The 144,179-nt window shown below is 40.9% G+C and overlaps 3 protein-coding genes across 3 annotated transcripts; 2 read left to right on the top strand and 1 right to left on the bottom strand.

Moving 5' to 3' along the window:
* Positions 1–45,241: 45,241 nt before the first annotated feature.
* LOC133129262 (heparan sulfate glucosamine 3-O-sulfotransferase 5) lies at positions 45,242–102,792 on the top strand. Its single transcript, XM_061243224.1, has 3 exons — positions 45,242–45,740; positions 99,553–99,694; positions 100,604–102,792. Exons 2-3 carry the CDS (start codon positions 99,588–99,590, stop codon positions 101,532–101,534), a joined length of 1,038 nt encoding a protein of 345 aa, XP_061099208.1. The 5' UTR covers positions 45,242–45,740; positions 99,553–99,587; the 3' UTR covers positions 101,535–102,792.
* Positions 102,793–107,945: 5,153 nt separating this feature from the next.
* LOC133128682 (histone deacetylase 2) lies at positions 107,946–121,824 on the top strand. Its single transcript, XM_061242399.1, has 14 exons — positions 107,946–108,123; positions 110,057–110,169; positions 110,583–110,700; positions 111,068–111,142; positions 111,435–111,573; positions 111,787–111,928; positions 113,348–113,440; positions 114,032–114,140; positions 114,436–114,576; positions 116,489–116,597; positions 117,055–117,185; positions 117,785–117,940; positions 118,615–118,672; positions 121,369–121,824. Exons 1-14 carry the CDS (start codon positions 108,069–108,071, stop codon positions 121,397–121,399), a joined length of 1,470 nt encoding a protein of 489 aa, XP_061098383.1. The 5' UTR covers positions 107,946–108,068; the 3' UTR covers positions 121,400–121,824.
* Positions 121,825–126,689: 4,865 nt separating this feature from the next.
* On the bottom strand, positions 126,690–129,252 carry marcksa (myristoylated alanine-rich protein kinase C substrate a). The gene is made up of 2 exons (XM_061244172.1): positions 128,819–129,252; positions 126,690–127,585 (listed from the first exon to the last, which is right to left on the bottom strand). Exons 1-2 carry the CDS (start codon positions 128,912–128,914, stop codon positions 126,878–126,880), a joined length of 804 nt encoding a protein of 267 aa, XP_061100156.1. The 5' UTR covers positions 128,915–129,252; the 3' UTR covers positions 126,690–126,877.
* Between the last annotated feature and the right edge of the window lie 14,927 nt (positions 129,253–144,179).

Below are 144,179 nucleotides of genomic sequence, written 5' to 3'. Positions count from 1 at the left end.
AAATACTGCAAGTTATTTTGTAGAGTAATTTGTTAACTCTAAACTCTAAATATTAATGTTCTTACTTTTTCAAATAAAAAAGGAAAAGATAATGTACAGTGGAGAACATCCTGTATGGTTTATAAAGATACCAGGATGTTCCCGATGTACAATGTATGGTTAAAGAATTACAGGGTCTTAAAAGACACACATATTTGGCCAGAAATGCTATATACTGTAGGCCAGGGTTGTTCAATTGTATCCAAAAAGGGCCAGTGTGGGTGCAGGTTTTTGTTTCAGCTCAGGACTAATACACCTGATTCTACTTATCAAGGTCTTGACTGAAGACCACAATTAGTTCATTAGTAGAATCAGGTTGTAATGCTGAGCTAAAACAAAAACATGCACCCACACCAGCCCTTTTTTGGATAAGATAGGACATCCCTGCTGTAGGTACTTTGACTTCAAGTTTCTCCAAAGCTATTTGTGACCCAAATCTAAGATTTACACCAAATTACGGCAAGGGGAGATTCATACAGAGTTCACACAGAAATGTGGGACCTTCAGTGAAATGCAATACTGTGAAATCTCACCACCTGCCTCCAGCCACATACTTTAGTCCCATGCATAGGAATTTCTCATTGGGCCATTACAGCATCATCCCCAACTGTAATGTTTAAACAGTTTAATTGAAAAGCAATTCTGCTTTCATTCAATTTGATTTATTTTTAAAAGGCAATGGTGTTAACCTTTTCAGTGGCTCCACCCAAATCCCAAGGGCTTTTGGCTTTTGTTGAGAAAATTGAGAAAGTTTAGAAAATTTAGTAGGGGGTTAATAGGGGCTCAAAACAATAATATAGCAGTCATTTTGATTGGTTGAAAAGATATAAGGTCAAGATTGCCATATTGTACTCTTGGGATTTTACGGTAGTTACACTTGAGTGCCATATAGCACTCTTGGGACAGAAAGAGCTAATATGCTTGGGCGTTAGTCACATTCACAGGATCATTCTTGCTCCCTGTTATATGGTTGGGAGAGTTTCACTATAGTTAATTACTTCCATTTATTCCCCCAGAAGAGATTATTTAATGTTGTGAAAATGCTTTGTAATTTGGCAGGAATTTATTGACATCTTTTGTTGAAATGACTTTATTTTGTAATACTGCTAATGTTGAAATTAGAGTGCAACTTTGCTTTAAATTATGTCTGGAGCCAGTGCCAATTAAATAACCAGAGATGACTGCATCATTCAAGAACTATCAGTATTGAAAACAGTGAATTACATATATGGTATGGAATGTTTTTTGAGGGTATAACAGGACTAACTCAGAAAGGAACATTCAAAAATGAGCCTGATAATAGCTTGTGCTGGTGTGGCTTTTTAAAACATTATTTTGCATCGAAGCTCTCAACAGTTTCAGTCAAGGTTTATCCAGGGTCCAGCCAGCCACAAGCAAAGACTGGAATAACTGTTTTAAAAGTTCTTCAATCTCTATAGTGCAATTTTCTTTTCTGACACAGAAATATTCATTAACATATAGGACTATTTTCTCATCACCTATTTACCCAATAGATTTTAGCCTGATCAATACTTTCGTATTTTGAAGAGACATGGAATGTGAATGTGGAATTATTACATATATATTTTTTTATCATGAATGTGCTTTTAACAAGATTCTGCCAAAGCCTGTTTTAGTCTTGTTTGTGTTTTGTATTTCATAAGGGTTTCTTAATATCTCGTTAGTATGCATTTACTCTTGACTAATTAATGGGGAAAATCCTCAGTTGCTCTAATGAAAACCTGAATTCCTCTGCAGAAGGTGCATTGATAGCCTTGCAGGTGCTTGATGCAGTTCTACAAACAGCCTTCTCTCCCAGACAGTATGGAAGCTCATTGACACTGCATCATCAACAGCTCGGTGCTAATGAAGCTCTCGTCTGGAGCACATTACCCCAAGCACTAAAAGGGAGAAATGTGGGATATGGAATGAGATAGAAGTGAGAAATACCAAACCTTGAGACTACCAAAATGATCAGTGCTAACCCAAAACCAAGCATCTTGCATTTGCAATGCACTTTCCTGAAAGGGACATTAATCATTAATCATCAGTGTTTAAAAATGGTGTCAAGAAATACAAAAGAAAATATTTATTTTGCGCAATACCAATGAGAGGTGCATTGCCCACGCATTCCTACTTTCATAGGGCCACAGTAATCTGGGGGTTAATTCACCTCAGGGCTAGAATGGTAAAGCGCTATCATGAAACTGTTTTCCAATTCCCATCTCCCACAACATGTAGTATCCATAATGGGAGGGGAGTGCGACTTCAGCCAGGCTCCGATAGAAGGTCCAGCAATGAAAAAAATCAATACCCTCTGTTTCTCCTCTCATTCCAATCAGCACACAGATAGAGGCAGTCACATAATTCAGCAGCATCAGCTACCAAGGTTATGACCACAGGGAATCATATAGACAGGACCATCCCATCCTGGTCGCAATTGCGAGGCAGTGTCTCTTTCAAGGTACATCACAATGATTTGGTATCTGCCGGCTACCTCTCTATGATCTAAGTCAATTTGGTGTGGTTTTCTTTTGGCTGGCATTCGCTGGGAAAAGATATTATGTGAACACCAAAGAACTTTAAAAGAATACCTTACATTATACAGAGCATCATGTCCTACGCATTGTCAATGATGTTTTTTGTCCAATATACTGTATGAACTTTATTAAAAAGCTATTTTGATGGAGTATATTAGATTTGAAACTCCATTCATTGCATTTATGTACATACAAAGTATTCATTGAGCATTATGGGCTTTTCTTATATAATTGTCTGCTAATGCAATAATTGCCTTTCCTAAGGCCACTGATGCATTAATAAACCTTTATTTATACAGGGTAGATTGACTGACTGAGCACACAAGCTCTTTTACAGCAACGCCTGGTTGATGCCTCCCCAAGTAGCCTAACCTGCAGGTCTTTGTGCAACACACAGAGGAAACCAAAATAAGCACACATGCACACAGAACGCCCTGCAATCCACAGTGTCACCCATATTCTGTACACCTGCCTTTTGCATTTTGACATACTGTAAGTAGAACGGTGTGCTTCTGTTTCGTGTATGATGCATAAATGGGTTGCCATTTAAAAAGACATCAATTGTCAATGAGTACTAAAGAAAATGTACTGTCAATATAGTTGTACTGGTCTAAAACAGAATGTTTTAAAAAGCCACACCGGCACAAGCTGTTCTCAAGCACATTTTCTCAGCTAGTGCTTTTCTGAACTAATGCTGATATACCCGCATAAAATATTTCATACCATGTATGTAATTTAGTTTCAGTCAATACTGATAGTTCTTGAATGATGCAGCTATCTCTGGTTATGATTCTGAGGCACTGGGTCCAGACATGATTTAAAACAAACACAATGACTAACTAGAACATTCACTGATCAATTTTACAATTTTTTTTTTTTACAATTTATCAGATTTTGTTGTAACAGAGAAAACTCTTCTAATCTATGCTTTGTTGCCACTATCCCCTCCATGTACACAAAGCCTGCCCGAAGGCACAATTACATTGTGTCAGATAGTAGCTTAAAAGAAGCAGGCATATTCATTACCAGTCTCAGTCATTTTTAGTCATTGAACATGTGAGTGATTCACTTCTGTAGCCTACTGTGCACATGGAACCATGTGTTGAATAGTGTCATTCTGACATTTCCAGTATATACAGTGAAATATGAACACATTCTGAATGGTTTCTGCAATTTTCTGTGAAGGACCAGCAATTGATTATGAATCACAACAAAGCTGTTCAAAGGGTGTGCTATGGAATTTCAGCCTCGCCCAGTCTCTGGTAAATGACATTTTTTTGGGGATGAATCTTATATTAATGCAAAGGCAATGGAGACATGAAATATTGCCATTATGGTAAATGGAAAATCCATCAGAGACATGCAAGATGAATGATGTGACACTCCTTAGGGCTAAGATTAATGTCCCTTTAAAGTGTTTCCAAAGAATGCCACAAAGAGACGGCGGGAATATGATTAAATTATTCCTGCATTACCTCAAGAGAGTGCATTTCTGTGTTCGACACCTTGAATTGCACTGCACCAGTCATTACCGGAGCAACAATGGGAATGTTTATATTGAAAATCTATTAATTCACTTTTTCAATATTGACATGTTGTGGCGGTTCTCCTTCTAGCTTTTTCTCTAGGGGTGAAGGTGACTGATCATTCAAATCGGAGCAGACCTGCTTTTGGCGCTATTCAAAGTACATACAGCACCATTCTTACAACTATAAAAGCAAGAATATTCCTTGCTTCTGAAACATGTCACGTCGTTTAAAAATAATAACTTTATGAAAAACAAGAATGTCTGACAAAAAGAAAAATCTCTTTTACCGCACTCATTGGTCCTGAAAATGGATAGGTAAGTGAGACGAAATTCAATAAAACACCAACACACCCGACGAGCAGAACATCGAAATGTAGGAGGCATTCCCCCCCCCCCCCCCCATCTAATTCACCCCAAATGCCTGCTGTCTCTCCGGAGTCTGCTGCCACACAACATCCGTCCTTACTGTAGTATCATAAAGGAGAAGGTGTATTCAGCTGTATTCAACAGTCCTCATACAGATGGCAGTCACCACTGAAAATAAATGGATGGTAATCATGCCTGTCTTACATATTGTCTTTTGAGCCCCCTCCTATATGCCAGCTTTAGTCCTTATGCTTCCTGAAGCAAAAAGTTCAAGATGGCGTTAGCTAACGTTCGCCAACATATTCTAATTTATTTCTGTTCGCCACGAAGGTTAGCTATTGTTAGACAACAGTAAGAAAAGTTAATGTGCCGCGAATGATGAAATGGCTGCTGATTGGGAAAACGCAGAGAGAGCAAAAGTATACAATTATTTGGCTGTTATAATACACTTGTGTATTATACACTAATGTAATATTTGGTCTAACCTTTAAAATAAAATTACAGATCAGCAACGAATCAGTTAGCTGGCAATGACGCAAGTCGCATCCATTTGTATTAAAAAGGCATTTGTGGCGAACTAAATGGAATGTTCATTCAACAGCAATGAACAACCGTTTGCTGCAAATGTTTGTTGGCTTGAACACACATAAGGTTACAGACTTTCGGGGGATGCAGGACTTATGGATTGTGTACCCATTTGGTGCCCCCCACCCCCCCACCTAGATTTATCTGTGTTTGTATGAGTATTTTTGCACACTGAAATCTCGTACCTGTCTCCCTCTTAAAAATAATTATGCCACCTCATAAGAGATCAATGTGTTTTAAATCAGTGGCAGTAAAACAAATGAAACCCTACTTTTACTTTGTTAATTAAAATGAGCTTTCTGGCAAATATTAGATTATAATACATTTACAGGTCTTCACTCACAAGATTGGCAGTTATGTAGATAAACTCTATATATTCATACAGGAGACTTCAAATTCATTTCATTTAAAAACATTTAATATCAAGGGAGAATGATTTGTAAAGATATAATATGTTGTGTATGGGCTTTCCTTGAGGATTGCATCAGCTACTTGTAGTCTGAATAATGTGATTCATATGGGCCTCTGAGCACATACGTAAGCGTCATTTTTATTTGTGCGTAACCATGGTCTAAAAAAGGTTCTGTAATTGCTGACCAAGCAGTCCCTCTGTTCTACACACAATATGATTCATTGTTTTGTGTGTGTGCGTGTGTGTGCGTACATGCACTTTATTTATTTGTATTTTTTGCCATCACTGCCAAATTTAATTTTAAAAGCCTTTAGATGATATGGACAGCCCTGCAGACCTCATTATATTCAGACAATAGGGTGCAGTTCTTTGGCTTGCTTTTTTCTTTTTTTGTTCCATTGTTATACAAATAACATTTGGAACTGTCAGTCTCTCATACAGCTTCATAAAAAGTAATCATTTAATGCAGTTTTCTTTATGGGATCAGATGGTGGATGGCAGCCATGGTATAAGGCTTCTGTGCATCTGTCAGTGCAGGGGAAGTGCACTAGAGAAGTACAATAAAAAAAACAATAACGGCTCCCCGGAGTCGAGGCCCATGACCACTAATAGCCCAATATCATAAAATAGAAAATAAAAAAGGATATGAAAACGGTAATGATCTCAGGGAACATTCCCTTTAAGAGACTTCAAATCGTAGCCAGGTAAAGCCTTGTGCTCTGAAATTGAGCTAAATATTTTAAGTGCTTGTCTTCTATTCTTTTCTTTCTGGATAGTAAAAAGGGTCAAATACAACAGGAACAAAAGGAAGGCGGCACATGGACTTATACTTATTGTTACTGTATTGTTAGCTTAATAGCATGAAGCATTACAAAATGGTTCCAGTAGCACAATAAAAAAAAACAGCATTTCAACCTTAAAATTGACACATTGGCACAACTGAATATGATCTATTTGCTTCTTAATGAAGGCCTCACCTATTCTATTAATTTCAATATGCCCCCCAATTCCACTGTTTAGTCCCCAAGCAGATGTCTAATTTTCAAACCATACAATTACTGCCATTCTTCTAAACAAATGGGTTCAAATTAGTCAAATTTGCACATCTAGTTTTAATGTTCATCATTAGTTTCACTTTCAACCCCATGTAGGTTATGCATGGGGATATGCAAAACAATTCTGACCTTATGGCGTTTAGCCCGTTCTCTTCTCCATGGACCTCATCCCATTTTCCACAGACAGAAGGATCAATGTCTGTCATTTTCCCAAAGCTGGATGTCTTCAAGACTAATTTGCCAGCTCGCAGCTTTTAGGCAAGGCTGTAATTAGCACAATGCATACAGTATCTATTTAACAGTTGAAACATGTACTATTTGAAACACATTTGTAAAAAGATAGACATTTTTAATTGCCAGTTTCATGTAGGTCCAGATGGGTTTCCATGTAGTTTTCTCGTTTGTATATTTTAAATAAAATCAGTTAATAAAATAATATTTTAAAAAAACAAATGTTATATGGGAACTCAAAGTGAAGCCTGTGGTCTGTACATTATTTAAGCCACTGATAACACTTTTAATAATACTGACAGGACAAGGCACAATCCCTTCAAAACAGCAACTGGTTGGTGAAATTGTGGATATGGTGGGAAACAATCTTTTGTTGCATCCTTGGTTCTGATGTAATCAGCCAACCATTGCTAATTGATCACGATTAGCCCAGTAATACCACACAAACTACATGCCACAACAGTATCATGTCAGTCAGCAACCACTGTCAACAGTCTGTTGGTCTCAGTAAATATGCTACAACAGATGTTTTTGCATGAGCAGTTGATATGCTAAGTCAGAGTCCAACTGACCCTATGCCAACTACTAGCATTGGCAAACAGTTGGATACACCTAATATAATCAAACATGGCATATCAGTCAGCAGTCTACTTTGGCCAGGTATTGATCCATTAGAAAAGCCCAACAATTAGGCTCATGTTCTTGCCAAATAGCAAGCTACACTCAAGGCATACTTAAATGATCTGTTGGTGGTGGTTAATGGTGGCGTGTTCTAATGTTCGTTTTGGGTTTCTGACAAATGTAATGTTTGCCCACTGTTGAAAGTACCATGGGGCCAGCTTTGGCTGAACTGGTTCACGTGTACTGAGATTTTCCTTTTCATTCACATTTCCTGTGCCAGCCATAGTCATGTATTATATAAAGAGTTTTACATTGTGGTGACCAACCCCAGCCATTAAACAATTCCCATGTATGGTTTACAATGAAATAACTATCATTACATCAATTAACATTAACCAAAGCGCATGTAAGACACCCGGGTTTGTCAAACCTTTGACATGAAACTATGAAAAATATTTAAATATATGAAAATAGACAGATTGAGATTTGAGTGTCTGCGGCTAAAATGGCGCAGTCGAACTGTCCACTCATTAATAGGTCAATGAAACATGATGACATGTTTCCTGCATACATTGTCCATTGTTGCCTGCAGGCCTTAAAACTTCATTCCAGTTTTATTGTAACCTACTAATGTAACCCATTTAAATTATTCTACCATTGAATTGCACTGATTAAGCTTCATATGATGACAGTAAGTGTCAAGGAATATGTACCTTTCACTCAGCTGCATTTTTGGTAAGTCTGATATGGTACTTATGGGCACTTTGGCTGAGCAGTACCATGAAATGAAGGGAAATTTGAGGTGGATTCACGCTGAAACAAGCGGCAAAGGCGCGTGAAGCTAAGCCCACCGCATGCTCGATTTCACAGGGACGTCTTGTGGCCATCAGCGTCCTGCTGTTGATTATAATGGAATGACAAGGTCTTATTGGGCTGTCAGCCATTACAGATGCGCGCTGTTCCCCTGGAGGTCACCCCTAGGGCTGCGGCAGCTGGCTCTCAGTCTGCCCGTCTCCTCGGCTACTGTACGTCTGAAGACGGGCGGGAGGAAACCGAGCCAAGCGCAGCGGCAACAGCAGCGGTCCCGACCAGGCACATTTAGAGAGAGAAAGAAAAAAGAAAGACACCAATGCTATTACGGTACATTTATCCAGCGGGTGTATTTGTAGCCTGAAGTCTGCCGTGTAAATAGTTAAAGATCTCCCCTAATTTAAAGCGCGGTTATTAGAGTCTTGAGTTGTCCTGTGGACAATGCCAGCTGCTGGTGAATCAGAAACTAGGCCTTATCTACAGCAGCCTGCAATGCAAACTGCTGTAACCTCACACCTCCGGATGATTGTCTTTCACCTAAACAATCCTGTGAATAAATAATAAATAAAAAATAATGAATAAACAGCCAGGTCCTTGGTGACAGGGTTGTTCACGTCACACCGCGTGACAGCTTCTGTCTAATGACGGAAGAGAACCAAAGTGATTATTTTATTTGATTCTCAGGTTCTGGATTTCAGTGAGAGAGATCAGTATCAGCTATAATTTCATAATGCATCGTGTGGTCTCTAGGGTCGTCCTGTCGAAAGTGTCTTTGATCGTGGCTGAGTTCTGTTCTGTTCCCCAAGGAGGACGTTCATACATCAAAGTTGTCACCAAATGCCAGGCCAGTCTGTTTTCTCTCTCGCTCTCTCTCTCTAACTTTATTCCATCATGTTAGCCATCATCTTGGAGATGTAATGCATTAATGTTTAAAGAAATAATCTTATCCCTTGTATTAATTCTTGAAGACTGTAATTGATACAACTTTGGTTTTATCCAATGATTTGCGCTGAGTTCAAAAATACTGTTCTTTTTCAATATGCATTAACCTAACTGAAGTAGATTGTTTAGTACAATTCACTTTGCTCTTTCGAAGTGATTGTGTGTCTCAGTCACCTGAAGGCTTTTGGGTCAAACTGCTTGTTCTCAACAAGCAAAATTACAGAGACAACAGAAAACGGCCAAATACGGACATGGTATATGACATAGCTCATCTGCGACGTGAGAATATTGAAAACCGTGTATTGACTGTGTTCCTGGGACGTCTGTCACTGTTGATCAACGTTTACAGTGCCATTAATTTCCCAAATGGGTTTGAATTAATTAAAGGCAATGGCAGCCATGCATAATACATCAACAGAGACTCAACAAGCCTCCTCCTGTCGATTTGTGTCAGTGCACTATATATCCATTCTTCACGTTCAAGGCGCCATTTTGATTGACTTTCTGTACTATCCTTCATGGTGTTGATATGGAAGCGTCTCTGAGCTTTGCCCTCTGTCAGGGCCCAGGATCCTATCTGTGCTATGCATTAATGAGGAAGCAGAAGTACTAATTCCTTTGTTCTAAAGTACTAATTAAAAACAAATTCCTTTGTTCTGTGTCTACTCACAATACAAACGTTTGTGTGGTTGTTTTCCAGCACCTGCATTCTCTCCTCTCTAATTAGAGTTCTACAGTTTAACTACTTGCTATTGTGTGCTTCTTTTTAGCCAAATTGAAAGAATTAGACTTAAATGTGAATTTAGAGATTTTTTTGTGTGTGTTTTTTTGTGTTTTATTTTAATGATGTCAACTCTGAAAGTAGAAACTGATTTATTTCAGGTATTTCTGCTTTTCATTCACTGCTTGAGATATACCATCCTTAAAATTTGATATAAGGTGTATATTATAGTCACACACAGTACTGTAGACTAGTGTAGACTATATGAAACATATTCTAATATACATGAATACGCACCGACTATTTTACCTGTAAATATGCAGTAGTGTCAAATATGTATAAATTATGTATATCATATGTACTGTATGTCATTATGAATGCCAAACAATGCATTCCTTTGCGTCAGTAACCTGGGCATTTAATTACTGTTCAGAGATAATGCCACCTCATTTCAGTCAAGTGCACTTAAGCAGACATTAGAGCTCCAGGAGCACAATGTGTCAGGGGCTTCAGTAGTCATTGGCAGGGCTTGTTTGAGACGCTACATTTTGCATAACTGAGAAAGTTTTCTCATCTAGTAATGAGATATATGAAATATAATTAAACACAGATGCTGTTTTTATACTTTATTGCATTGTTGCGTGCAATGTTACATGATCACACAATCATGTGAACCTTGTAGTTTACCCATCAGTGAAATAAGCGTGGATGCTTTCCAATTTAGAAAAATTAAGCATTACATTTTGGGATTCAGGATCTCCATATTGCCTTAGTAAATGTCATACTGTAGAGGAATAGTAGGTTTCATCACTTGTGGACTGTAACATGTATATTTACTGATGCGGTTGATGCTAGACTCTCTACTCTGACAGACCATAATAGATTCTTTCTTTTGATTCTTTCTTCCTCTTCTGAATTTATACTGAAAATATGCATATGTATGTTCAAATCAGGTTGCCAGACGAGTGAAATGTGGTCTCAATCCAAAACGAAAAAAAAGAAGATGCAAATTTGATTTTCCAGTTTTCCAGCCTGTTGAGCTACAAAGAGTCCTCAGATATATCAATGGTGATTCATAAGGGGGAGAAAAATTGGTTCAATTGGCGTCTCCGTATATAAAGGTGGCACACTGCGCCATGCTGTTTCTAAGCAATCTCACTCCACGCATCACGCTACATCTGTAATTGATTTCAGCTTGTTGCCTGTTGCGTTTCCTTCATTTCCCAGATGAACAGTGCGTGGAAGCTTGCAGGATTTTAATTGTGCTTTGCAGGTGGTGTCACCTTCAGAGCCAATGACGCAACTGACTTTTTATTTCTGATTTCTTTTGGCAGAACATTTGGACACCTCCGTTGTGGTCACCATCGTGACCTCAAAAAACAGGCCACGATGTCACAGGTGACAAAGCTCACAAAGATTTAAATGCACAGAACAGAACATGTTACATTGCTGATGCTTTTATCCAAAGTGACTTACAGTTGATTAGACTAAGCAGAAGGCAGTCCCCCCTTCAGCAATGTGGGGTTAAGGGCCTTGCTCAAGGGCCCTATGGCTGTGCGGATCTTATCGTGGCTACACCGGGGATTGTTGCCATTCAACATTCCAGGTCCCAGTGATGTACCTAAACCACTAGGCTACAGGCTGCCCAGTACTTGTCCGGTACTGATTGGATTCTGCAGTGAGGTCCCTTTCAAGGCAGATAGAAAAATCGGGCTTGATGTTAACGTTCATCTTTGCAGGTCACTGTGGTGTGGGATATGCTCTTCCCCTGCTCCCCTGAAGCAACAAATGCATACCCTTTTCCTCAGCATGTCCAGATTTATTCATTGAAATGCTGCGGCATAATGTGGGTGTGACTCACTCTTTTCCTGAGGAAAAGGATGACGTTTCCCAACAGTTTTTGAGTTCTCGGAGGTCTTCCACGTCATGTTAAATCACAGATGAGCCCAGCGCAAAGCCAGCAATATGGGGTTTCGATTAAAAAATATGGCAATAATATGCCAAAAAAATGACGCAATTCTGCTCTTCACTCTAAGGAGAGCAAATTAGCAGGAGGGCATTAGGCAGGTCATGTACCCTCTTTGCAATTGACATGGCTGAGGCTATAAGAGTGCTGGAAAATGTTCCGGCTGGTAGCAGCGCTCTTTGGAACACCTGACACTCAAGGTTATTTGGTAGCATTACTGCACGCAATGAGAAAAATAAATTCCACTCTCGAAAAGCACTCAGTAATTTCTTTACTTTTCACTCTGTGGATAGAGCAAAGTTCACACAGCCTGAAAGGGTTGAGGACAGATAGTGTACGTTGCATCCGAAAGGGCAAAAAGCATGGGAAAAATTTCCTGGACCAGATCACTGTCCAGAATTCACCGTTCATTTCGTAAAGGGCACCTTAGGTTATCGACATAGAATGTCTCATGGTTAACCTCAAAATAAAAAATAAAAAATAAAAATCTTAAAGTACAGAATTTAATTCTGTAATTGTAAAATAACATATTTGATACTTTCTTATGATGACATTTTTGCGGCAATGTCGATTCAATGTGCTTTCATTCTTAAATCCTCCTCTACATATACATGCTGTTTTCCATTGGTAGTGTTGGGTGCGACATTCCTGCCTCATATTCAAATATGATGATGCATGCACAGAAACTTGCATGACAAATCTCTAGGCAGTCTTTTCTCTCCAAAATATGGTACAGCTCGATTATCTTCAGAGAAAAATAAGCACTCGATGTGCTCCTGGTAATAGGTTTGTTTCCAGTTGTTACTGTTCTGTTATTTTGAGTGTGAAAATTATTATCATTTGTATGACATATGCATCATTAAAATTTTAACTGTAGCCAAATAAACATCCCATTTCTGATCGAAAGACAGGTTGTCCTTTAACAACACTTAACTCATTAATTATATTTTGCTCATACTTGGTTCTAAGCCTGTTAGTATGTCATACCTTATGCAGACAGATGGCAAATTAGGATGTGACTACTGCAGGAGATGACTCTTTGTTGGCATGATCAGTTTCATTTCAAAATGTGTGAAAACACCAGTGACAGCATTTTCTCTTCACATCGGATTTAAAAGGTGAAATATGCAATAGGCTTTACTGCCCTCAAATAACCTAATTTCAACCAGATTTGGGATACCGTAAGCACCCTCTCGGCCACCACCTAAGCAATATCAGTCAGTTCTGCATGAGTCTTAACCTTTCCAGTTTTCCCCAAACTTGTTAGGTTTCGTGTTTTCAATGTATTGTATTCTGTCCATGTTGTTAGCATTTCCGTGTTTTTGTTACTTCTGCGGACACCATAGCCACCCTGTCAGTTTGTTTCACCTGTTTCACTTCCTGATTGTTCCCCACACCTGATTCCCATTCCCTCTCGTTACCTGTGTTATTTAAACCACTTTGTTTGTTCAGTCCCCTGCCAGATTGTTATGTGTTTATGCCATTCTTTCCAGCGTTTTCTGATTGATACCTGTTACGACCTGTTTCATCCCCGACCTCTGAGTTTAGCTTATACCTGTAGTTTCTCGACCTGTTTCTGTTTTTCGACTTTTGTTTCTGGATCGTGTTTTTGTCTGATTAGCCCGTTTGTTTTTGACCCCTCGCCTGTGACCACTACTGCTCTTTGGATTACCATTGATATACCCGTTTGCTGGAAATCTGACCTATTGCCTGGACTATCTATCACAAACTGCTTGATCCCTGCTGTATCTTTTTGCTGGCTATTGAACCTCGTCTATCTGACCTGCAACTTTATAATAAAGACTTTTATTAGAAATACTACGCCTTGGTCTTGCATCTGGGTCACCTGTTCTGAGTGCCTGATAGAACTACTTTATATTTGTGCACAAACTTGATGTCAACTTGTGCACAAAATTTGGTAAAGATAGACAAGCATTCAAAATCCACATTCCAGTTTTCCCAAAACTGCACCCAGATGTCCTCAAGTGTCCCCAAATCTTTCTGCACATATTTTTGTTGAGACACATGAATAATAAGAATTATCATCTTATTTTTCTATACGATGGTATTTGGTTCCATAAATATGTTTGTATTAAATAATTTGCGAAACAAACTTCTACCAAACTAGAAATATGTCAGCTGAACGTGCAATAAAAGTGAGAAAAAACAAAAAAACGATGTATTCATTCATGCAACTTCTGAATTGTATATTTTTGTTCTTATATTGGAACATGATTTCTGTAGACCATGTAAACCGTGAACGTGGTGAGGGGGAGGCTGGAATTATATTGCCCTCTTTTCCAAATAAGAGGATAATAAGCATCTAAACTATTGTTCTCGCTAGTGAATCTTTAACAATCTAGTGAGTCTTTTTAACAATCTGGCATCACAATTTAGAAGTTTAACTAATTTATTATTATAGAAATATGAATGCTTACATGATAGCATTCATATTTCTATAAGTTTTAAATAGTGAAATTAAAATGGTATAAACACAGACCACTACATTCATTTTCCATGATAATCACCTGGGCCATGATAATCCATAAACATGTATGAGGTATTTGTGGAATGAGGCAGTAATGTTTTTTAATCAAATAGCAAGACTACTAAAACCATTTTCATTGATATCATGTGAATCAAGTGCGGGGTAGGCAGCTGAATATGAATCATGATTTTACAGGCTAGATTAGGGGATTTCAGAAGGTGGTCCAGAAGGTGGTCCATCAAATGCTTCGGCCCTCATCCAAAATTTGGTTCCAAGATCAGCCTTAATATTCATCACAAAATGAGTAATTTCCCTGCGTAACCTTTTCATGAATGCACTCGCTTCGTACCGAAGGCGTCCCCACAAAGGTTTTCTGAGGTAGCGAGTGAAACGCGTATGTTTGGTAAGGGGGTTTCGCGGACGGCCTATGTCTCCATCGCCCTTCCCTCCGCGGTGCATATTTAAAGGTCTGGAGACCGAGCGGTTGCGGTTTGATCTCATTTCGACGGCAGTGATTAAACGGACACACATGGCTTGCCGGGCCGCGGAGAGAGAGAGGCAGCCCGTGGTTCCCCTCCGTTGCATTAGGACCTGCTGAGCACGGCAAATATTTGAAATGTCAATCCATTTGATAATGTCACCGGGGCTTGCACACCAAAGTCCGCACAAAAGGGAGCCTGTGACTCTCGGACGGAATATTAACAGCTCTCTCCGCTACTGACAGAGGCCAGGAGGGCGCCAAACATGCCCCTGCCATCCACCCACTCCTCTTTGTCCACAGAGGCAGAAGCCTAGGAGCTGAAAATTGAATAACCTGAAGAGGGATTTTGCACGGTCTGCAAATGACCACTTTAATATGTTAACAGATGGAGAGTGGGAGAGTGAAACCATTCCGGGGATTCATATTCATATGGGCAAACATCTAATTTACGCTGACTGAGTCATGTGACGAAAGCTCATCCAAAAACCACCTGCTATGGTGACTTGAGTCTCTTGAGTGCAGCCAACTAGTTTGAAATGCCAACATCTTTTAAAATGGGGGGGAAAAGGGTAATGTCATTGCTATAATGCTATTATTCTACGCATCCTCACACAAGCTTATGTTGTAAAAGTTACAACAATGGTGTGTGCTTGTGGGGTCGACCTTTGAAATAAAGTTCTTCAGAGGAATACCTTATAAGTTGCCTTGCTGATATTTTATGAGGAAAGTATTCTGAATTCCACCGATGCTGCTATCTGGTGATTTGTCTGCGTATAAAAAAGTAAAAGTAATGTAAATGGTGAGGCTTTTTTTTTGAGTCAATACAGTACTTAAAATTGAGTTGTGTTAGACACCTCATTTCTCAGCATTGCTTCTGTATTACGTGAGGGTTGTATTTAGTGTCCCAACTCACCTATCAAAATATATCTGAAAAGTATTTCAAACACCTGCCTCTACAAGATATTAAATAATTCTTCACTTTTCTCATTGATCTCCATCAATCAAATATTGCAAGCGTGGTAAGAGCAGCTTTCAGATGGTAGAGTCTTTGTGCTGTGCTTTTTCGCCAGTCACAGTCCTGTGCTAAAATGGTTCTGCAGCTTATCTGTTGGACGGTACACTGAAAAGAAGCAGTGGCTGGTAGAATGCACTTCAGAGAGAGCACATTCAGATATCCGGCATCTCAAATAGATGATGACAGCAATATTGGTTTTCTTAAAACCAATATGGGAATTCAGCTGGGTATATTATGAATTTATACAGTTTATACCCTTAGATATGCAAAAGTGTACAAGATACCACCACCAATGTGCAGCACCCACCTGGGTGATGCAACAGCAGCCATTTTGTACCAGAATTCTCACCACACATCAGCTACAGTGGAGGGGGAGAGGAAGAAAACAAGGGGAAAGCAGAAGGTGAAATGGAAATGAAGCCCCTGTGGGCAGGATTTGTATATGGGCTGAGACTTGGCTGCCCTAAGGACTGCACCACACACCTAGATATTTTTTGCATGATTATGTAGCGTGAGTCAAGATAAACACGCCAACTCAAGACCAACGACTGTATTGCTCAAGGCAGTTATTTCAATGCCCATTCAATTCATTCTGGCATCGTGATACAATATTGAAAGTAATTTGTAAGTAGGTAATTAGCTTTAAGCACACAATAAACCCTCAATTTTATGATTAGATGTGGCTATGATGTGTGGAAAACGATGACATGAAAATCGGTTTCATCTAATTGGCTGTTTTAAAGAAATTAAAATGTGTTATTGTTGACAATAATATAAAATCAAGAATACTGAGGTATACCTGAGCTCACATTGGGATTTGTAATTCCAGAATGGTTGAAATACTGGAAAAATATAAACTCAGTGAGCACTTTATTAGGTATTTATTAGACTTATTTTTTTAGACTTATTGGTCCTCTTCTGCTGTAGCCTATCCACTGAAGAGGTTTGACACGTTGTGTGTTCAGAGATGATCTTCTGCATACCACTGTTGTAATATGTAGTTATTTGCTTTACTGTCACCTTCCTCTGAACTTCTCCTCTGACCTCTCTCATTAACAGCGCATTTTTGCCCACTGAAGCTCCTGACCCATATCTGCATGATTGTATGCATTGCACTGCTGCCACACAATTGGCAGATTAGATAATCACACTAATAAGTAGGTGTACAGGTGCTCCTAATAAAGTGTTCAGTGAGTGTATATACTTAACTTACTTGTGTACAGAAAATGTAGAAAAAAGAAACATGCTGAAGACCTGTGAGCGCACATTTTTCACAAGTGATTTTTCATTTTGTTTTATAGCCATTTTTCCATTCAACACGTTCGTCCACATTTTTGTGCCAGATGGCAAACGTGCGAACAGTTGGTTATAGAGCCCCCATCAAGGTCAACACAGAAACTTGCCACGTGCGAACGCAAATACCGGGAGCTAAAATCAGCGGAAGCAAACAACATGGATGCTGACTCTGGCAACCTGAAAAAGGAAAAGGTTGAGTTGCTTCGAGTGTGATTGCATTTATGGAAATAACAATACGTGCTTTTAAAGACAGGATAAATGTTAATGCATGCCACCCTCTGTTGAAATGGGGGCAATCCATCACTTTGTGCATATCGAAGGCGAGAGGAAATGCACACAGACTTCCCCCTCCTCCTGAACCGTTTTTTCACTCTATCTAATGTAAAACTAGAGCCCGGGCAATTTATAAATCACCCAGCGCCTCATTTGTGTTGTGCACTGAGATGTGGCTACTGTAATATACAAATGATCAGGTTTTCCTCTCTTTTTGATCAACATTAAATAAATCAGCATGACAAGAAAGAATGTGTTGATGTACTGTATGTAGTTCTCTGTTTGATTGCGTGTTCTATACTGGGTCCACTGGGAACAATGTCCACATCATTTTTCAGAAGCTGGGATAAGAATGTGCATTTGCTACTCTTTCATGATGTAAAAACTGAATGATTTGTTGGATATTTTTTCTTCATGTACAGAAGAGAGAGAATTGTGTAGTCGTCAATAGTTTTTTTGTTTTCATAATGACATTAATTCCATGATCATTAAAATGAAAATGAAAACTCATCCTGTCAGTTGCAGTGGTGAGAGACGGTCAAATTCTAAACATAAATCTTCTGAAGCAATATGTGTATAATGGATGAACTAAAGGCATTCTCCATCAAGGCATTTTAACAAGAAATTTAGTTATTGTGTATTCTGCTGCAAGACATATGGAATGTCTTGTTAAAACATTTTATTTCCATTATGCCAAAGTTAATTTTTCCTTAATGATGTTATTAAAAAATAATATGATTTTGTCAAAAGAGTAAATATTCGTAAACATTAGTAAATGAACGAATGGTATTGATCAAAATCTCAACGGTTATTTTGGATTTTTGAAAATGAGCCTCTCGTTTCACAAATTAAATTTCCATGGCATTTCTGTAAAAATATTTCCATGGTTATTGTTACAGACATGTCATGGCTGAAGTGAGAAAATTTTTGCGGACATTTAGATGATATTTAATAATAGCTTGGGAGGAGGAACTCAACAGAAGGACAGCATAATTGGCACCCATAGATTGTTGAAGAGATTTTCGTGTTCAAATGTGAGGAACCCTTTTAAATATATAAAAAAAAAATTATATCATATTATGTTTGCCACCTTTATATGTCAGACATCGCAAACACATTATGAAAGACATTATTTTTAAGTTGGGCCAAAATGTTTTATTTATGTATTATTATTATGGCCTTATTGTGGAAAAGATACATGATTTCATTTTAAAATTAGGCGGTTCTTTGCAGTTTGTATGCAATGTCCTTGGGGACTTTGTTAGACCCATGGGCCGTGCATTGTGGGAACCCTGTTTGCGGAAAAACAACAACAGAGATGATTGTTTTCACTGCTTTTGTGCAATGACCTTATAAACACTGAACCTTTGGTCCCTCCGTGTAACTGTTTCATGGATGGTAAATAAATAAATAAATAAATCTGCTCCAGGCTGTTTCTATAAGACCGGATCCAGATCCAGCAAGCCGTTGCCACGTGTACGGCATCATAAATGTGCTTCAGTCTATATGTCATGCATAATGGATTTAATATTGTTCTTAATCACACAGCTCAACCATTTTTCAGTGCTCCGGCCCATTCTGCAATGTTGGTGCTCCGTCGTACATATATTAAATTTGTGCTACAATCGCCCCCTTTGCAATAAGCAGTGGATTGGAAATGAATGGTTAAAACAATCCCTTGATGGAGCCAAATCGTCAGAGGATATAAAAGCAATTGGTACCATAGCATTATGCAGCCGGGAGAGAATACCAAAGCCATTAAATACTGCCAACACAATTAATGCTGTGCTTTCATGCAAGATTGCAACCATTCAAGGGAACATAAATAAGGGTATTTCACACTGAGGAGACCGTTTTCTGTATTTTATCGCGCTCTTTTAACCGAAGGCATTCTGCGTGTCGCTAGCTGGAACCCTTCCCTCTTTCAGAGGAAGGTAACAAAACAACAGATTTAAAATTCTGTTGCACCTCAGGTTAAATAGATGCTCTCAGGTAAAATCCTTACTGTGTCCTCCCCTGCCGCCAATTAATCCAGCAGACAGGCCTTCCAGACTTATCTTTGCCATTGACTCTCTTTAAAAACACTGATGCTTTCTCTCAATGCTGAGCGTAGCTCAAAGACAGAAAATTCTCGCCACAAACAACGCGTGCGTGCGGGAAAAAGAAGTGTTGCAGAACTGGGCTCTTTAGTCTATCACTGTTGCAATAAACAAAGCCTTACTATTGGTAAAGGTACCGTTTCACAACATCAAGCTCAGGACACCTAGCGAAATCAAGTGTCATGCCACAGTTAGCATCCTAAATAAGTGTTTTATGTCACCCTTTATAACATTCAGCCTTTAGCCAGGTGACATTGTTGGTTATGTCACATTTAGTACAACATTTTGCAGGTTTTATGTATCCCTTAGACATTTTCTTATATATGGTTTATGGTCATTATGTTGTGTTTATGAAGGCTTTACATGAGATTCATAATTAGACTTCAGAATAGAGCCAAATCAAGAAACATATTGGAGGAAGGCATCCATCTTTGTGTTGTTACATGTCGTTTCAGAGTACAAAACTGTCTAGTAGCCATGGAGTAGTGGGAGGAGGAACCAACAAGGGACTTTTTCCAGAGGGGATGTTACAACTTCCAGCTTCACCCACTGGATGGAGGAGAGAATACCATGCTCATGAAGGGTGTTAGATCCCTCCAGATTAGAGATGAGTCATCTTGAGTTGGGGGTGGTGAGGCTTTTAGCAATAACATGTTGAAACTGTCTAAGGGTGTCACAGTTCACAGTTCACAAACTATGGTGTTCATTGATGGTCATACAGTACATACATATATACAGACATTAATCCCGCATAATAAGCGGTGTTCTACATAGTGAAGTGTATAAAAGTACCCTTAAATAAAAGCTGAGAATCTACACTTTAGCCATATTTGAGTAAATATGGTAAGTTGGCTTGGTAAGTTCAGGGAACGAAGCTGGGCAATCCGAGGACCACGCCTACTGGTTTAGTAGGCAGACTGTTTGTTTGTTTGTTTATAAGTACATGCTCTCTCCCTCTCTCTCTCTCTCTCGCTCCCCATGTATACCGGTAGAATCCGAAATTTCCATATCTCCCTGTGTCCAGCTCGTCTGTTCTCTCAGGAGCGTATCACGGCGTGTGACATCTTGCCACAGCTCTACCTCTCGTACAACGGTTCCCCGGTCTCAGCCTCCTACAGCGGAAAGAAGCACACTTCACTGATTCGTAATGTAGTCCAGGTGTGTGGCTGCTTAACCAGTAGGCGTGGTCCTCGCATTGCCCTTCTTCTTTCCCGCAAACCGAGCCAACTTGCCAAAGTAAAGTTGTGAGTACAGAGCTAAATCTCTTATCCCCAATGCTCATAGAAACGATGTATTCTGTTGCCCTGAGTGTTACCCCCAAATGCTAGAACATTTTGGGCTGATATTTTTTCTGTCACTGCCACATCACCTGGGAGACCAAATTGATTGTCACATGGGTCACCATAGCGTCTGTCGCAGGGATTGGCTGTGCTGACATTGCTGGCTTCCATTAACCTACTGAGAACTTTCACATTGCTGTAAATGCTGTTATGGCTCTTAACAACTTATACTATTCGGTCTATTTGAAATTATCCTGAGCACCTCCACATTGTTTTTATGTAAAATAATTGTAATAAAAACCAAGTACACATAGTCATACAAGAAGGCTTTTTTTGTTTTGCTTTTGCTTTTTCCAAATAATAATAATAATAATAATAATAATAATAATAATTCTGAATTAATTGAAATCCATTATTGTGGATTCAAACACATATTTATTTTCATAATATTATTCAACATTAAACCACAAAATTACACTACATGAAATGATCCAGCAAGTTTGCTAGTTTAATTCCAGCTCTTTCTTTGTACAGCATTATACTATTTTGTGTGATGAAAACTAGGAAATTATTGTGATTTTGATGTAAGCCTCTTCTGTCCCACTTAAAGGATTAAGAGCAACACAATTTTCGAGTATGAGGTACTTAAAATAGAGTTGCTGATATTCAATAAATCTTTTATGGAATAAAATCTTGAGGATAAGACTCTGACTATATCCTTGTCTCAGATACAGAGAACCCAGCTGTCTTGCTTAAATCAAGTCATGCATCCCCATCTTAACCAGAGAGCCAAAACCATTCACAAGTGAAGAAAACACAGAAATGTTCCAGCTGACTGTTTCTGCTCTCGCAATCGGCTCATATGGATCCATATCATTCACATACTTCCTGTTTATAAACATCCAGCCACTCTCTGGAGGCCAGCCTTCCAGTCTTGATAGATTGATTGAACCCCCCCCCCCCCCTTTGCTGGAACACATGGGAATGCCAGGGTCAGCGCTTTATGCTCAGGTCAAGAATACTCAATAGTCAGACAGTCAGCGGAGGAAACAGGCTAAAAGAGGACGAGGCCCTGATAAGCTCCCTTGGAGACAAACGAAAGTGACTGATATCAGCGAAGAGGAGAAGTGTGGAGTGTATTTGACAGTGAGGTCCGTGGGATTTCGCCTGTCATGAAAGCTAAAGCTTCCTGACAGCCTGGACCTGTGGAGACTGGTCTCAGCAAGGGCCAGATGGATTAGTGCTGGTGTATTGCTCTTCTGTGCATAACAAGAGAATGCATTAAATCCAGTGCTGGATGAGTTCAGTTATTTAATGTTCAATCAATGTACAGCATTCCCTGTAATTGCAGTCTACTGTAATTGCTGTAAAATTAAAATCAAGCCATCTGAAAGCACTTTGCTCCAGAAACAAGCAAGGCGGGCTCATCTCTGTTTATCTAAGGTTCCTTTAGAAATGCTGAAGAACATTTCCCCTGTAGCGTCGAAAATGAGCTTGCTTTTTCTTGTAAACAAAACAGCCATCAAGACAACACTTTCCAAATGGCTTTTTGTCAGGAGAAGCATTGTGTGAAGTGGGTAAGCTTCTGCGATTGTCATTCATGAATCACTGAATCACTCCCACATGAAAATGGCTGTTTTTTTATGCAGCCAAGGCGCCAACTGAGTTTTATACGTAACATTAATTTTACCACTATTTCTCAACTGATGACTGAATATTTTTTCTTTCATAAAGCTCATTTTCATTCATGCGTACATTCATAAATGCTTATTATCATTTATGAGGTGCGTAGAATTTGGAGCATTCTATGGAGATTCAAAATGTTACTGTACACTCAACTTTGTTAATAATGTTTTTATTAGATCAATTTAGATTTAGATTTAGATAAAATCATGCATTTTATTGAGATATTATTCATATTGTCATCAACATCACACCACAGTTCATGGTTTTTATGAAACAGAAATGTATTTTTGTGATATGAACACAATTTTGGTTTATTTAGTAATGATTTGCTTCCAATCTGCACAGTGAGAGCCTTGAATGAAAATATGAGACCATTATCATGCTTGAAGCACTTATCAGCCAATCAGAGCACGGTATACACTTGCAATAAAAACCATTGTATCAAATTGGTTATAACTTCAGGAAATTACACTCAGCATTTTAACTTTTATTAGCACTTTGGGTGATTGCTACATAGTTCCTCACTGAATCCAAATATTTAAAATTATGACGGAGGCACATTAGAGTAGAGGAAATCATTTTTGAAGTGTGTTCTTCTAAAGAGGTTCCTGTTAAGGATTTCCAATCCATTTTCCTGCTCCTTATTAACTGTGAGCCTATCAGCAGTACTGAGTATGGAATGGTGTTATATGAGGCTGTTGGCAGTGTTCTTACTGCAAGAGCAGCCAACATGGTCATCCCAGTCTCATGGCTTATACGTACCTCTGATAACTTTTTTGCAAAGTCACAATTACGTGCTCACATATACAATTTTTATCAGTTTTAAAACTAAATTTCCACGAGGGGTGGTAATTTAAGAAATGTAACATTATGAGCATTTAAAAAGCAAATGTGTTTCCTCTGAGCTCAGTTAAAGTCTAAGCTCCCCTTTAGCACCCCCAGTGGACATTTGTTTTCTCAGCAAAGTGTATCTGTGAGAATGTAATAATCACAAAGGTGATCAGAGATATGTATTTGCCATGAGACTGGGTAGAAAATGGTAGAGGCAATACAACAAAGGCACAAAACATACAGAAAGGTGGGTTGAACAAGCATTCAATGGCTTGAGCTACTTGCACCCAGCATGTTCTTACTAAGCGTGTTCTTATGTGGTATCAGTTGTTTTCCACTACCTCTAGTAGTTATGTTAGCATATTTTGAAAGATCAAGGTGCCCTCAAGATTAAACAAAGGAAACACTGATTGATAACCATGCTCAGGTCACTCAAGGACAATGCCCTAACACGCTGTCAGTTGTACAGGGTGCATGCAGTACTGGGTAGTGGAGAAACATGATTTCTGGCAAAACGTAAGCCTAATGTGCATATGTTTGGCTTGCAGTCTCAGCACTATAAACCCACTACTCAAACAATAAGAGCGGGGATGCTGTCATCTCGTTGCCCAGTGTCTGACCTGGTGTTGAGCCATTGCCTTCTGGGTAAGGACAGGACCACAGTCCAGACATCAATGGGAGTTATAGGCTTTGTTTCAATGCAGAAGAACCCCTCTGCAAAAGCACCATTTTTTTTCAGTGTCACAGGGAAATGGGAAGGATATAAAAGGTTACTCTGAGCGCGGGTGCCCAGAAAAACAGCTTTATTAATGGGCCGCTCATTTGAAAAAATGAAAAACATATCTAGCTATGCGGGGTGACAGCCGAATCTTAGCTGTTGATTGAACCCGATAACTCGAGGTGTTGTGATGTGTGCACAATGAGGAGACGCTCATGGCCTATTTATGCAGTATAATGACACAATTTGACAATACTAAATGCGTCTGGAGTCAAAGGATTCACTTGGCATTCACTATTTTTAATAAAGAATTAGCATTTGGAAATTAATCGCGTTACTTCCACTTCCTCTGAGTGACAAAATGAAATGCATTAGTTCATTGTGGCTTGCCTTGGCAGCAGAGTGTGAATGTGAATACTAATGTTTCAATCTCAGCACTCTACCACTATTGATTTTTCAGTGCATTCCTTGCCATTTTAATGACTATCACATGAATTCATTGATATATGCACTTTAATATACATTATAGAATTACGTTGCTCTCTCATTCTACTGCGGTATCATTTTGCGTATAGCGGAGATGAGAGAACTCAGTGCGAATGTCATATATAAGACGTACATACATAACATGCTACATACAAACAGGCCACTGTAAAAAGTGATTATATATTCACTTCACCGGACGGGATGTTGTATGAAGAGCACATATTGTGATTGAAAGGGTAATCAATGACACCACTCAATGTTGTGCCTCTACCAGGCTTTTAGAGTCAGATCAGATGACTGGAAACTGTTGTGGCATTGTGGCATTTCAGCAATATATTCTTGTGGGAGAACCAGGGAACATGTGATCCCTTGTCTATGTTAACCCTCTCCACCCTCTGAGCCAATTAAAACCTGACTTTTCTCCACCCCGTTTTTCAATTAGCATGCGTCTTTACAACGCAGGTTAATTGACCGAAAAAATGGGAAGGATCTGTTCATGAGATGGATACAACATGCTTTCGTCCTTCCTGTCTGGGAAATTAAAACAATGATTGATGTGAGGTCCTTTAGCCCTTATAGTGTGCATGGTTAATGACAAAATGCTAACTTACACACACACACGCAAACAGACACACAAACACACACGCACGCATTGTTTCAATCTTCCATGTACAGTGTGTATCAGCAGTGTATGTTTCCTGATGTTCAATGGCTGTCAATTGCGTGCCCTGTCCATGCCGAAATTGTATGCCCTGATTCTTTCACCTGATGAGGTCGTAATTTATCATAATCCCACATTGCGAATTTGGCATCACAATTCAAAAAAACACTTTTACATGTACATTTTCAGCATTCTTTACATTCAACCTTTCTTGGTACATACAGTGCATCCGGAAAGTATTCACAGTGCTTCACTTTTTCCACATTTTGTTATGTTACAGCCTTATTCCAAAATTGATAATTCATTTTTTTCCTCCAAATTCTACACACAATACCACATAATGGCAACGTGAAAAAAGTTTTTGAGATTTTTGCAAATTTATTAAAAATAAAAAACTAAGAAATCACATACATAAGTATTCACAGCCTTTGCCATGAAGCTCAAAATTGAGCTCAGGTGCATCCTGTTTCCACTGATCAACCTTGAGATGTTTCTACAGCTTAATTGGAGTCCACCTGTGGTAAATTCAGTTGATTGGACATGATTTGAAAAGGCACACACCTGTCTATATAAGGTCCCACAGTTGACAGTGCATGTCGGAGCACAAACCAAGCATGAAGTCAAAGGAATTGTCTGTAGACCTCCGAGACAGGATTGTCGAGGCACAAATCTGGGGACGGTCCCAATGCTTTGAAGGTCCCAATGAGCACAGTGGCCTCCATCATCCGTAAATGGAAGAAGTTCAGAACCACCAGGACTCTTCCTAGAGCTGGCCGCCCGTCTAAACTGAGCAATCGGGGCCTTAGTTAGGAAGGTGATCAAGAACCCGATGGTTACTAGCGTTCCTCTGTGGAGAGAGGAGAACCTTCCAGAAGGACAACCATCTCTGCAGCAATTCACCAATCAGGCCTGTATGGTAGAGTGGCCAGACGGAAGCCACTCCTTAGTAAAAGGCACATGGCATTCTCTGGTCTGATGAGACAAAGATTGAACTCTTTGGCGTGAATGCCAGGCGTCATGTTTGGAGGAAACCAGGCACCGCTCATCACCTGGCCAATACCATCCCCACAGTGAAGCATGGTGGTGGCAGCATCATGCTGTGGGGATGTTTTTCAGCGGCAGGAACTGGGAGACTAGTCAGGATTGAGGGAAAGATGAATGCAGCAATGTACAGAGACATCCTGGATGAAAACCTGCTCCAGAGCGCTCTTGACCTTAGACTGGGGCGACGGTTCATCTTTCAGCAGGACAACGACCCTAAGCACACAGCCAAGATATCAAAGGAGTGGCTTCAGGACAACTCTGTGAATGTCCTTGAGTGGCCCAGCCAGAGCCCAGACTTGAATCTGATTGAACATCTGAAAATGGCTGTGCAACGATGCTCCCCATCCAACCTGATGGAGCTTGAGAGGTGCTGCAAAGAGGAATTGGCGAAACTGCCCAAAGATAGGTGTGCCAAGCTTGTGGCATCATATTCAAAAATACTTGAGGCTGTAATTGCTGCCAAAGGTGCATCAACAAAGTATTGCGCAAAGGCTGTAAATACTTATGTACATCGTTTTTTATTTTTAATAAATTAGCAACAATTTCTAAAAAAGTTATTTCATGTTGTCATTATGTAGGTTGTTGTGTGTAGAATTTTGAGGGAAAAAATGAATTTATTCCATTTTGGAACAAGGCTGTAACATAACAAAATGTGGAAAAAGTGAAGCACTGTGAATACTTTCCAGATGCACTGTATGTGTACCAATATCATACATATTTTTAGCAAATGTAAAATGGTACATCTGTGCATTGTACATATGACAGTGTCACTACATCTTACAGCAGCAGTACAAAACTTCCCTCTTCAAAATCCCTCAAAATAGATAGAAATATGCTGCAAGTCTCTTTTAGGCACATTTACAGTAAATCAACATAGAGCTACATACTCTTACAAGTTGAATGTATAAAGTGGATTTTCTCAATGGACCCATGGCAGGGAATGGTGGAAACTCAATACCACATGTATGCATGATAATATAATGGCAATGTCGTGTGAAAGATATTTCTTTGTCGATTAAAAGTCACGCAATTAACCGCTGACAGAAAACACGGTGGTATTTCCAAGTTTTGATGCAAATCAGCACAAGGTCCTAAAGAACCAACAGTGATTGGGACGCATGTGGTTGAATAATAATTGCTGTACACTCTGCAAATCAATTCATCTGCTTTCTGTGGACGTTGTACATGTCGCTCAGCAGCTCCAAATAGAATTCTGACTTTAAAATGTTTTTTTGTTTACCAATTTTCAATGTATATTAACTGTGCGTGGTCAGGTATATGTGGCATGGGAAAGTACTGTATGTCTCAGCAGAATTTTCCAATCCTACCCTCCTGCACCCATTCCATTACATCACATTCTTCATACATTCATGCTGCTGCGATTTATTTTGTGACATGCATATTTACTTTAGTGCAGTATGCAAGAACTGATACCTGATATATGAAATTTCAAATGTGGTGTTCAAATCTCCACAAGAAGAGTCATACAATTTTATTGCTGACTGTGGCCCAAAAATAATAAGCAATACAAGCAGTATTTTTTTATGACATGTTTTTCACAAATGCTGAAGATACACAGGCTGGTATTTGAGCACAGCTTCCTTAGGGTAAACATGTCTTTAAATCAGGTATTTATTATTGAATTAAACAAAATGATCTTTTTTCAGTGTTTAATACCCAGTACAATTTCCTCTTTGCAGTGTATCTAAATCTGTACAGGGACGCCGTTTTCTCACTCCCAGAACAATTGGGCAGCATGTGAGGTGGCAGCACAGTTTAAAAAAAGCCTTTGGTGTGAGATCACGCAATAATGAAGAAAGGGTGATGCTCCACTGATTGACACACTTTACAAACTCTTACGGTGTCATGTGACTCTGTGCCCTCTGGCGTAATCATTCCATACTTTTACATATTACATGTGCCTAGAGAGACAAGCTATTATATACCTAATGTACCTAATAAAAAGAGAAATAAATAAATACACATGTATACTGTACTTTATTTTTGCCAGAGTGAATGCAAGGGGGCATCGTCACGATAACAACCTCTGGCATCACTTTACCGTTTATTGTGTGCTGTAAATCTTGCTTAAGATTTGACAGGACTCTAAAGCAAAAGCCCTACCCAATTGTGCCGCAATCACTGTAAGGCGAAGCGTTTTCAGGTCTGAAAAATGTTCCATTGTGAACTATTAGGAAGATTGAAGATTTAAACAACGGCCCTGAAAACTTCCGCAAAGAACTTATACAGCACTCCCACGGATATCACAGCAACTTTTTTCATCGGCTAAATTAGAGCCGGGGTTTGAGACAGATGAACCTGACACATAGGTTAAACCTGTAATTATTAAACTGTCACTTTTTCGGTGTTGTTATTTGCGATTGTTGTGCGGCACAGGGTGCTAACAGCATGATGAGCCATCTGTCACGGTGCTTAAATAACCTCGAAGATGTTCTTGTTATTGACTTCTGCGGGCACAATCAGTGCTTTTACCGCTTGAAAAGTTGCCCGTCATCCCCTTTCCTTAATAAAGCCCATGTATGTCTTTGGCAGCATTAGTTTCCCAGCCGTTGGGATGTATAAGGGAGCCAATTGCATAAGTTGTACTTATTTATTTTTCTTCTTCTGTCGGTCCTTTGAATTGACTGAGTAAATCAAAGTCGGCAGGCATTTTGAAGGAAGGACAGGGCGAACGGGCAGACTGCACGACACAAGGCTCTTGCCACCATTTCTCACACGTCCGCGGTGGCGACGGCTACTTTGTATACAAGGCTGCGGTAAAAGAAAATGGATCTTGATTGTCACGGTCTGTTGCCCTGCTACCAATTTCCTAACCGTATTTCTTTCTAATATTGTTAGGAGCCAATAACTCTTGAGGGACAAGTGACAGGGGGCGCCGGTGCGGAAAGTGATGCGCCAAACCTGACAGCAATGGTTAGCGAAACAACTCATGCCTGTAATTAATTTCTTTCCTTAAATCCGCATCAATAACATTTAGCCAGATTAAACAGACAATACTGATAAAGAGACGGTCACTATCGCTTGTCCGCAGGTTACATAACAACAGAAGAGGTAAAAGGGTAACGCCCAACCCAGATACTATAAACTTTTGCTAACAATGCTAACAATGTAAACAATACTAACACGGATTTTAATGAATGCGTAATAATGAAGGTGTGCATGAAATGAAATTTGGGTTCGATAATGAGCGGAGATAAAAGACTCCAAACGTTTATCATCAAAAGTAGTTTTAAGAAGAGTGAGCTATAAGTGTGCAAAGAGCACAGGGTGTATGTAGTACCACAGGGTTTAATTAATGTCTATGTGACCACCAGGAGGATGAAACGAACGTAGTTCAGACTATTAAGAGGCTGGGGTGAGGGGGGAGTTGCCCAGAAACCCCCCAGACGAGGAATGAAGTAGACAGAAGCAGACATACAAAAATATAAAACGCTTTATTTTATGTTAGAAAATAATACATCTTTAATGAAGGGGGAGGGGAAAGCAGCTAAAGAAATGTACTATCAGACCAGAGAAAGTAGAGGCATATGCCCAGAAGGGTATGGCGCACAAAACAAAAGCCCACACTCAATAGTGAGTAAGCAAGGCAACCCGATAAAGGGGGACAAACCATCCACTACATTTATTAGTATTACATTACATTAATGGCATTTGGCAGACGCTCTTATCCAGAGTGATATACAGTTGATTAGACTAAGCAGGAGACAATCCTCCCCTGGAGCAATGCAGGGTTAAGGGCCTTGCTCAAGGGCCCAACGGCTGTGCGGATCTTACTGTGGCTACACTAGGGATTAGAGCCACCGACCTTGCGGGTCCCAGTCATTTACCTTAACCACTACACTACAGGCCGCCCCCCAGCCGCCCGCCCCTAGTATTAATTAACAGTATGAGCCCAATGGCTAAGAAACCCAACTTAGTGTTCAGGGCAGGAGGGAGCAGGGGTCACACTGTAGGGGCCACATGATTACAGCAGCAGAAGTACACCCATACACAGAGGCCAAAGCACAGTAACATGGGTCAATAGCCACATACAGTGCACACGAGATGTAAGGCAGAATTATCACTCCACAATAAGGGATCATTTAATGATCCAATGCCTAAAAGGCACAGCAACTAGGTATAACAATAATATTAGCAGCCTGTAATGGGCATCACTACAACCCAACAATGGGCCATGTAAAACTACAGCTACACCGGGTATAACCAGGTTAGTACTGCTCCAGGCCCAGCAGCCCTGGTCCCTCAACAAACATCAGGCCTACAGCTTACCGATAGGGACAGACAACACGGGAACACACTTCTCCCTCCAGCAAACCATGGAAAAACTCAAAAAATAAGAAAGCACCACCATTACATCCACTCTAGGGCCAGTCCAGTAATCTCCTCGACCTGCTAGAGCAAGTACTGAAGATGACCATAAAACCAGTAACACACACTTCCAGTCATAAATATAATATGGGGAAAACAGACAGTGGTTCCAAACAGGGCTTAAGAGTTTGTGTCTGCAGTCCAGGGATCAGGGGACACTGAGCTGCCAGTCTTCATAGGAAAGAAAACACCAAAGCGTGACGACCGCACATTCAATCGCACAATCAATCCTAATGCGCATTCGCTTTCGCAAATGACTGTAGCCAAATACCATGGCAGCACTACTATTCAGTTTCACAAACTCCAGTCTTTTATTACCAGCACTGACGCCATATAAATAAGTGAGTGCCTTCAGATGCTCCCATAAACGACGAAGGGATATTCAATTCTTCACCTCTGCCAACAAAGCCGCATCAGTGCGCACAGGCCATAAACCAGACTCGAACGCTCTCAGTTCCTCCAGCGACAACGCAACCAGCAAACAATTCTAACAGTCACGTTGAAATGGAGGAAGTTACGTGTGTATATACATTACCTATACACCTGGGCAAGGGCGGGGACAAAGCACCATCACTAGTCCTACCTGTTACATCTATTTATATCTTTGCATGAAATTTAGGCACCAAGGGGAAAAATGAAGCTACTTTCACTGCAGGTGGCTGTTCACAAATGAAATGACCACAGCAGGGCCGAGATTATTGACTAGGGCTGTTCAGTGCAGAAGTAATTTGTTTTGGCCTGCCCTTTAACCTCAGTTTAAACTCATTAATTAGCATGCCACTTTAATAGCTGGCAGTAAACATGAGTAATATATTGCTACACAGCCAAACCTCTGAACACAGTATATTATGTTTTCATATTTCAAAATTCACTTACATATTTTACATTGCAATCTCTGAGCAGATGTTCTTACCGAGAGCAGCATACAGACGTGGAGAACATCCGTCTCTCAATTATCTGAAATAAACAATATTTGATAACACCAAGAAGGCACAGAAGATCTATTTATAATCAATGCGTGAGTCAGTAACCTAACAAAGAACAATTAGGGTTCTAACAAAAGGAGATGCCACCAGACCAATAGCCGACCTTTACACGGCTATACCTTTAAGATCATTTAAGAAAGAAAGAAAGAAAGAAAGAAAGAAATAAATAATATCTAAAATGGGTCACAGGAGCCATGGATCAACCTGAAAAGATTAGTCTTACTTCTGTATCAGACGATGGGTTTCTGCAGTCTTGACTGTAGTGGAGAGCTCATTCTACCATATAACGCAAGCACTGAGGAGATATTACAGAAAAGACTTGGTTTTGAGATTATTGGAACCCAATTTAAAAACCAAACAACACACAACACAAGTGAAGCACACTTTACCTGGTTTCTTCTTTAAAAATTAAATCCACAAGCCCAAAGAACCTGTTGGATTCAGCATCCATTCAGCAATCATTCTGGCAGTTAATGTATAGGTTTGAGGAGTTTCAGCAACATAAACCGCCCCAGTGCACTGTAAAACAGTGTCCACAGGGAGCATAAACTTCCGCTACGCTGGGCCGTGACAATATAATCACTGTGAATATCCCATTCATTAACTGAATAGCTCCTACCAATGGGGTCCTGCAAGGTCTAAGCAGCCATTAAACTAATTTTCAACCACGCGATGTTATGGAAATGAAATCTAATGACATTAACTCACCCAACTTGAAATATGGGTGGGGGCCAAATGGACGTTTCCTTCATCCTCTTCCTGTGTTTGATTTCAATTAGTAGTGTGAACTGTGCCATGACTTCACCAAAACTCCTCAACCCATTAGGACTGTGAGTCATTAAGGTCTAACGTCAGGCACCAGCATAATGGCAGTCAGCTGCCAGGTAACATGTTTTCCATTTAAATTAACGTTCATTTAAACGCACGTTTTACCCAGAAACGCACAACTAGATGCAAACTATAGAGCAGTGGTGGGAAATGTTAGTGCAGGTTGCTGTTACTGCTGTATGTATCTAACTGTCAAAATGGCTTTAAGGATTCAAGTGACAGTGCTGCTTAGTGTCAGTTTCAATCAATCAATCAACCAATCAATTGTGGGCCTGTTGTTAAATCGCACCTGAAGTGTCTCAGACATGAAAAATGGGAAGATGCGGGAAGCAAGCCACGGGAAGGGAATCAGAAAAAAGTCAAACTGAGATAAATGCGATCACTGTTCAAAAATACTTAATAAATAACTAATGCCTAAGGTAGACACAGATAATATATGGCAATAAGTTTTCCTGGGACTTTGTTTTTCACTCAGTAAGCAAACCCCAAGGCCTACCCCCCCCCCCCCCCCCCCACAGCCACAGCATAAAGCTCCTATTACTACCAACTACTGTACTGGACAGAGAGCTAAGACATTGACATGCTTACTTAAAGTCCCCCCCTGCGAAGTGCTTAATAAAATTCGCAGAAAATGTAATTTCCTGGAACATGTACTGTACATTTGCTAGTGGTCTAATTTAAACCGCAGTTCCCCATTCACAGCCTGCTAATAATCGACCTTAAAATTACCCTCTCTCAATAACCACTTATTGCCAGACTGGGATTTAGCTGACTGGGTGGCTTCTGGTGCTGACCTTCTCCAAAGCCAGTGCAAAAATGACTGCCATCAATTCTGCTGTGACCACTGTTATGCTACCAATAAGTCTTTTCCCTACTGCAGCACTGAATTCTGTGTAGCAGTGGTACTAAGAGCAGTACACATCTTCATATTTAGGTTGTCCTTAGACCTATGAATAAAGATACTGATGAAGAACTGATTCAATACCAACCTTCTCCTGCTTTCAAGCAACTATCTAAGACAGTCAGGTGACAGGTCCACATAAAAGATTGCGTTTAGTCGCAGGATGTATTTCGTAAAGAGACAGAAGTTTCCAATGTTATCAGATAACTGTTCCCTTCCTGACTGCACTCTGACAAAAGTCCCCCTCTTTCTTTGTTCTGTGATCTACAAAGTGCTACTCTGAGCCCTTTCACGGATGAAAAGCCAAAACCTTTGCCCACAAACTCAGTGGCAATTTCAGTTGCCTGAACCTCATACAAGTCTTTGGAACACCTCCTCTATCTTCAGTGACTGCGCTTGGACTACATCCAATTCACCAAGTGCAGATTGCCTGCTCTCCCATAAGCCTGGTAGGCGAGCCACTGTCCCTAATCATTCAGCTGTACAACAGTAGAGTGCACCTAACCCCCCCCCCAATCAAAAATGGCTGCCACAAAATTCTACAATCGCAAGGACCATCCTCATTCCACAGTCTATTTCATATTTAATGGACAGACAGGTAAGAGAAATGTATGAAGGTCATTTGCCATACAGTAAACCACAACAATAAATGCAAATATTAAAGTGAGATGGAAATCATAAATATACTGTACTTAAGTTTATATTCTGTTATTTGTTTTTATATATATATATTTTATATATTGCTCAGTGAGCAATTTATTAGGTAGACCTGTACACCAGCTTGTTAATGCAAATATTTAATCAGTCAATCATGTGACAGCAAGTAAATGCATAAAACATGCAGATGTGGTCAAGAGGTTCAGCTTTTGTTCAGACCAAATGTCAGAATGGGGAAGAAATGTTATCTACGTGACTTTGACCATGGAGTGCTTGTTGGTGCCAGACAGGGTGGTTTCAGTATCTAATGTAACTGATGATCTCCTGGGATTTTCACACAACAGTCTCTAGAGTTTGCAGAGAATGGTGAAAAAAAAACTAAAAACATATACTGTTGAAATTTTCCTTGTGACTTAAAGGTAAATCGTAAAGTGCCATCCAGGAATCTTGGCAGACACATTATCCTAAGTGCAACTATCCTACACTGTAAAAAAAGGTGTTAAATTACAGTACATTGCTTTACAGTTTAGACAAGTAGGCCTATTTACAACCAAGATTTTATAGATTCTTACTGTTAGTACACCCCTATGGTTATTTGTAAAAATAAATTTACTGTACAGTAATTTGCAGTAATTTACTGGCAGAAGAGTGAAGTACTGTAATTTTCCAGCATTATTTTACACTATAACTGTCCAAATGTGCTGGGAATGTTTTTGTTTACTTGGAGTCCCAGACTCACACCTGCCCTACCCTTGATGACGGTGTTTAAGTTCCATCCCTTCAGTAAATTTCCAGCTGTGCACATGGATCACAGCTAAAATGAAGGCTATGCAAATTGCACTCGCTCCAGGTGCCTGCTAAACAAATAATTATGTAATGTATAATCACCTCTCATTACATTACTCAGGAATAAATGTGTTGACTCGATAAGGAGTAAGATATGAAAAGTATAACAGAAATATTTCAAATAAATTGTATTTGGTTTTAGGAAATTGGTCAAGGGGGATGTTTGCAGGCAGATTCTGTCGAACTGGCAGTGCTAAAGTAGCCAATTAAATGTTAACATAGACTTCACATAAGAATGTAATTGTTCTGTTATTCTTCCGACAGAATCTGTTAATGTATTCCTAAGCAACATTAAGCAGTCTATGCTGGCTCTTCCTTTGTCAATTACATTTGAGCTGCTCTAAGCAGAAAGCAATATCATTATCATTAGGCGTTAGGCATCATCCTTCAACAAAAGTAAACATGTGTCAGCACCTTTTGTCATAAATGGGTTATATTAACAAATGAAGTACAGTAGAGGGAGTAATTGAGAAGTTATGAAACAGGATATGTATGAAAGCTTGATAAAAAGAAAAGAGGATCATAGTCATATTTTTACAGGAAGTCATTTTGCGAAAGGGAATTCTCACGTGTTAATACGGAGTCTGGATGAGTCTCTGAGGATCATTGCTTACATTAGCCTTTTGCAGTTTAGAGTCATATATTGTTTACAAGTATATTAACAATGTCTTCAGTGCCTGAGTCTTCCCCAATATCCTGTGTGTATGCCTGTACGTGTGTGTGTAGGTGTGTATGTGTGTGAATGAGCAGTAACAGCCCTGGACACTCCGAAACATGTCAGTACGTTTCCCAGCTCTGGACATATTGATCCATTCGACCACCCATGTAGGCTGACACTGACACTCGTCAACATGGAAGGTGGGATAAGAGATGACAAAATGAAAACAAAATGGCCGCCATCTTAGCATACCCAATCAGCAGAGGATACTGAGATCTACACGGCCATGAAACAGAATAGCTCCTTGGTCAGGGACACACTCCCCCAACCCTGCACAGGTGGTCTTCTCTCAGCAAATGTGAGGGATGACTCAGGCAGGGGCCTGTATCCGTCTTCATCAGGCGCGAGAAGAGGCCTTTACTACTGGACAAGACAGAGTAGTGAGGCCATTTGTCTTGATTCCATTTCAGGTGTCGGTGACACCAGGTGTCTGGCCCGATCAGGGACAGCTTTCACCCCCCCCCCCCCCCACTCCTCCACTGCACCACCCCAGTGGCCTATTCTCCTTCCTTAAGGGATGAAGCTGAATGTCACCAGGATTTCCCCAAATCGATCATCATCACAGACGTCTCTCCGGAGGACACGAGATGAGCACCCTGCCCTTTCCCTCATTCCCGTTACAGGTGATTGGGACTCTGGGTGGAAGAGGGATTCCTATTCTGGAGTTTTCTGGACCAGCAGGGCTTGTACTGTGGAGGTCAGACCCTGGCTGTGAAATTCAAGAGCTTATTCCACTATGGCTTTTACAGAAGCCATTTATTCTGCAGCCAACCAAGTTCCAAAGTAGAAAGTGATTTGAATCTCCATTCAAACTGAGATTAAAATACAGATTTAAGGCTAGCTGTGAAAGGAAAAAATATATTGAATGAAAAGCCCTTGGCAAGCCACTTAATTCACGCTGTACCTTAAATTTCGCTATAAATTCTCACCTGGTTTAAATGAGCATGGCGAGCCATAGAACTAATGAAAATAATGTTGTGTCTGAATGTGTGGCACTGTATCATCCAGAATTATGAAATATTATTTAATGAGGAAGACAAAGCAACATGGTGGAATATTCATCATGGAGTGTCTGTGAGTCAGTGTGTGTGGTCTGACAGAGGGAATTATATCACGGGTTACCAGCAGGGAGAGCAAGAGAACACACTCATAGAGAAGAAACCAACATTTACTGAAGGCTTGGGCAGCATCTGTTTCAGTTCCAGCTGAGATGTTAATTTCTGTATACATTGTGATCTGATAATCAAACTACCACTGAGCATTTGTTTAACAAATCATAGATGATTTTGGTGTGACCAGTCAACTGAGAGTACAATGAAAATTAACTTATTTCAAGTCAGCTGACATTTCCACAATGCACATACTGCTGTGTTGCTGTCAGTATAACTGCCATACATGGCAAGCCAACACAAGAAAGTAAATGAACAGCAAAATCAACCTGCTAGGCCAATGTAACAGACCTTTTATTTTGTGTTGCTCATATTATACACTCAGTGAGCACTTATTTATTAGGTATTTATTACTTTTTTTTAAAACTTCTGTTGCTGTAGCCTATCCAGTTGGAGGTTTGTTGCGTTGTGTGTTCAAAGATGCTCTTCTGCATACCACTGTTGCAATGCATGGCTATTTGTGTTACTGTCACCTTCCTGTCTGCTTCGACTAGTCTGGCCCTTCTCCTCTGACCTCTCTCATTAACGCGCTTTTGCCTGCAAAATTGCTCCACACTGGATGTTTTTTGTTTTTCGAACCATTCTCGGCAAACTCTAGAGAGTTGTGTGTGAAAAAAACAGGAGATCAGTAGTTTCTGAGATACTCAAACCACCCTGTTTGGCACCAACAATCATTCCACAGTCACTTTTCTCACATTTCTCCCCCATTCTGACATTTGGTCTGAACAACAGCTGAACCTCTTGACCACATCTGCATGCTTTTATGCATTTAGGTGCTGCCATATGATTGGTTGCTTAAATATTTGCTTTAGCAAGCTAGTGTACATGTTTACCTAATAAATTGCTCACTGAGTGTATACATTCTCATGCAGGATTTCATATTATTTAAAGAAACAAGTAATTATATAACCAGGAGTACATAAAGCAGTGGCATTTTTTGAGATGTTCGGTATTAAATCGATTTTAGAAACTGACCTTGCCACTGTCTGTGAAGAGTCAGATAGAAGTAATGGTTAATAGAGTGGATAAATTCAAATGCCACGCTCTTTCCATGGGCAAAGGATAAAACGAGGTCTTATTTTCAGCACAAAGAGCCTTAGCGATTGCTGCTCTTTTTCCATTAGAGGAGAAGACAGAGAGAGTAATTTCCTACTTGTTTATATGCCCCCCCCCTCCCTCTCCACCCCACTCTTTTTCGCATTGGGACAAATTGATTTCGCTCCTTAAATTGCAGAAATACTCCCGTTTCTCCCACACCATAGCAAAATTAATCTTGGTAATGTTCTTTCCGAGTGAAAAGAAAATTAATTTTCCCTGCCATACTGATCTAACTAATAACACGGTACAAGTACAGGAGAAAATAGGAAATCATTACTCAGCTAACACCGTCTTTATTATTTGTGAACTGTTTCGATCACACTAAAACAGGAAATTGAGAGGTAGCATGTGACAAAGTTTGGATTCATAACTTGTAGTGTGTCTGACTTCCGGCAAATTCCTTCAGAAAGCATTAAAGAGGCAATTGGGCATTGAATGGTTGCTAATGTCATGGAGGGAGAAGGAAAAAGCTTTGCAACTATTTCAGTAAGTGAAAAAAAAGAAAGATTCTCCTTCCATGCATGTTATTAAAATCATTGAACTGAAATCCTCAGCTGAAAGATGCAGAGGGAGGGATATAGATGGGATTTGGAAAATTATGTCTTTAACTTGCTTGGTACTATGGATTAAAATACAACTTTTATGAATCTGGCTGCCACCTCCATTAATCATACTGTCACTCCACAAAATCACCACCACAAGAACACTACTGATGGAAAGCGCATTTCTTCTGTGGAAAAATACTAGAAGGTATTTTCAATTATTCATTCCAGCAAGAGAAGTTCACAAAGTTAACTTTTAGAGTTTCAAGCTATGTCTGAATACTGTCTTTTGTTTTCTGTTGAAATGAATTGCCGGGTGACTTACTGTAATAGGGAGAATATAACAAAGGTACAAAAATCTGTCCCTTACAGCTACTTATGTGCACTATATTCTGAGCCAGCATGCAGTATGATGAATCCATACTTGAGAGGGAGAATCAGAAGCATAACTCCATTTATATTTGTGCTGACATATGTTTCAAAAACCTACATAAACACACAGAACATAGCGATCCATTTCCACCGATAAGCCATCCACAAAGTGTGAATTACCGGAACCGATTCGCAGAAAAAAAAAAAAGAAAGTTTTGCGGTGTCTGTTGTTCAATAGCCTCAGTGCAACCCCCGCACAGCCTGGTAAGAGCGCTTCGCGCGTCTGCGCGTGACCGGGTTTTAATGTATTCTCCAGCAATTAAGAGCCGTCTGCCGGAACGTGGGAAGAATACGTCAGCGAGGATGACGGCGAGGGCTCTCGTGCCCCGTCCTTTCGGCAAACAACTCCGCTCGTCTCCCAAACGCGGCGATGAAACACACCTGCGTGTTAGAGGTCGCGGCATATGATGGGGCCTGCTGGAACACAATGAGGCTGTTGACCCGCTGGGGAGGGGGGGGATAAAAGAACAGAAGATGTGGCTACACACTCCCCCCCCCCCCCCCCCCCCCTCTCCCCCCACCTATGACTAGCTAGCAGAAATTATGGGTCAGAGGCCACAGATGAGTATTTGATCTACTGTATGGCGTTGGATTCCAGTGCACCCTGGAGTGTCTCGAATCAGGTACTGCAGCACAGCCAAGGCATTTAGTATCGTAAGGGTGCTCAGGGGGCAGGCTCTTCCTCAGCGCTGTTTTCTGACAGCTAGCTTTTCTCTGCCGATTATTCCTGTGCAGTTTTCTAATATCGCAGTCACACAAAAACGCATTGTACTTCTTCACTGGCCAGACAACCGTATGTGAATCCTTTGAAATGTAAAAAGTTACGCAGTGTGACTGATTGTCTAGTAATGAATACTCAACCGTGGCTTGACATTATACAGCTGGTAGCAAAGTAGTTCACTGGTGTTCAAGCTACAATGCGTGAATTATTTAAATATCCAACCATACACCTAACGTCAAGCGAGATAATTTCAGCAAATATCCAGATAACTATTGTCCTGTTGTCATAAAAACCTATGAAGCCACAAAATGGGAGGTGCGGTATCTCATTAATATGCATGCACTGTGATTGGTACATTTGTTTGTCCCTCTGTTGGATGGGTAGAGTCACAGCAGTTTGATTCACATACACACACATTTCCAACTACCACATCTTTCACTCCACATATAACAATATGAACTACAGCAGCCCAAGGACATTACTATTTTAATTATTCATATTTCACATGCCATTGGGTAAAACATATAAAATAAAGAGATTAAAATAAATAAATATTGTATATTACTGAAATCCCACTTTCTAACAACAAGAAAGGATAACAAGACACACTGTTGAAAAAATGTTTTTTGGTTTCAGTAAATACAGCTAACTAATCACAAGGGACACTGTAAGAAGTGACGTCACAAAATGTCTGCTCTCAACACGGACATTCTAGCCACAATATTGCACAGGTGTTTACCCCTACTAAAAATAATACCTTAAGATAGATAGATAGTTCTGTCATGCTTTCAAAAATGAACACTTAATTCAAGATTTTTAGGAGCCTGCATGCATGCAACTATTTTCAGAGCAATAAAACATCTTTAATCTCTGGGTCAGTATTTTTAAAACTATGATTCAGGTTGCTAGAGGGTGGTCATTCAGGGACAAACAGACTGTGGGTAAAAGTGTTTAAGTATATTTAAAGTGTTTCAGTGGTTTGATGTGAGCTATCCCCAGGCATTATTTTGTGAGAATATTATTTTGTTGATAATTCTTTGCACTGTTAGATAGATAATTAATTCAGACTTATGTTTTGCTGCAGGTTACTGTGGCCTCAAATGAGGGTGGAGTTTATATCTAAAATATATTTTCCTGATTCATTTGCAAATTATAAATTAATAAATGCATAATGGTTGGGCGGCCATTACGAAAAATCATTTTTATTTGGAGTTCAGATGGAGATTGCTAGCAAAGCCCTGCTAGCAATGAAATTACTTTCATTCGAAAAAAAAAAAGCCTTAGATCATGAATATGATATGATAAATATGATAATTTTTCACTTGTCACTGTGAGCTATAATTACCATAATTTGTGTGTGGGCATGTCACCCAGCCATGGAAAGAATGGTTTGAAACATTGCAGGAAGGCCAGTATAATGTCTTAGAGGTGAGACGGTGTGCTCTGTGTTTTATCCTTTTTCACATTTACTTCATAGGCATCCATTACTTTATGCCCCCAAATGTATATACTGTCTTCTCAAAGGGGTTAGCACTGCTAAAATGACCGCGTGTTAACTCAACATCATGGTCACACTCAGCCTCTGCATTTGCATTTGTGCCAGTACATATATGGAATAAAATGTAGGAATAAAATAGATTTCTTTCCACTGCCAATCCCAGACTATTGCCTAACCCTGATAATAAACCCTGGTGATTTTGCACAAATAGTCTGACAAATGTATTAATTAACCCTGAAAAAAAATCAGGAATGAGAAGGAAATGTCAAGGGCAGGTTTAACAGCACAAATAATATGAAATTGCGGTTACAGCTTCAAATTGGACCAAATAAGCCTTTTGTTCCGGGGACATTCAATAATAGCAATAATCTAATCAGTTAATGAACCCAGTGATAAACTTTTAAATTAATCTATTCAATGTAACCAACATGATGACAATGCTGGTCTTGTGCAAATCACAGAATGCATTCCATTATCATTGTGTTTGTGGATCCAAAATCCACAAGCCACATCTCAGAAAACATTAATTTAAAGCCTTGTTCATGTACATACTTAGATACGCTGATTTGAATTAGCTTCCGAAGTCATTGAACACACATCAACATCAATAACAATACTCACTTGGAATTCAAAATTTCACAATAGTAAAAAAGAAACGGGCTTTGGCTCGACCGTGCCGTTCATTATCTGAAATGACCTCAGTAATCCTAGCCCGTCTCATCGGTCTGCAGACGTGATGCACGCACACCCTGTACTCTGAGGTAGAGTACGAAGGAGGCCGTAATCTAATTGAATAGCCGACAGTCCAGCACCACTACAGCCTTTTAAGGAAAACACAGTGCTGCCTCTAGCCGATTTCATTCTCTAAGAGGCCTTTCACATATGGAAATCGAGTTCTTTCCTACCACCACCTCCCGGTGTAGAACATACACAAAAAAAAGACAGGAGACACGTGCTTGTGTTCACGTCGCTTAAGTGCTATCCGTTCGGTGCCCTTGAGATACGCGATTTATTTTCCAAATTGGGCTACCCTTCCCAACATGCAAATATGCGAGACAAAATCGCAGAATTCTTGGAGTGCATCTTTCAATGGTGCGTATGTTTAAAATAAATGATGTTTTTGGGCCCTGTCAGAATGCCCACCACAGACTCTCAGAGGACTGCAGAGCGGCAGATGGGTTGCCGTTGGGGCAGGCCAGGGGGATGATGGGATACGCGGGCGGAAAGGGTGCCCCCCGACAGGGCTGCGGGTCGCCATGGTTATCACGGAGCCAGTCGGCGTGGAAGCCGGAGTGAAAAATCAATGGTCTGACAGGGTCTGCTCCAGAAGGGGGAGGACTGACAGCTATTCATGAATATTTACGCGCCAGTCTCATTCTGCGGCAGGATCAACCACAGGCATTTTCCGCGCGGAAATGTGGAATCGACATGTGTGCGCTTATAAACATGCAGCACAGACAGGTGCCAAACGCTGATATCGCTTATGTGTACTGAAGATTCAGTATCTTCCTTCATGAGTTTCACAGGAAATACACATATCCCTCTATGTCTGCTAAATGCCATTGTATCCATATCTGAACTGTATTTTTTGTACTGTATTCACTCCGTTGCTTTCAGGCATTAAGGAGTGAATATAAGAAGAATGCCCACACTCACAGAAATAAAGGTACGAAAAGTGCCTAAAAAGGTACAAATGCTTGTCGCTGGGGTGGTGCCCTATAGGTCCGTAACATTTTAGCCCTATCCAGCAATATATAATTCATTTGTACCTGTTTTGCTTGGAAAACATGCTCATTTGTACCCAAAGAGAACATTACTGTACTTGTACTGTACTCAGGGTACATGTTGGAAATTAGATTCTTGAAGAACAAAAATGTACATCCAGTGTCACTTTATTTCTGAGAGTGCAGTCTCACAGACTTCCAGCTCCATATGGGTTAAAGAATTAAAGTTCTGAAGCACTGTTCATGTGATATAAATCCGGCAGGCACAGAGCTTGCCCAAAGATGACATGTGACCCAGTTGAAGCAGTGTCCCGATGCCATTAAGATAATAGGGCTTAAGCTCTGAAGGACTTTTAGGTACATTTAGAAACGCCGCATTTTATATCCACTTATATGAATATCAAGTGCAGCCTGTGGTCTGATTAGCTCGTAATTCAAGATGTGTAATTGCCCCCACTTAGATGACTCTCTCGATTTTAAGAGAAAAAAATGCTTGAGTTTGAAAAGCAAAACAGCAAGACCGTCATCGGTGATAGCAACCTAAATCGGATTACTAGAACAGCATTGCTAGCTCACAGCACAGGTGTAAAACTCAGAACAAGATCAATGGCAGGGAAGTGTACCATACCAAGAGGGTTCCGTACAAAGGAGATTAAAATGTTGGGAAAATGATCAAATTCAGTCATCTTTCATCATAATTGTAATTATTTTAAGTTAATTGTTGAGTCATAGTAAGTTCAAGAAGATAGTTTTCTATGCTTTAAGAACAGGAATATATTAAAACGAGTATATATTAAAATGAGAGGACATAAGAATGAGAGACCAATTGACACAAATTATTAGAGAGGTCTTATTAGGTCTTATTTGTAAACACTGGGAAACTAGTAAGATGAGCAGTCATATTATATTGTAAATATAACCTGTTTTTATTCACCTTGTCAAAATGGGCCGTATGGAAAACTTAATATGACATGATTTCTTGTGAATATATGGATATGGTCTTCATACAGCCAGATCAATAAATGTTTCCATCTAATATAGCTAATGGCTCATATGGTAATTGTGGCCCATTAAATGTCTGAAGGAGTACACGGTGTTTATAAACTGAATTTATGTCCAGGTTTTGTTTTACAGTATTTTACATGTGTTTGCCCAACGTGAAGCAATTTCCATAATTACATCGGACATGTCCTGACTTTTGTAAGATGCATTATGGAATGGAGCAAACAGGATGCACAGTGACTAGCTATTAAAGTTATGAGAAGAACATCTCTTGAGAAGGTACTAAAAATGTGATGACACCGAATCAATTAATGCCAACAGGTTTTTGAGGAAAACAGGTGAATACTCTGGCTGGTTTCCATCATTCAGCATCAAATGACTACCCAAAAAAATTACAAAAACAGGTTTGTCAACGAAAAGCGAAACTTCAGGACATTACATCTGTTCGTCTAATTTAGTTTTAGACCAATTTATCCCCATAAAAAAAAAACACTTTCCAGCGGAGACCACACAGGCTTCGCGTGCACAGTAAGAAGCCAGCCAAGTTGTCTCTCGCTTGGCAGATTCAATCTGTTCTCAGGATGACTGAATAATTGAAAGTTCTAGTGCGGTACCATCTGGCAGCTGTGAAGGCCACAGAAAGATGCAGGCATCTTCTGATACCTTTTACGGCCCAAAGAATCAACAGAGAAACTGAGCTATCAGTGTCCAATGAACTTGATATCTTATGTGCACATGCAAATTAACTGATATGATGTTACTTGGCAAGCATATCTTGTCATTTGATCAACAGCATTGTTAGCGTTTATTCTTCCAATGAGTACATTTATATTTAATCATGTGGCATGTGCTATGTAGCTTTCACTAATGGAGTATCAGCTAATTAGTGTCATAATAAGGCTGATAAATTGAGCATTGGCTTTGGAGAGACACACTTTCATTTCAAATGAAAGACAAATTATCAACTCTTTTTCCCCCCACACACAGACCCACATGCCCTCTTGAATGACAAAAGCAGATGGGTGGGGTACAGACAATGGTTGGCAATGATGTTGCAACATCTGGGAAGGAGTTATGCTTTTCTGATCATGGTCCATAATGCTATTCGAGAATTAGCAATATACTGTAGAAAAGGTCATTACAGTACGTAATGTTTTTTTACAGCAGCACTTTTCGGGTGTTATTGTTTGTTCCCACATGAAAGGGTGCCAAATTTTCCCAATGGTTCCAATGTGTTGGCACATTATACTATTATGTTTTCACTGTCCTGTAGAAAAGATGGTGCGTAGCCTATATACTGTACAGAAAACTTACAGCATTTATGAAACGTAATTTATTTTATTTTATTTTATTTATTTATTTTTTTTAGAAAATGTTGTATTACTAAGGACATGTCCAGACCCACGATTTAGATCAATGTAATTAACCGTCCTTGTGTTTGTGTCACTAACATTTGTGTACGACGTTGCTGTTCCCGCGCGCCCCCTTCCAAGAAACACGCCCAGCACTCAACATCAGTCGCCTGACTGGTCTGAGCGTAGTGTTCTGTGCTTGTGCATGAGAGCCTGTCCGACAGCTTATGAGAGTGTGCCCAGCTGATACAGTTTGTGGTCGCGACACTGTAATCGCAACTGATTCCAAAGAAAACAAGGAAACAACCGACCCACGAATTCCCGGGACAGCAGTTTTATCCTCACCTTTGCCACCATTCTCCCTCATAGATGCACGTGATGCGACAGCTTCACAGGCAGCTTCCAGTACCTGTCTTGGTGGAGTAGCAGAAGTGTGGGTGCTTGCAGGACGAAATATAGAACATTCTTCTGGCGTTAGAGTTTAAAAAAAGAAAGATTTCAGCAAAATACAGCTGAGCGAGTTGTGATGCTGGCGCGTATGTTGGTTATTGCGCGTCTGTGTGCGTTTGAGTGCGAGAGAAGCACCTGGTGACAGCCCGTACGAGGATATGGGGGAAAGCTTTCTGACCTGCTATATCTCGCATTTTTTATGTGCATTTCGTCTGTGAGAGGATAGCCGTGTCCCGTGGAGGATGCCGAACTGGTAAGATCCTTTTTATTTTCAGTTAGTGCCTATTTATTGAGCATTGCACTTAAGTGTCGCATAGGATTACGGTGTGACGGGGATAAACGGCAACCTATAAGGCACATTTCAGAGTACTGAATGACAGGACTGTTATTCTAGATAGAAGTAGCCTGTGTTTTGAAGTTAGCTATAAGTACGCAATGTCTTTGCGTGTGTGTGTGTGTGTGTGTGTGTGCGCGCGCGCGTGTGTTATGCTCACTATTTCTAGGACAGTCCAAACTTGTGTTTATTCAGGACATTTTAAAGTAGATAATTCCACTGAAATTATTTTCCACACCATTTTTCTCTAAAATTCCTCATTTCTGTATTGAGAAGTCGCTTTCCTCATGGCCAGGCAGCTGAAAGGGGGTAGCACTCAGACAATTATGGTCATAGCAAAAGAGGCACATAACACACTGACACAACATATACAATGATACTAAAAAATCACCTCACCTGTTTAGAACCGCCAATCTAGTTTTTTTTTCCGGGACATGGATTAATGTTGATTTCCTTGCATTTCACGTCCATATTAAGTGTCTTGATATCGAGGGGGTTGAAACAGGCAAACCAGTTGCAGCTGCGAGCTATTTTCTCCTCCAGTCAATTTCCAGCAATTACAGATCTGTGTCGGATTCAGCGTATTCTACCCTCGAGTTCCACATGCGGCTAGGACTGTTCAGTAGTTTACAGCTGCGGGAAAATGAAATAACAACTGGGAAACGTAATTCTGCTGTAAATGCCTTATAGGAAATGAACCAACAGCATGTGATCACAACAACAACAACAACAATAATAACGTACATAATTTTAATGAACTTTGGTGAATTGCCAAATTAATGTTAAAAATCTATGTATATATTGCCGATACCAGATAAAGATTGAAACGAGCTCTGCTTATATGTTCCTACAGTATCCGATCAAAATCGTTTAATAATGTTTAGCTCAAGTTCTTTGGACGCGCTGCGGGCGAGCAACTGTGTGAAAATCCAGCTGTTTTTCGCAGCATTTACGTTCATCCGTGCTAAAGAAAAATCGATAGTATCACAATGATCCCTGACATCTTTTAGAATATCTTTGATGTTTAAAGCGGGGCGCAGTATCATTCAGTATTCTGTTCGCGTCACTGGAAAGTGAGTTGTTAACGCCGGATTTTAATGGGAGTGGGTGTGGGTTCATAACACGATCCATAGGACAAGAGGAGTGGTCGCTTCGTGTAGAGGACATGTCTTTGTATTGTTTGAAGAAATGGTGAGACCAGAGGTTATTTTAGAGTAACTGTTATTCAGATCACATATCAGGCACTGCAAGTTTGTGGCTTTGTCGTATTTTTGATGAAGTGATGTGATCTTATGGCTTATTGCTTACAACATTAAAAAATGCTAAAATAAATAGAGAAACAAACCAGGAGCATATAAATAGAAAGTGGTATATAGTGGTATATATAGGTTTATGCCAAACTACTGAATAATATTTGTGTCTGGTGTGTGTTTGTGTATGCGCTCGTGCACACGCACGTATGTGTGTGTGTGTGTGTGTGTGTGTGCATGTTAGTGAGTGTCATATGCAGAGAGAGAGAGAGAGGGAGATCATTTACTTTCATTACTTTCTACAAATGCAATTTGTAGTGAGCATCCAGCTGTCACCATTACTCTGAATTTACTTTCTAATAAGAGTTTTTGTAATTAGTGAGTCCCAAGCCTCATTTGTTAAACTCACAAAAATAAATAAATAAAATGTGTAGATCAATGCTGAAATAATGATACATGTTGGAATTATCCAGCTTAGTCGAATCTACACCCCACACCAGACAGCACTGAATGATTTACTCTGAGAAACAGACAGACATCTGGAAACTCTCTCTGCCTCATCACCCTCTCTTTTCACCACTAGATTTCACTAAAGAGCTGCCCCATGTCGCCAGTGTCGAACTTGTGCAAACTCAATCCTAGCTTTCATGGGATTAATTATAGATATAAAGAAACCCCTGTTCCCACACCATCAGAATACCTCTCCATACCAGGACTGGGGTTGAACAGAAACTTGGCTGTTGCAATTCCATAGATTAATTGAAATGATTGGTCAATTTCAGCTTATAGTGACATATCAGACCTGGGTCAAATATGTAATTGTTTTGGGTTCAAATACTTTTCTACGCTTTACTGAGCTTGTCTGGTGGATTGGAACCTATGAAATACTCTCAAAAAGTGCGACCCCCACCTTCTGGTCCTCCTGGTTAGCTCAGTTGCACCAAGCAAGATCAATTGGGCACAGAAAAGTATTTGAATCCAAAACAATGATGTATTTGACCCAGGTGTTCTGTGGTGTTCTATTAGTCGTATTGAGACTGAAGGCAGGGTTGGAGCGTGCTTGAACAAAAGGAGTTAGACCTAGAATTATGGCAAAGTGGGCTGAACTTCAGGGACACAGTTAAAAACTTGGGAGTGCCCTGGGGACTGAAGACACAGCCTGGCCATTGCAGGGCTTCCAGCCAGGCACTGTGGAACTTTCTAGAAATAGAAAATAAACTGCACCTTGGAACTTTCCGCCAGCGGAGACCTGGACTTGGAACAAACGAGAGCGTTGACCTGTCTTAATCACATGTCAATAACTGATTGAGTTGAGTTGATCTTGTAATTTGGGAAAGCACTGACTTTCTGTTTTGTCATGGTCTTGTACTTAAAGATTTTGAGTTGACATTGATTTACCCTGGTGTGATGTTTAAGGGCTTTTTTATTGTTGTAGTGGGCGAGAAGTTTATATGCTAAACATTCAAATTACGAATAATGACTAACATTGTTTTGCTGCAAGGGACATCATTTATTTAGACTTTGTTGAATGATATTTACTGGTATTTATCCAGTAAGAGAGTGTTCCTTTGCTTTGTGCTATCATCACTTTTCATGATTCTCACTTATGATGATATACCAGCTTTTTTAGATGTTTGTTTTATCTGTTAAGAGTTTATACAATTTAAACAAAGTAAACCTTGTATTACAATATTGTATTTGAGAAATGTCATTTCGGAACGAGACCTTGTCAGTGATAGCATCATTGCTGGATGTTTGAAACGGTCACAACATTCCCAAAACCAAAGCGTCAGATGGCATGTATTCCGAATGAAGGCGTTGAGTCGATCTTGAATGACGCTTATCTGTAGGAAATCCGCGCCCTGTTGCAAACGACATTTGAAGGGTGAGCAGATCATCTGGCGTGAGAAACACAACTGTTAGCTAATTGCTTGCTTACTCTGCACATAGGGCAAGGGTATGTTCTCTGGAGCTGAATGTGCAGCCTCTTCGCTCAGAAATGTGTCAGTCCTCCAGGCTGACATCCGTATCTAAGTAATCTCCCTGTCGCCTGTGATGTATTGCTAAGGTGACCGTGATCATTCTTCACGGACTGATGAGCTGCTTTTCTTACTCTACAGACACCCGCTTCCTCTTCTGTTGAATCAGGTGCCTTCTGTTATCCTTCCTGGTAATACTTTGAGGAGATTTCACTCATAACAAGTGAAAAAGAACCTCAAACTTTACTGCACATTTGATTAAAACACACTATAAATAGCGTCTTGGTGTAATTGCATAATACATTGGCCCATGAGACGATAAGAGTATGTTTTATGATTCGTTTAGAACTTCCGCCCTGAGGCGACACTTATATCATAGCATTACATTGATTCTGTCTCTGGATTTGAACCCATAAACGGTAAAATGGGTGGTTCATCATACATGTCACAAGATACATGGTATTCAATTCATAGCACAAACAAAACAATTCAGAACAAATAGCGAGATGAAGATGTTTCTTCTTGAATGGACAACGGTGTCCTGTTCTTCGTGTTCTCCTTTTTAATCCCCTCAAACGCAAGTGTTCCATGCTATCCTCCTAGCCTTGTGGCACAGCAGAATGTATTCATAAATAAAGGGGAACATTACAGTGGTGCATCCATTATGGTCCTAATCTGAAGAATGACTGCCAGTCATCCCATCTGGCCGGCATGCAGATACACAGTTCTGAGCTAAGATGCTTGGTCAGCCTTACTCATTCAAAAATAGCATTGATTTCTTTGTTGGTAAGCATGTATAATGCATGGTGCTTTCAGTTTAAACAGTCTGTACTGATTGGGCAGTGTACTTATTCTACCACTGCTGCAGCTCCTATTTAAACATTTTTTAAAAAATCCATGGCATCATTTTGATAGATTATCTTGTCCAGAGCAACTTTTAGGACCACCACAGCAAGACAGATACAATCCATATTATCCTGTAAGAGTTGTAAGAACAGGGTCCTGGGTTGCAGAACGGTAATTATGATGTGATGGAGCATGATGGTAAACAGTAATAAAAGAATACAATCTAGGAGACAAGCATATGTTTATTATAACAAGAGAAGCCTTTTATAGGTTGATGTACTCTTCAAGGGTTCAAGTTGTATCTATGTGATCATGCTAGGACTCTGAACCGTACTTTCCTCTTGGGTCCTCATCACACTTGTCCGTGTGTTCGATTTGCACTTCATTGTACATCGCTCTGGATAAGAGCACCTGCTAAATGCCTGTAATGTAATGTAATGTTATAATCTCAAAGCATAACCTGTCTCATTTAGGTTTTGAACTGTGTTTGCAACATGGCACAACAAGAAATATGATTGCCTTGCCGTGGTCAAGACCAAGGTCTGCAGCTAAGGGAATTAATCATATATACATCACACTTTTTTAGGCTCTAGAGGGTGATATTACCTCCTGTAGCGGACATGTTCACTCATGTTTCTGAGCTGCGGCACGGAAATGTGCACTGAAGCATACCAAGTGGAATTTTTTGTCACTTATACAGTATATAAAATGGATTTACAATAGCATGGAAACTGGGAAAGGAACTGGAAGTATGCTTTGGGGGAACTAGCCATACAAGGTGCTACTGTAACTCAAAGTATGTATTCAGATCCGTACATGGATGATTTAGAAGATAATCTACAGTAAAAACAGAAGCAACAGAAGACTGCAAAACCTAAAAACTAATAGCAGACCTTTCTGGTTGATTACTAATATCAGGGTTGCTAAATTGCTGTTAAAGCTGTAATGTATCTACTATACTCTTAGTTAGAACCAAAACAGCGTTCTTACTCGTCATCCATCTCAGTCCAATGAAAGTCTTGATCTATAAGTTAATGCCTTTCTTTTGTAGTAATTATGTGTTGGGTAAATTGATTGTGAACAATCAATGCCTATTACTTTAATGTTTTGTGTGATTGGCTTGGTGCCATATTAATGGTTCGTATTGGATGGTGTATTTGAATGACATGAAAACTGTTTCTTTGTTGTTATTGGCAGGAGCACACCTTATTTCCTGGATATATCTGTGTGCTTGAGTTTCATGGTGAGGTGCTTAGGCTAAGCGTACCTGCTAAATGCCAGTAAAGTCAAGTAAACCGGTCAAGATTGGACCAAAGACGTGAGAGAAAAAAAAAAGCAGAAATTATGTTATAGAATAAAAGGCTGGTACATTAAAATGCTCTGTGAAATATAACATAAATTAAAATGATAAATTATGAATTGGCAGCAATATTGGAGTATCCGGCTTTTTCACTTAAACAGCCCACCAGCCATTACAATGATTAATTATATTATACAATACCATACTTTTATACATTGCAGGCGCAAACTACAGCTACTGTAGTTTAACAGTTACTACTGTATGTTAGTTTATCCACATATACATAATAAACTTGTGTTGCCTTTGGTCCATTAGAAATAATAAAAAATAATACTGGGGGCGGCCTGTAGCGTAGTGGTTAAGGTAAATGACTGAGACATGCAAGGTCGGTGGTTCTAAACCCGGTGTAGCCACAATAACATCCGCACAGCCATTGGGCCCTTGAGCAAGGCCCTGAACCCTGCATTGCTCCAGGGGAGGATTATCTCCTGCTTAGTCTAATCAACTGTATGTCGCTCTGGATAAGAGCATCTGCCAAATGCCAATAATGTAATGTAATGTAATACAACTAATTACAATGTTATTATGCTCCCACTCCAAGTTTTATCAATTCGATGCTATGTCACTGGCAGCATGATACGTGTGTGATACTGTCTTATATTGCCTTTACTATTGTTACTATGTTGTTGGCTTAACTCTTTGGGTGCTCCAGTGTCACCTTGACCATGCTAGCTCATACCCGAACATACCCTGCTGCTTATTACTGATTTAGATAAACAAGTTTATGAAAGTGAAACACTGGGAACTTCTTGCTTTCTGTCAGTCTGAAAAAACGTAGTCTGGGAGTTATTTTCTTGTTTTGGTAAATCACTTGATAAAAATCCAATCCCGCCTGTTCCCTTTTCTCCTGCTAAGCACACTGTTTAGAGTGTTGGTGGCCAAGCTGACCCTTTGTTGACAGAAATGAGGATCGGAGCAGTGTCTGTTTGTTGTGTGCTCTGTATCTTTCCCAGCACTCATTACCTCAGAGAGCTGGAGAGAGACAGTGTGAAGTTGGCTGGAGTGGAGAGAGAGAGGGAGAGAGGGAGAGGGAGAATTTTTTCTTGCCACGTTGGGGCTGTGTGTTTACAGTCTTCGCACACGGCCTGCTGAAACTGACTATAAAAAAGACAAACTGCTGAAGCGTTATTGACGTGCTCGGACATAATGCCACGGTACTAAATACAAAAATCATTTCTAATTATATTTTCAACAGAAAAGCTGATTTACTTATGTCATTTTCCCTGACTGCAGTGTGGAGTAATGGCAGGCATAAGTAAACGAGAGTCAGGTTCATCAATTGCCGAGCACCTTCCCCCTAGGGCTTGAGGAAAGAGGGGGTAAAATGCTTTTGAGAGGGTCTGTTTCTCACTGTTAACATGTTAATCAAATGCATTAAAACATTCCCAAATTGATCCTTGAAGCCTGTTTCTGTTATTCCCCATCTCTGTATAATAAACATGGAAATTTATAGAATTTGTTCCTGCGATAATGTAATTCCTGGCTGTTATACAAAACATTTGGTGAATATGAGTATTCGGGAAGATCAATCTTGTAGTTTATTGGTTATGAAAAAGTAGGGAAACGAATGCACCATTTCATTTATGATTTTGTAAAATTATTATTTTGCGAGGCATGCCAAAATGGTTTCCCTCACAACTGCGCGGCCCAGAAAGAACATAAAAGTGGACTTTACTTGTGGGATATCTGCATGCCAGTATTAGAGGAGAAATTGCGAACCTAGTCTGACAAAAAAGCTGAGGCAAGAATGAGATTAATTATTTTTCTGCTATCAATTAGCGGTTTATAGGAGGAGCTGGGATTGTTACCATGGCAACGGGTATCCAACAGCGCTAAGCATCCCCTGCAGGTTACGGGCTGGAACGCTGCAAATATACCATTGAGCGGTTCTGATTTAGGACGTTCAAAATTCTATGCACCCCGGGATGGAAACAATGAGAGGGAGATGCTCGGTTTGTACTGGCCGTGCTACAGTGTGCTGGCTCTGTTCTTCAGCTTAATGCCTCTTTTGGCGGATACTCTCCGAGACGTAGAGACTGGTGATTTGCAAGATGGCGGAAAGCACCATATGTTTCCCACACATTGTTAAATTATAAATTACTTTTACCGGTTCAAGCTACACCACTGATGGCTGGTGGATATGTGATATGACTAGTGTCCGGAGAATGGGGCAGATGCTATTGTTTAGCCAGGGTTTGGAATAGTTGCATGTATGGTGTTTCTGAATATATGTAAGCAAATATGTAAGCCAGTCTGCAAGTGACTGTAGATTGGGTGGTTTTTCAAAATGGCAAATGAGGAAGATACTGCTTTAAAATTTCAGATCACTGAATTGCAAGACGAGACACGCTGAAATGAAAGTTAGAGTTGCACTAGCCTCTGTGACATGAGTGAAACAAATCTTTCAGGGGGAATTTTTGAAGGGTAGGGTTTTTACATTTTTGGTACTATATCAACCGCTATTCTTGCCGTCTTATCACATATATGAATTAGTCACGTGATATGAATTGCGATGAAAAATCTTCTATCCACAATGCAAATTGCTTATATTGTACAATACGATTTCGTGATTCACAATCTTTTATAACACCTCTATGTTACGGTATCTGTGTTACAGCTTGGCATCAGCTATAGTCGAGTCGAATACTCCAGTCCAGCTTTTCTCTGTTCAGACCCCAAGGTTCAGGCCACACATTTGTCCCTGCCTGGTCCGCTGTGTAACTGGCTGCCAGGACCTCAGAGAATGGAGAGAATATTGTCTCAAAATGGCCGCCTTTATTTAACAAGTCGTGCCCTCTTCTCCTGGACCCAGGCCAGCTTGGGACAGGAATGCTGGCTGTCTGTCTGGCTCCAGCGTTGCCGATTAAGAGTAATCCGAGCCAGCCTCGTACAGAGAGAAATGCTCTCTCCCCTGCCTAATGTGAGTTATTGGTGACATTTATCTGATGCAGCACTTAGTTGTTGGTGGTGCTTTGTTTTCGAGTATTCCTTGCACTTACGTCGTATTGATCTCTATAGAGGAGTGTTAATGATGAGTCATACTATTAAATGTGATGACCCACACCATATTCAATTACCTCCTTCTCTCATAGAGATGGCCCTTGTAATTAAGGTTGAACAGATACTCTTAAAAAAGAAAAAAAGAAAAACAAGAGGCAGAACATAATTACTGAGATTGCCTCCACATAGATAAGCATGCGGCAGCCGGGGGGATGCAAGACCTGAACGGAGCAAACAAGCTTATAGTTCTCATTTTTTACCGGTTTGCCTTGCTAAGGGAGATTAATGGTTTTCGGAAACTGCTGAAATAAAACACTGGTGTGAAACTGACAGGATAATCATTTACAGAAATTAATGGGGAGAGTACATCCCTTTTTAATTTGCGTTGCTCACATTTATTTGTGTCTTGGTCCTGGCTTGGTTCTGCATTGCAAAACGGTCCTGCATTGACTGTGGCCATACACGTACCAGGTTCGGTTGGAGACAGGGAGATAAGCCACCCCCAATATTTTCATATGAATTAACTGCTCGACTAGCTAGTATGCTTGTGAGACTTGACGTATGACTTGACAACACAAGACTAGGTGGTCTAGCAGTGCACTCTGGGGAATATGGATACAGCGAGGTACATTTGTGTTCTTAAAGGAACGAGTTTCCCAAATGTACCCTGAAAGGTAGAATAATGTTCTTTTGAGTAGAAACAAGTACCTTTTACTAACAAAAAGGGTACACATGAATAATTAATCCAATGGCAAAGGGTACCCAAGCAAGTTTTTGTACCCTTTTCTGCACTTTTTGTACCTTTTTTTCTGAGTAAAATGAAATTATGCGTGTCTATGACTGAGACTCTAATGTGTGTCTATGACTGAGAGCTAATTGGCCGAGAAAAAATCCCAGAATTCTATAAATGGCTTGAATGTAAGTCATTTTGACATGGGGGTGTTAACTACCTAAGTAGTTAATTGGCCAAATGTGTAAACTCGTAAAAATGTAAATAAGGTAATTAAGTAGTCAGTAAAAATGGGTAATGACAAGGGTAGTTATGTCACCTTAGTGTCATGGATTCTTATTGGAAAGAGCTTGCCATGTGACTTAGTTGAAGGGCATCTGGCCAGAGTCCATGAACAAAATAAACCTGTGGAGGATCTTCAGCTGGCTGTACCGAAGGTTTCTGGAATATGCTTAATAAGGGGCTACTGTTATTGGCCTGCCCTTGGCATGGTATGTTCATACAAACACCTCTCAAGCACCGACCTTATTGTCTTACAATGTTGTAAATACAGCAAAATTAACATCAAGACCCTATTACCATTTTTCTTGTGTACTGTACTTCTAAAAAAGTGATGTTATCATGTCCGATTTTAACATTTTACATGTTTGCAGGGTCCCCCTCTCAGTGACCTGTTGTTTGCCCTGGGGTGTTAGGTGCCCTTGTGGTTGGTGGGGCAGCTCAGGGGTTGAACCACCAGTAAGCTATTTAGAGCACTGTTTGCATTGTTTTTATTTACTTGGGCTAAAACAATGTTCTTGTTGTCCAGAGCTAAGCATGTCTGCTGTACCTCACATTTATTTTGGTGTGTGCTTCGGCCCACAGTAGCCTGTTTCCAGATAAACCGTGAATTTGAGACACCCCATTGACTCGCTTGGTCACTTTCTTACCAGGGATGCTACAATACTGTATCATAAATTATAATCACATAAAGTATTGATAGCTATTCAGAGAATGACCCAGTATGCCTTTTTCAATGAGAGGCAACTCTTGTAGCTGTAAGAAAGCCTGACCAGAACACAGTATATAAGTGTTTTGCGAGGAGAAGAGTGAGTGCTTGTGAAACAGTCACCTCCAGGTCTGCCTTTGGTACCCAGTGCTCACACTCAGCTCTCGGTGAGAGAAGCAGCCTGACAGTAAGGTACCGGGGCCGGGGCTAAATAATTCACATGGCAAGCGAGAGCGGAGATTTTTGGAGAGATGTGCTGATGAGGTGTCTCACCGGTAGCTGCTGTTTTGACAGCACAGGGACAGAAACTCCTGTCCACTCCAGATTGTGTTTGTTTTTCACTTTAACCTTTGATCAGATCACATGCAGGAAAAAAGATGAATAAATAAAGATGTTATGGCGTGGTAATTTAGTGCTGTTGTAATCCGCAGAAAATAACTGCGATTTCGGATTGTTGGTGCCAGACAGGGTGGTTTGAATACCTTGAAACTTGAAACTTGAAACTGCTGATCTCCTGGGATTCTCTAGAGTTTGCAGAGAATGGTGCAAAAAACAAGCAGCAGAAGTCTAATAAATACCTAATAAAGTGCTCACTGAGTTTATATACAGATGGTTTTCATGCATATTTAAAGATGCATATGATATATAGGAGTTCAGAGACAGCACAAGCATATATAACCTATATAACTGTAGAGATAACAGACATTAATAATAGTAACATTGTCAATCCAGCTTCATTTGTTAGCAATGCTAACCTTGGCTAGCCTAGCCCACCACACTAGCATAGCAAGCTAGATTCAACAGACACCTGTTATATAACAGTGTTATAACCTTCAGACTGAACAAATGACCAACAGAGAAGGTATATTTGCTGACACTGCTCAGAACCTGCCCTTGACACACTGGTAGGTACATAGCATCCCCTTGACAACTCCAACTCCCTGATTGCATGTAAATACATTAACTGGCTGATTAAATCATGAGTAAAGGGGAATTAGCATGCAAATCAGGAGCTATTAAATACACACCAAACCTTGAGTAACCATGGCTGGTGATCCTGGTTGTTGAATCTGCAGAAAAGGAATAGCTTACATAAAATACAGCGGCAGCCTGTAGTGTTCTGTTTAAGGTACATGATTGGGACCCGCAAAGATGGTGGTTCAATCCCCGGTGTAACCACAATAAGATCCGCACATTGCTTCAGGGGGGATTGTCCCCTGCTTAATCTAATCAACTGTGAGTCGCTTTGCATAAAAGCATCAGTTAAATAACATGTAATGTAAATAATCAGAGCTGCTGTTGAAAACCTTGCAAGGGGCACATAGTGTCTAATTCTATCATTCACATTAAGTATTATCATAAAATTCTAGATTTATTTGGCATATTCTCCCTCTGAAACCATGTTGTTGTTTATTTACATACTGTTTTTCAATTGGTCAGATTATTGACAGACACCAAAATCTGAAATGCAATGCAGTTACTAGCCTATTAGTAGGCTATGTACTGTAAGTTCCTGGATCGGCATGACCCCCCTTTATATAACCTTCATTTTTGAGATGTGCGAATGTAAGCGAATAGAGCCTGGTTATTTGTCTAAGGTTTTGTAAAACTGTCAAGTACTTCACTGTGTCTTCCTTCATTCTTTTGTAGACTTCCTGGGCCCTGTCAGAGTAGGCTGACATAAAACAGACTTTTCACAGATGGCCAGGCAATGGGCTCACCTGTAAAATGAATTCACAATACATACAGTTTTACTAATTATTGCTGCATAAAAGTTGTATGTACTCATTTAAAGCAATCATAATTCACGTAAGATTATGGCAGGGGAATATTTTATTTTCAATGGCAAATAGCAGGGGAGATTTCGAGAACTTAGCGTTAGATCTCAGGATAATGGTGTGGTCATATTTGCATTTTGTCTATGATATATTGAACTCTATAAATATTTATGAACAGGCAATTTTTTAGACTGGCACCTTTCAAAATGGATTTCCTTCGTGTCACGTTGTCGGAGCAGGAGGGGCAGACTGTTATCTTCCTAAGTTTATTACTTTCACAGGGCGGCGAGTCGCCTCTTATACCGTATTCAGGTCATCTTCTAATAGCCCCAAGAGGTGTAATAAGGAACACGTCGGAGGCCATAAAGGGTGAAAAACTCGAAAGTTTCTGCAGTCAAAATACTGAAATCCCATTAATATTCAATTTTCCCTCCCACAGCAGATCCAGACTGCAATAGTCATCAATTATCCCGCAGTGAAGAGCAGTCAAACCAAGCGGCAGTCCCGACGATTACATCAGTGCAAAAAAAAAAAACAACATTGAAAAGTGCTGCGTCAATTAATCACAGCCCCCGTTCCACCAGCTCAGATCCTGTCTCTCCGACGGCATAAATAATGATAGTCAAGCAATATTAGGCTACACAGTAAAGGGATATTTCAGTGTTCCATGTTTTATAAAAACCGAATGAATGTAACTTTCATTTCTGACATTACGTGTACATTCATAAGATGTTTTTAACACATAGGTAGCCCTTGTGAGCTTTAACGCATATTTCCCATTCATGAACAATTCCGGTGCGTCCATGATTGCTGACGTGGATCGGAATTGTGCATGTTATACAAATATGAATACATTTGAAACTGTATGACAACTGCAAGCACAGCTAATTTATGAAAAAACATTGTAACTTTTGTTCATACAGTTGATATATGTTTCATGAAGAAAAAAAAAAGTCCTTTTTGAAAATCTAACTGCCTTCTGGGTGAAGAGAGTACAAAAATTGGAGCTTTTTGAGAAATTGCATTTTCATTTGTCACAGTGACATAAACGGCCAGTACATTTCTTTCTTCGTGAACTGATTAGAAATATATTTTGCAGGGAGGGTGTAATTCAATTATTCACAGGTTGTTTTTGTTTACTTTAATAAAGGTGGATAGCTATGGCAAATAAAACAGTTCATTAGAACACTCCAGGGAGTAATTATTTTTAAGAATATTCAAACTTTCATGCATGCAACCCTTTTGATTTGAGTAGAAATGCTTTAATTTAGATAAATGAGAAGAAATTACCATCAATTTGTAATAACCCCAGAGCCAGTTTTAACAACCTCAGATTAAATTATTCTGACATTGTGTCAGATTTTTTAAATACTAAATTTATCATGAAAGCAAAAAACTGTCACTGTTAGCTTATAAGTTCACAAAGCTTTAGCTTGTAGCAACATGCTACAATAAATTCAAAGGTCCTCTCTTTATTACAGTTTATGAATAAAAACTAGGGATATTTTCAACCAATTATTACATTTAAGGGGGCAATTACATTTTCACAAGAGTGATACTGTATGTATGTTTGAACTTTTTTCACTAAATAAATGAACTAATAATGTAAAATTATTCAGTGTCAGAAATACGCAATGATGGAGGAAATCAGGAAGGGGGCAAATACTTTTTATGAATCTGTACGTAAAATGTTCAGATAGGGAAAGATGCTCCTGATGAAGAAATCTTTACATTCCCTGGTTAATTTTTAAAACCGACTTAAAACAGACAGTGTTATTGCTTTGGTTAATGAGGCAATTCAGCTCACACAGATGCCAGTACTAAGACAATAACAGACCCCTGACAGGATAGATGCAGTCAGCATACAGAAACAACAGCAACAGGTTTAATGTGCGGAAAGCAGACAAATTAGTACCGTCCACTGCATGAAATTCAGAAATATAAGAAATATAAGCCTTTACACACACAAGCACACGTATGCTCACGGATTCACACATTTGGCCACACATACAGTACTGTGCAGAAGTCTGAGGCACCCTACATTTTATTATACATATGTTTATTTTTTTGTGTTAGTATAGAAGAACGCAGATTTCCAAATATTCATTTTCCAAAAGATTTAATTTTACAGAGACTTCTTTGTATTGAATTTTAAAAAGTAACATATTACTGTAAGCAATTGACTACTTTTTACATAAAAACTTGATCAAGGATGTCTGAGATCAGAAGCAAGGAGCCAACCAAAGTCTGCAGAAGAACAGTGTCAAGTTCTCCAACATGCTTGGAACAACCTCCCTGCTGATTGTCTTATAGAACTGCAGGACAGCGTTGGCTATCTCAGAGAAGTGACACAGTTTTAAGGGTGGTCACAAAAAATATTGATTTGATTCAGTTTTGAACTATTGTGCCAAATTACTCAAATGTAATTTAAAATTTATAGTACATTTATTTAGGACCTTTCATTGAATTATATTTGAAAGAATCCTATCTGTACAGAATGTTATACAGGTGCCTAAGACCTTTGCACAGTACTGTATATTGCACTCTTATAACAGAATTCCATTTACATCTTCTTTTGCATCTTTTTTTCATAAATAGGAAGTAACCTAAAGCTTGTATTCTTCTTGTATTCATTTCAAGTTTCATGAAAATGGTGTTGTTCCAATTTAAACCCAAGAGACAAAGTCTATTTGTATTTATTTTCCATGGATATTTCTTCCATGCCATCCTCATGGGCAAACAGTAGCCATTTGTATGGTCTTATTACACAATGTGTGCTCTGTACAATGGGATATAGTCAGTTGGAAGTTGAATGATGCTAGACTTTCCTTGAATGAATATGCGAACATAGGCATTCCTCTCCATCATGGACTGGAGGATGTTCTCAGTAAGTGGTTTGTCTTTATTTTTTTCTTTGCAGCATTTCCCTGTGATCATTGAAATCTCAGAGGTCTCAATTATCAAGGTTGAAAGGAAGTGCTGAGGGATTGGTGTTTTTAGCCTACAGAAGCAAACTGCTGAGTTCTTCCTTTCTGTATATGGTGGCCTGTGTTGCATGAGCTTCTGGGTTAAAAATAATTAGGCTATCATGTATTGCTTTCCGGTTACTTGATGAGTTATAAATCATTATATTTTTGGCAAAAGGTTTACACATATACATCACACCAAGAAGCGAAAACCCAACCTATACAAATGTGCATCCCTCCAAATATTTGGTATAAATGCAGTAAACCCAGTATGGATAACCAATACATGTTCAATTAAAAATGAACCAGTGGCTCAATAATGTATTTGAAATGTAAGACTTGGGTTGAATAAATATCGGAGGCTTTGCTGAGCTCTAGTCCCAAATACCATAAGTGCACCCGCTTGCAGCTGTACGTATGTATTATTCACATCGCCATATTTGACCATTTCCCATGGCTCCAGTGGATGAAGGCAGAGGAAAAGCCTTTAGAGTAACCGTTTGTCTTGAGCCGAGCGTGGGATGACCGTGAGGTTACCAAATGCTTTTATAGGTCACCGGAGCTTTCCTTCTTTGTCGACGGCGTCCATTCAGGCTCAAACAGCTGAACGACTCTCCTGTGATTAGGGATGACCTCTGCACCCCTCACACGGTGGAGATAGTGGGTTGGGGGGAGAGGGTACATCCACAGAGGAGGTAAATTGATTTTAGGACTCCAGAAATATCTGCCCACATAAATATTCAATATACAGCACAGGCATATGGGAAATTAGTGCCATCGGACCAAATTTGATTTCAAACAATTACTTTCATTTTGAAATAGTGAAATACAAATTGAAGTTATGCAATTCAATAAAAATAATAAAAAATACAATAAGTAATAAATTCTAATTATCGCAATACAAATTCAAGTTATGCAGTTCAGATTCATTTTCTCATTTTAGCCTGTATCGGCACAGTCTTACTTCAATTTAGTGGGGATTTACATTCATTAAAGGGGTTAACAAAGTGAACTACAATAGTTTCTCAGGTTGAGTTCTGTCAGCAGAAACACGAAAGCGCTGGTCGAAATTAGCAAAAATAAATGACTTGCATGTATATCAGGGTGTATTTCTTCACACAGCGAGTTATCAGTGTGTGAAGCTGCTTGCCAGGTCATCTGCAAGAGGTGGAGATGCTAGGAGAAGTCCACAATAGATACAGCAGATATAACTGGGACAAAGCCCCACGTGACAACCTGGCACCCTCTGGAAGGCTCACAAGGGCAACCCCTGCCAGGATGGCCTCTGCTAGGCCAGAGGGCAATGTGGCACTGATGGATGAAGTGTGGGAGTCCTGGATAGCACTGCGGGCTTTGGGAAGGAGCACCAGCTGTGACTGAGGTGGTGTGTGGCCTGGCCTTAGGCCCTTCTCACTCTCCGTTTACATATTTCTTACAAAATGATGCATCTTTTCCTGTTGACCCTTGGATTGCTGAGACCCGTGAACTGTTAAAGACCAATATCAGCATAATTTACTGCTGAATCTAGTCCCAAGCCCCTATTCCCATTGAGATACATTCAAATGCAAAGAGTTTTGGTGTCGCTTGTAGGACAACGTGAAATTCAGATATCCAGACTCTGATGATGTTGATAGGTCGCAGACATCAGGAAGTCATAGCATACAAAGGATGTGCAGCCAAATACAAAACATTACTCTTTTGTTTGACATTTGGATATACTACGTTTTGATGTACTACAGACACAGTGGCAAGCTTATATTATCCAAATTGCTAGCTCTTACTGTTACCCTTTCTTGAGTTCTCATTTCATGATCATTTATTAGGTATTAAAATAGCCGACGCCAGAGACACTCAATCTTACCCAGAAAGTGTGTGTGGGTGCTGGCTTTTGTTCCAAACAAGCAGTTACGCACCTGATTCTGCTAATTAAGGTCCTTAGCACTCAAATGGTCTATTAGTAGAATCAGGTATGCTGCTGCCTGGTTGGAACAAAAACCTGCACCCACACCAGCCGTTTCTGGGTAAGATTAAGTATCACTGGCCTATGCTCAACTCATCTCAGTTAGAGACCTCTTGATATCCCTTCCCCTTCCTTCACTGATACACATCTGGCATGGCTTGAGCCCTCAACTCAAAAACAAGTTTTCATTCATATCCTGCTGTGCTGGTATTGTACTTCTCACCTGGCTTTTGCTATGGGAGCATAATTTCCGCCCAATTCCGATTAATGTGAAAGTTGTAATCTGGTAAGCCCAGTAAGAATTACTGACTGAAATTGTGGCATTTCAGTTTGTTTGTACTGGAAGTATATCCGCATAAATTGACTCTCTGTGTTCATACAGGCAGGGTATGAGTGACTCCTTTTACCTCCAACCGTTTACCTCACAATTTCAGTAAATGCAAGCACTCAAAGGTGCAAGTGCTCTTTAGCAGTCATTAAAATGAACTCAACTGTGTTTATGAAGATAAAAACTGTAAATTGTATTTAACTCTAAGACTTTCTCAGATTCCCACCTTTAAAATGAATGTGCAGAAACTGTCTGCAGAAATCTATATCATGTCTCCTTTTAAATTCAGAATCTGAGATGTGTTAAAATCTCATAATTTTGTATGAACAATATGCTCCCTTTTCAAGCAGACTATCCCTGAGGTTTAATCATTTTCCACTTGGTTGATCAGACTCGTGGCGAATGGAAGCATCGCCTTCATGCCTATTTTAATTAATCCACCTGTGACATCATTAGCACCTTGGGTTGTAGTTCGCGCATGGACGTCATATACAGTACACTTGCACATTTAATTGCATCATATTATTTTGCAGTCCCTTTCAGCGGAACACTGCTGGATCCATTAGTCCGTAATGCTTCAATGGAGTAGGTAACAAATATCAGTGGGCTATTACACAGCCGTATAACGACAAAAACAAATATTCATATCTATGATGCTGTATGTTACAGAAGTAATGATAATACATTGTTTTGTTATTGCAGGTTTGCGTGAATAAAGAAATGAAAATAAGGAACGCTATCTGTTTAATATGTGTGTATGTGTGTGTGTGCATGTGGATGCATATGAATAATACATGCTATAGGCTTTCCTATGTATTATTTATATATTCAAGCATAGTATTTTAGGAGTTCATAAGAATCTCAACTGCCCCCCCCCCTCTTTCTCTCACTGTAGACAGTAGTACAGGAGACTGTAGACGGTATTAGAACAGGAGACTATTGTCAGTGTTAGTACAGGAGACTGTAGACAGTATTAGTACAGGAGGCTGTAGACAATATTAGTACAGGAGACTGTAGACAGTATTAGTACAGGAGGCTGTAGACAGTATTAGTGCAGGAGGGTGTAGACAGTGTTAGTACAGGAGACTGTAGACAGTATTAGTACAGGAGGCTGTAGACAGTATTAGTACAGGAGGGTGTAGACAGTGTTAGTACAGGAGACTGTAGACAGTATTAGTACAGGAGGCTGTAGACAGTATTAGTACAGGAGACTGTAGACAGTATTAGTACAGGAGACTGTAGACAGTGTTAGTACAGGAGACTGTAGACAGTATTAGTACAGGAGACTGTAGACAGTGTTAGTACAGGAGGGTGTAGACAGCGTTAGTACTGGAGGGTGTAGACAGTATTAGTGCAGGAGGGTGTAGACAGTGTTAGTACAGGAGGGTGTAGACAGTATTAGTACAGGAGGGTGTAGACAGTGTTAGTACAGGAGACTGTAGACAGTATTAGTACAGGAGGCTGTAGACAGTATTAGTGTAGGAGGCTGTAGACAGTGTTAGTACAGGAGGGTGTAGACAGTGTTAGTACAGGAGGCTGTAGACAGTATTAGTACAGGAGGGTGTAGACAGTGTTAGTACAGGAGGGTGTAGACAGTATTAGTACAGGAGGCTGTAGACAGTATTAGTACAGGAGGGTGTAGACAGTATTAGTACAGGAGACTGTTGTCAGTGTTAGTACAGGAGGCTGTAGACAGTATTAGTACAGGAGACTGTAGACAGTGTTAGTACAGGAGACTGTAGACAGTATTAGTACAGGAGACTGTAGACAGTGTTAGTACAGGAGGGTGTAGACAGTGTTAGTGCAGGAGGGTGTAGACAGTATTAGTACAGGAGGGTGTAGACAGTGTTAGTACAGGAGACTGTAGACAGTGTTAGTACAGGAGGATGTAGACAGTGTTTGTACAGGACGGTGTAGAGACAACTAAAGCTTTTTACTACAAGTGTGTTTTAGTTCATCTCATTCACATGCGTATCATGTGATGCTTATTGTAGCAGTATTATATAACAAGACTTCTTCAATTCAGTTACAGCTGATTCTACTATTCAACAAGACTGCTACATAACCTAGACAGCATGTGTGTGCATAAATGAATCCATGTAAAATGCAGCATTTGTATCTAATAGGAGATACAATGAGTGAGAGTCTCCATCGGCTGTCCATGGTGATGATGTTTGCCAATAGAAATTGCAGACTGGAATAACTGATCAGTCCAGTAAAATGTGAGTAGTGTTAAGACAATAAAACCAAAGCCAAGCATTCTACTTTGGTAAGGAAATGAAAGTGATTTCATTTAGAAACAGAGTTATTTATTTCATTAATCAAAACCATGGCCCCGGATTGTGCATATCCCACAGAGGGTATTGCATGGCTATTGAATCTCCCTGTAATGATGTTTAGATCCACATAATTCAATGCAGAGTTAGAAATGGTTCCGACAGATATTACAGCTCAAAGAATCTCATTACGTGTATTACAACACTCTGTAAAATAAATCTCTTTCTTTATATTGGAAAAATGCTACATTTTGATATTTTTTTGGCCAAATGGATATGAATTATGAATTGTGTGACAGGTAACTGCCTCTTAAGCCTTTTTCACAAAATGGAGGATTATTGATAACAAGTTGAAGATGTAATGACCTGCTGTGTTAAGCTGCAATATGGGAGTGGATGTCATACTTGTGTTAATATTGATTTCAGCCACACTGGGAGAGCAAATACATTTTTCTGAGCACAATCCCCATAGATTTATCTAAGGTAAGACCCTAAGGACATACATAATATGCTGTTATATAGCAGTTGCAGAATCTTTATCAATATATCTTATCCAGAACATGTTATCCAGCTCCGTTTCTGAAATCTGTAGACAACATATTGTTAGACCGCTGTTAAAAGCAAATATATAGCTATCGTGAATCTTATTATAAGGCATGCTTCTATATGAGCTCTTATGATAAGAATGTGCTTTTACACTCAGTAGTAAATAATGCCAAGGCAAGTGCAGTCGTGGGCCTTCATAAAAAATGTGATATCCTATTAATTTTTTATAAAAGAGGGCACATTTTATGAAGCCAACTCAATATTTCCAAGGTTCACTGCTTTTGCTTTGGGATTAACTGGTAGAATGTCTTTTGAGGCGGTGTAGCAGAGCACAGTTACAGATAAAAGAAAACTTTCCATGTAGATCTTGGCCTTCAATACACTTTTCATCAAAGTGGGGACTGACTTAATTTTCTTTGAAATCTATCTCAACAACAGAGGCTTCTCTTCTAACTTTTAACTGAAGGACATTATCCTGCTGTTGAAATGTCAAAAGTATTTTGTGTACAAATCCTCAGGGAGAGGAAGAGAGAGAGAGAGAGAGAGAGAGAGAGAGAGCGTGGTTGGGTGGGTGTACCTGATCTCAGACATTGCAGTGACAGCTGCTGCTGAGATGTTCACGTGTCATAGTTGAGTTTCTTCAGATCGGTTTTCGTGTTCTGTACGAGTCGTGTTTGCGATGCACCATCATGCGCGACAAGACTCCCGCACAGAATCTGCTTCCGCAAGTAAGCCGCGACTCTCTATTTGATGGGACATTTCGCAGAGCGTGTGATTCGATTTCCCCTCATCTCCAGCTGACGCGGTCCTTGTTATTTGTCAACACGCCGAAGCATTACTTATTAATGGCCTCTGTACGGTTTATTAAGCCTGCTGTCAAAACACTTCGTTGCAGGGGTTTGGGGGAAACTTATTTAGTTCCCCACTGTGGCAACCAGAATCATAACAAAGAATGCTCGAGGGGTTTGTGTTTACCCCAAACAGACGGCAGGCATTCTTTGCCGATGCCAGTCGCCACCTCTCGGAAGGGCACGTCGGGGTAGGTTGTGCCCCCTTCGCCATTTCTGGGCAGACGGGCTCCCTGTTTCAGGGCAGCCTATGCTGAATCATGCGGGCCTCGCTCCCCTCATACTGCAGCTATGACTCCTCCTTGTTAGTGAGCCTGCCATCTCCAGTTATCATTTTCTTACCAGCAACATCGCCGGTGCCAAAGCAGCCTGGAGCCAGTGAAACGAAACGTACCCCCCCACCTTTGATCAAGAGGAGCCACCATAAGCAAGCAGCGAGTTATTTTTGGCAGGGCCCGGCCCCCACATGCCCCCTTTCCAGCCCTACCTCCGGGGTGTGCTGTCAGCTTGATGAATGTCACTTGCTCCTGAACCATACAGTAATGTCTGGCCTGAGATGTCCTATGGAGAGGCACGGCCTCCCCCTCCTCCATTTTAAAACCTGGTGCCGCGGTCAGAGTTAAGCCTGCCCGCTGCCCCCGCTACCAATCCCTCTCCAGCCAGGCCAAACACACATGGCCCAGGGTCTGTCGCCACGCTCCTGCCAGCAGCTAGGCTGGCTTCCACCCCCCCCAGCGCAACCTGCCCACGGCTTCATCTGCATTTGAAATCTGTCAGCCATTATGGCACGCCGCGCAGGGCTTGGATGCCGAAGATGGAAGCCGCAAATGTTGTCCTGCGAATGTCTGTTGCTGAAAAACTGTGCTAGTCCATTTTCGCAGCTTGAAATTTTTATCGAAATAAAATGTTTAGCTTCAGTTACCAATGAGATACCGGAGATACTGGTGTTTAATGTCCGAACAACCAATGGTATGCATGCACACATGGTCAAATTGTATGTTTAAACATGGCAATTGTCTGCAAATTGAGTGCACACTTACTTTTTATTTGCTGACTGGAAAAATAAACATATAACTTTTAGCACTGTACGCTACTGGCCTGCTGTTTAGCTTTCACATAAGACAAACGGGAGAAGTCTCTGATCAATTGGGTGTGACATAATCCTGTTATATCAGACTGAAAGAGAGATGAAAGAAAAAACTGGCGAATCGGACGTCACTGGGGATTTGACACAGGGCATTTTCGACACAACGCTGTGCAAAACAGAGCAAAGTGATTTACAAAAAGAAAAACTGCTGGCTGTTTGAACGGTGGCAGGAGAAGATGACATGGATCTGTTGACACTCCAGCTGGCTCGGACCCTGCACCAGCAGACCTCAGAGGAGTATGGGAGCCTCTGAGCATGTGCAGTCTGGGAATAAGTTGTCCTCCAAAGTCTTCCCTGGACCCTCACCACAGATCTGTGTATCGTTTGGATGGATTTCAGCTCGCAATACACCACTGAAAACTGATTAGAAAACATCCCAAGGCTATGTACAGTATGTCATTTGGTCTTTTGAGTCTCCCAGTTAGAAAGGATAAATTCCACCCAGATATAAGGAAGTATTTCTTCACACAGAGAGTGGTAACTGTGTGGAATAGCTTGCCAGGACAATTGGCAGAAAAATTGACCAGGCTTGATATGGTGCTAGATACTATTTAGCTTTTAGGCAAACTAAGCAGTAGGTACACTTAGTGGTAGAAAAAGGTGAGCCTTGCTGGTCTGAATGGCCTGTTCTTCCCATTATGTTATGTCATGTTATGTACAAAAAGGTTATTTTTGTAATGGTTGAGGAAGTGAAAGCACCAAAGTAACAGACACCTTGCCTGTTATTAGATAAATCCGTGACAAATTGTGGAATAGTGTTATTACAGCTGTTTATTCTGACAGGTGCATTCTTGATGTATGTATTATGCATGCAAGTCATTAAAAATTATATTTTCAAGCCAGAATTGGCCAAACAATGCCTTGAGACATGGTGTACAGACTAGGATATTATGAGTTTGTTGATCAGAAGCTTTGTGACTATGACTGGGATGTAATGTCCTACAGTAGATTAGTCTTTGGGGTTGCAAGGGACTCTATAAGGGACTGGTGTATACACACTCATTTGTGTGTATGTATGTAACAGCATTTACCTAACAGTAATTTATGAGAATTTAATGATTGCTGTTAGTTGCTCTTTTTACCATCTGCGTCAAAACATCTGATGCGATAAAAGAGACGAGTTAATGAGTGAAAAAAGATATAAATGTCGAAGAACAGGAGACACCATTAGACACTTATGGCTTCCTGTCAGGACGGTAATGGTTGACTGGCACATGCGGCCTGCCACAGAAGCAGGGTAATTATGTGGGCAGACAGTTCTCCCTTATCTCTAATGAACACTTGCTGCTGCTTTAAAGCCCTTGGTGGCAGGCCGGGAGAAGGCAGCAAGCTGGTGTTTGCTTTCCGCCGCTCCCTCCGTTGTTTGGGGCGTCTGTCTGCGTCGACAGTCGAGCGCTCCTGTATCTTCTTCGCGGTTTCGCTGTCGTTGTCGGCAAGCGGCTGACTTGTTCCTCGGCGTCAACAATAGCGACTCGAGTGACTATCGTGCTTAGGGGATGTGGTTGATTTCGGCGGCGTTTTCCAGCCCGCAACGCTCGTACAATGGAAAACAAAGAATCGAGGAAGCAAACAAGTTGCGACAGCTTGTGAGAGACAACGGGTTTAATTATACGGTATCCGTCTTAATACTGGCCTCAATACTTGTGAATGTCTAGCCAAACATATACCATGCACGAGCACACTTAACTGGCTCCCTCCATCTGAAATGTTCCTCAGATATCAGATGAAGCCTATGTTATTAGCGTTGCCCGTGCCAAAAAAAGGATGCTTTGGGGGTAAAGAGACCGGACGATGAGAGCGATTACAGGGATCAGCTCTATTTACAAGTAATTAGTGTGATGACACTAAGGGCCTGCCTGGGAGCTTTTATCAGTGCCATCTCACACAGATATTGATCCTACGCTCTGGAGTTGACTGTCACTCACAATGTCTTCATTCCGCTGTGGAGTGAACTATTCTCCACATCCAGCAGACAATCATTATTTCTCCTTCTTTCAGCAAGGACAACCCTGTGTATGTGTGTGTGTTTGTGTGCAGTCTGTGTGTGTGTGTGTGTGTGTGTGGATATGTATGTATGTGCAGTCTGTGTGTGTGTGTGTGGATATGTACATATGTGTGTGCATCTGTGTGTGTGTTTGTTGATGTTTGTTTGGTGTGTGTATTATGTGTGGATGTACATGCTCATTTGCTGTTTGTGAACCATTGTTTGTGTACGTCCATGTTTTGAAGAATTACTTTTTCCAAGTTATCCTGTAATTTATTTGGACTCACTCGGGTGTATTATGACACTAGAGTATGGTGAACGTGAATCCAAATGAGTAAAAGCAGGATCAATTTAAGTTTCACTTTCCTAAACAATTGATTTTAAGGAATGTTCCGTAACACCATGTTCAGGTGACTCTTTATTTTTCACACTTACTATTATAGATTAACAGTGAAACACTTTTAACTGGTGCAATCTGCCAAAGGTCCACACAAATTTGTATGTCAAAGAAAATACCTTTGGCAGGAATGAGGTTGTGGCAGACACGAGCCTGGCGCAGCAAAATAAAAGCGCAAATGGAGTTTGAAAACGGAATGATTATGGCTTTTCGGGGAGAGGCTATCTCTGCCCGGCAGACAGCAGTGTGTGGGACGGACGTGTGGGAACTGCGGCTCATAGGTGGGAGCGCGGGCTTCCGCGTTTAGACTGGAGAACGGCGGAGGCAGTCAGGCTGTCAGACAGAAGTGACGTGCCCCACGGACCCGCCGCTCTGGCCGTGACAGGGCCAGTGACAGGCCTACTGTAGCGTGACCGAGCCCACGGCTTGTGGAAATTATCCGGGCCAACAGTTTTTTTTCAAATAACAAAACAACCTGCCTGCCTGTGGTCGCCTGCGGTTTTGCTCTGTACCTGTGCAATTCAGATGTCTGATGGAAGGCTTTCTGTAATGTAGCCATCCTCGTTCAGGCTAATATGTGAGAATGTAGTAGTCGTGGTTTGATTTAAGCCTTGCTGGTCCTGGTGGTTCAAACTGTCTTTTTGACACTTCTAGCTCGTCAAAGCTGGTCTAAGAGGTGGTGGTCAAACTGGTGGACTAGTTGACTCTAGAGGCTGTTCAGCTGGTGAACAGCTGGTTGACCAGCTAAAAGTGTCAAAAAGATAACTTAAACAAGCTTCACCAGTTTAGGCTAGTCAGCAGGGAGGTGTACACCAGATATCTCAGTTACAGTGAATATGGCTTCCAGCAGTGTTGTCGCTATTGAAGATGTAGCTGTGGATGAAGTGATCTGCTGCCTTAAGTGGTATTATTATACAAGTTTTCATGACAATTTTCACACAGTGCATGTGGGCTCAGGGACTGATGGGACTGGTGATAAGCATGAGGCTGTGGGAACTTCTCCCAACCCCAAAAGACTAAAATTAACAGCACAAACGGTGTAGAATAAGAGAGGGAGATTTCAGAGAAACAACTGACTTCTGCAAGGGAAATCTGTTTAGCAGGTTTGGGAAGTCATATAAGGGAATGGTTGTGCATTCCTTTATCAAAGGTTATTTAAACTATAAACATGAACAAATGTCTGGAATCAATTCATTCAGGAAATCAATTTGAACAAATCTGACTTTGACCCGTCTTCACAAAAGAAGCCATCAAGTAAGAAGGAATCATAAATGTGCTCAGTCCCATAAGGACAGTTAACTAGCTGTTGTGGAACAACAAAAGTGGAAATAGTCCAGGAAGACAGAAGGAAGCTCCAGAGACTCTGGTCTGTGGGTTTCTTTCTTATAGTGAGTTCTGAGTTTAACCAATGGTCAGCAACAAAGTTTGTGTAAGTAGTCATATCTTTGGGCATCTTCTTGGTTTAGCTAACAGTTGTAATTCTGCATCTGGGGGTCATTGTTTGTTGTTTTTCTTCCCTTTTGGTCATCCTTGATGGAATATAGGCTCTTTTTCATAAGTTATCCTACTTCTGTTCTGTTCTGCCACGTCACTGTCGAGCCCTTGTCCAATGTTTAAATTCAATTATATAACTATATAAAAAATATAAACATGACGAACATGCTAAACAACAGCTGTATGATGAATGAGACGTACGTCCTAAAACAACCCTAAACGATCCTTAACCCTTCTTAGAATTAATAATGGACATCAAGTAATTCATGTTAATCCCCAACATTTATTGGCATTATATGTATGAGCATGCATGCAATAGCCATACGTTAAAACGCCTTAAAATATGAGCCAAGCAAGTAAGACAAACACCCCATCAAACGCTATGGCCATAAAATTCTTTATGGCGTACGTACAGCGTGTAATTGCCTCTCCTAACAAGTCTCTCCGGAGTGCCCACTTTCCCACAGCATGAACCTGCGCAGTACCTTAAAAGGCTGCGGTGTGAGACCATCCTCACCGCTCTGCCAGCGACCCAGGGCTACGCCAGGAGTCGCCGATAAACAGCGGTGACCGGCGCGGACCTGGGGGCGCAGTCGAGGACTTTACTTTCCCCGGCGTGAGAGCTGTCAGTTTTACAGCTGACCTTGAAGAGAATTCCGCCCGGTAATTTATGGCAAATAATGTTCTAAGGAGACCCATTTCCAAGATTCACTGTCATTTCGCACTAAACGATCACTCTGCCTCAAAAGACAATCTACACTACTGACAGGGCAATCCCATAAAAAATACTGCCCGGACACCAAGGTGTCCTATCCAATTATCTGGAGTAGAAATTAATACTTTTAAAAGCTGCTAGTTTTTGAAAGGTTATTGCAATTTATTCGAGCAGCTTCCTGGGCACATTATGATCTATTGGCTTATGACATCGTTAGATCCCATGTCAGCTCTTTGCAAGATTGAGCTGCGTTATTCGCTCATTGACGCAGCACATATTCAGAATATGCACAGCAATAAAATATATTTAATTTTCAATGACCATTTCCTATTTCAGCATGGTAATATCCTATTATTCTGCTGCCACGATTAAGGTTACATATCCGATGACATATGCTCAAACCGAATGATAAAAACCAGGTTGTAAAAAATAACAAAATAACAGTAAAATAACTGAAACCAAGAAACCAAGGTTGTACAGCGCTGGCTATAAAATGCGTGTTGTTTTCAGACATGCACATTTTTTAAAACCCATTTCTCTTTTTTCGAACTTGGTTGAAATTGCAGGAAGGATACATCAATCTTCTGAAAATAGGTTTAAAAGACTGCTCTGCATTGTCACACAGCCCTGGAGACAGGCCTTCGCAGAGTGATCAATGGGCTTTACACCTTATGTCAGAGGTTTGTACAGGGTTTACAAGAGGATAATCCTCCTGAAAACAGCACCTCTGTCTGGTAGCTCCTCAGGAGTCAATCGTAAGCAGGAGAGAGAGAGTGGCTCACTTTTAACTTCATGCCGCTTTGACTCCGAGCTGGCCTCCAAATAACGAAGACACACCTTTAAGTTATAAAGTAGGCTAGGCTAAACTCTGTGTAACTTCCTGCCCATTAATAATTAGAGTCCACCACTCAAGAACCACTGTTTCCTTGGGCTGCGTCAGCACATAAATACTGTAACCTCGTGTAGGAGGGCTAAAAGTGGACTTGCAAGATGGCAGTGCAGTTTTTCACCCAATCCCTCTCGTCTCTGAATTGGCTCACCGCCAGGTCGTATTATAAATTAGAGGATTAGCATTTGTTCTCCCAGTTCTGTTGGAATACTGGCCATATCTGAGCAGCATGTTAGATGCCCTCCCAGGTGGACAGGCAGATAAAGACTAATGAGACACTAATTCCATCTGTTATTCTTAATTATTTGTGTGGCTGCCCTGCAAAAAAAGCAATTAGTTAAATGAGCAAACAAACTTCAGTACAAGGAGTTGACTTAAAACTTAAAAGCAGGTGGGGATTGTTTAAGGAGCTGGAGGACTGTGCTCAATTTGCTAGAAAGACGCAAAATAGATGCAAACATGGAATGTATAATGTTTCATTCTCTGGTCAAACGGTGCTTGTGTAATTTTTTATTCTTTACTTTTTTTTCTCCTATCTTTGGACTAGCCAATTGGGCCCATGCCTGGAACATTGTGCTGACCTTAAAATCAGTGAGTAGAGGCCAGAAGCACTACAGGAGAGCAAATGCAAATACAAAGCACTACAGGAGATGAGAGGACAGGTGTAGCACTCACTGACACTGACAACATTTCTGCTGGATGAATTTATTCACTGACAACAGCTGGTATATATAGCTTGTGGGTATGCTGTGTCTTTTTAGAAGAATGAATGTACAGTATAAGTAAACCAAGAAGCCCTAGCTTAAACTTAGCCTTTCTCTGACAGAGTGTACCCTGCAGAAGAAAAACTGCTCGCGCTAGGTTTTGAAACAGTTGGTAGCTGATCGAACAATTCAGACCAGCTCCCAGCTTGACATGGTCTAGCTGGTTGATCAGCTCATAATAATAATAATAATAATAATAATAAACATATTACTTACTTTTCATGCAATAGAAGCAGCCCAGAGCAGCCCAGATCTCATACCCAGCTAGACCAGCTTCGTGACCAGCTTGGCCATCATGGTTGACCAGCTCACACCCAGCTAGACCAGCTTATGACCAGCTTGACCAGCTCAATTTTCCAGCTGGTCTAGCTGGCATAGCTGTATTTTACAGCAGGGTAACGCACCACTCTCTTGAAACCTCCCAAACATAGCCCACTATGAACATTGTGCACGTTTGGGCTTGCAACATCCTGGAAATGGGATTTGGCCTGTACCCAATGGCCTCTGGGATCGTTATTGAAGCCAATCTGAATGCTCTCGGTTTATGCAGGCCTACAAAGTACAAACTCTTCCTTACCTCTTATCAGTCAAAAGTTTGCTTAAATATCCTATATTACTATGTTTGTGCAGATGAAATACATGAAAAAGTAAAATACGATGACATTTTGAAAGCGACACTTCTCTGTTAGTAAACTGGATCTTTGCTTTCCAGTCCTTCAATAAATCTGATATACATATCCAGTCTTTTGCGTTTTCCATTCTGGCTCAACAAAAGTTCATTGCAGCAGTCCCTAATTAGAGAGATCTGGGCTACAGTGAGTGCTCAGGCATGACAATCTGTTGCATGCAGCCCTGTTTGAATTATCAGAATGGATCTGCTCATGTGTACATTTGCATAAGTTAAATGAATATTTGTTCTGCGCTAGTAAGCAAACACATTTTTTTTTTCACACCACAGAACTTGAACTGTGGCACCAGTTTTAGAGCAGTCCTTCCTTAGCTGCAGTGCTCATGCTAAAATGGGTCCTTGTGCCACTTCCAATTCTGGTACAAGCAGCACTTTATTAAGTAAGTACCGCGCACAGGGGCAGGGGTTCCAAAACATTTTAATCTCGAGGCCCCCTTAATAGCCACCTTGTGCCTGAGGATCGCTGCCTTAATGAAATGGTTAACATTTGAGACATTTATCACACAGGCACATATCTAAATCGTGAACAGGAAAGAGTGTGTATTATTTACATTTTTGTCGTTCCAGCCTCATAATAATAAGGTATCTGTGTGCTGAGGCTTCTCATTTTCGCCGGAGCAGTCTTGTTCTCATTTCCAGACTTTTGCCTTGCGAAGGTCATTTGAGCACAGTGTGATGGGAACAGTAATTGCTAAGCCATACGCCCGTGGTTCAAACCACCGGAACCCATTTGTTTACTTAATTGGTTTTGAACGTCAAATTTTCATTACATTTAAAACCCCTTTATTTCCAGAGTGCCGTGATGCTGCATTGAATATCTATGATTGTTTTGGTAGAGCGGAAAAAGCTTTATAGTGGTCTGGGTTTTAATTTAATGCAGGGAATCTGTTCTGCAACTGTTCACAGTTCCAATGTTCATTCAACAGGTCCATTAATTTTTCAGCTAATGTTCTGTGAAAAAGCCCAATTCATTTAAATCCGGGTTGTGAATCAGATGCACTGTCATGGCTGCAGGTTTTTGGAGGGAATTCCTTCATAATTTGACAAGCATCAACTGATTTGTTTTGGCAGCCTTTTGCAAGGGCAACTTGAAATTGTGTATCATAATCAATCAGTCTGAGCTGGATGTGTACTGGAGTGAACTAGGCAAAGTATTTTGTTCAGTGGTATGTGCTAATATAACAGTATATAGCAGTGGTATGCAGAGCATCTCTGAACACACAACGAGTCCAACCCCAAGTGGATAGGCTACAGCAGCAGAATACCAATAAGTCTAACAAAATAAGTCCAATAAATACCTAATAAAGTGCTCACTCAGTGTAAATGAGTTATATTGACAGAATAATGACAGAATAGTCTGTTTTGTGTATTAATCGATGAGAAAAAATGGAAGATTAATTATTAAATTATTAAATACTTATAATTATTTTAAAAGTATGAAAATGCTAATTATATTTATAATTGTCTAATTACAAAAATAATTACTACAAATCTTCATATAAGGTTTGAATAGCTCTGAACTCTTGCAAATAACACTGTATATTGGGCTGTATCATTGCAGAAGACAAGCACAGGAGCAGCCTTTCCCATTTGGCTGATGCACACTCCTTTTTATGGCAGGGCATAATCTCTCATAGCTGTCCTTGGTGGTGACTTTGTGCCTTTGCTTGTCAATGGCTGAGCTTTGAAAAAATGCATGTGAACTCCACTGCCCTGGCTGAGATAGGCTGGGGTACCAGACTTAGCTGGATGTGTCATTGCACTAAATCTCACCACATGCATCCATCAGCCTCTCTCTCTCTCTCTCTCTCTCTCTCTCTCTCTCATTCTCTCTTTCTCTCTCTCTCTCCCTCCCTCCCATAAAGACAGGCTGAGAAACGTCCCTGTTTACACAATTCCTCAAGTACACAATTAATCCTGCCTCTCATATCTCCACTGATGTGTCAGCAAAACTCCTGCTTTATGGACTCGTTTTAAAATGAAGTGACACTTTCCTCTAAAATATCGCCAAATTAAGACAGAGGATGTGCATAAATAACAAAAATGTTTGCTGGAGAATAAAAGTAGAATACAAATCACCTTCCAGCTTGCTCATTAATCATTTATCGGTTGGCTGTTGTCTCAGTGGCAATCAAGTAATCAAATAATACCGTGTAGTGTACAGTATTATCATACTAATGTGATAATGGCATTTCAGGCCTTTCCGAAGGAAAATGATTTTGCTTACTCCTGAGGAAAAAATTGATCTGAAACAATCAAGAATATACTATGAGTACGTTTAAGGCATAACAACATGAATAGTGGAACAGCATTGAGTGAATTTTGGTTACAGGCCTTGTTCATTTGTGAATGAGGTAAACGACAGCCATTTTTAAGTGAAAGCATAGGGTTAAAATGGTTAAATTATGTTTGGGGATTTCATTAGTTGGAGACCAACTGTGCCTCGATACTTGATAGCACACAACCAGATTAGCTGTTGCAACTTTGGAGAAACACTGCATGGAGATGGACGGATGGGCAGGCTGAATTTCCCAGTGGAATCTTATCTCACGCCGAGCGAGGCAGCCCCGGTGTGTGGGTGTGAGCTGGGGAAAGAGAAGTGAAGAGAAGAAAAAAAAAACGCTTACCAGATGACTTCTAAGTTACCTGAATAAGCGTGAAGTTAATTTCAGAAGTACGAACCCCGCTGAAGGGGCGTCGGATAAGCCTCATCGTGCTTTGGCTTTCCGCTAAGCAGCGACTGACTGCTGAGGCCTACCTGACTCATGCCCCCGTCAACCTGGATTTAGCTATGTTTCCGGAGGCTGGAATTTTAATTCACAGGCCCACCGCCGGAACGCTCACCTTCTCATCTTCCGTGTGCTGTACAGTTGTCTGTGAAATGTAGGCCTGCCTGTCAACATTAGCGATTCCCTTAGAAAGCAGGTATTCATGTTAATATATGCAATAGCTAAGAACCAAGAGGGGAAATAGACTGAAATTTATGCAGCAAGACTTGTGTGTTGCGGGTGCAAAGAGTGATAAGGGATTCTCAAATCAATGGAGATGTACAAGAACATTTTAGCAAATCCTTACCTTGAAAATTAAGAGAACAACTAGTCTTGAGTGAAGTTTGATAACAGCTTGCTCCTAATTGTATTGACAGAAAAACATAATTTCACCGATTACATCATTTGCATGAACTGATACTGAAAGCTGGCTAAGTGAAGGACAATGGGCCACTAATGGCTCTGTCATCCCTGTTCTTCCATTTGCCACCTGCTATTATACGGCTGAATTAATTGGGAGACTCACAACTGCTCCTCTTCTATCATCTGCGCAAAGGATAGCCAGGGCATCTGATCTCTCCCTGTACCTGCTAACTGTATAATAAGTGATCATTAAAAGTCATTTTCAGTCAGCATAGCTTTATATTATACCATCAAACTTTGTCATGCTGTCTTCGACCTTTATGATTATATTCTGTCATTAAACGTTTTTTGAACAGTTTCCACCCATTTCACGTACACCACACCTCTTTGAAATGGCCGCTTCCACGCATTGCACGTACGACCAAACCTCATCCGCTTACATAGCGTGTGACTCCTTGACCTGAGTCCTGAGATGATTAGGGATTGCCGTTTGAGGAATTCTGTGGAGTTCTGAATATTTCCAGGGACCTACTGACACTCTCGCCCTTGATTGCCTCTCACCTTCAGGCCCTGTGATATTTCATCCGGGCACAATGGAAGACTCTGTGGAGCCACCTTATTTATGGATCGGCAGAGTCCCTCTTAGCTTGCAGGGCAGCGTTCTGCCATCCTCTAATGAGGCAGAAGACAAGTTGAAATCAATAGCCGGTCTCTGGGTCTGCAACGGGAGCAGCAGTAACACAGGATCCTGGTAATTAAATGCAGTTCAAAATGTATAACAGCAGACTGGTTTAAGGTCAAAAAGGTGGGGAATTACTCTTCGGATACTACTTAAATACGGGTTATGTTTGTGCTGCAAAATGGTGCAAAATTCCATCTTCCGGTCCCTGGAACTGAGGATAAATTACAACACTTTATAATGTGTTTAAATGGTAGCACTGTTGGAAAAAATACACTCAACGTGTCTGCTTTGTTCTTATTTGATCCAAGTTATCTGTGAGTTGTATCTGTTCTTGGCATTTTCCCAATAACTTTCAACTTAAAGCATTAGGCCAAGCCTAACCACATTGCATCCGTCACTTTGACTGCATTTTTGCTGAATTGTGGTTGATCCAGGAAGGTGCTTTGAGCCGAGTGTTCAAATACAAAAAGTGTTTCATAAAATGAATACAATGCAGACCTGGGTGAAATACTGAATTGTTTTGGATTCCAGACATTTTTCTCAGCTCAATTGTTCTTGCCTGGTGTAATTGAGCAAACCAAGAGGACCTGCACTTTTTGAGTTTATTTCAAAGTTTCAATGCACCAGACAAGCTAAGTAAACCGTAGTAAAATATTTGAATCCAAAACAATTACGAACGTGTTTGACCCAGGTCTGATACAGTCAAAGTATACATTTGATCGCATTTTTAATCATTTGAGGTGAGTTAACACTGAACATTTTACTGTACATACAAATATCAATGTAAACTGCCCAAATTGTGTGCATGAACCACCACTGAAACTTCCTAATCATTGGTTACTTCTGTTCCATCCAAGAATCCACCACCACTTTGTGATGATTATACTGAATGAATCCCATGTGAACAAACAGCTGTGTCCAGGTGCAAAAATCAAACGCATTACACATTGCTTTAAAGTGTAAGGAAGAACAAACTAGGTTAATCTTCTGTTAAAATTTTGGTTGCAATGTGTAAATTGTATGTTATATTTATCCAGTATGTTTTGATTCACGCATTCAGAGCATGATAACATCGGTGAAGTAACTAAACTACTGAGAGAGTTTCATTGGAAATAGGGAAGGTGTTTAAAATCCAGTTGGACCAGTTCCTGTCATGTGCTCAGTCTGCAGTCTTGTCCATATTTTCATTATTGTTGTGGCATCATAAATTCAAACAATGGCATTCCAGCCAGCTCAAAGCCCATATTCATGGGAGATTCTCCAGGCACCCTGCTTTTATGGTGTTGCCGCTGGCTGCTAGGCAATTTCAGTGTGTTATCCCATAATTGAAGTTGATATTAAAAGACAGACGCAATGTGTAAGTCATGAGAGGAACGGGAAAAGGTCATCTACGGTGCACATCCAGCACATGGGCGAGTGACATGGCCATGCACCCTCTCTCACCTTTCCTGTACATGATGAACTGCAACCGGCAGGGTACACAGAAACAAAGCAGATACATAAACTACTGCCCTTCAAACAACACTTTGCCTTCACCGTGTTGGAAAAATTCCAACATGCATGCACTGTAAAGATATATGAATTCATATGAATTCTGAAACAACATGCAGTATGTTGCATACTTTTAGATGAATAAAAATAATGTAAAAAACATCAAAAGAACATAAACTTAATGATTGGGACACTTGTACGCAGACATGGTCGATGTTAGTTTCCAGACAGTAGGGAATGTCACTTTTAGCACTTCTGGATGCAACTCCTTGGAGGCCCAATACTTTTCTATAATTAGCATTTGTTTTATCTTCACAACCGTAACAAAGAATTACATACTACAGTGGGCATATAGTTATGCACTATTGTGCTTAATATACACTCTACACGTTATTAGGTATCTATTTGGCCTTTATGGTAGAGTGGCTAGACGGAAGCCACTCTTGAATAGAAGGCATATGATTCCCTGCTTTAAAGGACTCAGAGTATTAGGAAAAAGATTCTCTGGTCTGATGAGACAAAATTGTAATTATTTTGGCTGAATTCGAATGCTTGGCAAACACCAGGCACTACACATGACCTGGCTAATACCATCCTTACGGTGAAGCATGGTGGTGGCAGCATCATGCTATGGGGGTGCTTCTCAGCAGCAGGGACAGGGAGACTGGTCAGAATTAAGGGAAGGATGAATGCCGCCAAATAGAGAGAGGTCCTTGAAGAAAACCTGCTCTAGAGTGCAAGCGACCTCAGACTGGGGCGACAGTTCACATTTCAGCACAACAATGACCAAAAGTATACAGCCAAGACAACGCTGGAGTGGCTTTGAGACAAATCTCTGACTGTCCTTGAGTGGCACAGCCAAAGCCCAGACTTAAACCTCATAGAACATCTGTGGAGAGACCAGGAAGAATTGGATAAACTGTCCAAATCCAGGTCTTCAAAGCTTGTAGAGACTTACCCAAAAAGACTGAAAGCTGTAATTGCTGCCAAAAGGGCTTCTACAAACTACTGAATTAAGGGTCCAACACAATAAAGTGTGCAAAAAGTGAAGGGGTCTGAATAAATACCTTGGTTGTTATTTCATTAGTGCTTAGTGCTTCAGGAAACTGTATTACATATAATTTGTCTGAATGATAAAATGCACTGATTATCTTCACAAGAAAAATTGTTACATGAGAGATGTCCGTGTCAAGTCATATCATGCATTAATTTGTCATACTAATAGAAATGTTTTAAAATAGTTATACAATTCCCATGCTTTTATTCATAGCATGTGAAAGATATATTTGATTAAGAATTCACCAGTCCTCACATGAAGCTGTATCTGACCTAGAATGTGATGTGTATAGCTAGTGTCTGATGTGTTCCTACTAAATTAGCTCTGTGGGAAATTGATTTGTTCTGCCTGACAAGTCTCGAAAGAAGAAAGACCACTCTTAAAATTCAGGATATAATCACATTTTAGACTGATTAAAATGTCTGCACAGCCGATTGAAAAAAAGAACCCCCAGATATTCTGTTTTATTTGTTTAGGGTGAATTATAAAGAATTTTGTTTGCACATGTTCAAACTCTTAAGTGCATATCATACGACCTTGCATTACTTTCATAGACTATGATTTTTTTTCATTAACTAGTTTGACCTTTTTAAGTCGAGTGATGACTTTCTGAAATTGTCAGGGGCAACTTAACTATGCAGTACGATGATTTAAAAGGTTAGGTTTCCTGTTTCTAAATTGTATTGTCCTTAATGCCCTGGGCTGACATCCATGAGGCATGAATTCATCATTCCGTAGGTCAGAGCTGAAGCTCATAAACATCGATCACTGTACAGTTCAATTTGAAATATAAGCACGATGCTATACTTCCCCCGGTTTTCATTTAAAATTCACGTTATTTACAAGTCACAGAGGCATCTGTCAAAACTCTTCAAAGCGGTTTGGAAGAGCAGGTGTATCGTTGTCGCACTTGACTGATATGATTTTCAGTGACGCCCCTTCAGACTGCACATACAAAGAATTCAGTTTACAGTAAGTTCGTTGGCACACCATGTACATAGCTCGAACGTTATCACCCGGCACCGCCACAAGGAATCCATTATTGATGGGCTATGTGCGCGGTGCGGTCTTCATTTTCGTGTTACATAGCTTTTTGAATCCATCTGTCTCTGGTTCAGCGGCTGCACACCCTCCCAGCGCAATCGCCGGGCTTTGCCTTGCTAATGTGGCCATATAAATAATTAATCGTAATAAGCGGAGCGCCCCAGCTTTATTTTTTATGGCCGTTCTCCTTCCAGCGCTCCCTGACGTTACAGAAATGGCTGATGTGTCTGAGACGGGCTGAATGCATCTGTGGCAAGGTTTTGAGGTTATCTGGAGACGGACGGAGCACTTTATATCCTCCCTGCCTCTGTTGAAAATACAGTGCATTGTCTCACGCATTGACGTTTTCATCTGGTGATTATTCAGTGTAAGTAAACCACAGTGATCATTTCAGTGAGAGGGGCCAGGGAAATATAATTGACAGTTAAATTTGTGTGGAGAAGGCAATTTTGGTGTTTAATTTGAGACAATATTGGCTCGGTTTCTGCATTCGAATTTCAGAGATGCTTTGGTGTCAAATGACTGCACCGAATAAGGAACATTGAGGAGAAGATCTAAAGCATGGGTTCTCATACTCCATCTTCCAACCAACACTTGCAACCCCTGAAATTACCCCTAATTAATTATTATTGATTTGAACATTTTCATGAAGATATAAGAAATTTGGAAGGCTTGAGTCACATTATGTCAGAAATGCTATGCATATCATATCATATAGTATAAGTCTTCCATATTCTCTTCCCAGAATTTGTAACTAATGCTTAATTTAATGTGTTATAATCATATAGAAATGGGCTACCTTTACGTTGGTGAAAAATGTTGGGTCTGCTTACTGAATGTGTGTAGACCTGGTAATTGTCCACCTTTATTTAAGAGTCCCAAAGAATCTCTTGTTTATTAGCAGAAGTGCTATTTCACCAAATTATCTGGGCTGCCTGTCATCAAGGGGAAATGTAAGTAGTTTTTTATTGCATGATCCATATTCTCTCTATGTGAAAAATTGGTTTCAGATGCACTCTACTTCAGCCTTTTTAGAATCATTTTATTTTCCATGCGGTAGTGATTGATTATTTTCATAACGAACCTCTAGTCGTTTTGTAGTTCTGAGGGCAAAGGACAAGCACGACTGCTTAAGCTGGGCTTTGAGAAAGGACAATGTATTCAGTATTCACAGACTGTGAATTATTGCAGGTATACTTGACCTGCCATTCTGGCTCTTTTATATGCAGGAAGGGAATTGCTTTTAATCACCGAACAAAAAAGAAAAAGATAAATTGGTCAAGGAGGAATGGAGACAATTTCAACTAACCGTATGTAATAAAACTGGAACCAAGACTAATGAAAACGGTTTGCACAATGGAAAAATAATATTACAAATGTTGTATAATTGGAGCGCAGTAATTCGCTAATAAGATTTGTCATAAAATCCTGTCATTATTACAAACAGCGACAAGAGGTCAATTTCATGCGTCATGTTTTATAGTAAGGTTGAAAGGCAGTGGGTGGGATAGGTGGCAATTTCTGAGTAATATTGCAAGCACAAAATAATTAAGACATATCTATCTTTTACCATGAATTGGATATGTGCAAACAAATGGTGCAACTGCAGGTCCAAAAAAGCAAAAGCTATGGTATGGCCCATATTGTCATGTAGTCTCAGTGCCTTTCTCCTGCATGGTAGCACTTTCTGTCATCTGAATAACAGATTGTATTTGGCCAGGTGTTGTTAACAGTAGGAGAATGGATGCTGTCACATGTCAGGCGATGCTGAACGAAGCTCCTAAGGCTTCCTTTCCACTGTACGGACACTGCATTTCAGCGAGAACATGGTGACTATTTAGTGAAAGAATATACCATTGTTTAGGAGTAGTAAAACGGAAAAGGCTCAACTTAAGCTGCAGCCAGGACTCGTTCTGAACTAAAATGCAGATTTCTTTATAAGAATGCTGAAAAATACAGAGTACCCAAGGGATGTGATAAATATTTAATTTGCTGCACAGAGGTGACATTGTAAGAGCAATAAATAAATAAATAAAATACATATACGTATATGTCATATACATTATTAATGAGGCATCAGAATTGATTGCATTAGTATTCTGAGTGCCTGGTTCTGCGACTTTCCGACGGAGTTCCTCAGATGGGGTGCCTGCTTTGTTGGACCGGGGGATCTGGTGACCCAGGTTACCGTAAAATCAGGGTTATTGTGATGTCACTGAAGGGGATTTACTCATGAGGCCCCCATTGGCCCCCTGCCCCCTTGGGCGGAGCAACTGCGGCATGTACACCCAGTCCATCCAATCAGCACTCACCCCTGCAATTACAGGGGGGGTGTATGCACGTGTCACCAGGTTGGATTCTGGCAGCATTTGCTCATAAATAAATATCTTAAGGCTATTGTTTTTCTTCGCCAACACAGCATGGCAAGTTCATCAATCAGCAAAATTACTTGCCGGACTGTTTTTGAACGAAACAGAAACATGGATTTACAATGAGCTCCATAATGTTTGGGACAAAGACATATTTTTTCTTGATTTGGCTCTGCACTGCACATTTGTAGATTTAAAAAAGAACACATGTGGCTAAAGCTTTTATTTAAGGCTGTTTCTATGCACTTTGGTTGTAACGTACAAATTACAGCACATTTTATACATAGCTACCCACCACAAAGTTAAGCACAAGTGTTGAATATACTGTTATATAAGCTGAGGACATCAACATTCATTTTTTGTTGGTTTCTTATTTTTTATGATGGCACACCTTCTACACTGCAGTGCTGGAGTCTTGTTTGGAAACAAGATGCCTCTAAAACCCTATGCATTCGATCAGTTTTAAAATGCCCTCTCAGCATAAGCGAGTCCTGTCCCTCCCAGGACTAAAGCGCTCTCGGCCAATTTCGCTGTCTCCAAAGTGTTCATTTGCCCCTCAGGGAGAACGGAAGGGCTCTTCTCCTCCACAGTGGGGGGGCCAGGAGCGAGTGACAGGTCCACCAATCAGCGAACAGACGCTCGGACTCTCCGGCTTGTGATTGACTGGAGACATTGACACGATCTGATGGAGTGTAATCACAGGAGACCAGGGGGTCTAACATGAATGGATTGTTACAAGTCAGTATACATCATGTAAACATTACTGACAATCATTGTGACAAAACAGTGTTATCAACTCAAGTGCTGGGAGTGGTATGAATAAATCGTTTTTTTGTGTGTGGATATTGCTGATAAAGCACTTTTGGGCTCGAAACATAGTTTTCCGATCTGCATTCACAGACTGAAAATTCTTAAAATATTCATTCATTTTAATATGCATTTTCCCTTCATTTTTACCTGATACCAGAATGGTAAAAGTATAAATGCAATGTGCATTCTAAACCATTTGCATTCTGTTCTGTTTTCTCAATTCGAAGAAGAACCGGAGATGCATTTTCTGTTTTTCATTGAGCGAAACTTGAAAAAGCACCGATAACACCTCCAGCACCTCCACAGTGGATACCCGCAGCCCTGCAGTTGCAGAGTTTGAAAGCGGGGTGAAATAGTTTTGATCCACAAATGGCTCGATCAAAGCACAAAGCAAGTCAAGCTACTTGGAAATCTCTCCAACAGCCGAAGTGACTGTGGACGGGAGATATCATTGGCATCTTCTGGCTGCTTCTTGGCATTGATTATTTTCTCTTTCTCCCCGCTTTCAAAACATTGAGTCAGCAAAGCGCTCGAGAGGGGCTGAAGGGGAAGTGTAGCTGAGTGCAAATCGCAATGAATGCACGGCACTGCGCTTGCTGCGGTCCATCGCGATTTGGTGACATGTATAAATGTAGAAAGCCGAGACTACTCTCAGACGCTTCCCACTTCCTGTTATGCCTGCGAACAGCCGCAAAGCAGAACTGCAGCGCTAGTCTGTCTGTAGAGCCAGTCTTATTGATTTGTGCCAGATTAGATATGATCGACTTCGATGCAAATGGAAGTCGCGTCAATTGCTAATATGGATTTCTCATTGAGGCCAGTCCATCGTCGTGGTCTATGGGGACACGGGTGTCCCCCAATGCGAAGGTGAGCCTGTCCGTTCATGTCTTCCATGCTGAAAAAAACAGCTCAAGCTAAATTTAGCTGGTTGGGCGGCACGGATGGTGCAGTGGGTTCGAATCCCGGTCGGCCGGGGCCTCTCTGTGTGGAGTTTGCATGTTCTCCCCATGTTTCCTCTGGGTACTCCGGTTTCCTCCCACAGTCCAAAGACATGCAGGTTAGGCTGACTGGAGAGTCTAAATTGCCAGTGGGTATGAGTGTGTGAGTGAATGGTGTGTGTGCCCTGCGATGGACTGGTGACCTCTCCAGGGTGTATTCCTGCCTTTCACCCAATGTATGCTGGGATAGGTTCCAGCCCCCCTGCGACCCTGTTCAGGATAAGCAGGTTAAGATAATGGATGGATGGATGGATGGTAGCTGGTTGACCAGTTGAGACCAGCTCCATACTCAACATGGATTGACCAGCTCAGGTTATATTTTGAAACATCTGGTAGCAGGTAGTTTCAAGCTGGTTATAGCTGGATTTTACACCAGGATTGGCTGAGACGAAAGGGTTAGCCACGGTAACGGTGTACAGCCTGCCGAGACGAGTGCATACCGACAGGACTCTAAAAAGGAAGGAAATAAAAGAAGCGTCTGTGAAGAGAGGGAGAGAAAGGCTACTTAGTTGATGTTGATTCTGTATGCATGGCAGAGCGCAGCATGCGGCAGAAGGAGTCGGAAACACTCGACTTGAAGGGACGGGGAGGTCTTTTCGAGGCCGCATGGGACGCCCTGGATTAATTAGCCTGGCGGACACGGTGCCTCTTGCCGTGGCGCGGAATTGGCACCGTCGGCAGAGGGACGTGGTCAATTACCCACACGTCCCAGCACTCCGCATCTCTCCCATTACTGCAACACAGCAACAACCTCAGAGGTGTCTGATACACTGCAATCAACGGCAATATTATTTACAGCGCTCATAATAATGTCAACATTTTTCAGAACAAGAAAATAACAAGACCTCCCACTGCCCCGTTAGTGCCTTGTAATATGGTTAGTATTGATATTTTTATCAAATGCATTTTGAACGCAGATCAGCATAATGCAAAGTAGTCGAAAGCCAATTTTCCACTTAAGTGATATCATCCACAAAATGACATCTTCGCTCATTATCTCAAACAGTTAAGTGTAATTGCGTGGTGACTGGAAACCTCATTTGCGGTTGGCAGTGTTGTATGTAGTAAATGCGAGGGCAGAAGTGGGAGACTGCATGTCTCATTTCTTAGTGTGTGCTGGTTTCCTGTTGCCATTCTATTTTCCTTACATACGGTACATTGATGCCTGTTTGTCTAAATTGCTGTGTCCCATATTGAGGGCCAGTATTGTGATTGATTGTGTCCATTGTTCCTTTTGATTGCACCTCACACTACATGATAGTTATTTAGCTGTTTCTTTTAAGGTGACTGACAGTTGATTAGGCTAAGCACAGGACAATCCCCCTGGAGCAATGTGGGGTTAACGGCCTTGCTCAAGGGCCCTATAGCCGCATGGAACTTATTGAGGCTACACCAGGACTTGAACCACCTGGGCTTGAATCCGGATCCCAGTCATGGACCTTAGCTACTAGGCTTCAGGCTGTCTCATGTGTTCAAGATGATAACTACTCAGAGATTAATTATGCTCCTTGATTTTTCATACACAGGTAGCTCACCACCTTTATGCATGGATTGCAGCTCTTTTGCCAATTACCAAGCGGGTTACATGCCCCCCATTCACCATTTTGATAATTTCTTTACATCTCATATTGCTGAATGATGTCTTCATATCCTCTCCCAGTCTAACGTGCATTAGAAACGGCTGGAGGCACACAGATGAAAGGGAATCGGCGGAAGATGTGAGAAGAAGTGCTGACCCGCGATGCTGTGATCTCTCAGATCTGTGTGCGTGGGACAGTTCCGTCCTCCCCGGAGACGGTATCATGTGACACTGATCCTTATCGCCCGCAGATTAGTCAGCATTGACCTCCAGGAACACCTCCTTTCCTGCAATCCCAGAAGACCTTACATGTCAAGATTTTAAAGCTGTTCGGTCTCTATACGGCGAGTGTATATTTGTGTGTACATTCAGTCGGGAATGTACGTATGTGTGTGTGCGTGTGTTTAGGTGTCCATGTGTGCGTGTATCTGTGTGTCTGTCCATCCATGCAAACGTGTGTGTGTGGGTGCTGCGTGTGTGCATGTGTGTGGTGCGTGTGGCCGTGTGGGCGTACGTGCGTGTGGGTGTAATCTCTTCTGCTCTGCTGGTGCCCAGATCCCAGCAGTCTAACGCTTCACTGAGCTCAGCACACAACCCGAAAAGCAGGGCGTGTCCCAGCTGTGGCCTGACACGGCTGCCTATCTGCCGGGGTGTAAGAGGGTTGGAGCCGGGAGGGAGCGGGGGTTGTTAGGACAGCAGACTCCTCCGGGGGCAGGGGGGGGTGGGGGGGTGACATCTGTTAGAGAAACGCATTTGCTTCATGGTCCTCTCACCAACCAGGTGTGTCTGCCTCCTGGGGCACCGGTTCTCCCCAGGGTAGAGGGGCCAACCCAGGCAGAAACCGTGGTTTAAAAGGGAGGCAAAGCAGCTCAGCCAGGGGTGTACAGATATCATGTGTGTCTTCTTACCTACAACCGTGCGGAATCTGTGGGTTTGGTCAAATTGGTCTGCATTTCCATTGATGCAACCTGCAGGTGACATTGTGTGAAACTGTTTGGAGAACAAGCCTTGTGGAAAGAGGGGAGAGGAGGGGGTTTGAAACAAGGGCGGACCGCTTTCGCTAAACCCCTGAGCGTTTACGGCATTCGGGTAGGCTTCTTCAAAATTTTAATTGGAGACGGGGATTCTCCCATCTCTCCTTTGTAATTACCTGCATCTCCCCTGTGAGACATTGGAAGTCGATGAGGAGATTGGAGAAGCTCTGTGTCTGCAATTAGATGTATGCGGTGGTAATGATGGACCCCCTCCAGAGAGGATGCTGGTTTCCGTTAAACAAGCCCCGCTGAGCACTCACATACGCAGCAGGCCTTCCCAAACATTCACCCCCCTGGAGCCCCCACCGGTGGAGTGACACAAAGTGTGTTTTTACCTCAATCTGTGATCGCCCACATAATGTCTAAGGCACCGTCTTTGGCAAAATAAGGGACATGCATCAAGGCTAGCAGAAACGATGACTTGTTTCTCCCTGTATCTATTAAGCCCAGTCTTCATAGATACAGGGAGGTTGTGTGTCAATCTGCTGTTAAGCACATATTGTAGCATTCCCTCAGTTCAGCAAAGCACGATGTTCAGTACTTTACCCAGAGGTTTATTCTGTTCTGGTCTCAGCTGTTTGGGCATGGTGCTAATCGTTATTCTCATCTCTGTTCATGTAGATGTTTATGTTTTGGTTGTCCAAGGGCAGCATTTTGGGAACTATTGTTGTGGCAGATTGAGGACTTGCATGAGTTCAAGCATATCGCCCACGGTTGATTCTTCCATGGTGCAGTGTTTTGAAGCGAAACTTTTGAAGCTTGTGTCTGTACACAGGCATTGTTTAAAGCATTCTCACATCAGACGCGGACATGCGGCTCTTCAAACAGGCTTCCGCTGAGGTTGTCAGCATTCATTTTGATCAGAAAATGAATTTCAGAATGCATACTTGAACTGTTCCCTGCTGAAGAAAACAGCTGAAGTTGGTTCACTGTTTTGACCAGCTCAAGAACAGCTGGTAGCTGGTATTGCAAGCTGGTGATAGCTGGATTTTACACCAGGGTTTTGTTGAGTGTCTCTTGGTGAATGCAGTGGTTCAGACTGATCAAGGAATGATTTTTAACTGATGCATAATGGGACTGTGATTCATTCAGATATGGCATCATGTCACCAGTGAGTGAACACAACAGACATCAATCCCTCTGACGGCATATGTGAGCACTGTGGGTGACTGTTGCTGTTGTTGCGATTGTGTCATTAGCTGCATGGTTCTCTGAGACCCAAATGTTGTTATCTGCAGAAAGAGTATGCTTCTTACTTTCTGTAAGATGGGAATCGTCTTCGGAACAGTAATAGCCATAATAGGAGACTGCAAATTGCTAATGCCTCTGAACAACACATTTTGGAATGGTTATTGAAAAATACTCAAATAGACCATGATTTATTCTCTAATAAAGGATTTAATGTCTGTACTCAAATCCACGAGTGGCTTTTAAAAGCCTTCTTAATTATGTTCCCTATGCTTTGTCATTGATTAAGCAGTTTAATTAAGTTCAGTTTCTAAAAGGGTAAGAAGAAAGTTCAGGTAATCCTAAGATAAAAGCATGCAAAATCTCAATGAATGAATGAGGTACACTTGATGTGAATTTGAGGTGTGCATGGACCCAAAGCTGTGTCTAGGAAGAAGTGAACTTCATATGTAAGAATTTACCATGGTATGGTATTGTATGTTATGAGTGTCACTTCAGCGATTTTATATGATATGAGATCGCAATATTTTTTAAGAGCTTAGGATGCTGCAGTGTGACTAATAGGTGCCCTTCATTTTTACCTCACAGTGAGGGCACATATCAGCGTGAAACGTTTTGTATTTACATTTCTATTTACAGTGTATTTTATTTTGGATGTGCTACTATGAGCCACATGCTGAGCCTACCAGAAACAAGGCCCTGATTGATAGTTCTTCTACTAACTTGTACACCTGTGGTGAATTTAAAATTAGGTACGTAAGGCTGTCATCAGCATAAATGCCTTTTCACAGATGAAGACAGTATGCTGAAACGTTTTAATCTTTAGCCTTATCCTAACCGAACAATTTTGCATGCAGATGGTTCATGAATGAATGTGCTGAATAAGCTTCCATGCTACACCTGCTGTAGGCCGAGAAAGCTGTTACACAACCATGCTATGCTCAACCTGCTCCTCACCTCGGGGGCCACTATTTCAGCTACTGGTTTGGCGGTGGGAACCAACTGAACGGCAGATTCCACACCTCTCCTTGCTGCTTCATTAAAAGTGCTTTTCTTTTGTGTACACATTATTACGTCCTTGTGTCTCTTAAAAGTCCCTCCTGTGCTTCCAACTTAATGAATTCTCGGTAGCCTTTCATTCCATATTTAATTTGTTTTGCACTCTTGTAGAAAACACGCGTGTTTATCCCATCAGTTATGACCTTCAGTTCCAGAGGGTGGAATTTTTCTATTAATTTTCTTTGACATTCACGCTTTCCACTTGTGGTCGGCTGTGTTTCATTCACCTGCCCATGGCACATGCAAATTTGCGTGCTTCGCAGTGGGGGTTGTCTAATTGAATTACGATGAGGGATATTTAAATCATGGTTGTCTTCCTCTGCTGTCATTAGCATAAGCGTTATTGATAAATATGCCGCAGTCCCAGAAATGGCCGCGTGCGTGGACTGCAATTCTCAGACATTCTCAGTCATTAGCAGCTACAAATATGCTCTTTGATAAATCTGCCCCTAGTGTAAACAAGCTCTTGTCAGCTTTTTATGAAAAACCCAAGAGTCTTAGCAACTAGATATAGCACCACGCTGGACCTTGCCTAACATTGTTAAGGCCCATTCGGATAAAAGTGAAACCAGAGATACAGAGAGTATGAGTAGCACTTATACCAAAGGGAAACAATATAATTATATACTTAAATAATATGAAAGAATTATGTACGTACACAGTGTCACAAGCGTAAATTTTATTGTAGCTTTGAAGTCTAATGTATATGTGTTTATAAGATATGTTAAGACTAGTCGATAATTATTATGCAGGTAAATGGTAAATCCATAATTTGCTGATAGTCCATATAACAAGCGGTGTATGTAACAAGGTGTTCATACATAGTGCATGTGAATACGGTACATAGGTGCAAGACTTCTGAAGTGTAAGCTCTTATCACAGCATGGGACAGCCATTTGGCCGGACACACAGATACAATGGAGCCAGACCAGGGACTTGGGACACAGGCCGTCGCACTGGATAATAAATTATGTAGGTTTTAATATCACAAAATGGCGGCTCTAAAGTCAGGAAGCCACAGGAGGACTGGGTGGAGAGTCAAAAAGCAGCATTATTCCCTGGCGCTTAAAGTATAGATCAATAATAATAATAAACTGCACAGTGCTGCATTATTCATTAGCTCTCTCTCTCTTTTTTATCTTCCCGTTTTCATCCCTCCCGTTGACCGCAGCTGACATGGCTGGCGATTACGAGACAAGACGACCGCCGTCCAGGCATTTAAATCTTTCATCTTTTTCAAAGGTTTCATCTCATTTGAAGCTGTTAAGAAATGTTTGAATTTGCGGTTTAGTATCTCCATCCATTATCAACATACATTACATTCAGCTGCCTCATGTAATGTATGTTGATAATGGATTCAAGAACTGAACACCAAAAGCTTTTAAACACTGGAAAATGGAGAGCCACACCTGCGATGCACATTCACCTCAGAAATGAGCACGTTTGAGATTGTCACGAAGGAACTGGAAAAGTGATGAAAACAGCAAATCATCTTTTCCAGTGTGATCCATTTTAGTTCTTCATTAGCAGCCACATAGCATAAGGTATGCAAATAGCAATGTGCACTGTAAGACGAAACTGAATTGATGTGGAATATGAGAAGTAAAGTTCTGCTTTACTGCATTTTCCATGAAGCCCATTGGCTGTTTGAGAGAAATAAGCTTTAGCTTATAAAGTGTCCTTTAACAGATATCAGCTCAGTCAGCTCAATATGGTGAGCAATATCATTTTCCTTCTCTTCCCTAATTTAGTATTTTAGCTTACTGTCATAACCATGACTAAGTACGTTATAAGCAGTGAATCCGGTAGTGTGTAGAATTTACATTTTATTTTTCAGTGGTTACATTAACAGATAGCTGATAGATCTGACGTGCAAACGGGGAAGGCTTGAGCGCAGTTCTAAGCCTGTCAGGGATGACTTTGTAGATTTTCTCAAAGGTTGTTAATGGCCCCGGGTTTTTTGGGGGGATGCTGATGCGCTGTAGCCCGTAGCCCTCTGAGAGACGCTAGCCTCGGTGCGCGTGTACTCTGCGGCGGATGCCTATTCGTCTCTGCTCAGCTCCGTAGATCACAGGGGCTTAGGGATGTTCTCCCTGAGTCCTGTAAAGCAGCGGCGCCCAGGTGTTTGATGGCGTGTTCGCAGAGACTGGGGTCCGCAGAGAGCAGCTGCACGGATCTATTTTTACAGTGACCACAGCGTGATGTTCCGAGCGCCAGAACAGCGCGATGCCTGTAATTAGCTGAGCGCAGCATACGCCCCAGCAAGCGCGAGCTGTAATATGCAGAATCATTGTGTTTTACAGTAGGAGACAGGAATCAGCAAAATGCCAGCATGGCGCACTGTTCCCCATTGCGCTATATTTGGATATGGACATGCTGTGTTATGATATGCAACATTAAATTGGAGATTAGTCAATGTAGGGTTTGACATTGCGGAGGCAAACGTCTAAATTCTCTCCTGCTACAGGATAAAATATCGCTTTTTCATCAGTAGCATCAAGGGCAATGTTTGCCCAAGATGAAGATGCTGGGGACACAGACAGGACGTGCACTAGACTGGATGTCACTTGCTGGATAGTGTAAAATTTAAAACGCCATGCTTATATTTGATTAGGCTCTCCTGCTGAGTAACTGCTTGTTGAAAGGAATATAAAATAAGCTGATTTAATGTACTTTTTTTCTAAGGCTTGGAGTGGGCTGTCTATTCTGGCATGAATTTTAAAATGAAGAGTGTAATATTTCAAAGAGTAGGTATAAAGGCAACCATGCATGGGCTTTACTTATAGGCTCATTAGTTTGCCATATTCCTGTATCAAGATGCATTGCTCGTGTCTGTTGCATTGCAAGCACAGTAAAATGCCCAGTGTTAATTCAACTCTAACAGAGTGCACATGAGTCCAACAGGGACCATATGTACTCTGCTAATTGATTTACCACTGAATTTTTTACTGTGTGGCCTTTTGTATTTGCTTTGCATGTAACATATAGTCATTTCATGCAGTTGGCTATTTACGAAGCACTTACAGACTGTAGCGGCATGATCAGGATTTGAACCTACTATCTCTTGGTTCCAGCTCCCTAATGAGTACCTGACACTGTGGCCTGAGCAAGTTTTCTTCTCCTCTCTCATATGTTGTCATGCCTGTCTTTCTAATAGCAATGAGCTCCCAGTTCAGCATGCTACTTTATATAAATATGTTTAGTTTGACACTAAATATACTTAAACTGTGTATGGCGAGAAATCCACGCAGCCAGCTGCAGTGATGAACTGCAACAGATCTGGATTTCAACTCAGTGGGAGGGTGGGGTGTCGATGACTAAAATACTTCACAGCAAAGAATTTAAATAGTCAAATTAATTAGAACGGATATGCATTCTTTGATGTAAAATCTAGTGTGTAATGTAAATGTGTTGGATTCATTTCTAAAAAAAACTATCTTCCTTCAGTGGCTGTGTGTTCAGTTGGTTCCAGACTTGACTCAAAGAAAAAGTTGCAAAGTTAAAATAGAGAAACTTTGGGGAATGTGATTGTTTTTCTCAGATTTGGCTGCTAGAGTCAGCTGTTCAATTTGCCTGAAAACAGGCTTTACTTTTTGACCTCCAAAGCTAGATCGTTCACTCTAGCTTTCACTTGCAAAAATGCAAAAAAATGAGCTATCATTTGTAAAAAAAAAATCAATTAAAAAAAGCTAACAAAAATCTTAAAACTTTAAACTTATGTCTATTTATGTACACTGCAGTTTAGTATTTTGAAGATGAAAATTGAATTTCTGAATGGCAATTAAAATCCTAGACTAAATGTATGTAGCCAGTCTCCTAAAATACTCCTAAGTATCATAAAACATTCCATAGGACCATAATTATAATGCTGTATGAGATATACTAGATAATTTCCAATATTCAGAAAAGGGCAATGGCTACGCTGCAAGGGCAGGGGCTACAATAGAAATGAACACTTCAGCAAAACTGATGTGAAGTGCCACTCTGTGAAATATCCATATGTAGAGGTTTTTATCATGTGTCCTGGACAGCCAGGGTGGGTCACTGGCTATTAAATATGATATTTTATGAAAGTATTGGTCAGTGAGCAACAACAAGGGAAGATGGAGATAAACTGATAATGACTGTATACTGTACCTGCTCTGGATAATTTGCATGAATAACAAGCATGGCAATTTAAGTTATTATGTTTTTCCTTTCATTAGATTGTATTTAATAAGATGGCTTTGCCTTTGAGCACTTCACATGAAATAATCGTATATACTGTATAACACACACGCACACACAGGCACACACATGGTGCGATAGTGAGAGTTATAGAGAATCTTTTCTTTTATCAAAATTACTAAATTGAATCCATATCTTTTCTGATGTCATATAAATAATATGATGGCAATGACCATGCCACCAAGCTAGATGCTCTGAATTGGTATCCTCCGCTTGTAGGTGACCCTTACGAGAATTGGCCAGCTTGGTAATCATGAAAAAGTATGTTGAGAAACACTATGAGGTCAAAGTCAATTACCATGCCTGCTCGATTTGTAGCTTGTGGCTCACTGACCACCACCGGATAAGAGGATTAGCTTTCTTTGTCCGAGCGCTCCAATGTGAAAAACATGAACGTATTGTTTCTACCTACAGCTCAGTAATGCTTTAGAGAACAGCGGTCCTGCCAATGGGCTACTCGATGTGATAATGAGACCTGGGCCAGGTGGTGAAGGAGGCCAACAGCGCACTGATAATATTAGCCTCATCCGTGTGCATATTATAGGTACGTCCGGTGAATCACCTGCAGCAGCAAAAATCAAGGTGAGAGTAATGTGAAAAAAAGGTGCTTACTTTGGGAGGGAAAGAGCTTTTAGTGCCAAAAAAGGTCATTTTTTTAATTCCCCCAAAATTCCAGCAATTTCTTTTGCTGTTGAGATTTTCAGGAGGATGCAAAATGCTGGCTACCTGCTATAAGTGAATAGGCCATGCTGCATGGACTGAGGAACTCCTGTAGTTGTAAACTGGCTTAGTGGTTCACAAATAGGTCTTTACAGAACAGTGCATTGACTAATAATCATGTTTGCAATGGGATTACATTCCTGAAATTTTACAGCATTGTCGCCAACTTGTAGAATCCAAAAACTTGTGTCACTTCTACTTTTAAAATATTTGTATTCTTCAATGATGCCATCTCTCAACCAAAGGGTGTAATATGGGCATAGAAATTGTGTCTCTGAAATCTTTGAGTCCGTCCCAAGCTTTTTATAGACATACCGTGTAATGAAAAACATTCCTTTTCAAAATTGGAGTCTACAAAATAAGGAACTAGCCCCAGGCTAAATGGGTTTATTTGAATGTATTGTTATACTGATAAAATTGCTGCGCCCCTTTCAAAAGCCAAAGCGAGCCAAATTGCTTCTTTTTTCAATAACTGCTGGAGTCAAACCCCTCTCTACATGCCTATTATACAGTATATTAAGCTGAATATATTACAGTAGATAGGATATTAGCTATGTACTGTTGACTTTTTCAAAAGATCCTTCTGGAGTATTAAAACACAAGTGGCTGTGTAGAAGGAACGGTAGATTAATCACCGCTTGCGACCTGGGGCATGTGCTCAATTAGGATTCATCTGTGCCATCTTGAAGAGTTTGGTCAACATCAAGGTAGTGGATAGTGGGCATGACGGCATTATAAAACAGCTTCTGCTCACGAATTCAACGATGAACCGGTCTGTTTCTACCTCACTGGATTAAGCCGCAGTGTTTCTCAGCACACAGGAAACACTGAGGGCGAGATTTACTTAGGAAACAGTCGCCGCGGAAAAACGTTAGCTTTATTGTGGTTGCAGGTGCCGATACATTAATGCCGTTGCTTCATCACAATTTTGCGGAAGGTAACGCGAATAATATGTGAGAAATATGGTATACTTACACATCCAGATTACAAGGAACTGGGAAATGGATATGAAGCTACCGCAAGAAACTTAAATTCATTGATCAGAAAACATAGGTAGGCCTAATCTAAAGGTCGATGGAATATAGCCACTGTTTTACGCCGTATTACAGCACAGGAAGGAACACAACAAAAAAAAAACGAAATGTATTCTTATACTGTTGGTAGGCTAGACCTAGGTCTATATTTAAATGAACAGTAGCCTAGAGGATGTGAAAAAAATATGTTAGGCAGCATAGGCTACAAAAGAAAACTTTATGAGGGAAAAAGATGCAGGTGGCGATCCAACTAAGGAAAGAATATTAGCACCGATAGAACAACAGGTTGAAATATTATTGTAAAGTCGTAGGGGTGCGGAAGGAATAGACATGAATGAATTTGCGATGGCCACAGTGAGTCTGAAGGTAAAACTGCATTTACAATGTGTAACAGTTGTTGAAATTCAGAACTGCGTTTTTATACTAGCTGCTGGCTGTGTCCGGAGTGTTACGGATGCATTCGTCCATCCCCACCCCATGCTGCTGTGAATATGCGTACAGGCGGGCACCCTTCTGTGGCATCGTTTGTGAGCTAGGCTATAGGCTATATCAGCGCAGAAAGAAATAACCTGATTTCGAGTTGTAATCAATACGTGCTTTAATCAATCAAGTGAAAACTTAATTCGCACAATTGACATAATCTCCACCCAGTTTTAGCGCCATTGCTCCAGGAATATGTGCACGAACACATTGAACTATGCATCAAAAGAGTGACCTAATACCCCCAAAATGACATCCAAATAGAGATTTTGACCCATTGCGACCCTTTAGTAAATCCAACGTAGATATTGAGACTTTGTAGTGACTGCTTTTGCATTGGTAAATCTGGTCCTGGCTCTCTCCTGGAGTGTACAGGCTGAGAATGTGGTCTCCAGCAGGACGTGCGAGGGTTTGACGAGCGTGTAAATAAGGCCCTTAGGGCTACATCTTGTGTCTTTGAATCCTGGCTTCAGGGTTGACTTTTCCTATTTTTGGCTCCCAGATCTCTCATTTTGCTTCTCACTCAAGGAAAGATGACTCAACAACAGAAACAAGACATGTATGCTTCATTCATTGCCAAACGAATGTTTTGGTCGCCACCTGTATAATAGTGAGATACTGCCCCCAGCTGGTGAGGTTTATACATTAGCTTTTCTTTTTAAGAGTACGCCTTGGGAGCTAACCGCAAACTGTCTTGTTGAGTGTTGTTTTTTGCTTCATGTCTGTAATTCGAAACATGGGCTGAAGTAAACTAGCCTAGCCTAATTGCAGAACAACAGAACAACAAAAAAAAAAGCAGAACAACAAAAATACCAGTTGCTGTTGTTTTCCTGACATGGCAGTGAAATATGAATTATTCTATCCCTCACTGCAAGAGCACAGTCATTTGTAGCAGTACTTGTCCTGAATTCAACCAACATGATTATATTCACAATTAAAATGGGTTTGTTTTCTCCCCCTAAACAAGTCAGCGGTTACTAGAACTTTCCAAACTGTGATTGTGAAGAAACACTCATATTTCTTTGTATGTGAAAGAGAAGGGCAATTACAAGGACAGGAAACACAACATCCCAACCCCCTGAAAAAATGGTTTTGGGGAGAAAAACAAGATTAGGTTGAAAAATGCACAGCTCCGTTTCCTTTGATCACTCTTATTTTGTTCCCATTAAGCAGCTTTTTACAGTGACATTTTAGTTTCAGAAATATGACTGTCTCACTGGGTTGTTGGAAGGGGAACTGCTGGGTATTAGAGTCAGATGTGGAATAATAGGCTTACAACATTTAGTTGTGCCATTGAATTCACTGTCTCTGTTTGGGAATCGTATGGCCTTTGAAGTAAGGAGTATTAACTCAACTGCATCTCTCTCATTTTAAACTGTCAGGGCTGAAAAAAACGAGTTTCCGCTTCACATGTCCTTGAATTGTTTCTTTTAATTAAACCCACATCCACATTCGAATAGATTTAACTTCATTCTAGAATATGACATTTCTTGGTGGAATTCCTCAGATTGGTTAGCTTCTAAGTTGGACCAGACACGATCATCAAGTTTCAACAACAGGCCCATTTTTGACGGAAGTAAAACATATCGCTGGCTTCGGGGGCAGACATTTTCAAAATAGTGCTGTCCTGCAGTCATTTGGCCACCATCACTTGAATCGAATTGGCTCCAGGAACGTGCATAAACACAGGATAAAATAAATAAATAAAGTGTGTAAAGCTGCCATCCCCTCCTATAATGGCTCTGCGGCACTTTGCAAGTTCCTGGCGAGTGTGGCTTAATCACTTGTAAGGCTTGATGGAGTGTGTGTTAATAAACATTAGGCTGTCTCCATCTCCTCCTCGCAGTGATTAGTGGTTTATGTGCTGGGCTTTCTCTCTCTCTCTCTCTCTCTAGGCTGAAGATGCAGTCCTGAAGATTGATGGAGGGTCATGCCATTCAAACAGCAGGCGTTGCTGAGACAGAAGCTCTTCGTGTTAGGCAGCCTCGCTGTAGGGAGTCTCCTTTATCTAGTGGCCAGAGTGGGGAGCTTGGATAGGTGCGTATCCGGCGCTGGAGGACAAATGAAATGCATGCCCTCCATAATGTTTGGGACGAAGACCCATCATTGCATACGCACCAGAAGAGATGTGTAATTTTTTTCTACACGCATGCTGTGTCGAGAGTTCTTTGATGCAGGTTGTGTTCATTAGGAACACTTTTGACACACATGAATAGTCTAGAATTGGTTGACACTTTTACGTGTCGGCCACTCAAAATCCTCTTTTGCATTTGCATTTAACGTGTACTTTGAGTGGATTAAATATATATTTTCCAATTAAAATATAAAAGTTTAAAAAACGACAGACCTTTGAGTCACAGTCCTTGATTGCATTTAAACAAACAACTTACATGTATTGTCCCTGAGCATTCTCTAAATGTCTTAAAATTAACTCTTCTCAGAGTATACTTTTATGACAAAATAATCAAATATGGCTTATGAAATAGCAATTACTAGTGATATATCTGTTGTCAAGGTGTCTGCTTTGTTTCTATTAATAAATTGTTTCTTAGCATGCATTCAAATTATTTCTGAAAGCTCAGATATATCCATATAGCAGATTTATATTTGAATCTATGAATTGAAAACATTTTAGTGCCTGCAAGTGGTTAGTCATAAAAGCTTACTGTGACAGATTTCTTGATTATGATTCCATTAGCTATGATTCCACTATACACACTCATTGTATATACTCTCATATTTGGACCAGTGTGGATGCATTAAAAAATGTTTTCTTCCAAGCTCTTTTCTGGCTTTCAAAAATTAAATAATTGATATATACAAGCAGCAGTGTTATGAAAAGAATGCCTTCAGAATATGAAGCATCCTGAAAGTTAAGTGAGGTAATGCTAACGCAGAACGCTGCAGACTTCCTCTTCTCATTGTGGCGTTTCCTTTGGTCCTCAGGCTGCAGCCTATTTGCCCCGTAGAGAGCAGAGTGGCCCCTCACGCCCCCGGGCCCTTCCCCCTGCGGACGCTGCAGTACAAGAGGGGCATCCTGCACGAGCTCCGCAAGGGCAACGCCACCAAGGAGCAGATCCGCCTGCACAGCCTGGTGCAGCAGCTGCCCCGCGCCATCATCATCGGGGTCCGCAAGGGGGGCACCCGCGCCCTGCTGGAGATGCTCAACCTGCACCCGGCCGTGGTCAAGGCCTCGCAGGAGATACACTTCTTCGACAACGACCAGAACTACGCCCGGGGCATCGACTGGTACCGCGAGAAGATGCCCTTCTCCTTCCCCCACCAGATCACCATCGAGAAGAGCCCGGCCTACTTCATCACAGAGGAGGTCCCGGAGCGCATCTTCAAGATGAACTCCTCCATCAAGCTCCTGATCATCGTCAGGGAGCCCACCACCCGGGCGGTGTCCGACTACACCCAGGTGCTGGAGGGCAAGGAGCGGAAGAACAAGACCTACCACAAGTTCGAGAAGCTGGCCATCGACGGCAACACCTGCGAGGTGAACACCAAGTACAAGGCGGTACGGACCAGCATTTACACCAAGCACCTGGAGCGCTGGCTCAAGTACTTCCCCGTGGAGCAGTTCCACATCGTGGACGGGGACCGGCTCATTTCGGACCCGCTGCCGGAGCTCCAGCTGGTGGAGCGCTTCCTCAACCTCCCCTCCCGCATCAGCCAGTACAACCTGTACTTCAACGCCACCCGCGGGTTCTACTGCCTCCGATTCAACATCGTCTTCAACAAGTGCCTGGCGGGCAGCAAGGGCCGCATCCACCCCGAGGTGGACCCCGCGGTGGTGGCCAAACTGCGCCGGTTCTTCCACCCCTTCAATCAGAAGTTTTACCAGATCACCGGGAGGACATTCAACTGGCCATGAAGGGGACGAGAGAAACAAGTACAAACTCTTTATGGAGCTATCACCGTGGTCAGCTTTTTTTGGTCATAAAAATGCCCCTTTGAAAAATATTTAGAAGCACTTTGACTGACGTTTAAGACTTGAGAGTATCACAAAGTGACCAAATATGAAATGGGATCAATGTTTTGTTCATAGAAGTGAAGGGGAGAGTGATTTGTGAGCTGTACTTTGCAACAACTTGAAAGCGCCCATTCTTTCCATGTAATACATTGCCTGTTTATGGTGACAGGTAGAAAAATGTATTTGACTTTCCTATTGTCATGAGCCATGTTTATCCATAACCAGTATCAATGGAACATTCCTCTAGTGCGAGTTGAAAGTATTGAGAAATGTAAATTGATACATTTTTAAAGATGGCTTGTTCAGGGTATGTGAAATCCTACAGTATCATCTGAGTAAAAGCATCTCACACCAGGCCCGTTAGATTTAAGTGTTTTTCACTTTGATTGTTTTTGCAGTTTGATTGTGGTACAGAGAAATGAATCCCAGACAGAAAGATGTCCACCTCCTGCTGTTTCTTTATTTACTGAAGGGCTTGTGAAGGAAATAATTGACTCTTGATCCCAACGTACTTGTACACTAAATTTACTGTCGTGAACCAATGAGTTCGAACCTTTTTTAACAAAGGTGAAGTTGGTTTATTCAGCAGTGACAACCAATAATATATCATGAGTTTATTGAACCCCATTTATTTTGTTTCCATTTTCTTTTTAATAATTCCATTAAGGGAAGATGCCCTCGATGTAACCCTATGTGTGTATGTTTCAAAAGGGTGTGAAAAGTAAGACGGTCAAAATATCACTGCTGTGTATTGCCTCTTTGAATCTGCAATGGCTAATTATTCACAGCTTCAGAAAATCTAAACAACAAAACTGTACAGTACTACATGGGAATGACAGGGTTATTTTATTTAATGAGTTCTTTACATTGTTTTGTGTACACCCAGGGCCGAAACCTTGAGCATCTCTCTTTTTCATCCTAGTTTTCTTTTACAATGAACAAACTGAAGTAAATTGAAGATGTGTACCAATAATCCTTCTCTGTGTCATTTAAACTTTTTTGATGAAAAGGCAAATAAAATATAAAAAAGAAAACATTTAAGCACTAAACCTGTTAAAAGTCATCATTTCTTGCTTTAATTTCAAAAGCCTTCCATACAACAGTACTGTATGTTCTCATGTTAGAAAATAAAGGGGTTAACATCATTTTTGTTTTATAACCAATGCCTCATATTTCTTTTCTGACATACAGTTCAATTTCAGGCTTGAAGGCATGCTCACTGGAGCCATCATTCACCCTGCAAATACAGGTGTGATGGCTATACTCACACACACATACATGCACACACACACACACAGAGACACACACACACACACACACACACACACACAGTGGTTAGGTCAGTGTGACTAAACTGGATGAGTGCACATACTTTGACTGCAGGTACAGAGTTGCAATGGGTGAGTCCAAACTGGGGAGAAAACAGGGGCTCCAACAGAAAGATAAATGACCCCAGTACTGCGTGTGAGCTTATGAGTGAATGAGTTTCTCGCTCAGGGGCACTGTACAAGGAGGGCTGACTCACCATAAACTATTACGATGTGTATCCGTTGCTTGTGTGACATGCAGCAGCCATTTTGTACCAGATGGTTCACCAAATATCAACTGGGATAGAGATGCAGCTGGTAAAATTGAGGTGTGAAAAGACGGCCAGGTTCAGAGTGCCCTCCATGATGTTTGAGACAAAGACCCATCATTGTCAGATTTTAATAAAGGGCATTTTTATACATATTGGTTTCACCATGTAGACATTACAGCAGTGTTTATACATTGTCCTCCTATTTCAGGGCACCATAATATTTGGGACACAGCAATGTTATGTAAATGAAAGTAGTTATGTTGGTGCCCTAAAATGGGGGGACTATGTACATGGTGAAACCAACATTGAATAAACCTTTAATAAAATTTGAGAATGTGCACTTTAACCATATGTTAATGGTGTGATTCCAGATCTAAAATTGTGGCAAATAAGAGGCAAATGGGCAGACATAATGGGCTTTTTATCTCAATCATTATGGAGGCCACTGTAAATATGGCAAAGACACAGGGGAACCCCCTGCTCTTTGCAGTCAGTAGTCTACACTAGTCTCATGTATCATTCCAAAGATGACTGATTCAAACTGACTTGAAAGACAAGGAATAGCACATGATCTCAATCTATGCTGAAATGGTTTATATGCTTTTTACCAAATAGACTCACAAATTAAAACAGTAAATCTAATCTATGCAAATTTAGACATTTTAAATTTATACTTTGAATAATTTTAGATTTCATCAAGGAAGATGTTATACAGAGTGCAGATTACCCACAGAAACTGTATCTGATAAAAAAAGATTTAATGGGTAGGTATATGAGTAATACTGTGAAATTTCTTGGAAATAAAGCAAATTTTGCACAGAAATTAGCTCTAGTCTAATGAAAGAGGATGTGTGCAATTCAAACCCATGCTTATGGGCTGTGCAGTCAGTGAAAATATGGCCAGAATTCACAGCTATCTTTGGTAAAAGCACATCCATATTTTTCCTCTTCACAGAAAAACACTTGCATCTTTAAAAGACCAATTTCTACACTGGCTATGTATGAGGAGTGCAAATGGCACTGTTTTCTTTTCAGGGAAGAAAAAAGGGTATTGGCTACACATTTGTCTACTTGTCTACATTTGTGTGTTGCAATGCAGAAGAGCAGCTAATGAGAAACTGCTCGTGGTCAATTTTCTCTGGAATCAGCTCTCCCTTTTAAGGCATTGGTGTTGTCTCTATCGGACATCAGGACTGCGGACAGCCAAATCTTCATGAATGATGGTACCCAGCATTGTGCACTTGTGTGAGCCAATCTATAACTGTAGGTTATGCGCCATTAAATCAGCAACAACTTCATGGAGCCATTGATGCTGCACAAACAATTGCAACTGTGTAGTCAAAGAGTAACTTTGTCAAAGGTCCAGGGAACAGAAATCTGTGAATTATTTGCTGATGAGTTATTTTAATACTTTTTTGCTTTCACAAATGGCCCATAAATATTTAAAATGTATTCTTATAAGAAAATGCAGAAAAGCCTGTGCCTGGTTTGGCTTGCTTGGGTTATCTGGGTACAATCTGGGTACAACAAGACCCATGAAATCCTTTCTACTTGTAATATGTAAATGATGCTCTATCACTTGTGCAGGCAAGCTAAATATGAAATGTGAGGTGCGTTCTCTGGATGCAGGAAAAGCGATAGGTTTTTTTTTCCAAAAAATTGAAGAGAACCGCACAAAATGGGTGTTGTTTCTAGAGAGCCACTGGCACTGCAATATTGCAATAACCCCAACAAGTACAATTTGCAGTGCCCATTATCACAAAGAGAACTTCACCAACAATTGACAAAAGTGGCTTCACTAAAAAGCTAGTGCTGCCCTCCCAACTGCTGCTCCTGGTTGTCATCGAACAGACGTGTGATGGATAGGTAAGTACTCCTACCGTTAGCTAGCCATTATTAAACAGCTTTCAATATATGTGGAATGAAAGCCTTTCTTCATCTCTGCTGTTGAGGATAATAGTGTACCTCAGATCAGTGTTACAACTTTATTACACATTTAATGATCTGCAAGTTTAACTGTACAATGGTAAAGCCTAGCTTATGCTGCTTTTGTGTTGTCTGGGGGTCTAATGGTAAATGGTTGGCATTTATATAGCGCCTTTATTGAAAGGGCTGTACAATTGATGCTTCTCATTCACCCATTCATACACACACTCACACACCAATGCCATGCCATGCAAGGCACCAACCAGCTCGTCAGGAGCATTTGGGGGTAAGGAGTCTTGCTCAGGTATACATATCAGGGACCCTCCGACTGCCAGGCAACTGCTCTTACTGCCTGAGCCAATGTTGCCCCTAATGTTATTGGAGGAAATTATAGTTTCAAACTAAGTAAGTAAATATCCATACAGCTGGCTCAAAATTGCAAAGGTGGATGCTGGATGCCAGACGGACATCGCGCAGTGACAAACTGTGATCATAAACTCACCATTCTGAAACCAGCTGGCTAGAGGACGGCTTTTCAACATCCTTCGCTTCATATGCCTATGGCTGTATAATACTGATGTTTACACTGTGTGCCATTTTTTTAAAAGCTTGTCAACCTGCTCTATCTTTTTTTATTATTATTATTTGGCAGCCAACCGTATCTTGTATCATGTAAAATCTTTGAACCTGCTCTAACCTAATGAGCAGGTTCAAATATTTTGACATATGACGGGATATTAGTATTAATGAGTGCAGGACACAAACCAAACAGCTCCTGGTCTGCTGAACAGGCCAGGATAATGTAATAGTGTTTATTACAATTTAATGATTATAATTGGTTTAAAAACTTGAAAGAAATACACAGAACACAACCAGCTGTCATTCTGGGGAATATAACCACAAGTTTAATCCAGTTTCCTGGACCTTTAAATATTCCTATGACATGACGTGCAGCCCTTAATTATGAACTGGCATCAGCCAGTGTGTGGCCATGGAAATATGGATTCTAGATACAGCCCAAGAATTTCAATGTGGTTCATCCCTAAAGTAAGCTATTCTTATTGAAATGCCTAACATCATTCTTCTTAAACACATTTTTAGTCAATGCGGCATTTAATTGCAAGTAATATTCAAACAGATCGACGAAAGACTTGCATTAATTGTGCAATGCCTGAAAATGCACGGCCCACATTAAAAAGCAATTTTATGCAATTGCTCATATTGCTGTTAAACTGTCAAAAACAGAAATGTATTACCTTAGGAAATATAATAATCTGTCTCTGTTGCCTAATTTAAAGCAGATGCAAACAGATGCAATGATTTTAGGTAATTACAGCAGGCATTAAAAGAATGAATCAGTTTTACATGCCAATGGGTTATGTTTGATGAGAAATTTTAATGTTACACTTAATACATTTCTTTAATTGCTGAAGTAATGGCCAGTTTTGATGTGCACTTCAAAGTTAAATCATGTTAAAAATGCAGAAATTTTATAATGCATATAACTTTATAGGGCTTTGTTTATTTTCTAAAATAATTACAGAATGCAGACAAACCCAGCCAAATAATGTATAATTAATGATAATACAGATGAAAGTATAATCAATATAGGAAAACAATTAGACAACAGAGCATTTACTGTAGATCACCATCCAATAACCATCCAAACTGAACATGACCATAGGTGTTTAAGTAAGACAAATTTAGTTTAATTTGCACTGTCTTCAACAGGACTGTTCAGCCAGCCCCCCCAAGACCATCAAGTACACAAACCATAAATCACAAGATAAGGTGTCAGATTACATTATAACAGTAGTTCATTCTATATGTAATTTGAAAGGTGCCAGCTGTATTATGTGAAATTAACCTTGCCTCAATTAACCTCACTGGTCTGACTAATCTTCTTCAAAAGGAAAACCACAATGGATACATCATTCCCATTCCTTTGCTTTCTCTTGAAAAACAGCTTAAGCTAAGTATGGGCATGTGTAGGTAGTATTGGATGACAGGCTAAAGAAATCATTGTCCAGCTCAACTTCTGCTGCTAAACAGCCTGAGCACAAAGTAGCTGGGCATCACAAAGATAGGGGCTACTCACTGATGGTGACTGAGGTGAGGTGAAAAGTAGTAAGCTTTGTTTTGTGGTAAGCTTGGTACCTTTCTTAGGTCAATACAAGGGTGAGCTTGTATGCACACTATGGTAGCTTCCTGCTACACTGTCCTGCAGTTTTATAAGAACATTTGCCGGTAGGTTTGTTTTCCGAACATATTGGAGACCTTGCCACAGTTCTTCTCCAGACTTGCTTCTGGCTCTCCACGTAATGCCGAAAGCCTCCATTAATGTTTTATCTGAAAAGTGGTCTATTATGTCATTTAATTTAATGAAACACATTAAAAAATACATTCTTAAAAAAATACAGTCTTTTCGTTTGCTCTTTTTAACTGACACATTAATATGCAAAACAAAAAACAGAAGGCCAGATATATATATTTATTTTTAAAACTAGGGTGCCTAAGACATTTGCGAAGTACTGTACATCGTTAACCTCCACAGTCCTTCTAACACCTTTACAACATGCGTATTTATAAGGAAGTAGCTAAATAAGGAAGTTTATATGAAGTCGTTTGATTCATCAAATCATTGCAAAATATTGTTTATAACAGTACACATTCGTTAATTCCAGCAGTGTCAATGTGTCAGCTGCTTCATGGCATGCTGTGCAAGTTAATTTATGAAGCATTACTCATAAGTTCGTAGCAAACAAAATATGTACATTGCATTTCCTAATATCGCTCAATCGGCAATCGTCCCCCTTTCTTTTCGCGTAGTTAGCAGTGCGCCTCCCACTCCCCCACTGCACGTCTTTCCTTTCTTCGCCGGCTCTGTCCATCGTTTCATCCAGCCGACCCGCTTGGCAGCTAAAGCAGCCATGGCATATACACTTCAAGGCGGTACAAAGAAGAAGGTTTGCTACTATTACGACGGTATGAAGTTACATATTCCGTTCAGCACTACCAGATATCAGTGTGAAACTGACTTGAGTTGAGTTTTGCAAGGCGATTTTTACAAACGTGGAGACGAGGTTAGCAGCTGGTTTTGTTGTGGCTAGGCGAGGGACACGCGCTAGTTAGCTAGCTAGCCAGGAATTGGTTGAAGTATAATCGTGTTTTGTGCAGATTTATCACCAAAACCTAAATGTATGCACATTTATAATAAATGATGCAACAAAAATTTTCACTTTGAATATGCAACACAACTGGTGCTGCACATGGGCTTTTCAGCTTGTAGCTATCACATTGAACAGGGCAGCAGTGGTTGTGTACGATTATTGCTAACATGGGACCTAGAGGTAATAGCCATATTTAGCGCATCAGTGCTCTAGTTACAATTTTGTTTCGTTTTCCATTTGAGGTTTTACTTGAAACGTAGATTACTCGACGAGCTTGTGAAATAGCTAGTGCCCATCGAATGGGATTCAAGACTACCTACCTAATCAGACAACGCTTGCTGAAATTAGTACTCGGGTACTTGTTAGCAGGCTAGCTAATAGTTGCCGCCGAGGCCCACAATGGAGATGAAACGGAACTGTGCATAAATGCGCATGATCACCAAGCTTACCCGACGGTAACGTGATCGTCCATAGGATGAAAACTGTCCCATTAGCGTTGAGAGTTAACTGGCAAGTCTTGGGGTAAATTATGGGTAAAAAAAACAAATTACTTGGCCAACGATAGTTCACAGTCTGGTACTACCTAACAAATGCTTAATTCAAATAAATTGAACTGTTGTCGTTGTTAAACTAAGTCACAAACACTTGTAGGCTACAAGCAAACTTGCTTTAACTTTACTTAAAATTCCTAGCTGGGCATCGAGCAAACAGTATTGCATGGTACAACAAGAATAGGGTAATATACACTCAGATTTCTCGTTTAGATATACATAGTTAACGTGAATTGGTAATAAAGATGGGTCCAATAATAGCTGGTTAAATTGCAGTACTGATTATGTCCGCTAACAATACGTGTCCCCGGCTGACTTCTTTAGCCGAACACAACAGAGTGGGTATGGGTTGCGATTAAACCATGATTGCCAAAGGATGACCAATAAATAATTATTTGAAAGTTCAATAACGTCATGGGTAATCTTTGCATCACCAAGTGTGATTTTGCCGGGTGGATTTGTGATTAAATGTTCTTAGCAAACAAATTACCATCATAAGTATCAGCATCTTGGAGCACAGAATTACACTATGAAATCCAGTCAATTTTTAACATTAGCCTTTAGGCCGTAGTTGTTCTCAAAAATCTGTCCTGGGGCCCCTGCGTTTGCTTGTTTTCATTCCTGCCTCTTGCAGTATTGATCATTGTGTGGTGATTTACCCCTTTTATGGCCACATCATTTCATAAGTTACTATGCGGTTCATGAATATATGTCCTGCATTCACATCTGATGATTTGGCCTACCTATGAAATAATTCTGCATATAATTATAATAATTTACTAAAACAATGATAAATTATCCTTTAGAAAGAATGTGCATTTTCATAATTAAATTATAGATGGACAAGTGAAATCAGTAAATGCTGAAGGCATGGTCACCTCGTTCCAAAACTAAATAATTAGTGGAAAATTTGTTGAATCCAAACTAAACTGGCAGCAAGCCAAACCTGTGTTTTGATAAAAATATAGATTAGATACATTAGTGCACATGTTTTGAACAACCTGTGGCCATTTAAACACATAACACAGAAACAAGCTACAGACTGAGGAATTAAGCACAATAGAGCCTTGAAAGAATATTTTCTCTATTTTTTACCCAGTCTATGGGTGTACTGTATGTGAATTTGACAGTTTGATGAGCTTCCGTTTTTATTTACTTTTTTATTATTTTGTGTGACATAGCATCTCTGTTTTTCAGGTGACATTGGTAACTATTATTATGGACAAGGACACCCCATGAAACCTCACAGAATCCGCATGACTCACAACCTGCTATTAAACTATGGACTTTACAGGAAGATGGAAATATATGTAAGTTAATAACATAGATGCTAGTTAAACCACCAGGGCACACCACTGTATAATTCCTTCTGTTGTAGTAGTTTATGTTGGTATCAGGCCTCCATTCAGTTGTTTTAGTCTTTTTATTTTAAAAAAAAGAATCGGAAAAGAAGCATAATATGTAACTTCAAAAACTCAACTCCGATCAGCATTCCAATTGAAGATAAAAATTTCTCAGCCTTGATGAAAAGGAATCGTTAATTCCTCCGTCAGTGTTTATTTACTTTAAAACTAGTTCATTATAACTCTTTGGATCGAGACTGAATCACTGATCTGATGAAACTGCATTGAGAGGACACTTGTAAATGCAGTTTGTTGAAGCAACCATGTAAATATCACTGTCAACAATGAAATGTGTGGGGGGGGGGTTTTCCTGTCTAAAGAGGCCACATAAGGCTACAGCAGAGGAAATGACAAAGTACCACAGTGATGATTACATCAAGTTCCTACGATCCATACGGCCAGACAACATGTCCGAGTTCAGCAAGCAAATGCAAAGATGTAAGTGTCGTCCGCTGTAAGACATGGCAGGCTCTCCAGAAGATGTTATGTAAATGTACTTGCATAGGGATTCTCAAACTACCAGGAGGGCTGTCAATGAGAACCCATATACACTCACATACACTCTCCAGAATTATTGGCACCCTTACTAAAAATGGAGGAAAAAAAGGCTGCATATAATAAGTAACATGGATAATGATCTATATTATGTGCAAGGATCTGCAACCAACTGTATATTTATAGACTGAAGAATATGTTCGACAGCAAACCTCAACTTCACTAACATGTATAACATCTGGACTAAATATTCATTGTAATTGTTGTAATTGTAATTGGTGTGGGTGTTTAATTTAAACTCTCCCTATAGTTAACGTTGGTGAGGACTGCCCAGTGTTCGATGGTTTATTCGAGTTCTGTCAGTTATCGACTGGAGGCTCAGCTGGTGAGTGCCTATTGTTACTTTTTCTTAATAGTTACTATTTACTAGTATCTGAAATTGTGCAATGTCATGGACTCACTCAACTATGATACATCTTTCCTTTCCAAGCTTTTCCAGAATTACACCTAATGCTGTGGTCGAGGATACTAGCATATTCGCTTCAAAAGAGTTGCTATGAACAAAGTTTAAAAAGTACATTAAATGATACATAAAATAATTTTTTAAAAAGGAAAATGTCTTGCTTGTTTTGCCTTAAAGACAAATGCAGTCAGCTTTTTTTCTGCCGATAATGCAGCTGGATCAGTGAAGCTCAACAGGCAGCAGACTGATATCGCTGTGAACTGGGCGGGCGGGCTCCACCACGCCAAGAAATCCGAGGCCTCGGGGTTCTGTTATGTCAACGACATCGTCCTCGCCATCCTTGAGCTGCTCAAGTGAGTCTGTCTGTGGCAGAGGAATCGGGCTTCTCCGTATCACAAGACCAGACATTTCTATCGTGATGATAGACGGCGTATTTTGTTGAATAAATGTGAAATCTCTCATGTTTTTAGCGTCCAGTTCTTAGAACATAATTTCTTAGAATTTAATCTGTTCTTGTAAGTAATGTAAATTTATGCTGACCCTATGTTGAAATCCATTACCTTCAGATACCACCAGAGGGTGCTGTACATCGATATTGACATCCACCATGGCGATGGTGTGGAGGAGGCTTTCTACACTACTGACCGTGTCATGACCGTTTCCTTCCACAAGTACGGAGAGTACTTCCCTGGGACCGGAGACCTCAGAGTAAGTCCGGCTGTTTCCGCTGCCCTCACTGAGCACGGTTATGGTGCATTTAGGAAAGGAGTAGGAACTCCCGGGGATGAGAGACTCCATAGGCAGCATGTGAAATCATAAATCTCCACGGTTCATGTGGCTGTGTTGATTCTGTTCACTGATACTGCTCCTGTCTTTACATTCATATTTGCACACCAGTGGCACATTTAAGCAAACTACGACAGCTTGGCTACGGCTTTGTGTTTTTAGAGTGTTTACATTGCTACTAGTGTTTGTATGTGATGTGACAAGCTCCACAGTCCGGAATATAAGCTTTCCCACACCAGTGCCAGTTGTGGGCGGGCACACAGTTGCAGTTGAGCCCTCCACATTCAAATAAATATATGAGAAAAGATGTGGGTCGGGGGTCTCTTTGTTGGTAACTAATACAGGGTCAACATTTCCTTTCAATTTTACTTACAATTAAATACATTGTATGCATTGTACAATTAAGTACAATGCAAGTGTTATACTTTTTCTTCACCAGTTTGATCTGACTGGCTAGTTTTAGTGAACTCGGCAAACTATTTTCCATCCATCCATCCATTATCTGAACTCGCTTATCCTGAACAGGGTCGCAGGGGGCTGGAGCCTATCCCAGCATACATTGGGCGAAAGGCAGGAATACACCCTGGACAGGTCGCCAGTCCATCACAGGGCACACACACCATTCACTCACACACTCATACCTATGGGAAATTTAGACTCTCCAATCAGCCTAACCTGCATGTCTTTGGACTGTGGGAGGAAACCGGAGTACCCGGAGGAAACCCACGCAGACACGGGGAGAACATGCAAACTCCGCACAGAGAGGCCCCGGCCGACGGGGATTCGAACCCAGGACCTCCTTGCTGTGAGGCGGCAGTGCTACCCACTGCACCATCCGTGCCGCCTCGCAAACTATTTTCAACAAAAAAATTAAAACTCTTGCTTTTAATTGCTGACTGAGTCCCTGCCCAAGCATCTTAATTCTTTGTAGGATTCATAATTCTGAAATACATTCAGGACAAATAGCCTCCACGTCTGATGCTAATCCCCCCACTATGTGCTTTAATGGCATGAATAATGAGTCATATGTCAGTTGTGAAATTGCTAAATCATACAGAATAAACCATTTTCGGGCATTTAATCACAGCAGCTTTGATGTTTAATTCTTGGTTATTTTAGGGGGGAAACACTTAAGAACTAAGTGACTTGTTTCAGAATGATAAATATGCGTATTTTATGACTTGTAATGCATTGTTTAATTCGCCTTCCAGCGCGGCTGCTGGCATTCCTCCTGAGGCGTAGTAAACTATGATTAAAATGTTTTGCGGCGGTAGTAGCGATAAATGGCAGTGTGGGCGAGTCTGCTTTAATAAGCCTATTAACATCACTCTTTCCTGTTAGGATATTGGCGCCGGCAAAGGCAAGTACTACGCTGTCAACTTCCCCCTGAGGGACGGGATTGATGACGAGTCCTACGAGCAGATATTCAAGCCGGTAAGCTCTTTCGCCATCGCCGTGGGCTTATGGAGAGCTCGGAAAAGGGACGGGGCGGAATACAGAAAAACCTCCGGTGCCTTAGAGAGGAGGCTTAATTAACATAAAGTTTGCACAAAGGCCCAACTGACAAAAAATGGTCGGTTCACCGGTTCACTGTTCTGGCCCTGTGTGCTTAGACATGCCTGGCTAATCTTTTGAGACATATGCTGCTGTCCGGAGCAACCAGGTAACTGTTGTGAGTGGAGTTGGGGGGGGTTAAGATTAGCCCCCAGCACATATGTGTCCGGAGACGACTCTGAGGGGCTTTGCGACTCCCAGTTAGGCCGGCTAGGCAGGTGAACTTGGCACGTTAATGCTCAAATACTGCAAACAAGTTTCAAATTATTTTCAGTTGAACAATCCCTGTTGCTTTCACCTTTTGAAATTCAAGGGGAAAAAAATAAGCCCTCAGTATTTCTGAAACACGGGGTGTTTCCCTATAAGGCTGGCAAACACTCAGCTCTGCTCTAACGGCTTGGAACGCATTCCGCTGCAATCCCCACGGTCGCGTTTGGTTGTGAAAAACAGTCCGTGTGCGGTCGTTGGCAGGTGATGTCCAAGGTGATGGAGATGTACCAACCCAGCGCGGTGGTTCTGCAGTGCGGGGCGGACTCGCTGTCTGGGGACCGGCTCGGCTGCTTCAACCTCACCATCCGAGGTAAACGCCGGACCGCCTCGCCCTGCAGTGAGCAAGACGACGTCACGGCCGGCACCTGCCCCGTCTTTGTCCTTTCACTGTGTTCATACGAGACGGTATTTATTAGTATGTACATTGTATAAACATGCTAAAATGTTACTTTGCAGTCTACCGCAGTGCCAAGGAAGGCCGCCAAAAAATGTCTCCTTGAACGTGTCATAAAAAGCATTAGTAAACTGTCAGCTTTTCCAAACGCCCCGCGGCGGTCCCTGAATTCTGGCTTTGCCTTTGTTTTGCCCCTGCTGTGCACCGCAAGGCCATGCCAAGTGCGTGGAGTACATGAAGTCCTTCAACCTGCCCCTGCTGATGCTGGGCGGAGGGGGCTACACCATCCGAAACGTGGCCCGCTGTTGGACCTACGAGACCGCCGTGGCGCTGGACACCGACATCCCTGACGGTACCGTGTCACGCCTTTTTCACCTGTCCCTTTCTTTAGCCCATTGCCTTTTAAGCCCTACTCTACAACTGTCGAATTTGTATTTCTGGGTACTGTAGTTCCTGCAGTTGTAGATGTCTTGGTATGGTAGTTACAGTAGTTACATAGGCCTACTATCATACTTTAATACTGTCTATCTTGTGTACTGTCTTATGTTCATGGCTTTACAACCGATCATGTGTGAATTGTACCTTATCCGACCGGTCCTGTTCTGTTTGTTCTATGACCTTGATGTGCACTTCTGTGTACGTCGCTTTGGATAAAAGCGTCTGCTAAATAAACTGTAATGTAATGGTATGAGCAGCCGGAAGCGTCTCCCGGGAGCGCTGGGCCCAGATCCAGTGTAACCACAACCAGCTTTTTACGGTTTAACAATGTAATTAACAAAATGCTCAATATTTTTAGTTCGGCAGTTGCTGAAGTGGAACATTTTTGGATGCTCCTGTTCCTGGCTGGGAAAGGATTTAGCACTAATCCAAAGGGAAAAAAAGTCACAAGAACTTTGTCACTAGAAAATGAGAGAAAAGTATATAAAAGTAAAATATTATAGTGGTTGTGCATTAAAATGGACAGGGATGAATTTTAATATATCTGCCTGTTGTCTCAAAAGACTGGCCTCGATATGATATCAGTCACTGTCCTCTTCTAGAACCACACTCTGTTTAAACCGCAGTAATTCAATTCCCAACATAAAGATAGGAGCATTTGCGCAGTGCTAATACATTAGCGTAAATGGCCGCGGCTGATTGAGAACGATGAGTCGTTTAAAGCCATAAGTGGTGATATGAAACCAAATTAGTTGGCACTTTATGTTCACTTCAGGGATACCTGCTTGAATGAGAGATTCTCAGACGTTGGCTGTTCTCCTGAGCCTCAGAATGCCCACTCACTCACGTTTAGCTATCTTTCAGTGCTCACCATTACCACCTTTATCGCTAAGCATGCAAATCGGAAAACAGCCATTAGTGTTGTCCATATCCAAGACATTAAATTAAAGGGAAAATGCAGCACGATGCACTTGAAACCATCCATCACAATGTGGTTGGAAAAGAGGCCTCATTGCTGCTGTTCAGCCACAGATATTACTGTGTTGATCAGTGCTCCTCACTCCTGGTCCTGGTCCTTGTTTTCGCTTCAATATCAGCAACCCCATTTAGACCCAAGAAACTTTGTCAGGTGAGTTAACTGTAATTAACTGCTTTAATTGATCTATTAAGTGCTGAATCACAACAAAAGCCAGCACACCCTGCGGCTCTCCAGGACCAGGAATGAAGACCACTGATGTAGATTAACCAGGCTGTTGACTGTTGAAAGTTATCTGGTTACATCAACATATTATGAGAAAGTTGCGAAGAAGTAGTACAATTTAAAACAACAAATTAAAGTTCAAATGTACTGGAAGCCTATTAACCAGAGCGTCCTCTAGGATGGAAAACTGAAGGAGGGTAGGTGTCGACCATCTGCTCCGTCTGTAATATCTGTGTCTCAGCAGTCAGTGGTTTCCCATTGACTGGAGTTAACCGGTTTACAGCATCACAGCATGCTTCTTTTGTAGTTTACCTTTAAGTTCACCCATGAGACTGGAGTCTGCCAGCGAGAAAAGGAAATTAGGCTCCAGAGCCGTGCTGCACTCTCGGTAAGAGAGAGCTCAATGATTACTGCTGCTCTGTAGTGAACCGAGCTAGCTGTCAGCAGGCCCCTGAATGCAAGAGGGTATTATCACTGCACAGTATATGTGGCTAACAGTGGGCAGAATCTCCACTCCCTTCCACGACCGCTAAGCATTCTGTTGCCTCCGTATATGGACTCTTGGAGCCTTGTTGCTAGGGCTTTTTCGCGCATGTAGACTGACCCATCGCCTTTGTTTTTACAGAGCTGCCCTACAACGATTACTTTGAGTACTTTGGGCCCGATTTCAAGCTGCACATCAGTCCGTCTAACATGACCAACCAGAACACGCAGGAGTACATGGATAAGATCAAGTAAGGTCACAGCCTTGTGTCGTATTGCACACAGTGTGATACTAATTGAAGTTTATTGAAGTTTTATGTGGTGGAATATGGGATAGTGTAGGCGTACATGCCATTGCAATATTTTTCTGTTTTCGTGCATTTTGTGGTGCTTGCATATTTGTTTGTCTCTATGGTGATTGATGGTATCAGTCATTTGTGTGCGTGTCCGTATGACAGTTTCAATTGGACAATTGTCCGATTACTTCTGGTCCTCTAAAATGGAGGGACTTCATATGATTTGGGATGTAATTCCCATATGAATGTAAATAGCCTTAAATTAAACATGACAATCTGCACTTTAACCTCATATTCCTTGTTTCACATCAAATCCAGTGTTCTGGAGTACAGTGCGTGTCCGTGTGTGTGAGTGTGTGTATTTGCACGTGTGTGTCTGTGTGTTACCTACGGCTGTGCGACCTCCCGACAGGCAGCGGCTGTTTGAGAACCTGCGCATGCTGCCCCACGCTCCGGGGGTCCAGATGCAGGCAATTCCCGAGGACAGCATTCCAGACGACACCATGGACGAGGACGTGGAAGACCCGGACAAGCGCATGTCCAGTGAGGCTCTTTCCCCCTCTGCCGGTCACTCTCCACTCTCCACTCTCTCCCACTGCGCTTCCTCCGCGACTTACCGTCCGCCATCCCATTCACTCCCACACAGCTTTTATAATCAGGACTCCTGATTGACTCCTGCTCCTGAAAATGGATGTATGCTAACTGGAAAAATAACTCACTTACACGAGTGCACATGTACACTAGGGTACAGGCTAAGGTACATGGCTGGAACCTGGAAGGTTGGCGGTGTAGCCAGGATAAGATTGAATGACAAGTCTGTTGGGCCCTTGAGCAAGGCCTTTAACCCCACATTGCTCCAGGGGAGATTGTCCACTGCTTAGTCTAATCAAATATTAGCATATAGACTCACTTTAAATTATTATTATTTCTAATTTGAGTGCATTAGTGTGCTCTGAAATCTTTCCACGCCCTGTGCATCTGTGCTTTCAGGGAAAAAATCTTTAGACTGTAGAACCGCATATGTTGAATTTTTTTTTTTTTTTTTTTTGACTGTCCTTTGTAAGCAGTTACCAGTCTTACATTCTGCAGTTTTTAAGCCCCGTACTGGGATTGACGTCCATTAATGTCCCCCTTTGTCTCAGTCCGGGCGTCTGACAAGAGGATAGCCTGTGATGAGGAGTTCTCTGACTCTGAGGACGAGGGAGAGGGCGGGAGGAGGAACGTGGCCAATCACAAGAAGAGCACGAAGAGGGCCCGGGTGGAGGAGGAGAAGAAGGAGCCGGAGGAGAAGAAACCGGGTGAGCGCTGTGGGCATGGCGGCTCTGGGCTGAGCGTTGTCTGAAATCAGCGGAACCAGCACGTTTTGAAACTCAGTACAACGTGTAGAACATAAAAAAGCCATAAAAGGTTGGCTGTGTCAAACGACATGCTTTACTAATCTGAGTGGTAGGTTGTAAAGAAGGGGCTTTTTGAATTGCATTATCACATTGTGGGAAATGTGAATATATCTGAAAACCCTCTATAATCCCTCTGTAAAGAACACCGGTTAGAAAGCAGAATTAAATTTGGAACTGGTTATGAATAACAATGCCGTCTCCCTGTCCAGAACCATAAACCATAAATATTATTTCTGAAGGAAATAACTGTAGGTATATTCACCATATTGTGTGACTGCCAATCCATTTATGATCAACATGATCAAGGTTTTTTTTTAGGTTCCTTTCATATTTAATATTTTTTTAGGTTCCTTTCATATGCAATAAAGCATAATTGATATGCCATCATGTTGAAGGACATGGCCGCCAGACTGCTTGAATTGGCTTGGTCTCTTCAATTTAACCAGACAGTTAAGGTCTGTGCGCATAATTTGTTGTGAGGCGATAATTAGGACTCGATGTTTAAGCGTCACTGAAAGAGGAGCCGATTGAACTCTTATAGTGAAATAATGGCATTTTTAAAAATTGTTCCACAGAGGTGAAAGAGGAAGAAAAATCGAAGGAAAGCAGCTCAGAGAAGATGGACACAAAAAGGTGAGGGCCTGTGTGTGTGTGTGTGTGTGTGTGTGTGTGTGTGTGTGTGTGTGTGTGTGTGTGTGTGTGTGTGTGTGTGTGTGTGTGTGTGTGTGTGTGTGTGTGTGTGTGTGTGTGTGTGTGTGTGTGTGTGTGTGTGTGTGAACGCCACATTTCTCTTTTGTCATTAGCTGTATGATTACTGCCGAGTAATTTGCACCGCACTGAAAGTCCCTGCCCTTAGGACAGAGCTGAAGGTTTCGCAATTTTGTATCAAAAAGCAATTTCAGCTTAAGAAATGCATTTTTTAAAAGGCCGATGGGGTCCATTTCCTTTCCTCTGTTTTGTCTGTGTCGGGCAGCAATATAAAAACAAGGGAAATCGGGGAAGGCAGAAATGTCCTAATTTGGCAAAGTTAATTGTTTTTCCAAGTAGTTTTGTGCCGACAGTAAAAAAATAAGCACCAGCCAAATGTATGGAGACCTCGTTTCGGAGAATCAGCCTGTAATTCTGAATGTTTCCAGAGGCCCTTGTCTGCAAAATATCAGAGCACACCTTTACACAAAAACTTGGCTGAGTCCTACCTTCTATTATTGGTAGCAGACAATAAGCTTCATAGCTTATTTTTATGTATAGCGGTTGTGAATTCATACAACGGTATGTGCTTTTGCTATAACATTTGCTATACCATTGTTTTTCTTCATCCAATGAGTATTACATTCATAGCACATTGCCACAGATAAATCATTTGTGAGATAAATGTAACGTGAACTGTCCGTTTTGAATGAAAATTGCACCGTTTCATGAAGGAAACATGACGTTTTCGTGACTGTTATAGCATCAGTTATAGGAAAAATATTGTATGATATTTTGGCCACATTGCTCTGCCCTAATAGAGAATAGGGAAAACTCTGCATCTGTCATTTACAGTGAGAGCAATAATTATTTGATCCCGTGCTGATTTTGTAGGTTTGCCCACTTCCAAAGAATGGAACTATGTAGAATTTTTATCATAGGTACATTTTAACATTGAGAGACAGAATATCACAAAATAATCCACAATAATAACATCATATAAATTTTATATGAAATATGAAATAACTGTATATATTTATTTATATATAAATAAAATTCTCACCTTCTACAGTTGAATTGTTTGCTTGGTATACAATGTTTTCTTCCCCTAAATTCTGAAAGTATTTTAAGATTTAAAATATTCTCCCTCTCATAAAAAATAATAATAAAACCTATAAAACTACAACACAGCTTAAGGGTTCACAGTGGCTGCCTGACCGCCTCATGCATGCCTGGTGTGCTCACTTCTCCCCCACGCCACATAACTTAAATAAATGAGGCCCGTAGTGGTCAGATCCAAAGCAAGAGTACTAAATGGCAGCCATGATGCTGTTGCGCTCTTTTAATGACGAAAGATGTGACAAAGCATGCCAACGACTCATGCTGCTTCAGTAACTACAAGCGGCAAAGTGATGCTGAAGACCTTATGCAGTAGCATATACATGCAGAGGGGATTGGATAAGGATTACATGTAATGCTACTCAGTGCATTGAGAGTAGTTGAGTCTAAATCGAAATGTTAAGGGTAATAAAGTATGTTTATACTATAGGATTTTTTTTCTATGGGATAGCCACAAAGCTCTTCACTTGAATGCACTCTCAAAAACAGTGGAGGGGGGTGTGGGGAATGTTGTCAATTGGCTTCCTTAAGCCATTTTACAAGTGGTTTAAACTGTGAGCTTCTGATTTTTCATCCTAGTTTGTACATGAGGTCAAGAGATGGTGACCAAGACTTGCGAGATAAGCACACCGTGAGAATCCGTACTCTAATCTTTGCTGCAAATCTTACAAAAAACTGGCAAATGCGTTCTCTGTCATCTTTTTTCCCCACTAGAGAGCACTGTTGACACGGGTCATTAGGCTTCCTATTTTCGAGGCTCCGCTGCAGAGGAATGAGATGTGTGGTGTGGGACTGGCAGAATCCTGTTTAATGGTGTAGGTGTTGGGGTACGTGCCCCGACACCTACATGCAGAATAACCCAAACTCCTCCTGGGGTCTTTCTCCTACACAGTAGCAACAGAAGGTCATATTTCTCATGTATTGTTTGTATGTTGTTGTTTTTTTTGTATCAGTTGGTAGAAAACTGCATATGGGACTGAATGATTTCAATACTACGTCTTAGTATTTCAAGAAATGCAAAGAATTCCACGGCTGTTTTGAACCGAAGATGCAAGCAGATTCAAAATAGATGTTCACTCCTATAGTAACTGTACAGTAATCATTTTTTAAATTAATGATTACTGTGATCTTTCAATCCCATGCAGTTTTCTGATAAAAAAACAACATACAAATTACTGTACAGTCTGTAGTAGTGAACAGCCATTTTGAATAAGCTTGTATCTTCGATTCAAAATGGCTGTGGAATCCTTTGCAGAAAGCTCTCTTCTGTATCATTCTTAATAACTAGAAATGTAAAATCTGCTCTCTTTTAGCAGTAGACGCACTTTAAATATTAACACGTAGTTAATAATTGAGAGAATCAGAATTATTTTCATCCTGTTAGCTCAGCTGTTATTAATATGCAGTGTGTGGTAGAAATTCATTCGAGGTCAGCCTTACAGGGAAATGTTCCCAAACGTACGCTTGTGAGTGTTTTCCAGTGTTCCCGTTTGAAGCTCATGTTGTTTTCTATTGACTGACAGTGTGAAGGCAGAGCAGACGGTCAGTGCCTGATGTTGCCACAAGAGGGAGCACTTCTGGACAGGGCCGGCCAGAGAGAGACTTCTCAAGAGATTGGACTTCCACACCTTAAGACATATTTATTTTGAGTCTGTGATGTAGATGTGATGTTTTTGTGGTGCAAGTTTATTGCGAAATTAGTTTCCCTCTAAGGTGTTTTGTAATAGTGTCCGTTTCTGTCCCCTCCCCCCAACCCCCCACCCCCCAGAACGTGTTTGCCGTTTCCTTTGGATACCCTGTACGAAAACATTTGTACTGCAAGGGATTTTTGTTTTTTTACATTTTATATCCATTTATAATTAAATGTTTATTTTAGAAGAAAATATGTACGTTCCTTAGGACTATGACCACCTACAATGACTTCATATGTTGAAATTGTGATATTTTGCATTTACGTATTAAAATTGTTTTTATACTAAGACCGTATGTTATTTATTTATAGCATTCTAGAAAAATGAATTGCGTGTATATGGCAGTTTAAAAATTGATGTTTTTTAACCCATTACTTCGGGTTGACTAGTTTGGTAAATTGTGCCGCATAGTATATCTTCTGCCTCTAGAGGGTGCTAGACATCAGTGGAATTGCAAGCCTTGGATTGCCTGGGAAAGTCATGCACTTTCTGGTTTTGAGTTGCATGGTATTTTTGAAATATGTATTGCTTTGACTTAATCTCAATATTTAGCATTCTGAATTTAAAGAACTGCACCATTGCCATTTCCAGAATATTTTCTGCCCCATAATATATAAAATACACAGTGTGCCAATAATCCCCATCCCCGCAAAAACCTTCACACTTGAATATTATTTTGTAAAGTATGCAATTCCTTACACAGGCAGTGTCGAAGGGTGTTCAGTGGCATATCTATACTCACTCTATACCAGGGAGAGAATTCCTTTTTCATCTTTACAGATGAATATAACTGGAATTATACCAGTTCATACCTCAGAACATCTGCATTTATGATCTTCTGACTTCCAGATGTGGCAACCACAGCTGCTTCTGTGGAGTATCCAGATGTGCAAATGGATAATGTGTAAATAACCTGTAGACCAGCATATTAATGCAAATATCTAATTAGTCATGTGGCAGCAGCTCATTGAATAAAAGTATGCACACATGGTCAAAAGGTTTAGTTGTTGTTCGGGCCAAACACCGAATTGGGGAAGAAATTATTGTTGGTGCCAGACGGGGTAGTTTGAGTATCTCAGAAACTGCTGATCTGGATTTTCATGCACAACGGCCTAGAACACTGGGTCAAGCTGAGAGGAAAGTGACAGTAACTAAAATAACCACATGTTACAATGGCGGTATGCAGAGCATCCCTGAACACACAAGTTAAACCTTAAGTCCAAAAAAGTAATAAATACCAAAAAAAGGTCACAGTGTATAATGGAACAAAAACCGAAAATATGTTAAACTGATGTGGATGTAATGTTGTAGTAACCCGTTTCTATGCCATTTAACATTGTTTGCTTAATTGCATGATATTTTAAGCATGTTCACTGCTGTAGTATTTTCGGCAGAGTTGCTTTATAAACTTTGTACTTTGGATCCAGCTGGTGTAGTACTCCTGGAATGGTATGGTCTGTTGTATTGGTATGGGTATTGTGTCTTTGGACAATAGGACTGTCTTGTTCCAAACAGTGACTTGCTATGATTTTATTATTCAGATAGTTTCTGAAAGCTTCGGTCTGCATATTGACAGCCAGTACTGCGTTCCAGCCCAGTTGTCAACAAAGCCAAAATGGAATCCCTCGAGGCCTGAAAAGCAAAGATGTTTCAGCAATTGTATATTCATGCTTTATTGCTTCAGTCCCCTCGGTGTTGTTGACCTGAATTTAACCATTTTAGTTTAACAAAGCACACTATAGGGTGGCTTTAATGGGGAAATGGCAACAGACAAGCCTGGTGAATTTTAATAAGCGCATATATTGTAGTGCTTGGTGTATTCTGCTGCAATTTGTTCACCTGTGCATTTTAACCAGGCTGACATTTTTAGAGATGATTTTCTTTTTCAAGAAAAAGTTTTACACCTACAGTAATTCAAAACTGCATTAGGCGATTAGGCTGTAATATTGAAAACATTCCCGTAAAAAAACGACGTTATTGACAGGAGCAGTTTCCACCACTAGAGGTCACACCTGTCTGAGAGACAGGAAGATGGCAGTGCCTCTAGTGCAAACGCCACCTATAATGTTTCTGAGACGTCATTAATTCAGGCAAGCGAGAAAATGGCACCTCGCGTTTGAAGTGCAGAGAAGGAATGCTGACTAAGCAGCATCGATATTATGATGAATTGGGAATCTTCACTGGAAAGCCTTTTCGAAATGCCAATTTGTTTAATTGTGTTAACGCAAGCAGGATAGAGGACCCACAATCATTGTGCACGATGACATTGGAGCCAAATGACAGACTAGTCTTAAACTGTATTTAGGTATTTATTCTTTGTGAAGTAGCTTGGAGCATGATTACTAAGCAGTCATTGTTTTTCGTTATCTACTAAGGCTATTGGCATAAAAGCAAAAACCTAATTTGTTTTGTCCATGAATTGTTTTTCTTCCAAACAGCTCTGGGCATTTCAAGTTCAAAATAGTTTTGGACCTAAAGGGAGGAATTCACTGAGTCATAATTTTAAATGACGATACCTTTGATAATAACAGGTGCATATAAATCTTACAAAATTATCAAAACATGTCAAAGGGCCCATGATATTCACAGATGGTCAACTCCACCTTTGAGGATCACCGTATCCATTATCGTTATTTTACACCGGTGGCCCTGCAGGCACTGAAGTTGTCGGTCTGGTTTGTGGGAACCGTTTGGCCAGCTGTGGCTGGAGGGGTGTTGAGACAGAACGGCTTGTGACACGATGATCAATATCATGTTATGAGTACCTGCTGGGCTTCACATTGTGAGAGTTAGCTCCATTGCCCCCTCTCCAACCACTGGAGAACCACTTAGTTTGAATTTGAACAGAAAAACAGCACATGATCTTTCGGGAAGCTGCTAAACCTGTCTTTTTACTGCACTGAGCCACAGGGAACATTTGCTTACCACCAGTGGCTGTGAATTGTGCAAACTTGCCACATGAATATCTCTTTCAGAGGTTGTCACATGCATACAAATGCTTAGTTTATAAATAAAACACAATACATTGGATTCAGTTTCATTGTATGATTGGCTTTATGTATTTTTGTTACAGAAGGTGCCATTTTAGTGATCATTATAAAGGTTTTTCTGTGCATTCACAGCCATTGATCACAATTGTAAAATGTAACGGTGAGTAACTGTTACTATGATTACTCAAGTTTAGCAGGGCGAGTGTTCAGTGACATGCTCGGTCGTTGCTTTTCTGGGATCTTGTCCAGCCATCAGTTTTGATACAAGTGGCCATGGAGGCTGTTGATGTTGCTGGTATCGATCCAGTATGCAAGCGGCCTACTGTGCTGTTTTTCAAAGGACACGGAACCAATGATGCTAACTTATGCTTAACTAAACTTAGAACTGCACTGCGAAAACCAGTTAAACATATTTCCAATGATTTGAGGGCAAATATTATTTTGCAGAAAATCCCAACATTGGGAAACGATAAATGAATGGGCCCTGCCAATCTAGGATGGGCCTTTCAGAGAACTGTATATGGCCTTTGAAATACCCAGTACCTGCATCTCACACAGGAAGTGCCCAGGACTCCTGTAGCCATGTACCAAATGTCTTGAATTGAATGAATTAGATGATTGCGTTACAACTGCGTTAGCTTAAGTGAAATTATTTCATCGTATGTATTTTATAGAAAATACTACGGTCAGTCATAGTTCAAGTTTTTTATTGTACATTTTCCAATTAAAACCTTCACATTTAAGTTTTAAAAATGTGTTGCACCAAATACATCGATATGAGCATTTTGTTTACTTTTATTTTGGAAAAATAAGCATGCAAATACGTGGTAATTTACTGGTTTATTTAGCATACCATTTCGCCTGGATTCCTCATTGCAAGTAATTCCAAGACTGCCAGTCATGGCAAGACTGCCAGGCCCCACCAAAACCCCTGCCCCCTCCACACACACACACCTAAAGCAGTAAAACATCCCATCATACATATGAACCTCACCCTCCAGACACACCATTCCTTAGGACAAGACAAAAGACAAATCTTCAAATTTTATTCACATTTATTTTTGCTTTTAGTGTGCTCACAGAAAATTAGAACACCTTCAGCAGAGGAGTTTAATATCAATTTTTGTAAGCAAAGTTACATTCCATCTCTAAGTCAAATTGGTCAAAGCTTCTCCAGTATTTACAAAAGAAAAGAAAAGAGAGACAAGATGCTACACAAACATTGCATCTGATAAAGATTCCTTAATTTGTCAAAGACCACTGAAAGAAAAGCATTGTCTGCTGTCATCAAAACATACCACAGTATATAAACAGTAACCATTCCACTTATCACAGCTTGGTTTTGAGTTCAAAATTGCTTAAAAGGTCTTCCAGGATGACTGTTTTTTGTTATCTTACAAAAATGAGCAGGGTGGAAAGAGAGCTGCAGCCTTCATGTGCTTCTTAAGATCAAGATTTCATTTGTACAATAATCACAGTTAAAAACACCCCGCCTATACATACTTACACTTTATTAAGGTCATAAAACCAGCAATAAACAAGAAAGCCTATACAACTTGTATTTCTACCGAATCACTGACTGGTACAGCTAATGAGAAGTGAAAAGCTCCTATGGTTTTTTTTCTTTTTTTTAAAAATGACCTCCTAAACCTAGTTCTGGGAATTTTAACTGTCGTCTTCTCATTGTAAAAATGACTTAGTGTTGTAAACCGCATGGTACACTTATGGTACACAAGACATTTGTAATTTCATTGTTGTTTTTAAAGACTACCCTTTACATCATAACCTGTGGCGTGTCTCCCAGGCACAAAGGTGCCACAACTGATGCCTTGCCCCCTCGCCCCCTCGCCCCCTCGATCCCTCCCACCCCCCCCCCCCACCCCTTCATTTACATCTCATCTTAGACCACCCTCCTCCTTCATACCATGGGCATGTCCGTACATTTGACAAGTTTACATTTTGTATAAAAATGCAAAATATGAAACGAAAAGGAAAAAAAAAACATTTAATACTGATGCAAAACAAACAAACCAAAAAAAAAAGTATACGGCAGAGTGTGGATGCATTTTTCCCCATATTACTTATCTAAGCCACCCACCTCTCCGCCCCTTGGAATGGTAGTAACAATGGACCGAGATGGGTTTTGTGGAGGGGGGGGGGGGGGGGGAGGGGGGGGTAGGGAAAACAAAAAAGAAAGAGAAAAGCTTTAAAATATCCCTGGTTGTAGACAAGTTCTCCAAAGCCAGGACCTGGCATCTCTCCAACTTACAAACAGGGAAAAAAGTTCTTTGATTATCTTTTTTTCTCCTTTTTCTTCTTTTTCTTCTTCTCTGGTATCGTCGGGCGGGCGTTTACTCCGCGGCCTCGGCTGCGGGGGCCTCCGGACTGGAGGCGGCCTCCTGCGTCGCGGGCGCCTGCTCCTCCGCTTTCGGGGCCTCCTCCTGCTTGGCCTCCTCGGCGGCCGGTTCGGCTGGCTTCTCCTCCGCTGCCGCCTCCTTGGGCTCCTCGGCCACCGGGGCGGGGGCCGCTTCCTCGGCCGCCGGTTTCTCGGCTGGCGTCTCCTCGGGCTTGGCCTCCTGCGAGGCGCTCACCTCCTCCTTGGTCTCCTCGGCGGCACCGGCGGGTGCGGCAGCCTCCTCCTCAGCGGGCTTGGCCTCCGCTGCCTCCGGGGCCTCCGCCGCCTCAGCCTTGGCCTCCTCGGCCTCCCCGCCCTCACCCGTCTCCTTTTTGGTTTTCTTGAAGGAGAAGCCGCTGAGCTTGAACGGCTTCTTGAAGGAGAAGCGCTTCTTTTTCTTTTTGGGGGTCTCATTGCTGGTGGAGGGTGTGGCGCCTTCCTCTGCCTTTGCTGAAGCCTCTCCTTCAGGGGCGGGAGAGGCAGCCTCTGCGTTCTCCTTGTCTCCCTCTGCTACCTCTTTTTCTGGAGGAGCCGCTTCTGCCTTCTCAGCCTCCTCTTTGGGACTTTCCTCAGCTGTGGCACTGCCATTGGCCTGCACCTCCTCTTTAGCAGCCTCCGCTGCAGCAGGAGAGGCATCCCCATTCACTTTCACATGGCCGTTTTCCTGCAGGAAAACAAAGCTTTTAATATCGCAGCAAAATAACCGGTTATGAATTAAAAGATTCTACACGTAACACTACCACCAAGTAACACAGGGGGCAGCAGACACCACGGAATCGGAGGGAAATGGCTCGGATTACACCCCCCCATTTTCAATTTTAAACATCAACAACCCTCCCTCCTAAACGGAGTATTTTACCGAGTGAAACGTTCAGGGGATCGTCGTGTTCCGCGCTCACCAATATTGTGGATATTAATCAGATTAATCGCGAATGTAGAAATCCCTTTCCGGACATCTGCAAAACCGATTCACGTGGTAATGTTACGATAGCCCACTAGGAGGCGTTACGTAGCTACCACGGCTACTGGAACTGTAGCGCCAACTCAGACCAGATGCTCATTAAAACAGCAGATGCTCATTAATACAACTGATCACGCAGAGCAGCGTTCAGTCGCAGACCCAAGTTGTGATCCTCATTTACAAAATATTTTAATAAATGTGAATTTTTCCACACTCGAGCTTTTAACACAACAGGTAAAACAAAATGGATAGGTCCGAGTGACGGTCCATCGTTGTAGTAAGCATCTCCACTCTAGCCATTAACAAAAGGCGTGGTAAGCTCAATAGTAGCAAGCCATTGTTGCAGCCGCGCAAAGCTATTCTCATACACGCTAGATCTGAAGTTGCCCCAGAAAAACGGCGTCCACGTTATAATTGGAGGCAAAACCCTGCTTTGTAAAGTTAACATCCGATTGTTCCTTTACCAGAAATTAAATTACACGAGCTAATGGATAAACAATATTCACTAATAGTGCCAAATGTTTCAATGGTGATCAACATCCATTCATCTATTGCCTTGAACAAAACAGCCTGGAGGCGTTAGACCCCGTACTATTGACACGCCGTGTTGAAAACACAACCGTACAAAATCATTGACTTGACTAACGTTACCTTGTTTAAAATAATTACCTTGAAAATTGATATTAAAACAAACTTGGTAAATGAATAGTTAAACGTTACAAATATGTATCGACCGTCACAGTCAAAAACCAGCCTAAAAACCAACGTGTTGGTTTCAAAAAGAAAATGCTATGTTAATCCAAGCGAAGGAGCGACAAACCGGCGTGCGCTCCTGGTAAGGTCTGAATACGCGCTGGGAGCGCACCATAGCGCAAAACATTGAAATGAAATCAATTAAAGAAAAACTGGTATAAAATGTTATTAAACGGTTATTACCTGTCCGTTTGTCTTGGATGGTGAAGCAGCCGCTTCTCCTGGCTTTTCGGTCGCGGTTTCGCTTTTTGCAGCGGTCTTGGAGAATTGCGCTCCCATGCTTTCTGTCCAACAAAGAAACTCAGCCTATCCAAAAACGAACAAAGACCACAAGCTTCTTTCTTATGCGCAAGATCAGTATAATTGCCCCCCCTTTGAAAAGTTTACACTAGAAGAAATCGAAGTCCAGACGAAGTGAACAAAATGGGTAAATCGCAAAAAGCCTGCCAAGTTAAGAGAAGTAATAAAAAATCCCAGATTTGTGGCTGTGTCGCCGTAGACAGGGTGGAAAATGGAGAAATCTCCCTTGTTGCTAATAAGATGCGGAGTCCAACGCCCAAGTGCACACATGAATGGGCATTCCGAACGATGACGGCATGCGCACTCGGATCTAGCCAATCAAAAATCCCAGACAGAAAGAGGGCGAGGTTTAGAAAGCGAGTGAACAATGGGGCTGAGCAGATTGTTACAAACCTGAAAAAATCAACTAGACCCAGCAACATTTTTTCCTCAATTAAACGACCAGTTAAGGCAAGAGTTGATCAATGCAAATAATTACGCAATCATTATACAAATTTGGATCGATTTGATATACGACAAAACGCTTTATTTCACACATTTTGCAATTCTTCAAATTTTTTGACTCGTAATTTATCCTATTGTTTTAATTGCTTGATGGTGGTATGTTTCCCCTTGTTACTTCTTAATTACAACGATGTGATTGGATGCTTATTGGAGGCTGTTTCGATGAAAAACCAATTGGTGAAGGATTCACAGCAGAGACAAATATGTGTGGTAATCAAAGGTTTTTGGAAAACGGATTGAAACAATGGGCAAACTGTAATTTGCGTATGGAAGAATGTAAACCGTTGTATGGCGGTGTATCTCAGATCCTATCGAAATTATTTCGAGAAAAATATTTCTAGACATCTGCCACATTCATATCTATGGCTGGTAAATGTTTCTATACGTGTAATATGCATTTCACTCGTTTTTAATCTATAGCCTATTAATTAGACCGATTGTTGAAATAATGAAAATGGGGATTAAAATTTTAAACGTGGCGTGGTGAAGACATCGATACCCATACTGTTTAGCCCACCATTTTGAAAAAAAGGTCCATCATATCTGTGCACTCGAAGAAAATCCAACAACCCTCCCCCATGATGAACAAGTGCATTAAAAAACATTCCAATAATGGCCATAGTTAGACAGGTTGGTGATTATCGCCATCAAAATGAAAAGTTATTGTTTGGTAAAAATGGCGCTGCAAAGATGTACACTTAAGTTAACCGCCTTGCTTTCAAGCGAAGTCATAAGCTAGGCAATGTATTCTACGTAACAAATAGATTGAACGAATAATATTGACCCGTTATTTCTAGGGGATGAGAGAGGGAGGGGCAATGAGCCAAAATCAAGCCTATATAAAATGGAAAAAACGTATAAAACGTTCATTTCTAAGGCTCGACGGACAGGTTGAAGCCTCCTTGTTCTATGTTCTGTTTGCGTAATGTGCTATTTTACTGTAGAATTTAAATTTCGTGAAATATCTTAATATATTTACAGAAAACGATTAGACTACGTGTACGAGGATTTACTTTCCTCGGTAGAGAAGCTATTTCATTTTCTCTTCTCGTCGCTGGGAATCATGTGGTTTCCATGGTGATTTCACTGGCAGAAGTGAAGCCAAGGCTGGAGCGCGAGTAAGGAGAGGAGTGACGTGCACAAAGCAGATCTCTTCGCGCCGACAGGGCGCAACAACTGCTAAATGCAAGGCTAACAAAGGAACGAAGAGAATGTAAAGGGGTCTGTGGGATGGTGGAAACGCGAGAGGGGGAGAAGAAAGCAGCGTTTTGCATATGCGTTATCTGCTTAGTGCGAGTGGTTGTAACTTACTGAGGTGAAGGAAGTTGGAGGCCAATGGGCTGCAGGAAAACGATGCAGTCGAGAAAAGGGATATGAGTCTGGATGGAAAGAGAAGAGAAAGAGCAGATACACGAAACTAGAAACGTATAGCCTTAGCCTAAAGACATTCAATATACTAGGCTATGTCAGGTAAATTAAAGTTCCTCCTGGATAAATGGCGTGACGGGATCTTCTAATTCAAAACTTAATTTCAAACTTTTTGGGGGGGCCAGATAGTCTGACATGTCAGTTATCCAGCTACGATTTTTCTGGGATTTTACTTTGCTGGGCTTTCTGGACTTTCTTGTTTGGATGGGTCTCAATATTTCTGCGTTAAATGAGATAATGAGTTTTTTGCTCAAATGTGTGGTTGTGCAAACATTTTTTTAAAGTGTTCAAAACGAATAAAAATCCTTTAGCCTACTATTACTATTTTTGAATCACTTCTACAGATTTTTGTTTTTGTTTACAGTGTCTGTTTTGAATCACATGTAGTGAAGGATCGAACCTTAAACTCTTTCCCAGCTTTTCCTTTCTGGCCATGTCACAGAACTTTGTATATTAATTTGAAGTTGAACATTTCATATAAATTCAAAGGGCAATACATTTAGCCTAAAAATTTGGAAAGGACCGGTATCGAATAGTTATTGCCCGGGGCAGTTTTGATGACAAGAAGCTCTCGTTTCACCGGTAGATATGAAGTGCGAGTTTCACGTAAACACACGGTTACTATGAAAAATAAGAAATAAACTGGTTAAACCAGTTACCCTTTTCAGTATCATTTACCTAACGTTAAAGCCTTAAGCAGAATTTTCTCTAATCCTTCAAATTTTGGCCTAATATTATTTATAATTAATTGCGGATTTCTCTGAATGTGATACGTTTGACCAGTTTTAACACTATTTCTGGCACAGGTATATTTCTTTTTCCGAGCTTGATGAGAACGAATTGCTCGTCCATTAAAAGATGCGAAGCAGGATGCATAATTTTGCCAAATCCACCTTGCACTTCCTTCTTTGCACAGTGCGTCTGCTTTTGCAAAATCAGGGACGAGCAAAATAAAAAAGAATATGATTCATGAGAGAGGTTATTCATAATTATGTTACTTCACAAATTGTACTCAGAATAAAAAAAAACTGCATAAGAGCACCACCCCTCCTTGCCTTTAACAGATCAAAATATTGCCTTAACCAAGGTAATGTTAAAGCACACCATCTGTCTGCAGGCACCTTGGTCTCATTTCTGTCATTTTTATAATACACAAAAATATACTTTCTGAAAAATCATGCTTTAATAGTAAATCTTGCACATAATATTTAGTATATACAGCTGGAATGAGTATTGCAGAAGACAATGTAAAGGGTGAAGCATTGACAATGACAGTGAATATACATTTAATAAAGGATTCCGTGAGTTGCGTAATGTAATGCTATATTTAATTCACTAGGCCAGGGGTGAAAACTGAGAGCGCAAGCAGTCAGGCTGTTTGTCCGGAGGGCAACTTTTCAGGATGAACTGGAAATATGTTATACTTTAATGGTGAACCTGGTAACCTGAGAATTAGCTCACAGTCACTTTCCTGTTGGGATAGGTGGCCTCTAGTTCATAGGTGGCCACTGAGGTTTCATGAATGACTTTTTTAGTCTGTTTTATCACCCTTATTCATTTTTAAAAATAAAAAATACCAGTAGAAAATGCATAGCATGTCTTAAAAGTCCTGTCATTTCTTGACTTTTTCACAGGGATTCCCTGCCACACTGTGCACGTACAGTATCTGCAAAGGGGTTTCCTTTCAAGAAGAAAGGGTTTCACTCTCAAGAAGGTTTTATTTTTTCAGTATTGCCACGCAAAAGTCTTGGCAGTTGTGCAGTGCTCTTGATGGCAGCACTCGGAGAGTCATAAGACTTCAAACAAATTGAATATATCTACACAGTCAACTGTGTATCATCATAATCATGTTATCTGACATATTTGTCAAGATGTAATTCTCTGTCGCAAATGTTCTATTAATCTGTCTTTGAGAAGAAGCCTAAGTCCTCTCTCTTTCTCCAGAGCAAGCTGAGGGATTTCAGCACACGTATCTCTGTCTCGTTTTCAAAAGGGGGCCAATGATTGTCACCTCAAGAGCCTTGACTGGCCTAATTTCCCCAATGGGAACAGATATTGCTGGGCTGGTATTGGGTGACAAAACTAATTTGAAGAAATGGTTTTGGTAGGAAACATAATTTCAAGGATTTATCACCAGGCTTCACTTCTTGTAGCACCGTCTTATGCTTCCTTTTTTTACTGCACATTTTCTATGATTAAGATGGTCATGCACACTCTGACAGAGCCAAGAAAATCAATACCAATACAGGTCGATAATAGCGGCTCAGTAACACCAAACTCCTGGAAAGTACAGCATAATGACATCTGTAGTATGAACAGATATTAATGCCTTCAATAGAACACAAAACATTCATGTTTCACATACAGTTTCATTCAATCAATTGCAATTTAGTTCAATATTGTATGCACTTGTCCTTTCCATAGAAATGGGTAATAGAGAATGGGATACATTCAGATAACGGGTGCTGTCGTCTATTTGTTCTGTCCTCCCAGGCCTGCTTAGAGATAGGGAAGGATGGCACATGTTAAAGGTACATTAGGTAAGATTTTTGTGTTAAAATGGTGAATGGTGTTGTGGTATGAGGGTGCTTATTGCTGCAATTCCTCTCTTGACCATTAGTTGTTGCCATGATAGAGAGCTATAGGGCCCTTGGTCAAGGCCCTTAACACCGCATTGCTCCAAGGGTGGTTGTCCCCTGCTTAGACTAATCATATGTAAGTCCATTCACCTGTAATCAACTTTGGAAAAAGCCTCAGATAAATAGCAAATTATTAATGTTTAGATTCCAGATTATATGCTGGCCAGTGCATTGCTTCTACAAAGAGCAGGGAAGGTGGTGGGTCACAAGCCCTGTTGGATCAGAGCCACGGGGCCCAAGAAAGGCATTGGTGGTGCTCAGTAGGGCCCTCAGTACCCTCAGACGCACAGTGCTAGCATAGCTACCACCTATTTGCAGCCACAGACTGGCAGGAACCACGGCCCAAATACAGGAAATGGGTCTCTTTGAGGCCTCAGTGTGACGTGCGAGCCTTTTGACACGTTTGAGCGATTCGCCCAGGGGGAAGCGGGTACAAACTTTGCAATGCAAATCCAACAAAAAACAATGGGTCCTGTTCTGTTGCGCTACGCGGGAAAGATAACAAGGCAAAAACACCCAGATTCTCTTTGGGTACGAGACCCCATTGTTGCAGCTCCTAGTGTACTTGTGTACTTTATTTTGGCCCAAGAACCCACATATATTTTGCATGTCATTCTGGCTGTTCAAGAGGCTGCCATTTTGATTTATATTACATTACATTTCATTTGACAGACGCTTTTATCCAAAGCGATTTACAGTTGATTATACTAAGCAGTAGACAATCCTCCCCTGGAGCAATGCAGGGTTAAGGGCCTTGCTCAAGGGCCCAACGGCTGTGTGGATTGGTTGTGGCTACACACGCTACAGGCCTAATGTATATATGTATACATTGTATTACCACAGAACCACTGAGTTCCATTTAGTTTGCCCTCAGGTACTAATGTATTTTGAATAAATAAGAACAATGCATGTCATTACAATATTGTTCTGAGAACTTAACCATCTCAGAGGAGTGAGGCCTTTAGGTCTTTGGGATGGTTAATGCAATTTGTTACGTTGTTCTGTTATTGCTGTTGAAAATATCTCCAGCGAAATGTATACAATCAGTGAGCACTTTATTATGTATTTTTAAGTCTTGAAGTCTTAAGTGTATTATTAATTCTTCTTCTGCTGTAGCCTGTCCGCTTAGAGGTTTGACACATTGTGTTTTCAGAGATGCTCTTCTGCATACTGCTGTTGTAATGTGTGATTATTTGCGTTACTGTCACCTTCCTGTCAGCTTCGACCAGTCTGGCCCTTCTCCTCTGATCTCTCTCATTAACAATGCATTTCTGCCTGCAGAACTGCTGTTTACTGGATGTTTTTTGTTTTTCGCCCAAGTCTGCAAACTCTAGAGACAGTTGTGCACGAAAATCACAGAAGATTTGCAGTTTCTGAGATACTCAAACCACCGTGTATGGCACCAACAATCATTCCACGGTCACTTAGATCACATTTTTTCCCCATTCTGTTCTGAACAACAGCTGAACCTTTTGACCACATCTGCATGTGTTATGCATGTAGTTGCTGCCACATGACTGGCTGAGTAACTATTTGCATTAACAAACTGGTGTACAGGTCTGCCTAATACATTTCTCACTGAGTGTATGTGATAATGATTTTTACCAAATGGAAATAAAGTTCTGTTCTACAGGTTCATGCAAGACAGCAAATGCCAGGTCATGTCGTGCATCAAAAATTCTACATTTCTTTTCACGTATTGCAAGCAATCAAATCATAACTGTTCTGGTACAACAGCAATTGAGTTTTATATGTGCAGAGATAATATTGTGAAGAAACCTTCAAGTTTCAATTTGCATGAAATCAAATTTGAGTAACTGACATTAGCTCCGGAGAATTGTTGATTGTGGATCTACCGCAATGGATTATTTTAACTGAACTGCACATGCAAAGAATATGCTATGCATTGAGTCTGGATGCAAAGCTCAGAAAACCGTCCCAATAATTCATAATTTCACCTTGCAGTTATATTTCCTTATGAGTTATGCACACACTATTTCTCACACTATTTCTATCTGCTGTCTGGACCTGTTCAGTTTCGATCAGCTGGAGTATTGTGGGCTGAGAATTAGATGGTTCTAACTGACATTTTTAACAAAAATAATTTAGTGTCATAAATATGTTATCAAGTGTGAAGCTGTGTGAAGTTGTGTGAAGTTCAATCCAAAAGTATGAAAAACGACTAAATTTAAAAGGTCATATCTTCTTGGAGTCCATTTACTTTTGAATCTTTGAAACTCAATAGCTTAAAACTACTCAGCATACAGATATAGCTTTCTAATTCTCAGCTCTCATTATGTGAGTAAAAACTGTTTTTAAAACATTGCTATAATGTTCATATCCACAGCAGTCTCAGCAGCTTTGCAGCAACCTTGTGAAAGATAAATGTAACATCTTCTGCTGGCTGGATATATTGGAGGACACCATTTCAGGTTCTACGGGAAGTAAATTGTCATAGCACACATTAGTAAGATGGTTTCCCATTCACCTCACAAAAACCTTTTGTCAGAGTCTTTGTGTTTGGCACTACTTTAAAAAAGGTGCGGAATTAGCAACTCTATTGCAAGTGCTAACTTCTTTTCGTCTGTCTTTGCTAGTTGTATGTTTTCTTATTAGTTATTCTCGCTCAATAGCAGCTTGTAATATTTGAAAAACAACTTCACCGCAGCCTCTGATATGGCAGTTTTTCTTGCATAGTTCTCAGTGAGAGGATCTATAGGAACTGTTTTTGTGTTGTAGATAGGCTTGTGCTCTAGATTAGATACATTGGTGTGGTGTATATGGAAGGTTAATTGGCTGGCAATTCTATGCATATCATATATATATATATATATATATATATATGTGTGTGTGTGTGTGTGTGTGTGTGTGTGTGTGTGTGTGTGTGTCATTTTGTTATAAGTTTGACAGGCTGCATTATCTTGCATAATTGTAATCCAATTTAGTTCGATTTTGCACAATTGTAGAATGAATCTTATGTGGGTAACATTCAAGTGTCGTACTTGCTCTTGTTTTTGGTGGAAGATTTCAAGAATCTTTCAATCTTTATTTGGTGCCTAACCACCACTGATACTCCTGAACCATATGACATAGAGTCACAGAATGTATTACATAGGTTACTAAATCGGTAATTAACACATAGCCCATTTGTAAAATGCTTAAATCAGACGTGCAACTCATTTGTCTGTGAGACATGCAAAGAAAAATGTTATCATAGTAAAGATGGCCTCACTAAGCCTCTGAACATGCAGTGTGTTCTAAATGTTTTGTTCAGTAAACTGGTTACAATGACCATACACCCGCTTGGTAATGCAAATATATTATCAGCCAATCATGTGGCAGCAACTCAGTGCATAAAAGCATGCAGACATGGTGAAGAGGTTCAGCTGTTTTTCAGGCGAAATCTCAGAATGGGGAAGAAATGTGATCTATGTGACCGTGGAATGAGTGTTGGTGCCAGACAGGGTGGTTAGAGTATCTCGGAAACAACTGATCTCCTGGGATTTTCATGCAAAACAGTCTCTAGAGTTTGCATAGAATGGCGCGAAAAGCAATAAAACATCCAGTGAGCAGAAGTTCTGCAGGCAAAAATGTGTTGTTAATGAGAGAGTTCAGAGGAGAAGGACCAGACTGGTCGAAGCTGACAGGAAGGTGACAGTAATGCAAATAACCATGCATTATAACAGTGGTATGTAGAAGAGCATCTCTGAACATACAATGTGTAAAACCTCTAAGTGGATAGACAGCAGAAGAACAAAAAGTAATAAATACCTAATAAAGTGCTCACTGAGTGTTTATATTCCCCTTATAGCCAACTTGAATTTTAATATACTGTATTGTACTACAACTTTAATGTAAAGTCTTAGCCCCATTAGCACAAAATTAATCAAAAGTGGGAAGAGTATATATTATGCCATTGTGTAAACAAAGCTTATCCACGTTTAGTTTTTTTTCCAGTTGACAGTAGATACATTTCATTATTAGCACTGCTGCGTTGTACCTTTTTAGCCAATGTGATGGGAAGATGAGTTGTTTTATGTGTCATTCAAAATGTTCTATTGGCTTCTGAAGTTATTTTACGGGGGTCTTGCTGGTCCAGTTTGTTCTCCTCCTTGAAAAGTCACCATGACCGAGAAACCTTTTCAAATCCTTATCTGTACTAACAAAGCCACTATTTACCCCAGTTCATGGGAAAATGGCTCTGCACTTCAACTCATAGCTGGCTAAAGTTACAACGAATATTCAACAGGCAGATAAGCTAGAACTACAGTCTGTGCAGCCATTAATACAATTGTATTAATCAACAGCTGCTTTAATCCTATAAGGGGCTAGAGGAAGCATCAGTGTTGTACATTTCGGCCAACACGTTTGAGTCATGATTCATGATACCCCGGGGTATGGAATTTGCTGGAAGAATCATTACTGGTTCACTGCATAACATTCATCTGTCATTGATTTTGATTGCGGTGTAGCTGAGCAGTCCGTTACAAACCCGTGGTTCTCAAATGTGAGCGATATGTAAACAAAAACTTGAATGACGGCCAACGGTAAAAACATGTTTACTCCTCGGATTTTGTGTACTAAACGCCTTATAGCCAAGATGCCAGAACAGAAGTGTGCCAAATTAAATCCAAGAGTTGTGAATTTAAGTCTCAGAAAACTTGGCATCATACTGTACAGGTGTGCCAAGGTAATTGTGCCATGCTGGTGAATGTCAATGGTTCTGTATTCTATAACAAGGAGCTGTTTTGTTCTGGAGTTATGCAAATCAGTGTGATCAGTGTGGCACTTGTCAGGAGGGGATGGGGACGGGGGGGGGGGGGATAACATGACCTCAGCTCACAGTGTGTGTGTGTGTGTGGGGGGGGGGGGGGGGGGGTATGTTTCCATAGCACCTGGTGTTCAGAGGGGCAGAGCCTCCTCACCTCTGTATCTTCCAAACATGACAATGGTAGCGCATGCATGTTAAGTCTGACCATCCTGAATTCAACTTGTGATTTAAAAAAAATATATATAAACACTATTTTCATTCTTGATAAAGCTAAAAAAAATCTGTAAAAGAAATGCTGTTATTCCAGCATTGTTTAAACAAAAAGTAGTTTGGTTCATTTTTGGAATAAGCTCTTATTTTATGTGTGTGTTCTTGCCAGTCGAGCAAGCCATACATATAACATGCAAACCGGTTGTGAGGCAAGCTGAGACAGGTGTATTGACAGTTCATTTTGCATTCATGTTTAGTCATGTGACAATCGATGGGGAAATGCACGTATGTTTGCTAGGCACACACCATTGTGGTGATGATGGTTGTCCTTGTTCCTGGCTAAAAAGTATCTGTTCCCCAAAGTAGCCCTGTCTCATGCCTTGTTTGTCAATAGCTTGGTACACAGGTGGGTTTAACTGGGATCGATATTATCACAGTTGCATCGAGTGATTCAGAGCATACAATATACTGTGTATGAGCTGATTAGGGACTGGAGTCCATATTTACCGACTGATAAGAATAGGTAGTTTCCTGCTTGTTGTGAAATACATAGATCATGGACAACTCAGAGTAGGTGCGACTGGTAACAGTTTTTACCTTTTTCCATTCTCCCTGTGGGCCCATTGCTTGTTGTTATGCTGTGGCAGGCGAAAAAGAAAATCAACTGGCCAATGAACTTCAAGTTTTTGTTTCCAGTATTAAGGAATGCCAGAGTGCATTTGTTCAGGGTCAATGTTGGGTAATTTAACAAAATGGAGGCAGAGTAAGAAGTGAAGGAGATAAGTAGAGGAGTTGAGTGATTGTGTGCTGTGAAAGGCTTCACAGAAAGCAACAGGGAGGGGCTCAATGGCACAGGACAGACAGTAAAGGGAACTCTTTAAATGCTTGGTCTTCCCCGATCATATATGTTTGGTTCACTGCTTCTCCTCTCTTCACGGGAATCCTATTAATTGCGCTGCTTTGCATTTTGTGGGAATCCATACACAAATGCTGCGGGTTAAAAAAAATTAGATTCGTACGCACGCCTACTGGAACAAAAGGCAGGGAACTGAATACTGACCACAGCACAAAGAATGGGGAAATATGATATGTGTTTTATAAGCCTCGGTTTTGTGTGTCTGGGGAGAGGGGCGGCTTCTGCTTTCTTGAATAATTGCAGGCCTTCACTCCCCTCTGTTGGCTGAGCCCTGATTTTTATTTTCATTTTAAAAATGTGTTTTCATCACTTTGTTTCTTCCTCCTGGGCTCCACCCCACCTTCTTTGGGGCATTGAGGGGGAAAATCTCCTGTTTTGGGTGTGCCTCTGTTCCCAAATGTTGATTAAGGTCAAAACACCAACACATACGACTTGGATTTGACTTGGACATCGAATCTGTACACCTCTCCGAATGGTGTTTCCATTCATTCGGATAGCAGGTATATTAGCTGCCAGGGTATGAGTTGGCAGGGCATACTCCATACCTTCTGTGTATAGCACAGAGCATTTAGCAGATTTCAGAGCTTCTGACAGGAATGTGCTTGGTGAGACTAAGAAGCACAGGGTCTAGTTAAATGAAACAATGTGTAGCATTTTTTAGGAAAAGTGCTTACTCAGTTGGCCTGAAACATTGTGGTCACAGTTTTTGTGCAAGCTTCTGGGAACAGCTTGTCCTCACACTGAAAAACATTTTTGGTCAGAATGTAATAATAATTTGTTATTTAGCTGACGCCTTCATCCAACGTGACATAAAGTTGATTCAACTGGAGCAATGCGGGGTTAAGGGCCTTGCTGAAAGGACCAACAGCAGTGCGGGTCTTCTCTTGGCTACACCGGGGCTTGAACTACCAAACCTTCCGGGTCCCAGTCATGTACCGTAGCCGCGAGGCTAAGATGATTTAATACAGTAGGTACGTACATGTACATGCAGCGATGTGAACACTACAGTGTGTGTGCTGGTTTTGAGAAGGACTGAGCATGGGTGGTGGTGGGGAGGGGGGCAATAGAATGCACACTCCCACTCCGCCTTCCCTCCGGACCCCAGCAGTTAACACGCGGTGATTATACTCACATGTAGGGCCCTATTAAAGATCCCTCCAGCCAGCTGCAGCCGGCCCACATCTGCGTGTGGGTGCATGTCGCTGGTGGAATAATTGCATTCTATTCCTCGGAAATTCAGATGGAACCATCTCACTATACACTCGTGCTCAAAGCTTTATGATAATAATTATGGGAAAATTATCATTCTCCCACGCCTGGTATGATCTGATGTATAGATGGAAAAAGATTATGGTAATGTGAACTGTAAACTGGTAAATGCTTACATATTTAATCATGAATGCTCTGTTTAAAATAATTCCCTGGTAGAGTATTTAAAGGTCAATTTTATCTCATCACACAGAGTACTGAATACTGAAAAAGTGTGTGCCTACTATAGTATATATATTTTTAAAAACATTAGGTCATCCTTACTTTATATACTTACAATGATTAAAAAATGTTTTGGAGTGTGAAGTTCACGTTATGGGTTATCAGTCAGGCGTACAAATCCAATGGTCATAAACTTTGCATATGCATGTGGTCATTATAACTCCATACCCCCTTAAGGCTGATATGAATTCATGGTATTAAAGTGCAATAGCATTTTTTGTATGTGTTTGTGTGTGTGTGTGTGTGTGTGTGGGTGCCTGTTTTGCATCTGGAAGCAATAGCCACACATTCCAAAACTGATGGCATGAGGTGTGACTCATTAGGGAAGACAGGAAAGGCCTTAAAAGTAAGACGTGTTTTCAAGCATAAACACAAAATTCCAAAGTGCAAGAAAGCTTAAATATTTACCACATAAACTTCCATATTTTTATGATTATCCTGTTGATATTATCTCTCCTATCTCTTTACATTTCATGACTCTTTGGGCCAGTTTCATGGATACAGATTAAGCCAAGCCCTAGACTAAATTACACTTTTAATGGAGACCAAACTCAAATTAGTCCAGGATTAAGCTTAATCTTGGAAAAATCTTCATTTGTGAAATTGGCCCATGATGTCCTAAGATTCAAACTCTCATTCAAAGCGGGCAAAAAACTATGGATTTAGAAGTCACCCAGCAGAGCGATATAACTATGCGGCAGAAAGCATTACATTACATTAATGGCATTTAGCAGAAGCCATTATCCAGAGCAACATACATTTGATTAGACTAAGCAGGAGACAATCCTCCCCTGGAGCAATGCAGGGTTAAGGGCCTTGCTCAAGGGCCCAACGGCTGTGCGGATCTTATTGTGGCTACTCCGGGGATCAAACCACCGACCTTGCGGTCCCAGTCATGTACCTTAACCTCTATGCTACATGTGCACAGCCAAGGCTGTCGTGTGTCTCTGTGCTCCTCAGAGTGTGCCCCTCGCGAAGAGGCGCAATTGATTAAAAGCAGGCCCGCTGGACGATTTGCACGCCGTGCCGATCGGCCGTCTGTCTGTGCAGACCGCTGCGTCAGCACCGTCTCCAGCCACAGGAATGCCGTCGGCAGACGGAAGCGGCGAGCGTTTGGCGGAGTAATCGCTTCAGCCCGCCAGCGTTTTTCGGAGCCGCGCACCTCCGAAATCTTGCCACGTGTGGGCATGGCCCGCGACAGCCGTCTGTCTGAAAACAGCGCGATTTACACAGCTGCTTCTCTGCTAGAAGATGACAGTATTCAGCATTTGTTTTTTCATTGACTGAGTTGCCGTCGTGTTTTTGTGCGCGTGTTCACCACCGCAGGGACCGCTGCTACGGTTTGTTGTTGAACGGTATGATTTTCCTCTCCTTTTCCTCCCAGTTGGACATGCCATTTGTGCTGTCCCTGCATGGGTGGCCAAGCTTGGTCCTGGAGAATGACGACGGGGGGCTGCTGGTTTCGCTGTCCCCAGGAATCAGCTGCCAGTTCAGGCCCAAGAAACCAGGGAAGGCGAGTTAACAGTGTAGTCAGCTGCTTTAGTTAATCACTATAATGGAGTTAATTTGTCGGTTAAGTGCCGAGATATAACAAAAGGCAGCATAGCTCTCCAGGACCAGGGTTGGCCACCCTTGAGATGTGGTCTTTAATGCAGTACCACACACCAGCATGGGTAGCCACACAGCTCGTGTATGTTTAAAATACAGCTGCCCTCGAGACACTTCAGTATTTTCAATATGTGTGAACTACAGGAGAGCTAGCGCCAATCGGAAGACAGGCTTATGGCTAACTATTGGACAACTGGTTGCCTGCTACAGTGGTTACAGTGTCCACGTGGGAGATGTTTTTCTGTTCTTCCACTCATTCTTCCATGTTTGAGATTCTTCCCCGGTTATCTGGGACATAAATATTAGCACTAGTAAATAATAAGGTACACTCGTTCAGGAAGTGAGGTAGTAATGAATGGATGAACATATGTGGAACAGTGCCTGTCCGTTTTATAGACGCACTGGTGAGTGGTGAGGCCAAGTCCTGCACGCCAAGTCCTGGTGCGTTGAATGCGCTTCATCTGGGTTTTAGTGTTCCCCGGTGTGTCTGTGTGGGGCTCTTGCTGTATTCGCTACTTTCGTTTTATGCTAGGGATGCACAGTTTTCAAAGTGTTCTCTTGACAGGAAGTTGGCCGGGGTTTGGAAACTCAATAAAAAAGACCTTCCCACAGATGATAATAGAGGCTGCCCTTCAAATTATTTTATGTTGTCTCTCTGTCATTTTCTCTTGCGGACAGATCCCCATAAGTCAGGGTCCTGTGGATATCGGTAGATATCATCTGGGATGCATACTCCCCAGGTGATGTCTACTGATATCCACAGGAATAACTCATAAGCCCTATAGGGTTAGTTGAAGGTCTCATAAGTATCTATAGTTTTCTACCATGTGTGCAAGTGCACTTTTTCCATAACATTTCTTAACCTCTTGCTATTGCTTTCACCTTGGATAAGTCTCAGCATCATTCCTTAATCCTTTGTTTACCTGCACACACAAGTATAACAAATAATACAGTGTCCACCTCATGTGGGTTGGCTCCCTCTGTAGTGCGCCTGCATTGATCAGGTGCTGTTATTTTTTCTCATTAAGCAAATTGATATTGAAGGGGCTGATGAAACCTAGAAGGATTCTGTCATTAACACTACTTAGTATTATTTTCAGAGAATGGAAATGATCTGGATGATCATTGTGTTGTTTTGATAAATCCTCATACTCTCCCTTCCATGAACAGGACGATAGACTTCATTTGGCTTTTTGCAGGATGGGTGTAGTATTAGCTTGTATTTTTCAGGAATTTAGCTTGAAGCTTCTGATTTTATTCCCCTTTGCATTTGGGCAATCTTCCCCATGTTCATAGCCCCAGCGCCCATTAATGATTGAAGCCACTCCCTGTCTAAAGCTGTGGCATTTGCATGAGTTTTTAATGTGAGGTGTGAGCATGAAGCAGCATAGCGTACTGTGTATCTTCAGGTCCGTCTGTGAACCTGCAAATCAAAAGACCTAGTCCGCCGACGTGGCTCCCTTCAAAGGAACCGGTGGCGACAGCCTTGGCACTCCCGGGAGCCGCCATTCTGGCTCCAGTCGCCTCCTTGGTGGCTCTGGGAGCCCTGGGGCTGTTTACGCACCGCAGCCACTCCCCCCCGCCTGGCTCATCACCCACGGTCGCTCTCAATTAAAGAGCAACACGTGTTGAGGATCCCCGACCTTTGACCTCTGTAAACAGGACTGCCACTGCGTG

The sequence above is a fragment of the Conger conger genome, chromosome 5 (assembly GCF_963514075.1).
Source record: "Conger conger chromosome 5, fConCon1.1, whole genome shotgun sequence".
NCBI lineage: Eukaryota > Metazoa > Chordata > Actinopteri > Anguilliformes > Congridae > Conger > Conger conger.
Note: the sequence above shows the minus strand (reverse complement) of the source record. Positions and strands in the feature narration are given on the sequence as shown.

Bases quoted from the DNA above. Each gene is read 5' to 3' on its own strand.
- LOC133128682 (XM_061242399.1), top strand. From the start codon at position 108,069: ATGGCATATACACTTCAAGGCGGTACAAAGAAGAAGGTTTGCTACTAT. The intron at 116,598-117,054 runs GTAAGGTCACAG...ACCTCCCGACAG, and splicing joins GAGTACATGGATAAGATCAA to GCAGCGGCTGTTTGAGAACC. The intron at 117,941-118,614 runs GTGAGCGCTGTG...ATTGTTCCACAG, and splicing joins GCCGGAGGAGAAGAAACCGG to AGGTGAAAGAGGAAGAAAAA.
- marcksa (XM_061244172.1), bottom strand. From the start codon at position 128,914: ATGGGAGCGCAATTCTCCAAGACCGCTGCAAAAAGCGAAACCGCGACC. The intron at 127,586-128,818 runs GTAATAACCGTT...GTTTTCCTGCAG, and splicing joins CATCCAAGACAAACGGACAG to GAAAACGGCCATGTGAAAGT.
- LOC133129262 (XM_061243224.1), top strand. From the start codon at position 99,588: ATGCCATTCAAACAGCAGGCGTTGCTGAGACAGAAGCTCTTCGTGTTA. The intron at 99,695-100,603 runs GTGCGTATCCGG...TTTGGTCCTCAG, and splicing joins AGAGTGGGGAGCTTGGATAG to GCTGCAGCCTATTTGCCCCG.